Here is a 144,179-nt window from a genome sequence, read left to right on the forward strand (position 1 = left end):
TATAAAGGAGAGAGAGAGGACTCTGTTGACAGTAAGAGCTTACAGGAGAGAGGACCCAACTAACCATAAGAGCATAAGAGCTTACACTCTACAGGAGATAGAAGACTCAGCTGACCGTAAGAGCTTACACTCTACTTGAGAGAGGACTCCGCTGACCATAAAAGCTTACACTCTGCAGGAGAAAGAGAAGACTCCGCTGACCATAAGAGCTTACACTCTACAGGAGAGAGAGAGGACTCCGCTGACCATAAGAGCTTATACTCCACAGGAGAGAGGACTCCACTGGTCATAAGAGCTTACAGTCTACAGGGGAGAGAAAGAGAGAGGACAGCTCACCATAAGAGCTTACAGTCTACAGGATAGAGGACCGCACTGACCATAAGAGCTTACACTCTATAGGAGATAGAAAGAGATAGCACTCCACTGACTATAAGACCTTACACTCTTCAGAAGAGAGAGAGGACTCCGTTGACCATAAGTGCATACACTCTACAGGAGAGAGAGAGGACTCCACTGACCATAAGAACTTACACTCTACAGGAGAGATAAAGAGAGAGGACTTCATTCACCAAAATAGCTTACAGTCTACAGGTTTGAGGACCCCACTGACCATAAGATCTTACACTCTACAGTAGAGAGAAAGAGAGAGGACCCTGCTGTAAGAACTTACACTGTAAAAGAGGGAGAGACTTACCCAGTGACTGTGGAGATGGAAAACAACTAAAACTGTGCTACACTGGAAACTGTTGATCTGTGATGGCCGAGGTGCTGTCCACCAGTGTATAAAGTGTGATAATCCACTAGATGTCATAGCTGCAGGGCATTATGGGGTGAGCCTGACATTTGACTGCTCTCTGATACTTCAGCAGTGTGGTGAATGCTTTTTGCAAAGCACAAATTGGTCCTTAAAATGTTCAATTTCACGTGAAACCGCAAGTTTCAGAAACTTCGACTTGAGCACGATACTCTGCAGACGAATCCATTCATCTCTAATTCGTTCCTTATTGTACTATTTGTTATCTTATCTTTTGGGGCATTTTCTTGCAATATTATTTCTATAACTATTTGCATTAGCTTCTTATTGTACTAATATTTTATGCTCCTTTGTGTTTTGGGGGGGGGGTTCTTGCCATCTTGTTACTATAATTATTTGTATTAGCTACTTACTGCATTACTATATATGTTATTATGTTTATTTCATTATTATTTTATTTTGTTTATTGTAGTAATATTATAATTACTTCTATTACTTTCATATTGCACTATCATTTTATGATTTATTATGGTTTTTTTTGTATTATTGCTATAATTATCTGTATTAGCTCCTTATTGTACTAATATTTTATGCTTCTTTGTGTTTTGGGTTTTTTTTCTTGCCATCTTGTTACTATAATTATTTGTATTAGCTTTTTACTGCATTGCTATACATGTTATGCTTATTTCATTATTATTATTATAATTACTTGTATTCGTTTCTTATTGTATTATTTTATGTTTTATTATGTTTTTTTCAGTATTATTACTGTAATTATTTGTATTAGCTTCTTATTTTAGTAATATTTTATGTTTCTTTGTCGTTTTGTTTTTTTGCCATCTTGTTACTATAATGATATAATGATTTGTATTGGCTCCTTATTGTACTAATATTTTAATCTTTTTAGTGTTGATGGGTTTTATTGCAATTTTATTACTACAATTATTTGCTTCTTTCTGCATTACTATTATATGTTATCATGTATATTGTGTTATTTACTCACCACCACCAGTAGATATACTAAATACTGAATTTACAGGATACAAAGCTTTACTACTAAATCTCTCTTTCAATCTCAGGAATAGACTTTTTTTTTTTTGTAGAGGCAGCCTGGCATTAATCAAGGCGGTTTCTTAGATGTGATTTGTGATGTTCTCGCTTCTTGCTGCCTATATTATACTTGCATTTCACTGGTGAATGCTGAATGTGGAGGGGAAGGGGCTGGTGAGGAGGGAGCTATTCCTCATCACTGTCAGACGTGTGCCAATGGGGTTTGATTCCTTTGGCCTCTGTAGTGATCAAATGAATTACACAGCTTCTTAAGATCTGACAGAAAGCCACCTTATATCACAAATCTGCTTCAAGTGCTGCTGCTGTTCTGCTGGGAGCAGATGGGTCACTCCTCATCTATTCTGCTCCAGAGGAACTTGTGAGACATCATAAAACCAGCACTGAATTATTACTTATCTCCTATTTGCATCTTTGACACCACTCCATTCATTCAAGAAGAAAAAAGTTAGAAAGTAATTTTTGTCTCAAGGACAAGGAGGAATCGCATTGTCTTCGGCTCTTGGAGAACATCCCAAGAGGTTGACCCTTCTCTTTGGATTCCCGAGCATGGACAGGTAGGAGGTCATTTGTTACTGTTGCTGATCACTAGTTGAGATCTCGTTGGTTATCATTGCTTTTACATGAGAGGTTTGCATAAGGAATTATAATTTTTAAGACTTTGTAAGACAGCATGTGTTTAGGAGGTTTATACATTTTATATTAGCAAGGATAAGGAAGAATTGGAGTAGCACCTCTGCATTAAGTATAACTTATAAAACAAAAAAAATATAAAATAATAGCTATACATATTATAACGTCATTCATCATCATAGACCTATTATATATAAAATATCTAAACTTACAGACCTCCTATGAGATATTAGCCATTATAGACCAAATATAATAGTCTTCCCAAATAATATCCGACGTTCAATACCTAATATTGATGTTGAGCCATAATAGATCTGACATGATATCCATCATTAGGCTATGTTCCACAATGAGCTTTTTGGGCAGTTTTTGATGCATTTCCGAACCCTTTAGGTTAAATAGGTTACTTGCATTTTTCCGAAAATACGCACCAAAAACTCATCGTGAGAACGTAGCCTTATACATCCCGTGTAACATCCAAAATTATAGACCTTTGTGACTCAAAACTGTATGTTGCATTAACATTCAGACCATATACATGGCCTACACATTTTATTGTGTGCATATTTTAGGACTTTCTGATTTTGGATGGATAGATTACTATTCCAGTATTAGACAATTGCACAGCTAACACCTCCCGAATGTTCACAGAGTTGTAACTTAGCTGAGGTTGTTAATGCAACAGAGCTGAGTTTGCCATTCGCAATAGGTAAGGCTGCAGGAGGGGATCACTTTAGGAAGCTCTGGTATCTTCTGGCTGGCACCACTCCACCACCACCACATGCCTCACGAGTCCTCCTGAGATGTTATGGGCACTGGTAAATGACAGAATCAGCTCTGGAACATATATCCTTCCTCTCACACAAGCCCTGTAGGAGCTGTCAGTATACACTAGCACAGTTTCGGACTCTCTGTATAGGGTGCCGACACCTAGCACAGTTTTGGACTCTCTGTATAGGGTGCCGACACAGGCTGTCACCATTCATGTCAGCAGGTTATGGCTGGCTCAGCAGTTTAATGAAGTATTTGTCCTGCTGTTGGATGATTCGGGACTACAAGAATTGGCATTCTTTGGCAGAAAGCCATTTCAATAGTAAGATGTTCGGAAATTGCTAGTTAAGCACGTTCCTAATACCCTATGTAGTGTCAGGTTTGCTCATCCTGCAATCTCCATATCTAGATAAGGAATAGTACGTGGTAACTTTCCTCAAATAGGAGAAACATGCAGCTTCAGCCTGATGGATGGATGAGGCTTCCTGAAATTTTTTGGGGAATCAAGGGCACATTTTCTATGTCTATTCCAAGTTTGCACTGTCTAAATATTAGGCATAAAAGTAAATCTCACCCATTAGATCTACTTTCTTAATTGTCCTCCTATGTTCTTCATTATTAAGGAATTTTTTTTTTTTTTTTTTAATGGTAATTTTCCTAAAGCCATAGTGGGAATCTGCTGTTAAATACTGCTATAAACATGTGCATCAGTCTTAGTGCTCATGTAGACGTCCATGCAAATTGGTCCAAGATCGGACCGCAGTGCAGGGATTGGCCGCGACTCTCCCGACCCAAGCGTGACAACATCATAGAAATCCATGAAACTGTCACAGGCTGATGAGTGGAGAGCTCGGTCACAGAGGCAATATATAAATAGCCAAAGACTGACTGTCACTTCCAAATAGAAAACTGGTGTGTAATGGTGCAAACTAAGAGTAGCCATCTATCTACATAACTAACAAATACAGTTTGACTCTGTAGTGCTAGAATTTTCTGTTTGGAAGCTGTGAACTGATAGTAATCGGTTGAATATTGGTTGGATATTGGCCCCTTCAATGAATAATAACACCAGCTCACAGCAATGTACTTTCCCTGAGGTAGTTAGTAAAAATAAGGGGGTTCCCAGTGCCCACACCAATTTTTTAAATGTATTTAATTATTTATTAGCTAAATACAACTACAGAAAACTACACACGCAAAGCACTTTATATTATATTTATTATTATATTATATTTAGCTCACGGACATCTTTTTATCTATTCTATTCTGACACTTTAGGCTTTAAATTTACTGTACTGATGAAATGTTGGATTTCTTTTGAGATGTCTGCATAAAAGCTGGCGGCACACGCATGGTCCATGTGCTGCGCTATTATTTTTTTGCACCCGTTGACTTGCATTGGCGAGTGCAATCTGATTCTGCAGTCAATTGCAGCTTGCTGCGATTTTTATCTCAGTCCGATCCAATCTGAGAAAAAACATGCAGATGAGCACTGAATCATTGATCAGAGTGCAATGTGATGTTTTTTTCGCATTGCAATGTTCTGTATTAGACTATAATGTGAGCAAGCCCATACAGGAAACGTATGCCAACATACATGGTAGGATTTCAGACCAGGACTGAAAAGAGTTCTCTGGGCCTTAAACATTGAAGGCCCATCCCAGCCCCATCACGTTCATCACTATATTCTTATACATAAAAGATGGCAGTGTCTTGTACTACAGCTCATCCTTTCATGCTGTCAGTTGGGATGTCCCAGAGAGTCAATCCCTACTTGGTCAAATGTTGGTCAGTCCCTCATTGGTCATACACTGATGTTAAATCCTGTCATTCAGGAATCAATGCTGATGTTTCACAGTATGAGGGAAAGGAAAAAAGCAAAACAATAACACAATATATTACACTTTTACAGAGTTAAAAGGGTTTCTAATCTAAAAATTGCAACCAAAGGTCCTCAATATTCAGAAATACGCTCTGTAATTTAGTTGACCCACTACTGACCTTGCTTGGTCTCTATCAGTCTTTGCTCCATCTCTGTCCCTCCATTGTTTAGCTTCCACCAAAATAACATACTGTCCATAATGACGTAATTGGTGGCTGTTTTAGATGGCCATGGTGACTGTCTATGGGGAGTAACAATACAAACTGTGAAATAGAGAAATAAAATCTCTTTTGTGGTGCAAATGAATTGAAACAGGGTCAAAATACAAACATTTGTAAATATGAGTACAATATGGAAACTGATCTCTCCTCGGCCAGATAAACGATCACATTGTTCCATGTTATATTCTGATAATAATATATACTGATCGTTTTCCCCCCATAGGAAACTCTTGGATGAAGTATTACTTTAAGATGATGTAAAAAAGCCACGTTTATACCTCGAGGCTTCTCTATCATTGTGAACATGGAAAATCAGAATTTCACTGACCTGAATAACTCAATATTTCAAGACCCAGAATGGAACAGCGTGGAGTACCAAGTGGTCACTATTTTTCTGGTGGTTGTAATCTGTGGACTTGGGATTGTTGGCAACATCATGGTGGTTCTGGTAGTACTTAGGACTAAGCACATGAGGACTCCAACCAACTGTTATCTTGTAAGCCTCGCAATTGCCGATCTAATGGTCCTGGTGGCAGCAGGACTTCCCAACATCACCGACAGTGTCTATGGCTCATGGGTCTATGGATATATGGGATGTCTATGCATAACTTTCCTCCAGTATTTGGGTATTAATGCTTCATCTTGTTCTATCACTGCTTTCACCATTGAAAGATACCTTGCAATCTGCCATCCTATCAAAGCTCAGTTTCTATGCACCATTTCCAGAGCAAAGAAGATAATCGTGTTTGTTTGGGTCTTTACCTCACTTTACTGCATGATGTGGTTTTTTCTACTTGACCTCAACACGACTGTCTACAGAGATGCAACTGTGGTGAGTTGCGGCTACAAAGTTGACCGGAGTTACTATTCTCCAATCTACTTGATAGATTTTGGTATATTTTATGCCGTACCAATGACATTAGCAACTGTGCTTTATGGACTTATCGCAAGAATTTTATTTCTAAACCCCATACCATCCGATCCAAAGGAAAACTCAAAGACCTGGAGAAATGATTCAACTCATCAAAACAAGGTCTACAACTCCAAGTTATCCAGTAGATGTTCCAATAACACAATATCTTCTAGACGACAGGTAAGTACTTTTATTTCTCAAGAATCACGATTATTTGCTATAGACTATATAATTCATTAGTGTAAATTGGCTTGCTAAGATGTTGATTATGCATGTTCTGAAAGTTCCTGAACTGTAGTAGTTATAATGTCTGTATCATAAGCAGAGGCATAGCTAGGGTTTTCATTCAGGGGGCGCAAAACTTCTGAGTGGGCCCCTAACCAGGTAACCCTGATTATTATAACTATGGTGGTGTACCCTAATAGTAGATGTAGGAGAACGTCAGCAGATGTCCGGGCTGTTACTAAAAATAATCTCTATACAAGGACCAACACTGATATTACTGCATGTGGTGACCATGTAGTGGAAGATACCAGTCCTGCAGAACATACAAGAGATTACAGTACAGTTACAGATAGTGACTTACAGTTGACATTCTTTCTGATGCAATCGTTCACTTTTCCCATCTTTTTGATCTGGCCCAGACCGACATGACTTCTTCCAGCAAGGACTCAGCTGCAGAGATTACATCAAAGTCACATTTGACTTCTCACATTTCCAGAACAGCCTCATCTATTCCCAACCTGCACAAACTCATCCTATTGATACCCCAATGCTGAGTCACTGTTGCCGTATGTATATAGGTCTCCATATAGTATAAAACACTCACCATAGGCCTCTATATATAGTATAATGCAATTCCCATAGGCCTGCATATAGTTTAATGCACTCCCCATAGGCCTCCATATAGTATAATGCACACCACATAGGCCTCCATATAGTATAATGCACTCCCCATAGGCTTCCATGTAGTATACTGCACTCCCCATATGCCTCTATATAGTATAATGCACTCCCCATAAGCCTGTATAGCATATACAATATAATGCACTCCCAATAAAAAAAATACAATACTCACCTCTCCTCGTTCCCCTGCTGCTCCGAACACCCTTTCATCTCAGCACAGTGGACGCCAGACGCAGAGGGGGAGTGAAGGGAGAGGGAGCATGACGCCATACCCACCCCCCCTCACCGCTCACGGACCCCATAGCAGATGGCAGTACAGGGAGATCGAGTCTACCTGCTCTGCCGCAGAGTTTAACTGTTTGAGCACACTACACATGCAGATAGTTAACAGTAAAGTAGCACCAGGTGGCTGCCCGCTCTGCTCCCCCGGTAGCTACACTACTGATCATAAGTATCAGGTTTTGAATATTTTGCTGCACTTGGGGATGGAGATTCCTAAATCTGGTCTTTATTAAAGGGGTTTTCTTTTAAGATGTAAAAAGAAGAGAGTTAAGAAAGATAGACATATGTTGTGCAACTGGTCATAGTCACCTCCTAGAGAATGTTGAAGATATAGTTCATAAAACTAATGCAAACGAAGAGGCACCCAAGTATCATAGATATAATTTCAATAAGGCACATATGCTTTGAGGCACAATAACTAATATTCTTTAGCTGAAGTGGAAACAAATTGAGCTTTGTGGTGATGGATTCCCAATAAAATCCTTTATGGCACTCAGGCAGCAAAACTCGGTCCGGACCCACCAAATGCGTCCTATCAGCCACACTCTTATATATTGAACCCATCTATCGCAAATTATTAGTCACCCCCTGCTATATGGTAGAAATGGAAGATGAAAACCATTCAGAAGGGTGATTACCATTGAAAGAACTAAACTGAGGATGGACTCCATATGCCCCGAAAAACAGCGACTTACCGGTTGATTCCTGACAATGATTATTTACCATAAATTCAACCAATGGTAAGTAGGTAACCCAGTCCTCCTGATTCTCAGACACAAAATATCTGAGATATGTCTCTCTAAATTCTGGTTGACCCGTTCAGTCTGCCATTAGACTTCGAGTGAAAAGCAGAAGAAAAGGACAAATGGATCCTCAGATGAGTGCAAAACACCCTTCAAATTTGGAGATAAACTGCACCCCCCTATCAGAAACAATATCGGTAGACATCCCATGCAGTCTAATTATTTCCTTGATGAAAATTTGCTCCAGAGATTTGGCGTTAGGCAAAGCTGGTAAAGCAATAAAATGAGTCATTTTACTGAACTTGTCCACCCCCACCAGGTTTATAGTATTCCCTACAGAGATGGGAAGATAGGTAATAAAATCGACAGACAAATCCCCAAAGTCTGAAGGATAAAGTATTGTCCTTGACAGTATGTACTCCATTTAGCCACTTCCTGTGTCTGCCAATCAATTACCGGATTGTGCAGAGCGAGCCAAGGAAGTCCCAGTACCACAGGCATGAGCAGGCCCTCAAGCACATAGCATTTTAACACCTCAGTGTGTATGGCCCCCACATGTAGCCGCAAGTCTCCGGCCTCCCCGCAACCCGGGCACACTAGTTTTCCAGCGGCTGTTTAAATAGAGGTCGGGATGGACACAAACACAAACACAAACACAAACACCCCTTACGCCGGACTACAGACAATTTGCCTAGATGAAATGCCACCCCCACCTGCATGGGTTCCTCAGTTGGCTCGTCACAGACCACCCTCGACCCCGGACCTCCCACTGCCAGAGGTGACTCCCTATGTCTCTGGCGAAGATGGCAATCAACCCGGATTGCCAGAGACATGGCTGTCTCAAAGAAGTAATAAGTTTCATATAGGGCTAAAGTATCTTTTACTCTAACTGAGAGGTCCTCACAGAACTGACTGCGGAGTGCAGGGTCATTCCACCTAGCGGCGGTGGCCTACCTCCAGAACTCAGAGCAATATATCTTCACCAGGTGGCCTCCTTGCTGAAGTTGGCTTATAGAGGACTCAGCCATGGGGACACGATTTGGGTCATCATATACAAGGCCCAGTGCCTGACAAAATCCCTCTACCATCTGGAGTGACTGTGAATCAGACAGAAAAGAAAATGCCCATGCTTGAGGGGCCCCCTGAAGGAGCGAGATAACAATCCCCACACATTGCTCCTCTGTACCTGAGAATACCAGATGTAACCGGAAGTAAAGTTTACTGACCTCATGGAAAACAACAAACTTGTCACGCCCCTCAGAGAACTTGTCCGGTAAAGGGACCTTGGGCTCCACAATGAAATGCCTAGAGAGCCAGATCCCCACACCAGATGTAACAGGGTGTTGTAAAACCATCATGCACAAATCCGCCACCTACAAACTGAGCTGCTGCAATTTCCCTGTCAGAGCTGAGATTGGATCCATCATGGATCAGAAAAATGATTGCGGTCAGAGTTAATGTCATGACACAACTGTCGAGTGACCTGGGACCAGAGGCATCTTTCCTAGCCCTAACACTAGGGGGTGCCCTAGCTTGCTCTGTTTCCCGGGATACTTCAGATGGCGAAGACACTGGGGCCTCTGCCCTTACCTTATCTCCTAAGTTAGCCCTTTGTCTGTCCCTTTCCCACACTCAGGGAAACGGGGGCCCTACTGTGCATGCAGTACACCAAACCGACAAACAATGCAGCAAAGACAAGGGTAAACTGAAAACTCCACACACGCAAAATATTCACTCACATATAATAGAGGAATCCACTAGGGTGTCAAGGAAGGGGAAGAAAGCAAAATAGGGAAGGATAAGGAATTAACAAGCATACAAACCACACAACAGTTGCTTCTAACTCCTCCAGCAATCCTTCTTAAACCAACTTCTCTCCCTCCTATTGTCATCCAGCAAGTGCTAAACCTGACAAGGACTAGATAATAGAGCCCAGATTTTATAGAGAAAAGGAGTGGCTAACCGAGCACAGCTGAACACAGGAATTTCCAACATGGCCGATTAACCCCTGTTCTGCTGGAAGAAATAAACATGTTTAATAAACCGGAGAAGTGCTTCTTCTCAGCAACGGAGTAGGAGCAACCAGATGCTGCGGTCTTCTGGCTCTGTTGGGGTAGCCCCGTGACACTTTTGTTATTGTTTGTGTATTTAATGTGCGGCCCAAGACAACTCTTCTTATTCCAATGTGACCCAGAGATGCCAAAAGTTGGGACAACTTTGTTTAAAGGCGTTATCCAGGACAAACTGTTTATTTTTTGCATTTTTCTATAATTATAAAATAATAAAAAATTAATAATGTCCCCACAAATCTGCCTTTCTCATTGTGGGTTACATCACACTTGACTTTTTCTTCCAGCAACATGCCCAATCACATTCTTATCATTTTACTCTGAGTGTGTCTTCCCTGAACTTACTCATCATAAATAATGTAGCATACATTTGCAGACTAAAGTGGTCTATCTCACAGATCATGTAGACTGTTTGAATTACACAAAAACTGTAAGCAAGTTTTCATTAGACTGTTTATGTGATATCACTTATGACAACTTGCACATTGGAGGAAGGGCCAGGCATGTGGGCTGTAAGCAAGTTTTCACTAGATGTTTTATGTACAGTACAGACCAAAAGTTTGGACACACCTTCTCATTTAAAGATTATTCTGTATTTTCATGACTATGAAAATTATGCATTCACACTGAAGGCATCAAAACTATGAATTAACACATGTGGAATTATATATTTAACAAAAAAGTGTGAAACAACTGAAAATATGTCTTATATTCTAGGTTCTTCGAAGTAGCCACCTTTTGCTTTGATGACTGCTTTGCACACTATTGGTATTTTCTTGATGACCTTCAAAAGGTAGTCACCGGGAATGGTCTTCCAACAATCTTGAAGGAGTTCCCAGAGATGCTTAGCACTTGTTGGCCCTTTTGCCTTCACTATGCGGGCCAGCTCACCCCAAACCATCTCGATTGGGTTCAGGTCTGGTGACTGTGGAGGCCAGGTCATCTGGCGTAGCACCCCATCACTCTCCTTCTTGGTCAAATAGCCCTTACACAGCCTGTTGAAAAATAAATGATGGTCCAACTAAACGCAAACCGGATGGAATAGCATGCCACTGCAAGATGCTGTGGTAGCCTTGCTGGTTCAGTATGCCTTCAATTTTGAATAAATCCCCAACAGTGTCACCAACAAAGCACCCCCACGCTATCACACATCCTCCTCCATGCTTCACGGTGGGAACCAGGCATGTAGAGTCCAGCCGTTCACCTTTTCTATGTCGCACAAAGATACAGTGGTTGGAACCAAAGATCTCAAATTTGGACTCATCAGACCAAAGCACGGATTTCCACTAGTCTAGTGTCCATTCCTTGTGTTCTTTAGCCCAAACAAGTCTCTTCTGCTTGTTGCCTGTCCTTAGCAGTGGTTTCCTATCAGCTATTTTACCATGAAGCCCTGCTGCACAAAGTCTCCTCTTAACAGTTGTTGTAGAGATGTGTCTGCTGCTAGAACTCTGTGTGGCATTGACCTGGTCTCTAATCTGAGCAGCTGTTAACCTGCGATTTCTGAGGCTGATGACTCGGATAAACTTATCCTCAGAAGCAGAGGTGACTCTTGGTCTTCCTTTCCTGGGGCGGTCCTCATGTGAGCCAGTTTCTTTGTAGTGCTTGATGGTTTTTGCCACTGCACTTGGGTACACTTTCAAAGTATTCCCAATTTTTCAGACTGACTGACCTCCATTTCTTAAAGTAATGATGGACACTGGTTTTTCTTTACTTAGCTGCTTTTTTCTTGCCATAATACAAATTCTAACAGTCTATTCAGTAGGACTGTGAGCTATGTATCCACCAGACTTCTGCACGACACAATTGATGGTCCCAACACCATTTATAAGGCAAGAAATCCCACTTAGTAAACCTGACAGGGCACACCTGTGAAGTGAAAACCATTCCCAGTGACTACCTCTTGAAGCTCATCAAGCGAATGCCAAGAGTGTGCAAAGCAGTCATCAAAGCAAAAGTTGGCTACTTTGAAGAGCCTAGAATATAAGACATATTTTCAGCTGTTTCACACTTTTTTGTTAAGTATATAATTCCACATGTGTTAATTCATAGTTTTGATGCCTTCAGTGTGAATTTACAATTTTCATAGTCATTTAAATAAAGAAAAATCTTTAAATGAGAAGGTGTGTCCAAACTTTTGGTCTGTACTGTATGTGATGTCACTTACGACAATTTGCATATTGGAGGAAGGGCCGAGCATGGGCGCTGTAAGCAAGTTTTCACTAGACTTTTTATATATGTGATGTCACTTACGACAACATATAAATTTGTTGGAGAGCCAAGTATATGCACTGGAAGCAAGTTTTCACTAGACTGTTTATGTATGTGATGTCACTTACGACTTTTCGCACATTAGAGGAAGGGCCAAGCAGGTAAAAAATCAAGTGCATGCTTTTCCTTCAAATAAATTTGAAGCAATGGAAAAATAAGTAATCGGAAATTGAGGCATTACAACTCAGCTCAGTGATATTTACTTGAATGGGTAGCAGTTGCAATACCAGTAACAACCTATGAACAAAGGTGGTACAATTCCTGATAAAATATCAAATAATAAAAAAATTACATATATAAATTACATTTTATTTTCCTATATGTCTTGCCTTTATTGTGACATTCGTATTGATTTATCTATGCATTTTATTTTTTTCCAAATATCAATAAAGATATCAGATGGTTCATGGGTGGCACAAAACAAATGATGTAGTGGTCCTTACATTAAGCCTACCACTTTCTATTTATTCATCTGGCTCAACTACCATGGGAATGGATTACATAAGTGTCAGCACATTAGTATCTCTGTGTTACATTTTCAGTATATTGTTGAATGTGCTCTTAATGAATACAGTTTCTTCTCAGCAAAAAAGGGCAAAGGTGATATCATTCTGTTTGTTTCTAAGACAATATTCACTATAATAAACATATATGTCATACAACTCCTTTATGGGTCAGAGGTGATAGATACTAAATTGCCAATAAAAATAGATAAAAAAGGCACTATTTTTGTTTTACTTTTCAATGTATTTTTGAATTATATATTATTATATTATTATTATAGAACATCAACACTGAGGGTTGGTCGTGAGCAATGAGACAATAATATATAATAGGTATATGGCACTCAGGAAATGGTGCTCGAGTAAGGGCTCCACTCCGCACAAATACTGAAATTACGTACTCGGCACTCAAGAATTCAAGAAAAATGCTTTTGTTTTATTTACAAGGCAATCAAATAAAGTTACGTTTCGACCCTACAGTATGGGTCTTCATCAAACTCTGTGTGACACAAAAAATACAGTGTAAATTCAAAAATGTTAAATAAATATATCAGAAATATTTATTTACATTCATAGACAATACATTTTCTCATGATTCTAGGGTTTTAGACAATCAGTGTTCTACATAATAAGAAATATAACATCATATCTTAAATTATTCTTTATTTATATAGCACCATTAAGTCCATGGTGCTGTACATGAGATATAAAGATGTAATTTATCCAAATATCACATTCATTTATTTTATATCCAAAACTATGTACACAGATGGATTAAATCCTTATTTCAGAGATATATACATGCATGACCTCTATCATAAAGAGTGGAAATTAAGTGAGACAAAAAGTCAGAGCCACCTCCAGTGAGCTCTTTAATGTCATAGTGGGAAACCCATTTGTAGAGAAAAAAAGGAGCTGAAAAATAAATGATAAGCTTATCGGATTACAGAGAATAGATTGAATATTTGCGCTATGTTGGATATATGCCACATGTTGCTGTGCGCTACCTATGCTCAATAACACTGGGAGTTTTAAACTCCATAACCGCAAGTGTTCGCAGCGTGTGACGGAAAGGGTACCGCCCCATGACCTAAGTCACCGCTAGACGTGTTATCTGGCAGAGACAAATCCGGCATAGATTGACAACTCCCTTAACCGTGGGATCAAGTGACCCATCTTTAGTGACGTGTGGTCCTGTGATACACCTCCAATGATGGCAATGGTACCACCCACCCATCATGTGATTTAGGAGATTTTCTGTCACTATGTGTTACCATGCCGCCAACTAGTTAGTGAAATGTTATATCAGGCAAAAAGAAAAATGGTGCACAACCACACTTATCAAAACCACATATTATACAGTATAGCAATGAATTATGTGATCATACAGAAGGGGGCACGGACATATAAGTGGAGCGCTATGTAGTAATATGCAATAATATGTCTTTTTGGTATGTATGTAGTATATTAAATCGTACCCCACATGGAGATGGGTATACCACCCCTCTGGAATGCGGCAAGTCTGTCTGCACGTGCGGAACCTTCAGAAGACAGTGACAGATGCCGTCATACCCAAGTGAAGAGTGGTCGTCACCAAATTCTAACGATTCTGTAGGAAAAAGAAAGATATAACAATTAGGAATAAATCTTAAATATAACGAGATACGTCATAGTACCTGATTAAAATTTGTAAATTGCGAATCCAGAACACTTCACATTGTTTTAATAATTTTAGTTGGTCCTCCCCTCGCCTAAGAGATGAAAGCTGTCCCAGTATTTGAAACCTTAATTGGGACACTGTGTGTTTTGCTTCCGAAAAACAATATGGTAAGGGTTAAACCATTTACCTACACCGTATACTCGACTTATGTTGAGATATTCCATCGCGCACATGTTGTGTAGTTTACTCTTCATACATAAGGCCACGTGGGCACTGAATTCTATGTATTATGTTAGAAAATTCACAGGTAAAAAAAAACCTTTAACAGGTATCCCCCTCACCAGTATGTGGTGGTGGATTTTATCCCCCTTTATTATATGATTGCACTGTAGACACTGTAAATATTGGAAAGTCCCATTCCGACATGATGATAAAAAACATTGAGTGGGTATTTTCATGGCTGAACCCACATCAGTCCTCACCAATTCGACCCTTAATTTTTTTAGTCTTCTAAAACAAGGCAAGAAGGGGTTCTGGAATTCCTCAACCTCTGGATAACCCTGAAGCTAGAATATGCAAATGCCTGTGGATCTATATGTATTTTATATGCAAATGGGTGTAACTGATGAGCAAAATCTAAGCGTTTACTTCCTTTGGAGCTAGAAGGAGTTAAATGTGAATGTGTTTCTTCTAACAATACCTGCGAAGGATACCACATCTCAAAAAATGTTTGAGACAATAATAGTCATCAAATACTCTTAAAATGAAAACACAGTGTCTAATAAACCACAAGAAAAATAATATGATTCAAAGACTAAAGAGAAGCATGTCATGCCAGCATCTATTATACAACTTCAATTAAATGTACAGTGACCATTTCCTGTACAAAATAAAATTTTGCTGCTAAATTTCAGGGTCAAATCCATGTCCAATTAGTGGTGCCTTTCATACAGAATTACTTTTACAAGAACTGATGTGAAATCTGTATCACAGAAAAAAAAGAAATTGACATGTCAATGCTTGAGATGGATTCTGTTGTGAATTCTGCTCTTGGGCTCCCTCCAGTGGTTATAAGTGGTAGTGCTGCTGTCTTTGGATCGCAGCATTCATCAGGTGTGTCCACTTATTTCAAGTCTGACTGGGCTATTTAGTCTTGTTTGACACTTTAGTCAGTGCCAGTTGTCCAATTGTTCCTGGAGGATTCACATCCCTGCCTGGTCTCTCCTTCTTTGCTGTTCATTTCATCAAAGTTAAGTTCTGGCCTTGTTTTTTGCAGTCCACATGCTGTGGGCCTTATTGTTCAGTTCTTTTTCATGTTTTGTCTTGTCCAGCTTGTTCTGTATAAGGATTTGTTCAGCCAAACTGGTATCTCTGGAGAGGCAGATATACCCTCCATATCTTTAGTTAGATGTGGAGATTTTGTATTTTCTGTGGTGGATATTTTTTAGTGTTTTAATACTGACCGCATAGTACTCTGTCCTATCCTTTCTATTTAGCTAGAAGTGGCCTCCTTTGCTAAATCCTGATTTCAGTCTGCGTATGTTATTTCCCTCTCCTCTCTGTTGTGAACTCTGTTTTTGGGCTCCCTCTTGTGGTCACAAGTGGTACTGTGTGAGTGCTGTCTTTGGGCTCCCTCTGGTGGCTCTTTGTGTCATTCTGCAGGTCTGAGGCTGGATCAGCTGTCTCGTTATCTGTTAGCTGGTTTCCTATATAGCTCACCTGGACTATCAGTTGTTGCCTGCTGTCAATGTCTTCAGTGCTATTTTGGAGCTCTCCTGCATGCCTTCGTTATCAGTCTCTTCAAGAGAAGCTAAGTTTTTCTTTGTTCATTTTTTGATCATTAGTAGTGTTGAGCGATACCGTCCGATACTTGAAAGTATCGGTATCGGAAAGTATCGGCCGATACCGGCAAAGTATCGGATCCAATCCGATACCGATACCCGATACCAATACAAGTCAATGGGACTCAGGTATCGGACGGTATTCCTGATGGTTCCCAGGGTCTGAAGGAGAGGAAACTCTCCTTCAGGCCCTGGGAACCATATAAATGTGTAAAAGAAAGAATTAAAATAAAAAATATCGCTATACTCACCTGTCCGACGCAGCCGGGACCTCAGCGAGGGAACCGGCAGCGTTGTTTGTTTAAAATTCGCGCTATTACTTGGTTACGTGAATTCCCGGCTTGTGATTGGTCAGGTCGGCCATGTTGCCGGGACGCGGACCAATCACAGCAAGCCGTGACGAAATTACGTCACGGCTTGCTGTGATTGGTCCGCGTCCCGGCAATATGGCCGCCCTGACCAATCACAAGCCGTGACGTCACGGGAGGCTGGACACGCGCTCATTTTAAAATGGGCGCGTGTCCAGCCTCCCGTGACGTCACGGCTTGTGATTGGTTGCGCCGCGGTCAACCAATCACAAGCCGGGAGGCTGGACGCGCTCATTTTAAAATGGGCGCGTGTCCAGCCTCCCGTGACGTCACGGCTTGTGATTGGTTGCGCCGCGGTCAACCAATCACAAGCCGGGAGGCTGGACGCGCTCATTTTAAAATGGGCGCGTGTCCAGCCTCCCGTGACGTCACGGCTTGTGATTGGTCAGGGCGGCCATATTGCCGGGACGCGGACCAATCACAGCAAGCCGTGACGTAATTTCGTCACGGCTTGCTGTGATTGGTCCGCGTCCCGGCAACGTGGCCGACCTGACCAATCACAAGCCGGGAATTCACGTAACCAAGTAATAGCGCGAATTTTAAACAAACAACGCTGCCGGTTCCCTCGCTGAAGTCCCGGCTGCGTCGGAGAGGTGAGTATAGCGATATTTTTTATTTTAATTCTCTCTTTTACACATTTTAACATTAATGTTGTTGCGATACCCGATACCCGATACCACAAGAGTATCGGAATCCCGGTATCGGAATTCCGATACAGCAAGTATCGGCCGATACCCGATACTTGCAGCATCGGAATGCTCAACACTAATCATTAGTGGTCATATGTTTCTTGGTTTATTTTTGTTTCTTGTCCAGCTTGCTAATATGTGATTTCCTTGCTTGCTGGTAGCTCTAGGGGGCTGAGTTTTTCCCCTCACACCATTAGCTGGTGTGGGGGTTCTTGTATTCTCAGCGTGGATATTTTGCATAGGGTTTTTTACTGACCGCACAGTTCCCTATCTGTCTTCTGCTATCTAGTATTAGCGGGCCTCATTTGCTGAATTCGTTTTCATTTCTACGTTTGTATTTTCCCCTTACCTCACCGTTATTATTTGTTGGGGGCTTCCTATATCTTTGGGGTGATTTCTCTGAGGCAAGCGAGGTCTTACTTTCCCTCTAGGAGTAAATAGTTTCTCAGGCTGCGTCGAGACGTCCAGGATTTTAGGCACGTTCACCGGCTACCTTTAGTGTGTTTGGTTAGGATCAGGTTTGCGGTCAGTCCAGTTACCACCTCCCTAGAGCTCGTGTCAATGTTCATTAACTTAGCTAGTCCGTTTTTGCGATCCTCAGCCACTAGGATCATAACACCTCTCACAGTCAATATTTGTGGGGGGCTGTCTATCCTTTGGGGATTTTCTCTGAGGCAAGATAGTTTTCCCTTTTCTATCTCTAGGGGTATTTAGTCCTCCGGCTGTGTCGAGATGTCTAGGGAGTGTTAGGTACATTCCACGGCTACTTCTAGTTGCGGTGTTAAGTTCAGGGTCTGCGGTCAGTACAGGTACCACCTTCTCCAGAGTGCGTCTCATGCTGCTCCTAGGCCACCAGATCATAACAGTACAACTGGCCAACAATGAGTTAATCGCATCTCAGAAGAAGGGAAGGAAAGTGCTGAGCCATTTTTTTTTCTGTAGTCTGTTGTGTTTTTTTTCCCCTCTTTACCTCTGGGTGGCTCAGGAGTTTGGTGCTGGCATGGATGTTCAGGGATTGGCTTCTCGTGTGGATCAACTTGCTGCTAGAGTACAGGGTATTTCCGATTATATCGTTCAGACTCCGGTTTTAGAGCCTAGAATTCCAACTCCTGATTTGTTTTGGGGGGACAGGTCCAAATTTTTGAGCTTTAAAAATAACTGTAAACTGTTTTTTGCTCTGAAACCCCGTTCCTCTGGTGATCCCATCCAGCAGGTTAAAATTGTCATATCTCTGCTGCGCGGTGACCCCCAGGATTGGGCATTTGCCCTGGAACCTGGGAATCCGGCTTTGCTTAATGTAGACACCTTTTTCCAGGCGCTTGGGTTATTGTATGATGAACCTAATTCAGTGGATCATGCTGAGAAGACCTTGTTGGCCCTGTGTCAGGGTCAAGAAGCGGCAGAATAGTATTGCCAGAAATTTAGAAAATGGTCTGTGCTGACTAAATGGAATGAGGATGCCTTGGCGGCAATTTTCAGAAAGGGTCTTTCTGAATCCGTTAAAGATGTTATGGTGGGGTTCCCCACGCCTGCTGGTCTGAGTGATTCTATGTCTCTGGCCATTCAGATTGATCGGCGCTTGCGCGAGCGCAGAGTTGTGCACACTATGACATTGTCTTCCGAGCGGAGTCCTCAGCCTATGCAGTGTGATAGGATTGTGTCTAGAGCTGAACGACAAGGATTCAGACGTCAGAATAGGTTGTGTTTTTACTGCGGCGATTCTGCTCATGTTATTTCGGATTGCCCTAAGCGTACCAAGAGAATCGCTAGTTCCGTTACCATCAGTACTGTACAACCTAAATTTCTGTTATCTGTGACCCTGATCTGCTCATTATCGTCATTTTCTGTCATGGCATTTGTGGATTCAGGCGCCGCTTTAAACTTAATGGACTTAGAATTTGCCAGACGTTGTGGTTTCCCCTTGCAGTCTTTACAGAGTCCTATTCCTTTGAGAGGCATTGATGCTACACCGTTGGCTAAAAATAAACCTCAGTTTTGGACACAGCTGACCATGTGCATGGCGCCAGCTCACCAGGAAGATTGTCGTTTTCTGGTTTTGCATAATTTGTATGATGCTATTGTGCTGGGTTTCCCATGGTTACAGGTGCATAATCCGGTGTTGGATTGGAAATCTATGTCTGTGACTAGTTGGGGTTGTCAGGGGGTTCATGGTGACGTTCCTTTGATGTCAATTTCCTCCTCCCCCTCTTCTGAAATTCCTGAGTTTTTGTCAGATTTCCAGGATGTATTCGATGAGCCCAAATCCAGTTCCCTTCCACCGCATAGGGACTGTGATTGTGCTATTGACTTGATTCCAGGCTGTGAGTTCCCTAAGGGCCGACTTTTCAACTTGTCTGTGCCAGAACATGCCGCCATGCGGAGTTATGTTAAGGAGTCTTTGAAGAAGGGGCATATTCGGCCATCTTCTTCACCATTGGGAGCAGGTTTTTTTTTTGTTGCCAAGAAGGATGGCTCCTTGAGACCCTGTATTGATTATCGCCTCTTGAATAAGATCACGGTCAAATTCCAATACCCTTTGCCTTTGCTTTCTGATTTGTTTGCTAGGATTAAGGGGGCTAGTTGGTTTACTAAGATTGACCTTCGAGGGGCATATAATCTTGTGCGTATTAAGCAGGGTGACGAATGGAAAACTGCATTTAATACGCCCGAAGGCCATTTTGAATACCTTGTGATGCCATTCGGACTCTCTAATGCTCCATCTGTGTTTCAGTCCTTCATGCATGATATATTTCGGAATTATCTTGATAAATTCATGATTGTGTATTTGGATGATATTTTGATTTTTTCAGATGATTGGGAGTCTCATGTGAAACAAGTCAGGATGGTATTTCAGATCCTTCGTGATAATGCCTTGTTTGTGAAGGGGTCTAAGTGCCTCTTTGGAGTTCAGAAGGTTTCTTTTTTGGGCTTCATTTTTTCTCCCTCATCTATAGAAATGGATCCGGTTAAGGTTCAGGCCATTCATGATTGCATCCAGCCCACATCCGTGAAGAGCCTTCAGAAATTTTTGGGCTTTGCTAATTTTTATCACCGTTTCATTGCCAACTTCTCCAGTGTGGTTAAACCCCTGACCGATTTGACGAAGAAAGGCGCTGATGTGACGAATTGGTCCTCTGCGGCTGTTGCTGCCTTTCAGGAGCTTAAACACCGATTTACTTCTGCCCCTGTGTTGCGTCAGCCGGATGTTTCTCTTCCTTTTCAGGTTGAGGTTGACGCTTCTGAGATTGGGGCAGGGGCCGTTTTGTCTCAGAGGAATTCTGATGGTTCCTTGATGAAACCGTGTGCCTTCTTTTCTCGAAAGTTTTCGCCTGCGGAACACAATTATGATGTCGGCAATTGTGAGTTGTTGGCTATGAAGTGGGCATTTGAGGAGTGGCGACATTGGCTTGAGGGGGCCAAGCACCGTATTGTGGTCTTGACCGATCATAAGAATCTGATTTACCTCGAGTCTGCCAAACGGCTGAATCCTAGACAGGCCCGATGGTCCCTGTTTTTCTTCCGTTTTAATTTTGTGGTCTCGTATCTTCCGGGTTCTAAGAATGTTAAGGCTGATGCCCTCTCTAGGAGCTTTTTGCCTGATTCCCCTGGGGTCCTTGAGCCGTTCGGCATTCTGAAGGAAGGGGTGATTCTTTCTGCCATCTCCCCTGATTTGCGACGGGTTCTTCAGGAGTTTCAGGCTGATAAACCTGACCGCTGTCCAGTGGGGAAACTGTTTGTTCCTAACAGATGGACTAGTAAAGTGATTTCTGAGGTTCATTGTTCTGTGTTGGCTGGCCATCCTGGGATTTTTGGTACCAGAGATTTGGTTGGTAGGTCCTTTTGGTGGCCTTCTTTGTCACGGGATGTGCGTTCTTTTGTGCGGTCCTGTGGGACTTGTGCGCGGGCCAAGCCTTGCTGCTCCCACGCTAGTGGGTTGCTTTTGCCTTTGCCGGTTCCTGAGAGGCCTTGGACGCATATTTCTATGGATTTTATTTCAGATCTTCCTGTTTCCCAGAGGATGTCGGTTATCTGGGTGGTTTGTGACCGGTTTTCTAAGATGGTTCATTTGGTACCCAGTTTGTTTCTAGGTTTTGGCGGGCCTTTTGTGCTAGGCTGGGCATTGATTTGTCTTTTTCTTCCGCATTTCATCCTCAGACAAATGGCCAAACCGAGCGAACTAACCAGACTTTGGGAACTTATTTGAGATGCTTTGTGTCTGCTGATCAGGATGATTGGGTGGCTTTCTTGCCATTGGCCGAGTTTGCCCTTAATAATCAGGCTAGTTCTGCTACCTTGGTTTCACCCTTCTTTTGTAATTCTGGTTTTCATCCTCGTTTTTCTTCAGGGCAGGTTGAGCCTTCTGATTGTCCTGGGGTGGATTCTGTGGTTGACAGGTTGCAGCAAATTTGGGCTCATGTTGTGGACAATTTGGTGTTGTCTCAGGAGGAGGCTCAGAGTTTTGCTAACCGTCGTCGGTGTGTGGGTTCCCGGCTTCGGGTTGGGGATTTGTTCTGGTTGTCTTCCCGTCATGTTCCAGTGGGCCTTATTGTTCAGTTCTTTTTCATGTTTTGTCTTGTCCTCTTGTCCAGCTTGGTCTGTATAAGGATTTGTTGAGCCAAACTGGTATCTCTGGAGATGCAGATATACCCTCCATATCTTTAGTTAGATGTGGAGATTTTGTATCTGTGGTGAATATTTTTTAGTGTTTTAATACTGACCGCATAGTACTCTGTCCTATCCTTTCTATTTAGCTAGAAGCGGCCTCCTTTGCTAAATCCTGATTTCAGTCTGCATATGTTATTTCCCTCTCCTCTCACACTCAATATTTGTGGGGGGCTGTCTATCCTTTGGGGATTTTCTCTGAGGCAAGACAGTTTTCCCTTTTCTATCTCTAGGGGTATTTAGTCCTCCGGCTGTGTTGAGATGTCTAGGGAGTGTTAGGTACATTCCACAGCTACTTCTAGTTGCGGTGTTAAGTTCAGGGTCTGCGGTCAGTACAGGTACCACCTTCTCCAGAGTGCGTCTCATGCTGCTCCTAGGCCACCAGATCATAACAGGATCCCTTGTGGAAACGGCATTGTGCATACACAACACAAACATATAAGTCCCATCGACTGCAGCAAATCCACTTGTTGAAGTGTGGTACTGCAGTACTGCAAATCCATTAGTCAGCTCTGGTTTTCTGCCATAGATTTACATTTAAATTAGCCTTGGATTTTTCAACCTGAAAAATGATGACCACATCCTAAGCCCTTATCAGTATAAAAAATGGGACTATAGAAAGCAGGTATTCATTTGAGTGCATATTAGTGTCTTTTCACAATACCCTAAAGCTGGCCATACACATTAGATGACAGTCAGCTGAACGATGCTTTTGCCAATTTTTTGGCAAACATTCATTTCAGCCGACACGCCAATACACTGCAGCGTTCGTTCGACTAAGTGCTCCTCCATTGTCAATGAGAAAGGCATAAAGGCGTAATTTGGAATATAGCAATGATCTGAAACCTACAACAGTTTGCTTGTACTTGCAACAGTCTGCTGGCAATAACTTCAGCAGCACTTCCTGCATTCTGGCGCAGTCTCTGTGTTTCTTGCAATGCAGCCCAGCACACACTCACAGTGCTGATCACAGCCCTCCTGATGGTCACCATTTTTGGAAGCTGTGAGCTGCAATAACTCCTACCTGGCAATTTGCACACTCCTGAATCTTACTAACTCAGTTACTGTACTCATAGTAGGTATACACTCACCGGCCACTTTATTAGGTACACCATGCTAGTAACGGGTTGGACCCCCTTTTGCCTTCAGAACTGCCTCAAGTCTTCGTGGCATAGATTCAACAAGGTGCTGGAAGCATTCCTCAGAGATTTTGGTCCATATTGACATGATGGCATCACACAGTTGCCGCAGATTTGTCGGCTGCACATCCCAAAGATGCTCCATACAAGGCAGGATGGATCCATGCTTTCATGTTGTTTACGCCAAATTCTGACCCTACCATCCGAATGTCGCAGCAGAAATCGAGACTCATCAGACCAAGCAACGTTTTTCCAATCTTCTACTGTCCAATTTCGATGAGCTTGTACAAATTGTAGCCTCAGTTTCCTGTTCTTAGCTGAAAGGAGTGGTACCCGGTGTGGTCTTCTGCTGCTGTAGCCCATCTGCCTCAAAGTTCGACGCACTGTGCGTTCAGAGATGCTCTTAGGCCTACCTTGGTTGTAACGGGTGGCGATTTGAGTCACTGTTGCCTTTCTATCAGCTCGAACCAGTCTGCCCATTCTCCTCTGACCTCTGGCATCAACAAGGCATTTCCGCCCACAGAACTGCCGCTCACTGGATTTTTTTTCTTTTTCGGACCATTCTCTGTAAACCCTAGAGATGGTTGTGCGTGAAAATCCCAGTAGATCAGCAGTTTCTGAAATACTCAGACCAGCCCTTCTGGCACCAACAACCATGCCACGTTCAAAGGCACTCAAATCACCTTTCTTCCCCATACTGATGCTCGGTTTGAACTGCAGGAGATTGTCTTGACCATGTCTACATGCCTAAATGCACTGAGTTGCCGCCATGTGATTGGCTGATTAGAAATTAAGTGTTAACAAGAAGTTGGACAGGTGTACCTAATAAAGTGGCCAGTGAGTGTACATATATAGGTATAAGTATACATTGAGGCCCAATAGGGAAACACACTCATAGGACAAAAGAAGTGACTAAAACAAATCTAGAATTACAATTGAATGCTTTAATGAATCATGTAAACAATAAAATCAGTTTAAAATTACAGAAAAGGTGCCAGATAGACTAAGGACGCGACTATGTATTAAATAAAGATGTAATAATAATGCAATATGAAAGAACTGCCACAGTGGTATTTTCAATTTGCATGAATCAACAAAAAAAAAATGGCCACACAGGCTTCCCCATTATGCCTTGAAGTTGTCACATCTCATAGTAAAGCAAAGCCAGTCAGGAGGGGCCATCATTGCCTGTATAAAAGCAAAGCTGGCACTTTTTAATGAATCTGGATAATGAAAGGATGTCACAGCTTAGAAGTAGAGATAAGGAGATAAAGCATTAAAGGGACTCTTTCACCTGAATTTGGAGGGAACAATTTTCAGCCATAGGGGCGGGATTTTCGGGTGTTTGATTCACCCTTTCCTTACCCGCTGGCTGCATGCTGGCTGCAATATTGGATTGAAGTTCATTCTCAGTCCTCCGTAGTACATGCCTGCACAAGGCAATCTTTTGTCTAGGGAGGTAATTATTAGTACATTAAGCCCTTCACCCCCTAGCCTGTTTTAACCTTCTTGACCAGGCCAATTTTTTCAATTCTGACCAGTGTCAATTTATGAGGTAACAACTCTGAAACGCTTCAACGGATACTAGTGATTTCGATAGTGTTCTCTTGTGACATATTGTACTTCATGATAGTGGTAAAACTTGTTCAATATGACTTTTGTTTATTTGTGAACATGTAGGAATTTGGCAAAAAAAAATTACATTTTGCAATTTTCAAACTTTTAATTTTTATGCCCTTAAATCAGAGAGTAATGTCACACAAATAGTAAGTAAATAATATTTGCCATAAGTCTACTTTATAAGGGTTAAAAGTTGACCGTTAATTTCTAATTTTTACAACAAAATGTACCAAAATATTTTTTTAGGGACCGCATCAAATTTGAAGTGACTTTTGAGAGGCATATATGAAATAAAAAAATTACATGATTCTAAAAACTGCACCTCTTAAGGTGCTCAAAACCACATTAAAAAAATGTATAAACCTTTCACGTACTTCACAGGAATTATTGGAATGTGGAAGGAAAAAATTAACATTTGAATTTTTTTTAACGAAAATGTTACTTTAGGCCCAACATTTTTTTATTTTCCCACAGCAATTTTTCCTGAGCATCCCAGTACCCCATGTGTGTGGGAAAACTACTTTCTAGGTGCACAACAGGGTTCTGAAGGGAAGGAGGGCTATTTGACTTTTTAAATGCAAAATTTGCTAGAATCATTAGCAGATGCAATGTCGCATTTAGAGAGCCTCTGGTTTGCCTAATCAGTGGATCTCCCCACAAGTGACCACATTATGAAACTAGACCCTTCAAGGAACTTATATACGGTAGATGTGTGGTGAGCACCAGAACCACAAGGTGCTTCACAGAAGTTTGTATCTTTGAGCCATGAAAATAAAAAATCTAATTTTTCCAACAAAAATGTTCTTTCAGTCTTTTTTTGATTTTCACAAGGGTAACAGGAGAAAATTCCCACATACAATTTGTTGTACAATTTCTTCTGAGTACGCCGATACTCAATATGTGGAGGGAAACTACTGATTGGGGAAATGACAGGGCTCAGAAAGGATGGAGTGATGTTTTGCCAAGCAGATTTTGATAGAAAGTTTTGCGGGTGTCATGTCGCATTTCGAGAGAACCTAATGTGCCTAAACAGTAGAAACCCCCCAAAAGTGATCCCATTTTGGAAACTAGACTCCTCAATGAATTTACCTAGATGTGTGGTGAGCACCTTGAACCCACAGGTGCTTCACAGAATTTTACAACATTGATTTGTGAAAATGAAAGAAACATATTTTTTCCCACAAAAATGTTGATTTAGTCCCAATTTTGTTCAATTTTACCAGGATAGCAGGAGAAAGTGGACCCAAAAATTTGTTGTGCATTTTCTCCTGAGTTTACCGATACCTCATATGGGTCAAAAACTACTTTTGAGGCACAATGGAAATCTCAGAAGAGAAGAAAAGCAATATTGGAGTTCAGATTTTGCTGGACTGGTTTGGGGGTGCCATGTCACACTGGTAGAGCCCCTGATGTGCCAAAACAGGAGAACACCCTGTAAGTTACCCAATTTTACAAACTACACCTCTCATCTAGGAGTGCAGTGATCATATTGACAGCACAGGTGTGTCACTGATTTTTTTTTACCATTGGGCAGTGAAGAAAAAATAATTACATTTTTGCCACCAAAATTTTGTTTTAACCCCAGATTTTACATTTTCACACTGGGAAATGGGTAAGTGCAGCGCCACAGAGTCCTGGTCGTGCAGTATTGTCGCTCTCCTGCCAGGGGGAGTGATGGTACGTCTGATTGTACTAAAAGAGTTCACCTGACCAGGTATCACAGTCACACATTACACTTCACACTCTGGCCACCAGGGGGAGCAAAGGGTTCTATCGATTAGGCCACTCCTCACACTCGGGTAAAACTGGGGATCGGATAGGAAGTTGGAGAGAAAGCTGACTGGGGAGACCCAGGGAGGACCTGTCAGGGGTGGGATCCTGACAGTGGCCTAGCACGAGATAGAGCGTTACGGAGCTGCGCCTGCACTTCATTGCGGCAGCATCCTAAGAAAGGACAAGAAGCGAAGTATATTGTGGAGAAGTGATAAACGAGATCACAGCACTAGGAGATAACACCAGGAGGAGTCCTGCCTTAAGATCAGCAACATCCTTCTGAGGCGCGTAGCCGGTGGCCGGAACGCCGAGGGAGTAATTGGCTCTACGCATTACTCTGAACTACGGCAGGACAGTTAATTCCAAGTTGGCTGCCCAACCTTAATACCTAATGAAGACAACGGAGGCAAATTGTGGGAGAGGGGCATCTCTAGGGTCCCTATAAAATAGCTCCAGGCCTACCCCGTCATACAGGTCGTCCTATCCATACCATCTGGGGGACGGAGGGAGAATATCAGAAACATACACGACAGTTGTGAGGACTATCCCGTGGTGCTCAGCAGGGAAGTACTACAACACACAGGCGCTAGTAGGAAGGCTACTGATTTCCACCTGCAAAGGGAACTCTGGAAGTGCCTTCGGACTGGCCGGTCTCAGCCAGCCCTGTTAGCAGTGCTCTGGATTGTGGATGCTGAAGTCTACAGTAAAAGGTAAAGAGACTGCAACCCTGTGTCCTCGTTATTTTCTGCGACCTTCACCATTACCATCTACTCATCAAGGGAAGCCCTGGGGACATACTTCACCTGTGGGAAGGTATACCATCTAGCTGCCATTCCATCTCCCCAGCGGACCCCTAGCAGCGTCGGTCACCCTGACCGAACACCACAGGTAGCGTCAAGAACACTTGACAAACTTCCATCACCTTTAATTGGGCGCCCCTTAGCAGGGCCACGGACCGGGTCGTGCCACCGTGACATCCCCAGAACCGAGACAGAGGGACCCGGTACCGAGTACCCCACTGCCCTGCGCCTGGGGGCGCTTCATAAACATGGAACTAAAATCTCTCCCACAATTTCTGCTGAATGTAGAATTACCTTATATGTGGCTGTACAGTACTGCCTAGCCACACGAAGAGACTCGGGAGGGACAGAGTGACATTTGCTTCCTGGAGCTCAGATTTTCCTAGAATAGTTTGCAGAGCCAGAATAAAAGATTCCTCCCTCAAGTGGCCCCATTTTGGAGATTATACTCCTTTGGGAATATATCTACAGGTGCAGTCATGATTTTGACTCCATGGGTGTTTTCCAGAAACAAGCACAGTGGATGTCGCTGAGTGAAAATTGCAAACTGCCATTGTATTGCCCAGCAACTTGTAGTCACCAGTATGTTTAAGTGCCCAGTACGACGTGGTGCATATCTCATGCTTCTGTGGACATGCACTCATAAATTAGGCTGGCTCTCATCGCTATAGAAATGCCAAACATGTGGACGCTGAATGTGGTTTAGGCACACTGTGGGGCTCAGAAGGAAGGGGAATTTGGATTTGGGAGTGCAGAATTTGCTCAATTTCTTTTGGGGAGCGAGGAGCTGTAAAGCTTTTCCAGAGCCTTTGCCCTACTAGTAACATGGAAATCCCCGATATTTCCATTGACAGGTGACGGACCTGAGCGGTGACTTGCTTTTTTTGTGGATTATGTTGAAGCTTTTATTGTGAACATTTTACATAACATTTGGGATCACATTTATCCTACTCTCTACGCAGAGCACTTATATTAAGATTTTCATCTCAATCTCTGAGTGACATAGATCAGATGAAACCATGAGTGATCCATTCACTACAATGATGCAGCGGAGTTACTCTGGACTCCATTTGGCCTCTGTTCAGCGGTGTCCTTTTCAGAAGTGCACAAAACTGTGGCTGACCACTTTTTATGCATGCCTTAAAGGATGAACACCAACAGATCATAGACCAAACTGCATCCACAGTGCATCAATTTGCCTCATTTTAGGGAATCTTTCACCTGAGGTTCCATCAGAATCACGTATTTCAGAGATTGACATGGAAGCCCCAGTGTAAGCGCTCAGCATAAAGCAGGAATAAATATGTGCAGAGCCTTACTGAGATCTTTGGGAGACAGAATGAACAAATCAACAGCAGGTGAGTAATTGTTTTTATTTATTTTTTATGCCATTACTCATGTGGTATAAGTTATTAGGTGACTTTATTCTTTGGGTCAGTGCGATTACAGCAATATCAGATTTATATCGGCTTTTTATGTTTGGCTGCTGTCACAAGCTAAGAGACGCTAGTGCAGCGCCCCAGGGTCCTGGTCATTGCAGTAATCTCATTCTCCTCTAGGGGAGAGTGATGTTACATTTGGAGGCAAAAGAAAGACAACTGAATCCAGGTATCACAAACATGCAACACATTTCACACTCCAGGCCACCAGGGGGAGCTGTGTTCCTATTTATTAGGGCACTCTTCACACTTAGGTAAAACTGGTTGCCTGGGAAGGAAGTTAGGCAGTTGCTGGTTGAGCTTTGCTCAGGTAGTTGGTCCCTGACAGGGGTGGGAGCCTGTCAGAGGCTGAGACAGAAGGACACGGAGCTGTGCCTGCCCTAAGTGCGGCAGTTTCTAAGAACAGACACTGAAAGAGAATTGTATTGTAGAGAGGGTGAAGAAGTCATAGCAATGGAGTGGATACCAGGAGGAGTTCTGCCCTACACAGGCTGCCTCCTTCTGAGGCGCAGGATCCTGGTAGCCGGAACACCGAGGGAGCAACAGTCCTTTATGCCTTGCTCCAGAGACTGGCAGGACAGCTAATTTCACGTTACCTTCCCGCCCTACACCCTGGAGGCAAGGTGGCACCACTTAGAGGCTGGGGCATGATAGAGTCCCTGTAAAATGCCTCAAGCCACCGGTCATATGGGTTTGTCTTACCCATCTGGGGGACAGAGAGAGAGAGAGACATAACACCAATAACATCTACAACATGTGTGAGGACCTTATGAGAGGCTTAGCAGTAAGGTACTACAACACCACGGCGCTAGTGGAAGGCTACTGATTTCCACCTGGATAAGGGGACTCTGAATTTGCCTCCAAACCGGCCGGACTCTGCCTGCCCTGTGGTCTGGTGCTCTGGACTGTGGATGCTGAAGCCTTCAGTAAAGGTAAAGAGACTGCAACCTTGTGTCCTCGTTCTTCACTGCGCTTCTCACTATCCACTATCTACACACTGGGAAGCCCTGGGGACATACTTCACCTGTGGGAAGGTATACTATCTAGCTGCTATAACATCACCCCAGCGGAACTGTTGTGAATTCCGTTCTCGAACTCCCTCCTGTGGTCATGAATGGTACTTCGGTGAGTTCTGTCCGTGGACTCCCTCTGGTGGCTGTGAGTGGAACTGCTGGCTCTGAGGTTGCTTCATCAGCTGATCTCATTTGCGGCTAGGCTGGCTTCTCTATTTAACTCCACTCAGATCGTTACTTGATGCCAGCTGTCAATGTATCAGTACTGGTTCAGATCTCTCTCGGATCTTTCTGATGACCTGTCTACTCCAGCAGAAGCTAAGTCCCTGCTAGTTCATTTGTTGTTCATTGTGTACTGAATATCTTTATTAGTACTTGCTAAGTTTTAGTCCAGCTTGCTAAAATTATATGGCCTTGTTAGCTGGAAGCTCTGGGGTGCGGAGTGGCACCTCCGCACCGTGAGTCGGTGCGGGGGTCTTTTTGCACACTCTGCGTGGCTTTTTGTAGTTTTTTGTGCTGACCGCATAGATCCCTTTTCTATACTCAGTCTATTTAGTAAGTCTGGCCTCCATTGCTGAAACCTGTTTCAGTCTGTTGTTTGTGACTTTTCCTCTTAACTTACAGTCAATATTTGTGGGGGGCTGCCTTTTCCTTTGGGGAATTTCTCTGAGGCAAGGTAAGGCTATATTTTCTATCTTTAGGGGTAGTTAGCTCTTAGGCTGTGAAGAGGCATCTAGGGAGAGTTAGGTACGCTCCACGGCTATTTCTAGTATGTGTGATAGGATTAGAGTTTGCGGTCAGCAGAGATCCCACTCCCCAGAGCTTGTCCTGTCATCTAGTTTAACCATCAGGTCATTCCAGGTGCTCCTAACCACCAGGTCATAACACGGACCCCTTAAAGCAGCGTCGGTCACCCTGACCGAATACCACAGGTGGCGTCACGAACATTTCCCCTTTACAGACCTTTTCCTTTTACATGGATGTCCCAGGGCCATGGACCGGGTCAGCCACCGTGACATCCCCCTGTGAACCAAAGGACCTGGTTCCGAGTACCCCATGGCCCCATCGGGGCGCTCCACTTGCACACCCATATTTAGATAGCTAGAAATTGTCCATATTTTGGCTGACAGATTCATTTGACAGTTTGTTTTTTGCAAGACGAGTTGACATTTTTATCGGTACCATTTTTGGGCACATGACATTTTTATAGAGCTGACACCTGCAATTGATCGCGATGGCTTTCAGCGTGACCCCACGAGATCATCACGTAGTACATATATGCCAGTTTGCGGAAACAAAGCTCCAGGTGCACCATATATATACTGCACATATTGGGAAGGGGTTAAATTGTCTGAGTTTTTATTAAACTGACAGAAATCTGTCCTAGAAATGTAAAAGGATGCCTGTCAGTATATGAAGAGGCTGCTCACACTGCTGTCCAACACGTCTATCTGATCTAATACTGGAGATGCCAGTAGATCAGATGTAAGAAGAGGCTGCTCACACTGCTGTCCATCCTGTCTATCTGATCTAATACTGTAAATACAAGGAGTGCTGAGGTAAGAAGAGGCTGTTTACACTGCTTCTTCCATGTATTACTTGTCTCATTTCTGTAGATACTAGGCATGCTGAGGAAACAAGAGGCTGCTCATACTGCAATCTATCCTGTATTTCTGTATGCTCAGTGGCTGCTGTGACCTGAAGATAGCATGACAGTATGTGGTATAGGTTACTTCCAGGGCCTAGCTGTGGAGTCTTCTACTGCAAATATACACAGGCATCTGTCATAAGATTCTTGGACAAATTTCTGTCAGTGTAACACAACTTCTGCCATTTTAATTCAATATTGATTACCAATATAGACAAAATTAGTTTGTTATTTAAGAGTATGTCGGAATTTATTTAGTGTGACCTTTCCTTTAGTTTTTTTTCTGCTCCCAGAGAACCCTTTTATTGAGCACAATAACAAATCTAACAATCAGCATTGTTTTTGATTTTTCACTTTATCATTTCCAGAACTCACAACTTAGATAAAACAGCAGACACTGGACATTAGTCATTGACCGTTTCAGCTGTGGTAGTCCTGTTCACACTCAGAAATATGTATGCCTCTTTGTTCCCCTCAGTTTGAAGGCTAATAATCTTCTACCTGTTTGCCAGATGCACTCTTATTATATAATCTCAGAATGTTGGAAGGAACCTCCAGGGTCCTCGTTTCCAACCCCCTGCTGAATGCAGGATTCACTAAGTCATCTCAGAGTTGTCTTCGCTCAACATAATAAGCTTCTATGCTTTACTAGGTGATAGTGATATTTTGCCCTCTCTCACGCCAATGGACTGGTCTCCTCCAAGTAGAACAAACTAGACAGGTCTACAGTAGTCTTTCATGTTCCCCTCTGAATAGTTCCTTAGAGTAGCAAATCACTTGGCAAATATTACTTATCCATACCTACTAGACTATGATGCTGACATATCCTGCAGGGCCTCTCTCTTATTCTTCTATTTGGCAGGTTGCTAGTCTGCATGTGTCTGTTCTCATGTTCTCTACAGCATGAAACATAGGAGCTTCTAAGGACACTGAACACACCAAGGGGACATGGGTAATTCTAATGCTAACCATACACACTCAATGACTAAAACTTTCACACAGGAAGCTTTTTCTGGGCATATTTAGACCATTGCTATTTTACCATATAATGTACACTGCTCAAAAAATTAAAGGGAACACTGAAACAACAGAATATAACTCCAAGTAAATCAAGCTTCTGTGAAATCAAACTGTCCACTTAGGAAGCAACACTGATTGACAATCAATTTCACATGCTGTTGTGCAAATGGAATAGACAACATATGGAAATTATTGGCAGTTATCAAGACACCCTCAATAAAGGAGTGGTTCTGCAGGTGGGGACCACATACCACATCTCAGTACCAATGCTTTCTGGCTGATGATTTGGTCACTTTTGAATGTTGGTTGTGCTTTTGCACTCGTGGTAGCATGAGACGGACTCTACAACCCACACAAGTGGCTCAGGTAGTTCAGCTCATCCAGGATGGAACATCAATGCGAGCTGTGGCAAGAAGGTTTGCTGTGTCTGTCAGCGTAGTGTCCACAGGCTGGAGGTGCTACCAGGAGACAGGCCAGTACACCAGGAGATGTGGATGGGCCGTAGGAGGGCAACAACCCAGCAGCAGAACAGCTACCTAAGCCTTTGTGTAAGGAGGAACAGGAGGAGCACTGCCAGAGTCCTGCAAAATGACCTCCAGCAGGCCACAAATGTGTATGTGTCTGCACAAACGGTTAGAAACTGAATCCATGAGGATGGTCTTAGTTCTCGACGTCCACAGACGGGGGTTGTGCTCACAGCCCAACACCGTGCAGGACGCTTGGCATTTGCCACAGAACACCAGGATTGGCAAATTCGCCACGGGCGCCCTGTACTCTTCACAGATGAAAGCAGGTTCACACTGAGCACATTAGAGCCTGACTGCCATTAGGTACCGAGATGAGATCCTCAGACCCCTTGTGAGACCATATACTGGTGCGGTTGGCCCTGGGTTCCTCCTAATGCAGGACAATGCCAGACCTCATGTGGCTGGAGTGTATCAGCAGTTCCTGCAAGATGAAGGCATTGAAGCTATGGACTGGCCCACCTCTTTCCCAGACCTGAATCCGATCATTTTTAGGTTTTATTGTTCTTAACACATTCCACTATGTAATGAATAAAGGTTTACAACTGGAATATTTCATTTTGTGATATCTAGGATGTGAGATTTTAGTGTTCCCTTTATTTTTATTTTTTTTGAGCAGTGTATGTTTCTTCCATTTAATTGCATCACACATGCAGCACTTCCCTAGATCTGTTGCACATTTCTCGCCATATACACAAATTCTTCAAAGTACAAAAATAGTAGCACTCATTGATTTCATGTATTTTTTTTACAACACCATCTTAACAAATGTGTAGTGGAAGAGTGCTAAGGCAATGGCTTTTTGCCTAATGGCCATCACCTCAGATTTTTTTCCTCGAACCGAGTAGTCCGAGGAAAAATAATCACAGCATGCCTGTTTTGCCTCTGAGAATCGGATGGCGCTCAGCCATTCAAGTCTATGGGTCTGTGAAATAAATTGGACCGCACTCAGATGATATCTGAGTGTGATCTGATTTTCACGGGGTAACATCATTGAGACGGTAGAGAAACTTTTTTTTTCTCCACATCTGAGAAAATTGGATCCTACTCTGATGAAACTCTGATCAGAGCGTAATTACCATAATCGGACCATTTCTCTCTGATGGAGAGAAAAATAGTAATTTGCACTTACCCCAAATATGATTTTTAAGCAGTAAGGCTACGTTCACATTTGCGGTGTGCGCCGCAGCGTCGCCGCCGCAACGCACAGCGCAAATGTGAACACATGCACAACGCAGCTTTTTGCGCCGCATGCGTCCTTTTTTTCATTGATTTTGGACGCAGCAAAAATGCAACTTGCTGCGTCCTCCGCGACCCGACGCGGGCGCCGCAGGGACGCATGCGGCGCAAAAAGCAAGTGCACCGCATGTCCATGCGCCCCCATGTTAAATATAGGGGCGCATGATGCATGCGGCGCCGCTGCGGCGCCCGCCGCTGCGGCGGGCGCCGCTAATGTGAACGTAGCCTAATGCAGTAATCAGGTAGCAGCACCACCGTAAGAGGGCAAATGGTAATGCAACTTCAAGCAATGGAAAAAAAACAGTCCAGGACAGTTGAGAATGTAACAGTGGGGGTTCAGGCAGCCGCAGTCATCCAAAAACTAAAAAATTGTTAAAAATTCTTAAAGCTAAAAAATAATGAATGATTGATAAAGGCTTTGTACACTGGGCTCATTCACTTTTTCTGCATCACGTATTTATCAGACTAGAATATTATATTCAATTTCTTTTGTAGCAAACAGAAAAATCGAATTTGTGATTTCCATAGTAACCAATTTCTGAACTGAAAACCAGCAGAATCGGAGAAAGGTAGACTACAGTATATAGTGCCATTGAGTGGAAGCCGCTAAGTGCCAGTATGAAAGAAAACATAATTGTAGCTAAAAAAAAGATGTTCCAACCCGTATGAAGGTAATTTACATATTGCAGAACAAGGGTCTCTGTTTGCTCACAAGTCGATGAAACAAATCCATTATCACAGCCCAGAAGAGAGTTGGCATTACACTGAGAATCATCACAGTGAGCAAACAGGAGCAACAGTGAGCTACATGACATGAAGATGCAGTGAATTATAGCATTATCTTATTATAGGAGGTGTTTCACAAAAGCAATCCCTGTCCACCACTATTTTGAATACATCTTACGAGGAAAAAGACAGCACAATAGGGTGTTATCGAATAAATAAAGGCCCCGCCACACATAGCGAGATCGCTAGCGAGATCGCTGCTGAGTCACAAGTTTTGTGACGCAACAGCGACCTCAGTAGCGATCTCGCTATGTGTGACACGTACCAGCGATCAGGCCCCTGCTGCGAGATCGCTGGTCGTGTCGGAATGGCCTGGACCTTTTTTTGGTCGTTGAGGTCCCGCTGACATCGCTGAATCGGTGTGTGTGACACCGATCCAGCGATGTCTTCACTGGTAACCAGGGTAAACATCGGGTTACTAAGCGCAGGGCCGCGCTTAGTAACCCGATGTTTACCCTGGTTACCAGCGTAAATGTAAAAAAAAACAAACAGTACATACTCACCATCTGATGTCCGTCAGGTCCCTTGCTGGCTGCTTCCCGCTCTGACTGACATCCGGCCGTACAGTGAGAGCAGAGTGCAGCAGTGACGTCACCGCTCTGCTCTCACTGTACGGCGGCACTCAGTCAGAGCAGGAAGCAAACGGCAAGGGACCTGACGGACATCAGATGGTCAGTATGTACTGTTTGTTTTTTTTGGTAACCAGGGTAAACATCGGGTCACTAAGCGCGGCCCTGCGTTTAGTAACCCGATGTTTACCCTGGTTACCCGGGTGCTGCAGGGGGACTTCGGCATCGTTGAAGACAGTTTCAACGATGCCGAAGTCGTTCCCCTGATCGTTGGTCGCTGGAGAGAGCTGTCTGTGTGACAGCTCCCCAGCGACCACACAGCGACTTTCCAACGATCACGGCCAGGTCGTATCGCTGGTCGTGATCGTTGGTAAATCGCTATGTGAGACGGGGCCTTAAGGGTATACTAACCTGATTTAGTTGTGTATACACATTTCCTTCACTTACACATCCAGCTATGGCAGGTCCAATGGATAATCAGACCGGGAAAACACAGATAAGGAGGATTTGCGGAAAATCTGCACTTGTGGTATCAAATATATTAAATCCAAGCACAGACCGAAAGTGCATGCGATTTCTCTTTTTTCAGTCAACGCGTTTCGAAGTACTACATCCGGATGAAGAAGTCTGTAGTACTTCGAAACTTGTTGACTAAATGAAGAAAAAACGTGTGTACTTATTAAATATACCTATTTCATATATTTATTTAATCAGGACTCTTAACCAGATGTGACACTCTAAAGAAAATGTAGTGATTTATTGGATTGTCCACCAAAAAGCATCATTGCAGCAAAACATAAAATAGGTGAAATGGTTACAAAGAGATTGTCCATATCAAAGTTTGTTCCCCATCTTTCCTGAGATTCTGAATGGTAAATGGCGTCTGTCTCTGTCATGGAGTGGAATTCATCAAGAAGCACATGGCTACCAGCTGTTCATTCTGTCTGTGTGGAGTCTGTAGTCTGTAGAGAGTGAAGGAGAAGGCCCAAATGACAGCCCCCAAGTGACAGCCCCCCCTTCCTAAGAGCCAGTGGATATATATGTTCCATAGAGCACGTGTTCTCTCTATATGGTGTTAACTTTTACTCTGAGCTAAATATACAGAAATAACATTTGTAATGTCAGTGAAACCTTCCACTAGGCTCAGTATAGAATTGAGTATAATAATAATAATAATTATATAATTAATAGTTCATATTTAACACTACTTTAAGGCCATGTTCACACAGTGCGTTTTTTACTGCGGAACCGCGGCGGTTTTGCCGCTGTGGTTCCTCAGCTTTTTTCCATGCAGGGTACAATACAATGTACCCTATGGAAAACAGGAACCGCTGTGCACATGATCCTGAATTTAAAAAAAAAGCCGCGCTGAATAGCTGCGGGAAAAAAGAAGGAGCATGTCACTTCTTTGTCCGAAACTGCAGCGGTTCTGCACCCATAGACCTCCATTGTGAGGTCAAACCCGCAGTAAAACCCGCAGATCAAAAATATATCTGCGGGTTTTATTGCGGTTTGTGGTGCAGAACCTCTGCAGCAGGAAGTGCGGGGAAGCGGCCGGAAGTGCGTGGGCGGAAGTGCGTGGGCGGAGTGTGTTCCGAAGTGACGGAGGCATACCGTCGCATGGGGATCGTGATTGATTTGGTATGTGTGTGTGTGTGTGTGTGTATGTATGTGTGTGTGTGTGTGTTTGTGTGTGTGTGTGTGTATGCGTGTGTGTCCCCATGCGACGATAGTGCCTCCATTGTGCTAAGTCGCCGTATGGGACTACTACTCCCATCCGGTATTAGGATGGGAGAGTTGTCCCTGTGTCCGGCGACTTAGCACAATTGTAAAGTTACACAAAAGACCTACACACAGTACACATACATGACACACAGTACAGTACATACAACACATAACAGAGTATATACTCACCAACAGCACACTTGTAGGCGAAGCCCTCGATCCTCCAGGAAAAAATCACAAAATAAAAAATCAAATTCATACTCCCTGTCCGCAGAATCCATAAAACGAGTGTCCCACGCCGATCCCCTGCTCTCCGGCGATACACTGCCAGGAGCGAAGCTCCTAGCAGTGTATCGCGTACTGTTCCGGAGTTCAATGGCTCCGGCGTCTCGGTTAACGGCAGTACAGCTGCGTTGAACTTTCCCACGCAGCACTGCCGTTAAGCGAGAGTGCCGGGGTCAATGACCGCCGGTAAACTCGCTCGCGCATGCGCAGTGACACACCGACAGGAACTATGGCTCCTGTCAGTGTGTTGCTGCAGCCGTGGAGAGCAGACATATCTCTGGATGTGTCTGTTCTCCATGGAAGATCTTCGTGGGACCCTCGATGGATTTCTGCGGACAGGGCCAGGGAGTATGAATTTGTTTTTTTATTTTTCATCTTTTTCAGGTCGAGGGTCTTCAGGACGGATTGAGCGTACAATAAAATATGGTCAAAAAGTGGGTGTCTTTATTTCATTAAAATATTTTTTTTCTAGTGTTTGTGGTTTTTTTTTTAACCCTTTCATTGGATTAATAATGGATAGGCGTCTTATTGACGCCTCTCCATTATTAACCGGGCTTAATGCCACCTTACAATAGCAAGGTGGCATTAACCCCTCATTACCCCATGTCCCACCGCTACAGGGAGTGGGAAGAGAGTGGCCAAGTGCCAGAATAGGCGCATCTTCCAGATGTGCCTTTTCTGGGGTGGCTGGGGGCAGATGTTTGTAGCCACGGGGGGGGCCAATAACCATGGACCCTCTCCTGGCTATTAATATCTGCCCTCAGTCACTGGCTTTACCATTCTGGCGGAGAAAATTGCGCGGGAGCCCACGCCAATTTTTTCCGCCATTTAACCCTTTGATAGCATTAATAATGGATAGGCGTCTTATTGACGCCTCTCCATTATTAACCGGGATTAATGCCACCTTGCAATAGCAAAAATATGTGCAACTGAAATATGTGGCACTGAAATACGTGGCACGTATATACGTGGCACTTAAATACGTGATACGTGGCACTGAAATACGTGGCACGTATATACGTGGCACTGAAATATGTGGCACGTATATACGTGGCACTTAAATACGTGGCACGTATATACGTGGCACTTAAATACGTGATACGTGGCACTTAAATACGTGGCACTTAGGCTACGTTCACATTTGCGTTGTGCGCCGCAGCGTCGGCGCAACGCACAACGCAAACAAAAACGCAGCAAAACGCATGCACAACGCTGCGTTTTGCGCCGCATGCGTCCTTTTTTTGATTGATTTTGGACGCAGCAAAAATGCAACTTGCTGCGTCCTCTGCGCCCGGACGCGTGCGCCGCAGTGACGCATGCGGCGCAAAACGCAATCGCGACGCATGTCCATACGCCCCCATGTTAAATATAGGGGAGCATGACGCATGCGGCGACGCTGCGGCACCCGATGCTGCGGCGCAGACCGCAAATGTGAACGTAGACTTAAATAGCTGGATAGAGTTGGATCCGCGGGCTGTGATCTGGCCTACGCTCAGCACTCTGCGGAGCGCTGTCATTCAAAACACGTCCACTCATTTTGGTGTTTAGTCCCAAAATGGAGGATGGAAGAAGAAAAGGGTTGGACAAGGAAATGACATCATTTCTTTTTTTTTTTTTCCCCACTGCAGTTAAAGCTTTATTTGTGCCAAACACAGACAATCTGCAGAGAAAACTGCATAAAAAACCTCACTAAAAACCGCATCAAAAAACGCACCAAAAACCGCACCAAAAACCGCACCTGCGTTTTCTGCCAAGAGCTGCGGTTTTTGTCCTGAAAAAAAAGGATTGAAATCAGGAACGTGTGAACATACCCTAAGTCTGGATTAAGTCTTATTATATGGGATACCAGCAGCGCAGATTATCCCTAAATACTCCTTACCTGTGCACCCCTATTTTAGACATACTGGTGTCATAGCGGAGAGTCCCAGCTTGGAATCCTATACTCTATAACCTCGCTTGGAACTCTATAAGCATGTCTATACTAAGTCGGCTGTCAGTCAGTGCCGGGGTGTGGTTACGTACGCCACTCACTGTATACTGAACGATGACTGAAGCCGAGCCAACCGCACCTCCATGATTGATAGCTGGAGGCTGCTGGGAGAACTAAAGTTATTTTCCTCCTGGTAGCCGGCTTTCAGTGCAGCAGCTGGGCAGTTTTACAATGCTATCAACCTGCAGATTAACCTCATATCCTACAGTTTACTAACATTTGAGGACATGACAGCTTCCCTTAAAGGCCCCGTCTCACTAAGCGATTTACCAACGATCACGACCAGCGATACGACCTGGCCGTGATCGTTGGTAAGTCGCTGTGTGGTCGCTGGGGAGCTGTCACACAGACCGCTCTCTCCAGCGACCAACGATCAGGGGAACGACTTCGGCATCGTTGAAACTGTCTTCAACGATGCCGAAGTCCCCCTGCAGCACCCGGGTAACCAGGGTAAACATCGGGTTACTAAGCGCAGGGCCGCGCTTAATAACCCGATGTTTACCCTGGTTACCAAAAAAAACAAACACTACATACTCGCCTTTCGGTGTCCAGGTCCCTTGCCGTCTGCTTCCTGCTCTGACTGAGCCGCCGTACAGTGAGAAGTGAGAGCAGCGGTGACGTCACTGCTGTGCTCTCACTTCTCACTGTACGGCGGCTCAGTCAGAGCAGGAAGCAGACGGCAAGGGACCTGACGGACATCAGAAGGCGAGTATGTATTGTTTGTTTTTTTTGGTAACCAGGGTAAACATCGGGTTACTAAAGCGCGGCCCTGCGCTTAGTAACCCGATGTTTACCCTGGTTACCAGTGAAGACATCGCTGGATCGGTGTCACACACACCGATTCAGCGATGTCAGCGGGGCCTCAACGACCAAAAAAAGGTCCAGGCCATTCCGACACGACCAGCGATCTCGCAGCAGGGGCCTGATCGCTGGTACGTGTCACACATAGCGAGATCGCTATGGAGGTCGCTGTTGCGTCACAAAACTTGTGACTCAGCAGCGATCTCGCTAGCGATCTCGCTATGTGAGACGGGGCCTTTAGATACAAGAACATTGAAGATCTACAGCACTCCAACTTCATTCAAGCTGTTTATTCACCAGGCATGCAATGTTTCACCAACAGTGGCTTTTGTTGAGGTCTTTGTGCTTGACAAAGACCTCTGAGGTTGAAACATTGCATGCCTGGTGAAGAAACATCTTGAATTAAGTTGGAGTGCTGTAGATCAGTAGATAGTGCTGTAGATCTTCATTGTTCTGAGATCACATTGCAGGGAGGAGATAGGGTGACCGAGAGGCCCCTCTATTTATGGGTAGGAGCACACAATCGTTTTCTCTCCATATGAGAAAAACAGTCCGATTATTCTGATCAGACTGACATCAGTTTTTCTTGGAGGTAGAGAGAGAGGAAATGTTTCTCCACCCTCTCTATTCTCCATTCTGTCAGTCCATAAAATTTGGGCAGCACACAGTTGTCATTTGAGTGTGGTCTGATGTTTTTCGTGGGCCAGTAGACTTGCTTTGCCGATTTTGATAATCTGACACTCGGTGCCAAAAAAAAAATTGGACATGTTCACAGCTCCATAGTATATCATGGGTACAAGTGCTATCCATGAAATTCACAGATAGCACTCATCCAACGTAATCGGCCGTGTGCACGATCGCTTACTGCTTATATGCTATGGTTGCTTTTGACTGTAGCATAACGATAACCATAGCAGTCACGACAGCTATTATTGATTGGTTTATGGGACCAACCGAGGTGCAAGAACATTGTGGGGAATGACAAGTTGGTGTGATTCTGCTATATAGCGCCATCATGTGAGTTCTTGGATATATTCCTTTCATTATTGCTGTTTAAGGTTCCTGTTACAAAGTGATGGATAATCATCTAATTTTGTTAGGGCCCTACAATTTCAGGTAAAACTGCCAAGTTCGGAGTAATCTCCGATCCAGGCTGTTGTAGATGAGTATCGGCTGTATAAAACTTTCTGCATCCATTGCAACTGGAGAATAGTGATTAGCGAGTATACTCGTTGCTCGGGTTTTCCCGAGCGTGCTCGGGTGGTCTCCGAGTATTTGTGAGTGCTCGGAGATTTAATTTTTGTCTACGCAGCTGCATGATTTACGGCTGCTAGCCAGCCTGAGTACATGTGGGGGTTGCCTGGTTGCTAGGGAATCCCCACATGTATTCAAGCTGTCTAGCAGCCGTAAATCATGCAGCTGCGTCAACAAAAACTAAATCTCCGATCACTCACAAATACTCAATACTCGGAGACCACCCGAGCAAGAGTAAACTCGCTCATCACTACGGAGAAGCCTCAGTGCATTCAGGTGTCTGGAAACAGTTAAAGGATGTGCTGCTAACATCTTGGTGCCAGATACCATAGGACATATTGAGAGGTCTTGGGGAATTATTTCCCTGATGGGTCAGATGCGGTTATGGCTGATCAGCGTAGAGTATATTCTTACTCATAGTCTGCGATAGAGCCAAGACCAGTAGTAACTAATAGGCGCCAGTCTTACAAAAGTGAATTATACCAGTATATACAGAATGTGACCCTTTCACAGAATCCATCCATTCCTGCAATTAAATAAATAGTTTCATATTCTATTTTTTATTTATTTCTGTTCTTACAGTGGTTATGGTGGCGCTGCTCGTGTGCGTGATTCATTATTTATAGGTTACACCGCGCTATAGTTAACATGACCTTACTTCTGTACTGGCATATTTAATTCTTACTGTATACATTAGACAGAAGAAAAGAATTTGTATATAAACACTTTTTCTTCCGTTATGAATTACCATATGTACTGTTGAAATTCACACTATGGCGCACAAAGAATTTGCAGGGCAAAATAGCAAAATGTAGGAATTCCCCAAACAAACAAAAAATTAGTTCCTACAGCTGTTCATCACACTGTGCTGGATTATTTTTTACTTTTGCACTCTAACAATATTATCCCATATTAAAGATTTGTTGTTGATTTCCTCACTAGAAATTGTGCCAAATTACAGTACAACATACATCAGTGGAGTTATCAAAACCCCAATTTCATGTAAGAGAAACCAAATCAGCAGCGTTCTTAAAAGGGCAGGTTTAGATACATCCAAGCTATTCTTCTACGAATTGCCATGTGTATCTACTGTATATGTGCAGTATTAATGTGGATATGCTGCATACAGTATTTCACCCTAGAGAGTGACATACACAGAAATCCCGCAACATCATAGACATGCTAAACTGCTTCTTTGAATATTCGAGACATGCCTCTAATACCATGTCATTTTTTACCCTTCTTATACATTGTTGTGAGTTTTCAATCTGCACAAGAGATCGAACACATTTAAACATGACATAAGGGAATTCTCAGGCCCCCCAAAAAAAATTTTTATGACTGTCCCTTTAATAGGTTCCCAAACCCCATGATACCTTTATTTTCAATTTTTAGGTCCCCTTCAATGCCCCATATCGCCATCCTGCTTATATTCTGATTTTCCTCCAAGCTCTACATCTGTTCCTCTAGAATACATTTCCCAAAAGGCATTGTGCCTGGCTTTTCTGTTAGAGCTGTACCTGCCCCACAGATCTCCCACTACCACACTTAGTGCATGTACACTATATCTACAAAGCACCATCTTGAGACACCTATATAGTCTCAAGATGGATACATTGCTACCCATAGTTTCTCCCTCCTCACACCCCTTCCACTTCCTGCTATGGCACTGCACGGATGCACTGCTGAGCCAGCTGTTGTTTAGAGCCACTTCTCACTGCACTTTAAGTGGTGACTGTAGCCATGCCAGCACACCTGTGTGACTGAAAACCAGCAGCTCCTAGGAGAAATAATGTTAATCTTTTCCTAAGTTCCACACTTTCAGTAGAGCAGCCAGACACACCATCCTAACGCCATTATTCTGTAGATTAACCCTCTATATCTGCTGGCTAATAGTGTTATGCAACGTGACAGGTTCCTTTTAAAAGGGTTGGCTACTTTCTCTTGTTACTGCACTTTTCCTCAAAATCTGACCAGCACTTCAGTCCAGAAAATGGCTGCTGACCATACCAGTTCATCAAGCCCCCTCCAATAGAAAAACATCTTTTCCATATGAGGTGTATTATTACATGGTTACTTTGTGAGGAAATCTGAACTAAGCAGAGAAAGTTGCAAACTCCTTAAACATCCCCTATACATCTTACATGAATGCTGATGTAGATGGGACCTCCAGACTCTTCCCAACAGATGATGTTGGGGGAGAGAAGAATCGGGCAGTTAGAATTTCAACATCCAACCCCTTTGTTTTCAGGGATAAACAGCCACTACCAGAGGTGTTTTTCAGCATCTTTCTCCTCCCTCTCCATTGAAAAAACATGAACACTCAGCTGAGATGAGTTGTCATGTATGGCGGGGTCTAGAGAGATAGCTGTCTACCCAATGGAGTAATTTGAAGCTCAAGGGCCAAATGCAAAATGTCCATCAGCTCCCCGAACTATCACAGGTCCTTAATATTAATGGTCTTTTCATAAGGGCCAAAGGGACATTTAGGACTTTCCAGGTTCCAGGACCAAGGAACAATTGCAACCCCTGCACCTACCGTAGTTAGGCCCCTGGGTGTCTGCCCAACAAATGCTCAACTGACAGCTACCTCATATCTATGACCACCTTAATTCTCAGAGTTAATAAAGATGCCCATATACAGTACACAACCAACATGATCATTCACTGACTAAAACTTAAAACCGTACAGTCGATGCCGATCACACACCGTCATCATATGATACAATGTTATCCACTTTTTTTTTTAGCCTATGGTCAGACAAAAGATCTTTTTTTCAACCAAAAATCTTTAGTCCACAAATGGTCTTTCAATGAAACAATATTCTCAGAAAGATTGTTCGTCGCTCGCTGTCATTGATCATGAATGGCCTCATATGTGTATGGCTGCTTCTGCATGACGATCGTTCACTAGGCGATCATTCGGAACTATCAAATGACTTTTATCTTTAGTGTGTGCTTAGACTAGATAAAATCATATCTATCCATTCCTCATCAGAAAATTGGACTACCTATGTACTGGAATATTTACAGAGATGTTTTTCATGCTTCATGTGAACATCTCCATTGTTCAATCTCGGCAGCGAGCATACTAGGAGCTTTTAAGTTAAGAAGAACATCTTGATCTTTAAGGACGTTGCTTTGAGTTATTTGCTAAATGAATTGTATCTCCAATCAAATTTCCAGATTAATTAAAATGTGTTCTTATCAGCCTTTATGGTGACTTCAATCAAAAACTAATAACCAACAGCTGATACAGCTCCAAATGACCTCTAATCTTCTATCATGATTGACAGATAGTTGTTGGCATGGCTGGAAGAGTCTTCCACATCTTCTGTTAAGGTACCGTCACACTCAGCGACGCTGCAGCGATATAGAGAACGAGCCGATCGCTGCAGCGTCGCTGTTTAGGTCGCTGGGGAGCTGTCACACAGACAGCTCTCTCCAGCGACCAACGATCAGGGGAACGACTTCGGCATCATTGAAACTGTCTTCAACGATGCCGAAGTCCCCCTGCAGCACCCGGGTAACCAGGGTAAATATCGGGTTACTAAGCGCAGGGCCGCGCTTAGTAACCCGATATTTACCCTGGTTACCATTGTAAAAGTAAAAAAAAAAACACTACATACTCATCTTCTGATGTCTGTCACGTCCCCCGGCGTCCACAGGGTTACGCGCTGCTGCTGAGAGCTTCCTGCACTGAATGTGTCAGCGAGGCCGGAAAGCAGAGCACAGCGGTGACGTCACCGCTGTGCTCTGCTTTACTGCCGGCGCTGACACATTCAGTGCAGGAAGCTCTCAGCAGCAGCGCATAACCCTGTGGACGCCGGGGGATGTGACAGACATCAGAATGTGAGTATGTACTGTTTTTTTTTTAACTTTTACAATGGTAACCAGGGTAAATATCGGGTTACTAAGCGCGGCCCTGCGCTTAGTAACCCGATATTTACCCTGGTTTCAAGTGAACACATCGCTGGATCGGCGTCACACACGCCGATCCAGCGATGACAGCAGGTGATCAGCGACGAAATAAAGTTCTGGACTTCTAGCTCCGACCAGCGATATCACAGCGGGATCCAGATCGCTGCTGCGTGTCAAACACAACGAGATCGCTATCCAGGACGCTGCAATGTCACGGATCGTCGTCGTTCTCCCTGCAAAGTCGCTTAGTGTGAAGGTACCTTTACTCCACAGACTTTAAATTAGTTAACATATAATAGTCCTACTATTAACAAAAGGCAATAATGGACAACACTTGTAAATATACACTACCACACAAGATCAGTGATAAAATAGGTCACTGAAAAAAAGGTGAACAAAAATGTCCAAAAAATTCATACTTCTTTATTTGAAAACAATAAAAGCAATAATAAAATAAATATAAAAAGTGTCTCACAGAGGGTACATGTATGATAGTCAGATAGTAGAATGTGGGCAATTATGAGAATCAGGTCATGTCTTTATAACATGGCCGAAAGTATTGACACCCTTGAAATTGTTCCAGAAAATGTACCGCAGTTATTTTTCCCAGATAATTATTGCAATAACACATGTTTTGTTATACACATGTTTATTTCCTTTGTGTGTATTGGAACAACAAAACAGAGAAACAAAGGCGAGTTGGACATAACTTCATACAAAACTCCAAAAATGGGCCAGACAAAATTGTTGGCACCTTTAACTTTATATTTGGTTGCACACCCTTTGGACTAAAGAACTGCTATCAATTACTTCCTATAACCATCAACAAGCTTCTTACACTTCTCAGCTGGAATTTTGGACAATTATTCAATTGCAAACTGCTCCAGGTCTCTCATATTTGAAGGATGCCTTCTCCTACCAGCAATTCTAAGATCTTTCCATAGGTGTTCAATGGGATTTAGATCTCGATTCATTGCTGCCACTTCAGAGATCTCCAGTGTCCTACTTCCATCCATTTCTGTGTGCTTCTTGAAGTATGTCTGGGGCCATTGTCCTGCTGAAAGGCCCATGACCTAGGACGCAAACCCAGCTTTCTGACAGTGGACACTACATTGTGACCCAAAATCTTTCGGTAATCAGATTTTAAGATGCCTTGCGCACAGTCAAGGAACCCAGTGCCAGAGGCAGCAAAACAACCCCAAAACATATTTGAACCTCCACCATATATGACTGTAGGTACTGTGTTCTTTTCTTTGCAGGCTTCATTCTCTTTTCAGTAAACAGTGGAATGATATGCTTAACTAAAAACTTCTATCTTAGTCTCATCTCTCCAAAAGTTGCTTTCCCAAAAGGATCTTGGCTTACTCACATACATTTTGGCAAACTGCAGTCTAGCCTTTATATGTCTCTGTGTCAACAGTGGGGTCCTCCTGGGTCTCCTGCCATAGTATTACATTTCTTTCAAATGTAGAAGTACAGTTCGCGCTGACACTGATGCACTGTGAACCTCTAGGACAGCTTGAATTTCTTTGGAACTTTATCGGGGCTGCTTATCCACCATACGGACTATCCGGCATTGCACCCATTCTTCAATTTTTCTCTCCTGTCCACATCCATGCAGATTAGCTACAATGCCATGGGGTGTAAATGTCTTAATTATTCGGCGCACTGTGGACAAAGGAACATCAAGATCTCTGAATATGGAGTAGTAACCTTGAGATTGTTGATATTGTTCAAAAATTTGTTTTTTCAAGCCATTAGTTCTCGTCTCCTCTTTCTGTTCTCCATGCTTAGTGTGGCACACACTGACACACAATGCAAAGATTGAGTTAATTTCTCCCCTATTTATCTGGTTTCCGGTGCAATTTTCATATTGCACACTCTTGATGCTTGCCACAGGTGAATTTGAACGAACATATCATGCTTGAAGCAAAGTTGTTTACCCACAATTTTGGAAAGGTGCCAACAATTTTGTCTGACCCATTTTTGGGGTTTTGTGTGAAATGATATCCGATTTGCCTTTTTCTCTCTGTTTTTTGTGTTATTACAATACATGCAAAGGAAATAAACATGGGTAACGGCAATAATTGTCTGTGAGAAATACTTCATTTTCTGGAATAATTTCAAGCGTGATATTTAGCTGCAAGCTATTTAAAATCCATCAGCAGGTGTTTGCTATTTAATCTAATAGCAGCATTATGAAGGGGCAGAGAGTCTGATTCCATGGATCTCTCACTTGCTCAGCAGCTTGCTGTAGTTTCAATACAATCAGTGTTTTATTAGTGGGAAATTATCACTGCCTGATTAGGTCTCACGTGAAGACCTGTCAGGCCAATCTATGTAACCACGCCCCCAGTAGTGATTGGCAGCTTGCTGATAATGTACTGTGTACACAGGAAGCTGCCAATCAGAGGTGTGGGCGGACTTATACACAGCTCAGCATTTCCACCATTGTTACATCTACAACAGAAAAAACATGGATTCTATCCAAACTGCACCAAGCAGCCCAGTATGTGATACATCACTGGAATAGGGGTCTCAGACCCTATATCATGCTGCTCTCCGATTACATGACAAAACCTGCTGATGGATTCTCTTTAAGCTCCTGAGCTCCTACTGTCTACTGCCAGTTATAGATATACTAGTTTTGATGTGCTCCTCTTTGTCTTAGCGCCAATGTTTCTAACCTTGGCTCATTTATTGACCATTATCCTGCCTGACGATCTTGTCTATACCCATACTTCCTGGTTGTGACCAAGCTACTAGACCATTCTTTCTGCCAGCCTGTACCACTAGCCAGCAGCTACTCTGATGACTCAGCTCATGGTCCTTGTACAAGTCAAAATCGATGTACAGAGTTTAAGGGCTCCCCTAGGACCTTATAGCTGGAGTAGCCATTTCCAAGCCTGACCATGTGTGTCATTTTTTAGAGCTAACATTCGACTACAGACAGTGCCCCCATAACAGTTATCACCTATCCACAAAATTGGTGATAAATTGTTGATCAATGGGAATCTAACTACTGGAACACTGGGACTCCCACCAATCCTGAGGACGGGGCTCTAAAATGCAGTGTTGGAATGAAGTGGTGCACACAAGTCACCACTCCATTCTTTATATGACTGCTGAAGAAATCCAAAAGTGATTTCGACAAAAGGGTTCTGAAATATTTTGTGTGTCACTGCATGCACCATTCAATCTGGTTGGACAATTCACAGCACCATTATTGGGGTCAGTTTTGGCTTTCTCTGATGCTCCTGCAATGAACCTCATAGTGGTGCGCATGATCGGCATCTGCTCCATTCCAAAAGACAATTTTAGAGCATCATTTTCTGCATCAATAGGGGACCCCGCAGTCAGATCCCAGCAATAAAAAAGTTAGCACCAATCTCATAGATAAGTAATAGCAATGACCAAATAGTGAAATATTCGAGTTCAGGAAAATGGTCACAAATAATTTCTAATATCCGTGTATTCGTACCGAATAACGAATTCAATGCAAGTCAATGGTAAAGCCCAATATTTTTCTGCTGGACCCAACAAACAGGTCTGGGGGCTTGAGAAAAAGCTTAAATGGATGGGAAAGAGCTAAAACTAAATGGGAACAATGTGGAGCATATGTTCACATGAAGCGTTTTGGCTTTATTTTTTGTGAGGGCTCTCACTCCTACATTTGGGAGGTCCTTCCCTCATTCCAAATTGTTGCTAAATAGTGGAATACATATTCCCCATCCCTTTACAATACCAGCAAAACATGCCCATTTCAATTTTGGGCTTCGCCCGCAACCACCACCACGTCCACCGCTATGTCATTATGTGGCCCTTGCTTCAAATTTTCAGAGGGCCACCAGGTGCCGTGAAACCTGAGCTTTGTGAGCTCCACAGTTCATTTTTGGCCACCGGATTCTAATGGAGTCACTGTCATAGTGTGTGAAGCTACTCTAAGGTGAATATAATACAGGAGTGGGGGGAGCTGTGTGATCAATGTCAGTAAATTGGATTCTACCAGACACCAAAAGCATTAGAATTAAATTCAGAATACAATGCAAGCAAGGGCCTGTATTGTGGTCAGTCTGACAGGCCTGAAACCCATGTCAGGAACATGTACAAGCCTCATTTTACTTGGACGAAGCCTCCTCAAGGCAGAGAGACAGGAGTGCCATTGACCAATATGCACAAGCCTACGCACTTCTTCTGGAAACTACCCAACCAGGCAGAATGTATCTTTTGCATGGTTTTGAGCAACAATGGAGTAATTACAGGATATGTCCCAGAGAGTGTTGAGGTCTGTGGAGTGCATTACTCAGGTGACAGGCAATGCACAGAGCTCAGGTAAAGTCCTTAGCGTGGCAATGACCATGTTCCAATATGTGTAAAGCTGTGGCCTGAATAGGTCTGTGGAGCGTAGTAACCCAGTCTCTTAGACGTGCTTAAAATGTACTAAAACTGGGCAATACCCCATCACTATTATTCTTTAGGACCCAAATTTAGAAAATTTAAGGGAAGCAACAGTTTCATAAGGAGACACAAGTCTCATTTAGGAGCCTGGAAAAGCCAGCAATGGTCTTTGTCCAGCACTGGACAATGTAAAGTGGTAACAAAAATATATATGCCCTATCTAACTAACAATTTGTGAAAATACATATATGCTGACAAGGGACAGCTGAACACTGCGCTGGGACAATGAACTGGCCGTGGTTGCTGACTGTTGTGTCTGCGCAACTGCAGGTTGTGGGCAGGAGGCATCAGCACCTGTTTCCTGGACAGCAGATTGGGAAGGCCATAACACAGAGGATGGGCCAGTGGTTTCACCCTCAGACACAGATTTTTTACAAAGGCATCTCACCCACCTACTCGGGTGTAGCATATGGGAGCAGTATATGGCCTATGCTGACAGAGGTATTATGTCAAATTTCCCTTTATAAAGGGATGTGTGGGTAAGAGTTTAGAACTAGCAGCAAATATATAGAGCAGGTTTGAATACTCATATTATTATTATTCTGTGTAAAGCTGAAACCTGAAGTATTGTGTGGAGCATATAAATGCATTGATGTTCCAAACTGTTCAAGTGCAGACCCAAAAATCAACATCAGGCTTAAAGAGACCGTGAGAAGGGCAACCCAATAAAAAGATTATAATAATAGAATATATAGAAATTGAGAGTAGAAATTTTACCACTGCACAATGAACAAAGGTTTCCAAAAATTACCCCATCGGGTCTGTATCATGCACGCTGAAAGAGACCATGATGAGGACCTTACAATAAATTTTGCAGTTATTATCATTGCTACAGATAGGGAGTAGAAGTTTCACCATTGCACAATGTGCAAAGTTTTAAAAAAAATACCCAAGAGGTCTCTATCAGATCAGGCCGTAATTGGGACCTCCCAATACATTTTTTGAAAACATACCGGAACCAATATGACATAACAAAATATATAATATATGTCAAGGACCCACTCAAAATATCATAGAAAACTCATAAGAAACAACAAAGAGCTTTAAATGTCCTAGTAGTAATATGGATATACCGAAAAAGCATCTGTAATATTCAATTCAACAAAGACTAAAAGAATATATACAAGAATAGTCTTTATTATAACAAAATATTTAATAACAAACAATACAAGTTAAAAAATCCATACTGAATAAACAATTAGTATGGTAAAGAACAGACGGGCAGCAATTCAACCACGTGTGCAAAGGAGGGCATGTACTATGAGGCTATAGAAAAAAAATATATATATGCATACATGTCCCAATATACGAGTTCATCTCCTTAGTAAAGTGCATAGTGCATTCATCAGGACATATAAAACAGATGTATATAGCCTTAAATCACAGGGCAGAGATAAATGATATACAGTTAGGTCCATATATATTTGGACAGAAACAAAATTTTTCTTATTTTGGTCATAGACATTACCACAATGAATTTCAAACAAAACAATTCAGATGCAGTTGAAGTTCAGATTTTCAGCTTTCATTTGAGGGTATCCACATTAAAATTGGATGAAGGGTTTAGGAGTTTCAGCTCCTTAACATGTGCCACCCTGTTTTTAAAGGGACCAAAAGTAATTGGACAGATTCAATAATTTTAAATAAAATGTTCATTTCTAGTACTTGGTTGAAAACCCTTTGTTGGCAATGACTGCCTGAAGTCTTGAACTCATGGACATCACCAGACGCTGTGTTTCCTCCTTTTTGATGCTCTGCCAGGCCTTCACTGCGGTGGTTTTCAGTTGCTGTTTGTTTGTGGGCCTTTCTGTCTGAAGTTTAGTCTTTAACAAGTAAAATGCATGCTCAATTGGGTTGAGATGAGGTGACTGACTTGGCCATTCAAGAATATTCCACTTCTTTGCTTTAATAGACTCCTGGGTTGCTTTGGCTTCATGTTTTGGGTCATTGTCCATCTGTAGTATGAAACGACGACCAATCAGTTTGGCTGCATTTGGCTGGATCTGAGCACACAGTATGTCTCTGAATACCTCAGAATTCTTTCGGCTGCTTCAGTCCTGTGTCACATCATCAATAAACACTAGTGACCCAGTGCCACTGGCAGCCATGCATGCCCAAGCCATCACACTGCCTCCGCCGTGTTTTACAGATGATGTGGTATGCTTTGGATCATGAGCTGTACCACGCCTTCGCCATACTTTTCTCTTTCCATCATTCTGGTAGAGGTTGATCTTTGTTTCATCTGTCCAAAGAATGTTCTTCCAGAACTGTGCTGGCTTTTTTAGATGTTTTTTAGCAAAGTCCAGTCTAGCCTTTTTATTCTTGATGCTTATGAGTGGCTTGCACCGTGCAGTGAACCCTCTGTATTTACTTTCATGCAGTCTTCTCTTTATGGTAGATTTGGATATTGATACGCCGACCTCCTGGAGAGTGTTGGTCACTTGGTTGGCTGTTGTGAAGGGGTTTCTCTTCACCATGGAGATTATTCTGCGATCATCCACCACTGTTGTCTTCCGTGGGCGCCCAGGTCTTTTTGCATTGATGAGATCACCAGTGCTTTCTTTCCTTCTCAGGATGTACCAAACTGTACATTTTGCCACTCCTAATATTGTAGCAATTTCTCGGATGGGTTTTTTCTCTGTTTTCACAGCTTAAGAATGGCTTGTTTCACCTTCATGGAGAGCTCCTTTGACCGCATGTTTACTTCATAGGAAAACCTTCCAAATGCAAGCACCACACCTCAAATCAGCTCCAGGCCTTTTATCTGCTTAGTTGAGAATGACATAATGAAGGGATTGCCCACACCTGCCCATGAAATAGCCTTGGAGTCAATTGTCCAATTACTTTTGGTCCCTTTAAAAAACAGGGTGGCACAGGTTAAGGAGCTGAAACTCCTAAACTCTTCATCCAATTTTAATATGGATACCCTCAAATGAAAGCTGAAAGTCTGAACTTCAACTGCATCTGAATTGTTTTGTTTAAAATTAAATTGTGGTAATGTCTATAACCAAAATGAGAAAAATGTTGTCTCTGTCCAAATATATATGGACCTAACTGTATATATATATATATATATATATATATATATATATATAGGAGGATAATATTTACCTGTGCGTTGGTTAGGGCGTGAGTATTGGTAAGAGACTTTGTTACCTTGGCTAATGATGCATTGTTATATATTGGTATTAATTAATGCATTGTTCTTGGACTATTAGCCAGTTTATTCATATATTATTTATCTCTGCCCTGTGATTTAAGGCTATATACATTCATTCTTTCATGTACATGGATCAGGCGTCCTGGTCCTTTTACATAGAAACAGCCCCAAAGCATGCTGTTGCCACCCCCATGCTTCACAGTAGGTATGGTGTTCTTTAGATGCAACTCTGCATTCTGTCTCCTCCAAACATGATGAGTTTTGTTTCTACCAACTCTTATGAGTTCTCTCAATACATTTTGCAGTCATTACAAGGGGTAGAGATTGAGAGTACAAGTTTCAATATTCCACAATGTGCAAAGTTTTCAAAAGATTACCCAAGTGGTCTGTATCATGCAAGCTGAAAGTGACGGTGATGGAGACCTCACAATATATTTTGCAGTTACTACAATATGTAGCAATAGGGAGTACAAGTTTCACCATTGTACAATGCGCAAAGTTTTCAAAAAATTACCCAAGGGGTCTGCCTCATACAAGCTGAAAGACACCATGATGAGGACCTCACAATACATTTTGCATTGATTACAAGAGGTAGATACAAGTTACAAGAGGTAGGTACAAGTTTCACCATTGTACAATGTGCAAAGTTTTCAAAAAGTAAAAAACATTACCCACGTGTGGTATACATAGATGACAACTAAGTACTTGTTGCAAAAGCAGGAGGAGGAGGAGGAGATTTCCTGAGCAAAATGGGTTTGGATTGTAAGGCATGGATGTTAAGACAACTTCCAAATGAAAACATTTGGGCTGCATTTACGTTATGTTGCTGTCATCTGTAGAGCTTACAAAGCAGGAGGAAATCCAGCCCTTGTTCAATTTTAGAAGAGTCAGACTATCTGTCTGCATTTTCCATTGACAGGTGTGTGTGCCTATCCATTATGATTGCACAGACCGATCTAAAAACCCGCTCTGAAAACAAACTGTCGGCAGGGCATGGCAGCACCTCCAATACATACAAGGAGAAGTCGGGCCAAATGTGCAGCTTGGACAAATAAGGCCGGGGTCATACTAGCGAGTTTTACGGACGTATGAGAGGCGCAAAAACTACGCATTGCACACGGACCAATGATTTTCTATGGGGCAGCTCCTATCTGCTGTATATTTCTCAGCTGTATTTTACGGGCGTAGAAAATCGCAGCATGCTGCGTTTGTCAACGTATTGCGCAAAAAATCCGCCAATGAATGTCTATGAAAGTCAAAAAATCTGCCAATGAAAGATATGAGACATGGATTACATACAGTAAACCTTTTCATATCCCTTTTTTTTGCATATTCCTCACTATTAATGTTAGTAGCGTGTGTGTGCAAAATTTTGGGGCTCTAGCTGTTAAAATAAAGGGTTAAATCGCGGAAAAAACTGGCGTGGGCTCCCTCGCAATTTTCTCCGCCAGAGTGGTAAAGCCAGTGACTGAGGGAAGATATTAATAGCCTAGGGAGGTACCATGGTTATTGGCCCTCCCGGCTAAAAACATCTGCCCAGCCACCCCAGAAAAGGCACATCTGGAAGAAGCGCCTATTCTGGCACTTAGCCTCTCTCTTCCCACTCCCCTGTAGTGGTGGGAAATGGGGTAATAAAGGGTTAGTGTCATATATATATATATATAGACTGTATATATGTTTTCACGAATATTTGAGCCCATGGATCCATTCTATGTCCATTTTGCAAGCCGGCAAGAAAATCTCGCTGTATGGATGCCATACGGATTACCTACGGAGGATGACATGCGTAAAATACGCTGCCACACCCTGCCTAAGGATGACATACGGATCACTGTTTTGGGATAATTTCTGAGTATTACGCATGTAAAATACGGACCGTATTTCCCTACGTTGAGTGTGACCCCGGCCTAATAGTTAAAGGGCACTGAAGGATCAGGATGAACGCTGGTATGATTGTTAAATATGCTTATTTCGCACATTTATTTAATCAGGACTTTACCAGGTGCGTTACTCTTAAAGAAAAAAATTTGCTTATTTCGCACATTTATTTAATCAGGACTTTACCAGGTGCGTTACTCTTAAAGAAAAAAAGTCATGATATATTCATAAAAAATGTAGTGGTTTATTAAATTGTCCACAGAAAAACCACATTGCAGCAAAACATAAAAATAGATGAAATAGTTAGGAACAGATTGTCCATTTGTAAGTATCAGCACTTGTTACTCATCGTTTCTGAGATGTAGCAGAAGTCATCTTTCTTTCATGGAGTAGAATCATGGCTACCAGCTGTTTCTTCCTTGTGTGACTTGTTTGACGTCCATGGAGAATGATGGTGAAGACAGGAGGTGACCCCCACATGACAGCCCCCACCCTTCTGTGAGTCTCTGTTATATATGTGTCCTACAGATCACATGTCCTCTCTATATGGTGTTAACTTATACTCTGAGCTACTGTATATATACAGAAATAGCTTTTGTAACGTCAGCGAAAGACAATTTGTTCAGTAAAGAATTCAGTATAAGAATAATTCAATTAATAATTAATATTTAACAATGATCACTTAAGTAGTCCTTCACCATGTTTGTCAACTTCTCCCTCCTCGTCAGAGTTACACCCACAGATAGCCCTTGTGACGGTTTTATGAAAATGGCCCAGTTGGTGAACATTTTTACACACCCTGAGTTGCACCTGGTGTTTATGGCCCTCCCCTTTAAACCTTGTGGCAGCTGGTATCTATGCCGGCAGCGTTGTCTGAGGGTAATCTTTTTAGCAAGTCCCCTGGAATGCATGCACTGAAAACATGAGAGAAGGAAATTTCTCCTTGTACCGTGGGTCAAGAAAGGTGCCCAGCCAGTATTTCATGTTGAACATAATGTGTTTCATGCTGGGGTCTTGGGAAGGCATCTGGACATGAATTGTGCCATGTGTGGCAGACTACAAAGAGTCAAACGTTCAGTGTCCTCACCAGGAAGAACACTAACCATCCTCTCCTCCCCACGAAGCATCGCTTGTTATGACCTGGTGGTTAGGAACACCTGAAATGACCTGATAAGTAAACCAGAAATATAGGACAAGTTCTGGGGATGTGGGAACTTTACTGACCGCAACCCTGATCCTATAACACACACTATAGGCAGCCGTGTAGCGTACGTAACTCTCCCTAGACGCCTCTTCACAGCCTGAGAGCTAGCTACCCCTAGAGAGAAACAAAGCCTCTCTTGCCTCAGAGAAATTTCCCTAAAGTAAAGTCAGCCCCCCACAAATAATGTCGGTGAGTTAAGAGAAAAATACAAACATAGGCATGAAAACAGGTTTTAGCAAAAGAGGCCCACTAATACTAAATAGTAAGAGGATAGCAAGGGAACTGTGCGGTCAGTGTAAAATGCTACAAAAATATCCACGCAGAGAATACAAAAAGACCCTCACACCGACTCACGATGTGAGGGCGCAACTCTGCACCCCAGAACTTCCAGCAAGCAAGAAAATAGCATATAAGCAAGCTGGACTGAACTTATCACATACTGAGAAACATTTTCCAAAAACAATGAGCAAAAATGAACTAGCATGAACTTAGCTTCTCCTGGAGGAGACAGGTCACTAGAGAAGTCCCAGAGAGATCTGAATCAATACTGAATACAACGACAGCTGGCAACAAGTAAAGATCTAGGTGGAGTTAAATAGGCAGCCAGCACAGCAGAAAACGAGGCAGCTGGGAGCCAGCTAAAGACCAGCAGTATCACTCAAAGCCACCAGAGGGAGCCCACGAACAGAACTCAACAAAGTACCATTCATGACCACAGGAGGGAGCCCGAGAATGGAATTCACAACAGTACCCCCCCCTTGAGGAGGGGTCACCGAACCCTCACCAGAGCCCCCAGGCCGATCAGGACGAGCAAAATGAAAGGCACGAACCAAATCGGCAGCATGGACATCAGAGGCAACAACCCAGGAATTATCCTCCTGACCATAGCCCTTCCATTTAACCAAGTACTGAAGCTTCCGTCTCGAAATACAAGAATCCAAGATCTTCTCCACCACATACTCCAATTCTCCCTCGACCAACACCGGAGCAGGAGGATCAACAGAAGGAACCACAGGCACCACATACCTCCGCAACAATGACCTATGGAACACATTATGGATGGTAAAAGATGCTGGGAGGTCCAAACGAAATGACACCAGATTGAGGATTTCCGAAATCTTATAAGGACCGAAAAAACGAGGCTTAAACTTAGGAGAGGAAACCTTCATAGGAACATAACGAGAAGACAACCAAACCAAATCCCCCACACGAAGACGGGGACCCACACAGCGACGGCGGTTAGCAAAGCGTTGAGCCTTCTCCTGTGACAACGCCAAATTGTCCACTATGTGGTTCCAAATCTGTTGCAACCTATCCACCACAGACTCCACCCCAGGACAGTCAGAAGGCTCAACCTGCCCTGAGGAAAAACGAGGATGAAAACCAGAATTACAAAAAAAAGGCGAAACCAAAGTAGCCGAACTAGCCCGATTATTGAGGGCGAACTCAGCCAATGGCAAAAAAGTCACCCAATCATCCTGATCAGCAGAAACAAAACATCTCAGATAAGTTTCCAAGGTCTGATTAGTTAGTTCGGTCTGGCCATTCGTCTGAGGATGGAAAGCCGAAGAAAAAGACAAATCAATGCCCATCTTAGCACAAAAGGACCGCCAAAATCTGGACACAAACTGGGACCCTCTGTCGGACACAATGTTCTCCGGAATACCATGTAAACGAACCACATTCTGAAAAAACAGCGGAACCAAATCAGAGGAGGAAGGCAATTTAGGCAAGGGCACCAAATGGACCATCTTAGAAAAACGATCACAAACCACCCAGATGACAGACATCCTCTGAGAGACTGGAAGATCCAAAATAAAATCCATGGAAATATGCGTCCATGGCCTCTTTGGGACAGGCAAAGGCAAAAGCAATCCACTGGCATGAGAACAGCAAGGCTTGGCCCGAGCACAAATCCCACAGGACAGCACAAAGGAACGCACATCCCACGATAAGGAAGGCCACCAAAAGGACCTAGCCACCAAATCCCTGGTACCAAAGATCCCAGGATGACCCGCCAACACCGAACAATGAACCTCGGAAATAACTCTACTGGTCCATCTATCAGGGACAAACAGTCTCTCCGGTGGACAACGGTCAGGTCTATCGGCCTGAAATTCCTGCAGCACCCGCCGCAAATCAGGGGAGATGGCAGACAGAATCACCCCCTCTCTGAGGATACCAGCCGGTTCAGGAACTCCCGGAGAATCAGGCACAAAACTCCTAGAAAGGGCATCAGCCTTCACATTCTTAGAGCCCGGAAGGTACGAAACCACGAAATCGAAACGGGAGTAAAACAGGGACCATCGAGCCTGTCTAGAATTTAGCCACTTGGCAGACTCGAGATAAATCAAATTCTTGTGATCCGTCAAGACCACCACACGATGTTTGGCTCCCTCAAGCCAATGTCGCCACTCCTCAAATGCCCATTTCATTGCCAACAATTCCCGATTCCCAACATCATAATTATGCTCGGCCGGCGAAAAATTTCTAGAAAAGAAAGCGCATGGCTTCATCACAGAGCCATCAGAGCTTCTCTGAGACAAGACAGCCCCTGCTCCAATCTCAGAAGCATCAACCTCGACCTGAAAAGGGAGAGAAACATCTGGCTGACGCAAGACAGGAGCCGAAGAAAACCGAAGTTTCAGCTCCTGAAAGGCCTCAACGGCCGCAGAAGACCAATTCGTCACATCAGCACCCTTTTTGGTCAGATCAGTCAAAGGCTTAACCACACTAGAAAAATTAGTGATGATGCGACGATAAAAATTAGCAAAGCCCAGGAACTTCTGAAGACTCTTCACAGATGTAGGTTGAGTCCAATCATAAATGGCCTGGATTTTAACTGGATCCATCTCGATAGTAGAAGGGGAAAAAATAAAGCCCAAAAAGGAAACCTTCTGGACTCCGAAGAGACATTTAGACCCCTTCACAAACAAGGCATTGGCACGCAGGACCTGAAATACCATCCTGACCTGCTTCACATGAGATTCCCAATCATCAGAAAAGACCAAAATATCATCCAGGTATACAATCAAGAATCTATCCAGATACTCTCGGAAGATGTCGTGCATAAAGGACTGAAACACAGAATGGCATCAACAAGTAATCAAAATGGCCTTCGGGCGTATTAAATGCTGTTTTCCATTCATCGCCCTGTTTTATACGCACAAGATTATACGCTCCTCGAAGATCTATCTTGGTGAACCAACTAGCCCCCTTAATCCGAGCAACCAGATCGGACAGCAGAGGCAAAGGGTACTGAAATTTGACCGTGATTTTATTAAGAAGGCGATAATCTATACAGGGCCTCAGAGAATCATCCTTCTTGGCCACAAAAAAGAACCCTGCTCCCAAAGGTGACGAGGACGGGCAAATATGCCCTTTCTCCAAGGAGTCCTTTATATAACTCCGCATACCGGCATGTTCCGGCACAGATAAATTGAAAAGTCGACCCTTAGGGAACTTACTACCAGGAATCAAATTTATTGCACAATCACAATCCCTATGAGGAGGTAGGGCACTGGATTTGGGCTCATCAAATACATCCTGGTAATCCAACAAAAATTCAGGGACTTCAGAAGGAGTAGAAGAAGCTATTGATACCAAAGGAACATCGCCATGTACCCCTTGACAACCCCAACTACACACAGACATTGATTTCCAATCCAGGACTGGATTATGAACCTGCAGCCATGGCAAACCCAACACGACAACATCATGCAAATTATGCAACACCAGAAAGCGAATATCCTCCTGATGTGCAGGAGTCATGCACATGGTCACTTGAGTCCAGTACTGAGGCTTATTCTTGGCCAATGGCGTAGCATCAATTCCCTTTAGTGGAAAAGGGAATTGCAAAGGCTCCAAGATAAAACCACAGCGCCTGGCAAATGCCAAATCCATCAAACTCAGGGCAGCGCCTGAATCCACAAAAGCCATAACAGAGTAGGATGACAGAGAACAAATCAAAGTAACAGACAAAATAAATTTAGGCTGTACAGTAACAATGGGGACAGACTTAGCGAATCTTTTAGTGCGCTTAGAACAATCAGAGATAACATGAGTGGAGTCACCACAGTAAAAACACAACCCATTCTGACGTCTGTGATTTTGCCGTTCAATTCTGTTCAGAATCCTATCACATTGCATAGACTCTGGCTTCTGCTCAGGAAACACCGCCAGATGGTGCACAGGTTTGCGCTCCCGCAAACGCCGATCAATCTGAATGGCCAGAGACATTGACTCATTCAGACCCGCCGGTGTGGGGAACCCCACCATAACATCCTTAAGGGCTTCAGAAAGACCCTCTCTGAAAATCGCTACCAGGGCACACTCATTCCATTGAGTGAGCACAGACCACTTCCTAAACCTCTGGCAGTAAACCTCCGCTTCATCCTGACCCTGAGACAGAGCCAGCAAGGTCTTTTCTGCCTGATCTACTGACTTAGGCTCCTCATAAAGCAATCCAAGCGCCAGAAAAAACGCATCTACATTTAGCAATGCAGGATCTCCTGGTGCCAGGGACAATGCCCAATCTTGAGGGTCACCACGTAACAAAGAAATAATAATTTTAACTTGCTGAGTAGGGTCACCAGAAGAGTGGGGTTTCAGAGCAAGAAACAATTTGCAATTGTTTTTGAAATTCAGAAACTTAGATCTATCTCCAGAAAACAAATCAGGAATTGGTATTCTAGGCTCTAACATAGGATTCTGAACCACATAATCCTGAATGCTTTGTACCCTTGCAGTGAGATGATCCAAACTAGAGGACAGGCTTTGAATGTTCATATCTGCAGCTGAGTCCTGAACCACCCAGAGATTAAGGGGAGGAGAGAATCAAAACACACAGCAGAGAAAAAAAAATGAGCTCTGAACTTCTCTTATCCCTCTTTTGCGATGCATTAACACTTTGGCCAGCTGTACTGTTATGGACCTGGTTGTTAGGAACACCTGAAATGACCTGATACGTAAACCAGAAATTTAGGACAAGTTCTGGGGATGTGGGAACTTTACTGACCGCAACCCTGATCCTATAACACACACTATAGGCAGCCGTGGAGCGTACCTAACTCTCCCTAGATGCCTCTTCACAGCCTGAGAGCTAGCTACCCCTAGAGAGAAACAAAGCCTCACTTGCCTCAGAGAAATTTCCCCAAAGTAAAGTCAGCCCCCCACAAATAATGACGGTGAGTTAAGAGGAAAATACAAACATAGGCATGAAAACAGGTTTTAGCAAAAGAGGCCCACTAATACTAAATAGTAAGAGGATAGCAAGGGAACTGTGCGGTCAGTATAAAATGCTACAAAAATATCCACGCAGAGAATACAAAAAGACCCTCACACCGACTCACGATGTGAGGGCGCAACTCTGCACCCCAGAACTTCTAGCAAGCAAGAAAATAGCATATAAGCAAGCTGGACTGAACTTATCACATACTGAGAAACATTTTCCAAAAACAATGAGCAAAAATGAACTAGCATGAACTTAGCTTCTCCTGGAGGAGACAGGTCACTAGAGAAGTCCCAGAGAGATCTGAACCAATACTGAATACAATGACAGCTGGCAACAAGTAAAGATCTAGGTGGAGTTAAATAGGCAGCCAGCACAGCAGAAAACGAGGCAGCTGGGAGCCACAGCTAAGGACCAGCAGTATCACTCAAAGCCACCAGAGGGAGCCCACCAACAGAACTCAACAAAGTACCATTCATGACCACAGGAGGGAGCCCGAGAACAGAATTCACAACAATCGCCTCCTCCTCCTCCTCCTCTTCAGGCCATCCATGCTGGACAGGCATAAAGCGGGGATTGGGAATCCTCTCTGAAGCGCAGACCAAAAACTCCTGTTCCTCCTCATACTCCTCCTCCTTCTCCTGTTCCTCATCATCACCCAATGTGAATTGTGACTATTGTGTGAGGCTGGTCTGTGTGCTATTAGTTACTGTAAAATCTTGCTCCATAGCCACCTGCTTGGCATTCAATGCTTTCTCTTTGAGATTCTGCAACAAATGTTCTAATAGACAGAGCAGCAGAATGGTTACGCTGCGATCACCATCTTGGTGCAGAGCTCAAAGTTTTGAAGAACCTCACATATGTCAGCGATCCACACCCACTCGGCAGTTGTTATGTGTGGGGGATGAGTGTTACTCTGAAGGACATTGAGAAGCTGGAATTCAGAAACTGCCCTCTGCTGCTCACTAAGACTTGTCAACATATGAAAGGTCGAATTCCAGCTTGTTAGCAGATCACCAATAAGTGCTGCAGACTTCCCAGCTGGGGAGTGTTGGGGAGGCTAGTTCGAATGAGGATGAGGAGAAGCAGGAACTAGAATATGAGGAGACTGAAACCCTAATGGAAGTTGGGCCTGCAATTCTTGGTGTGGGTAAGATGTGTGATGTCCCAGTGTCCGACTCTGTCCCAGACTCCACCAGGTTAGAAAAATAGGGTGGGCGGGCACCATCAATCTTAAAAAGCAGACAGGGGATCACTTTACTTCATGGCTCTTGCACATCAGGAATATATTCGCTTTTTGGTGTTGCATAATTTGCATGATGTGGTCGTGTTGGGTTTGCCATGGCTACAGATTCATAATCCAGTATTGGATTGGAAATCAATGTCTGTGTCTAGTTGGGGTTGTCAAGGGGTACATGGTGATGTTCCGTTGATGTCAATTTCTTCTTCCACTCCTTCTGAAGTCCCTGAGTTCTTGTCGGATTACCGGGATGTATTTGATGAACCCAAATCCAGTACTCTACCTCCTCATAGGGACTGTGATTGTGCTATTAATTTGATTCCTGGTAGTAAGTTTCCTAAGGGCCGACTCTTCAATTTATCTGTGCCAGAACACGCCGCTATGCGGAGTTATATAAAGGAGTCCTTGGAGAAAGGGCATATTCGCCCGTCTTCGTCACCGTTGGGAGCAGGGTTCTTTTTTGTGGCCAAGAAGGATGGTTCTCTGAGACCCTGTATAGATTACCGCCTTCTTAATAAAATCACGGTCAAATTTCAGTACCCTTTAACTCTGCTGTCAGATTTGTTCGCTCGGATTAAGGGGGCTAGTTGGTTCACCAAGATAGATCTTCGAGGGGCGTATAATCTTGTGCGTATTAAACAGGGCGATGAATGGAAAACAGCATTTAATATGCCTGAGGGCCATTTTGAGTACCTGGTGATGCCTTTTGGGCTTTCTAATGCTCCATCTGTGTTTCAGTCCTTTATGCATGACATCTTCCGAAAGTATCTGGATAGATTCATGATAGTATAATTGGATTATATTTTGATCTTTTCTGATGATTGGGAGTCTCATGTTAAGCAGGTCAGAATGGTTTTCCAGGTCCTTCGTGCTAATTCCTTGTTTGTGAAGGGGTCTAAATGTCTCTTCGGAGTTCAGAAGGTTTCCTTTTTGGGCTTCATTTTTTCCCCTTTTACTATCGAGATGGATCCTGTTAAAGTTCAGGCCATTTATGATTGGACTCAACCTACATCTGTGAAGAGCCTTCAGAAATTCGTGGGCTTTGCTAATTTTTATCGTCGCTTCATCGCTAACTTTTCTAGTGTGGTTAAACCTTTGACTGATTTGACAAAGAAAGGTGCTGATGTGGTGAATTGGTCTTCTGCGGCCGTTGAGGCTTTTCAGGAGTTGAAACGTCGCTTTTCTTCGGCCCCTGTGTTGCGTCAGCCAGATGTTTCGCTCCCTTTTCAGGTCGAGGTTGATGCTTCTGAGATTGGAGCGGGGGCTGTTTTGTCTCAGAGAGGTTCTGATGGTTCTGTGATGAAGCCATGTGCTTTCTTTTCTAGAAAGTTTTCACCTGCTGAGCGTAATTATGATGTTGGCAATCGGGAGTTGCTAGCTATGAAGTGGGCATTCGAGGAGTGGCGACATTGGCTTGAGGGAGCCAAACACCGCGTGGTGGTCTTGACGGATCAGAAGAATCTGACTTATCTCGAGTCTGCCAAGCGGTTGAATCCTAGACAGGCTCGATGGTCGCTGTTTTTCTCCCGTTTCGATTTTGTGGTCTCCTACCTTCTGGGTACTAAGAATGTGAAGGCTGATGCCCTTTCTAGGAGTTTTGTGCCTGATTCTCCGGGAGCCCCGGAGCCAGCTGGTGTTCTCAAAGAGGGGGTAATTCTGTCTGCCATCTCCCCTGATTTGCGGCGGGTGCTGCAGGAGTTTCAGGCTGATAGACCTGACCGTTGTCCAGCGGAGAAACTGTTTGTCCCGGATAGATGGACTAGTAGAGTTATCTCTGAGGTTCATTGTTCGGTGTTCGCTGGTCATCCTGGGATTTTTGGTACCAGAGATTTGGTGGCTAGGTCCTTTTGGTGGCCTTCCTTGTCACGGGATGTGCGTTCTTTTGTGCAGTCTTGTGGGACTTGTGCTCGGGCCAAGCCCTGCTGTTCTCATGCCAGTGGGTTACTTTTGCCCTTGCCAGTCCCAGGCCCTGGATGCACATTTCCATGGATTTTATTTCTGATCTCCCTGTCTCTCAAAGGATGTCTGTCATCTGGGTGGTCTGTGATCGCTTTTCTAAGATGGTCCATTTGGTACCCCTGCCTAAATTACCTTCCTCCGCTGATTTGGTCCCATTATTTTTTCAGCATGTGGTTCGTTTGCATGGCATTCCGGAGAACATTGTGTCGGACAGAGGTTCCCAGTTTGTCTCTAGGTTTTGGCGGTCCTTTTGTGCGAAGATGGGCATTGATTTGTCTTTTTCTTCTGCTTTCCATCCTCAGACAAATGGCCAAACCGAACGAACCAATCAGACTTTGGAGACCTATCTGAGATGCTTTGTTTCTGCTGATCAGGATGATTGGGTGACCTTCTTGCCTTTGGCTGAGTTCGCCCTTAATAATCGGGCTAGTTCGGCTACTTTGGTTTCGCCTTTTTTTTGCAATTCTGGTTTTCATCCTCGTTTTTCTTCGGGGCAGGTTGAGCCTTCTGACTGTCCTGGTGGGGATTCTGTGGTGGACAGGTTGCAGCAAATTTGGACTCACGTAGTGGACAACTTGACGTTGTCCCAGGAGAAGGCTCAACGTTTCGCTAACCGCCGTCGCTGTGTTGGTCCCCGACTTCGTGTTGGGGATTTGGTTTGGTTGTCTTCTCATTATGTTCCTATGAAGGTTTCTTCTCCTAAGTTTAAGCCTCGTTTCATTGGTCCTTACAAGATTTCTGAAATTCTCAATCCTGTGTCATTTGGTCCTTCCATCTTCTATTGCCATCCATAATGTGTTCCATAGGTCGTTGTTGCGGAGATATGTGGTGCCTATGGTTCCCTCCGTTGATCCTCCTGCTCCGGTGTTGGTCGAGGGGGAGTTGGAGTATGTGGTAGAGAAGATTTTGGATTCTCGTATTTCAAGACGGAAGCTTCAGTACTTGGTTAAATGGAAGGGCTATGGTCAGGAGGATAATTCCTGGGTTGTTGCCTCCGATGTCCATGCTGCCGATTTGGTTCGTGCCTTTCACGTGGCTCGTCCTGATCGGCCTGGGGGCCCTAGTGAGGGTTCGGTGACCCCTCCTCAAGGGGGGGGGACTGTTGTGAATTCCGTTCTCGGACTCCCTCCTGTGGTCATGAATGGTACTTCGGTGAGTTCTGTCCTTGGACTCCCTCTAGTGGCTTTGAGTGGAACTGCTGGTCCTTGAGGTTGGCTTTATCAGCTGCCCTCGTTTATTGCTAGGCTGGCTTCTCTATTTAACTCCACTCAGATCGTTACTTCATGCCAGCTGTCAATGTCTCAGTATTGGTTCAGATCTCTCTTGGACTTCTCAGATGACCTGTCGACTCCAGCAGAAGCTAAGTTCCTGCTAGTTTATTGTTGTTACTGCTAATTCTAGCCCAGCTTGCTATCATGATATTTCCTTGCTAGCTGGAAGCTCTGGGGGTGCAGCGTTGCACCTCCACACCGTGAGTCGGTGTGGAGGTCTTTTTGCATACTCTGCGTGGTTTTGTAGTTTTTTTGTGCTGACCGCATAGTTCCCTTTTCTATCCTCTGACTATTTAGTGAAGACTGGCCTCCTTTGCTAAAACCTGTTTCATTCCTGTGTTTGTGACTTTCCTCTAAACTCACCGTCAATATATGCAGGGGCTGCCTTTTCCTTTGGGGAATTTCTCTGAGGCAAGGTAAGGCTTCCATTTCTATCTTTAGGGGTAGTTAGCTCTTAGGCTGTGAAGAGGCGTCTAGGGAGAGTTAGGTATGCTCCACGGCTATTTCTAGTGTGTGTGATAAGAGTAGGGTTTGCGGTCAGCAGAGTTCCCACTTCCCCAGAGCTTGTCCCGATTCCTAGTTTAACCATCAGGTCATTCCGGGTGCACCTAACCACCAGGTCCATAACACTTGTCCACATATCTGTTGTTAGGTGGACCTTCCCTGTGACTGCGTTGGCCAGAACACGTCTGATATTGTGTAACACGTGCTTATGTAACGTGGGGACTGCACACTGGGAAAATTAGTGGCAGCTGCGAATTGAGTACCATGGGGCTGCCACCGCCAAGAGGTCACAGAAAGACTCAGTTACCACAAGCCAAAATGGCAACATTTCCATGGCTAGCAATCTGGCAATGTGGGTGTTTAGCATTTGGGCCTGTGGGTGGGTGGATATTTCTACTTTCTGTTAAACGTCTGGGGCAGAGACAACAGAACACTGTGCTGAGACAACGCATTGGACATGATTGCTTACTGTTGTGTCTGTTCAACTGCAGGATGTGGGCAGGAGGCATAGCACAGGGGAAGGGGCAGTGATTTCACCCTCAGACACAGATTTTGTACCCAGGCTTTCTACTCACCTACTGGGGTGGTTGGCTGCCATTGTGCTTTTGCATGATGCTGAGGTTCACAGTGTTCTTGCCTCTCCTTTGCTTGGTTTGGCAGATGCTGCAAATTACAATTGTTTTGTCTGATGGACTTTGCCATACAGGGGAACAACGCACCCTTTACCTGTTATCTAGCCAAGTGGGTGGACTCTGTGGAACAGTTGACCGAGTTCTCCCTCTGGTGAAACCACTACCTCTTCATGCCTGTTTTCATGCAACAAATCCATCCCTTCCCCAATATGGCTTTCTTCTGGCCGTGGGTGCCCAAATGTTTGGGCATCACTGCATTCCACCTCCTCATGACCCTCTTTAATGGTGCACATTGAGATCCCTGACAAATTACAAGGGAATGTAAACAGTTCCTCAGAGTGGCCAGCGTTGGGGTCATATGTCTCCTGGGACTCTTGATGATGGGAAGAAGGAGGTATAAAAAACACCAAGAAAAAGGCAGAGACGCTTACCTGCCCAGGCCTCAAAACAAATGCACTAACAGGTCACAGTGGACCCATTTAAAGATGGCAGCTACACAGGTGCAGTAATACCGATGAGACAGCCAGCCTACAATCGGATTGGCCATTTGGTACACCAGTGCACAAAAAGATACAGTCTGTATGCGGCAATGTTCACACACAGAAGATGCAGAGCATCTGGCTCACAGCCTATTAATGACGCCCATACTCTTAGATCAGGCAGGCTGCCCAGTGCTAACTAAAATGCATCCTGTGTGAAAAGAGGCCGCAGTCTACAGAGCCATCTGGGCCCAACTGCACCCTGAAAAGATGTAAAGTGCAAAAAACACATAACAATATATGTGAGGTATTAGTTGATATTCTGGCCAAAATACGGAAGCTCACAACCCACGTCGCAGCCGGAATACCGTACTATTCATGTGAGTAACGAATAGTGCCGAATGTACTGTATTCGCTATTCATACAAAGTTCCCCTAATGGCACCCGAGAAAACATCTTACACTCTGTACCCCCATATTTGACACTTTTTTATAATCTAGCTTAATGAAACAACCTTTATGAGTTTATCTGGTGGAGATCTCGCAAGCTTTCCTGTTTAGGGTACGGCATGTGAACTCGCTGCCAATGTACACAAGATGTCCACAATGAGCATGGAATGTAAAAGGTAAGTATTTAAAATTTTGGTAATTTTCTTACCCAGTAGTACTTAATGGTAGGGGTCAGAAAATCTCTTTAAAACCTTACAAGAAGGCTTTGTTGTGACTCTCACCTTTGCACCAACTTTTGATGCGTTTACCAGCTGTAATGGGGATCAGAACATGTAAAAGTCAATCAGATCTTTTCTTTTGCATAAAAGTAGCCAAAGAGACTTTGTAATGGCTAATAAAGTCGGATCTCAATTGGAGAGCCCTTTCTACCACTTTATATACTGGTATGGGATTTCACTCAATCTAGACCAATATTTATGCTAAAACTCAAAATATTGAATTAACTTCAGTCTGGTCACCAGCAATCCCTATTATAAAAAAAAACAGGCTAGATTTCCTATGTAGTCACATGGTACAAAAACTACTTGGCCACTTAGTCTACAAAGTTTTTTTACAAAAAGAGAATTTTAGCCATCTAGCACTTACAGTATTGAATATCTCTTTAGTTTAATAAACTCTTAATTTACATTCAGTCTTTCTTCATTAGGAGCCAATTTATTGCAGCACAGAAGAGTTTACAAATGCATCAATTATTCCCTGCAAACAAATATTCCATCAAGATGTAATAGCAAAATAATCTTCTACTTAAAATTCTCTAATTACCTCTAATTATACATAAAACCATAATGCATATGTACTTTTCCAAGTGCGAAGTTTTAGAACTATGTACTAAAAAGGAAATTGTAGCTTTTCATTTCATACAATTATAAAATAAGTTCAAGTCAAACAAATACTAATCCACGGTACAAGGACTAATCCACAGAACAAGTACTATTCCACAGAACAAGTACTAATCCACAGTGCAAGGACTAACCCACAGAACAAGTACTATTCCACAGAACAAGTACTAATCCAGAGTGCAAGGACTAATCCACAAGGCAAATACTAATCTACATAAAAAGAACTATTCCACAGAACAATTACTAATCCACAGAACAAGTACTAACCACAGAACAAGAACTAATCCACATAACAAGTACTAACCACAGAACAAGAACTAATCCACATAACAAGGACTAACCCACAGTACAAGAACTAATCCACAGAACAAGGACGAATCCACAGGACAAGGACTAATCTACAGGGCAAGTACTAATCCACAGAACAAGGACTAATCAACAGGACAAGGACCTATCTACAGGACAAGTACCAATCCACAGAACAAGAACGAATCCACAGAACAATAACTTATCCAGAGAACAAGGACTAATCCACAGTACAAGGACTAACCCACAGGACACGTACTAATCCACAGAACAAGGACTAATCCACAGTGCAAGGACTAATCCACAGTGCAAGGACTAATCCACAGTGCAAGGACTAATCCACAGAAAAAGTACTCATGCACAGTACAAGGACTAATCCACAGGACAAGTACTAATCCACAGTACAATTACTAATACACAGAACCAGTACTAATCCAGAGAACAAGAACTAATCCCCAGAAAAAGTACTAATCCACAGGAAAAGTACTAATCCACAAAACAAGAACTAATCCACAGAACAAATACTAATCCACAGTACAAGAACTAATCCACAGTACAAGGACTAATCTACAGAACAAGAAGTAATCCACAGAACAAGTACTAATCCGCAGTACATGTATTAATCCACAGGACAAGTACTAATCCATAGAACAAGGAATAGTCCACAGTACAAATACTAATCCACAGAACAAGAACTAATCCACAGAACAAGTGCTAATCCACAGAACAAGTGTCACCATTCATTATAGGGTTCATAGCAGCTCTGGTTGTGCTATAATTTAAATGTTTTTTGCTTTTGGTCCATCAAGGGTTAATGTCAGTATCCTTGCTGGCTGCTGCTTTTATGCAGGTCAGTTGATGTTGGTGGGTAACCACTCCCACCATCCCTTAAATAGTCACATCAACCATCAGCTGACTGTCGGCAATAGAGTTATTCTATGAAGATCAGCCTGGAGTGAGGAGCTCACTTGTATCGGTGGGGTTTCTGCTGCGGTTGGAGTCCAGAATCCTGGTGCTGCATTCTTTGCTGCTGTAGTGCCTGAAGCTGAGTATTTAGTTCCTTTTTATTTGTGTGTCCCATGTTTGTCACTGCTCCTGTGGTGAGGCAAGTGTCCATGCTGGCAAGTGCACTAGCCAGGGTATATTGAGGTGACAATCAGGGACTAGGCACGTGACAGTGGCAGGGGGAAGGACCCACATAGGGTGTTAGGGGAGTTTAGGGACAGGCACAGGTTGGTGTCAGGAGTTGTCCCATCTCCCATTCCCTACTGTTAGGACCTTCACATCCCCGTATCTATCCCATTGTAGTTGTATGTTGCGTTGTCCACCGGACTTACACGTGTCCGAGCGTGACATTGTTATCGACCGTACCATTTTCCGGAGACCCTATGGCTCAAATGGAGGCTTTTGCCCGCTTGATCCAGACCCTCACGGATGAGGTTACAGAGTTGCAGTCTTAGGTGGTGCAACAGCTTCAGCTTTTGTCTGGATTCTTGGTCTTGGCTCATGCCCAGGCTCAACCACAACCCAAAATATCACTCCCTGACAAGTTTTCTGGTGGGAGAGATAAATTTATGGTTTTCAAGGAAGCTTGTAAATTGTATTTCAGGCTCTGTCCTCGTTCCTTAGTGAGTGAAGAACAATGAGTGAGGATTGTAGTCTTCCTTCTTAAGGGTGATCCCCATTCCTGAGCCTTCTCCCTGTCGACCAACTCACCATCTTTGTGGATGGTGGAAGAGTTTTTTGTGGCTTTGGCGCTGGTGTATGGAGATACTGATGACGTCTCTCTGAATGAGTCTTAACTCCGTAAAATCAAGGAGGGGGGACAGCCAGCTGATGAATACTGCTCAGAGTTCCAAAGATAGGCCTCTGACACTGCCCTTAGGAGTCATTTTTGTCAGGGTCTGTCAGCTAGTCTTCAGGATTCTCTGGTGCAATATGCTAGTCGTAGGTATTTGGAGACTGCCATGGCCCTTGCTATCCGGGGGGATAGTTTCCTCATGGAGAGACATACTCTGACTCTGCCCCCTGTAGTTCTTTCTAGGGATGAGGACACACAGGTGCTGACAGATGAATCCATAGAGTTCGGGGGAGTCTCCTCTCAAACTAGGTTGCCTGTAGTTCACCATGAGACAGGGGCATGTTTTTACTGTAGTCTGACTGATCGTTATATTAAAGTCTGCCCATCTTGAGCCAAAATTGGTACTCCATCACAAAAGCAGTGTTCCCCTGGTGGTTTGGATGGAGACAACCAGGGTGTGTACATTTCCTCCACTTTCTCATCTTAGTTTACCATTCCGACTGAAATAGTGGTTGGTAGGAAAACTGAGACTATGCCAGTTCTTGTGAATAGTGGAGCTGGAGTCAGTTTGGTGCTTCCTCACTTTGCTCAAACCCATGGCCTGATCAGTAGGATGCTGGCAAGACCCATTCCATTTGTGCTACATTTAGGGCCTTCCTCTCCACGTTTCTAGTTGTATACTGTGTTGTCCGCTGGACTTACCTGTATCTGTGCATGACAACAAGTACTAATCCACAGAACAAGTACTAATCCACAGAACAAATACTAATCCACAGAACAAGGATTAATCCACAGAACAAATGCTAATCCACAGAACAAGTACTAATCCACAGAACAAATACTAATCCACAAAACAAGTACTAATCCACAGTACAAGTACTAATCCACAGAACAAGTACTAATCCACAGAACAAGGACTAATCACAGTACAAGTACTAATCCACAGAACAAATACTAATCCACAAAACAAGTACTAATCCACAGTACAAAAGTACTAATCCACAGAACAAGTACTAATCCACAGAACAAGGACTAATCACAGTACAAGTACTAATCCACAGAACAAATACTAATCCACAAAACAAGTACTATTCCACAGTACAAGTACTAATCCACAGAACAAGTACTAATCCACAGAACAAGGACTAATCCGCAGGACAAGTACTAATCCACAGAACAAGGACTAATCCGCAGGACAAGTACTAATCCACAGAACAAGTACTAATCCACAGAACAAATGCTAATCCACAGTACAAGTACTAATACACAGAACAAGTACTACTCCAAAGAGCAAGAGCTATTCAACAGAACAAGTACCAATCCATAGAACAAGTACTAATCTATAGAACTAGTGCTAATCTATAGAACAAGTACTAATCCACAGACCAAATGCTAATCCAAAGAATAAGTGTTAACCCAAAAACAAGAAATAATCCTAAAACATGTAATAATTCACAGTATAAGTACTAATCCTAAAAACAAGTACTAATTCACAGATCAAGTACTAATCAACAGATTAAGTACTAATACAAAAAATTATTGTTAATTCAAAGTACAAGGAATAATCCACAGAACAAGTACTAATCCACAGAACAAATACTAATCCACAGAACAAGGATTAATCCACAGAACAAATGCTAATCCACAAAATAAGTACTAATCCACAGAACAAGTACTAATCCACAGAACAAGGACTAATCCGCAGGACAAGTACTAATCCACAGAACAAGGACTAATCCGCAGGACAAGTACTAATCCACAGAACAAGTAATAATCCACAGAACAAATGCTAATCCACAGTACAAGTACTAATACACAGAACAAGTACTACTCCAAAGAGCAAGAACTATTCAACAGAACAAGTACCAATCCATAGAACAAGTACTAATATATAGAACTAGTGCTAATCTATAGAACAAGTACTAATCCACAGACCAAATGCTAATCCAAAGAATAAGTGTTAACCCAAAAACAAGAAATAATCCTAAAACATGTAATAATTCACGTATAAGTACTAATCCTAAAAACAAGTACTAATTCACAGATCAAGTACTAATCAACAGATTAAGTACTAATACAAAAAAATAATTGTTAATTCAAAGTACAAGGAATAATCCACTGAACAAGTACTAATCAAAAAAACAATTAGTAGGCTGTGTGCACACGTTCAGGATTTTTTGCATTTTTTTCGCGTTTTTCGCTATAAAACGCAATAAAAATGCTTAAAAAACGCATACATAAGCATCCCATCATTTATAATGCATTCCGTGATTTTTGTGCATATGTTTGCGGTAAAAAACGCAGCATGTTCATTAATTTTTCGGATTTTTTGCGGATTTCCCACTATATTATTGCATTGGGAACCTCCGGAAAAAAACGCAAAGAATCCGCAAAAAAAAAACCGCACAAAAAACGCGAAAAAAACGCGTTTCTGCAAGAAATCCTGACGTGTGCACATAGCCGTAATCTGTAAAACAAGAACTAATCCAGAAATTATGTGGGTTAAAAACACAAAATGGGTTACATGCAAATTTGTTGGCAATTTTGATGCTGAGTTACCACATTGTAAATTGTGAAATCCCGAGCATAGGATCATGTTTATATTGCTGCTTTTTTTCACCCTGATTACAATGCATTTTCATGCTAAAATCAGGGTGAAATCAGCCTTTATTCTGCCTGCTAGTGCACTCACTGACATGTTTCCTGGGTAGATTTGGAATCCGCATTGCAGGGGAAAAAATCAACAATTTGTGGTAGTTTTTGCATATAATCTGGGGAATTTTGGTGATATGACTTGTTTCTATTTTTTTAAACCAACCTACCTACTGTAAACTTTAAGGCTAAGTTTCCCTGATGAGTATTTAGCTCACTTTCTATACTGCAGATTTTCAGCGCATATTAGCTAAATTAGGTTTCTGGCATTTTTTTCATTGTATTTTTGTGTGCATTTTTTTACATTCTTTTTTTAGCACATTGCATGGTCTATAGTTTTCATTTTTTTGGTATGTGAAATTATGGACTTCCTGATTGCTGAACTGTACTCATACAGTTATGTGTGGATTACAAGCGAATTTACTGTATTTCAAGAAAGGGAACATAATAGAAAAAAAAAAGATGCATTTTTCTCAAGAACATAGTTGTACCTGACGCCAATCTCTGCTTGCACAGAGCTGTCACAGACCACTCCTGCTGGCAATTCAGTGGTTTCCCTGATGTCAAGTCAACAGTGCAGCAGCTTCTCTTCCACTCTGTTCTGTTGTCGGGGCGTGTCTGCCAATGCCATGCTGATTGGCAGCTTGCTTCCCACTGCCCAACTGCGGAGAGCCAACTGTCACTCAGCATGATGTTGAACAGAGCAGCAAGGAAGAGGAAAAGCTGCTCTGTTGACATGGAGCCTCAAAATCACTGACAGGTGACCGCTTTGAGCTGGTGCCAGATAGAACAGGCAGGTGCAGTGGGGAAAATAAGTATTTGATACACTGCCGATTTTACAAGTTTTTTCCCCTATAAAGAATGGAGAGGTCTGTAATTTTTATTGTAGGTACATTTCAACTGTGAGAGACAGAATCTAAAAATAAAAAACAGAAAATCATTTTATGATTTTTACATAATTAATTTGCATTTTATTGCATGAACTATATTTGATACAATAGAAAAACAGAACCTAATATTTGGTACAGAAACCTTTGTTTGCAATTACAGAGGTCAGACATTTCTTGTAGTTCTTGACCAGGTTTGCACACACTGCAGCAGGGATTTCGGCCTCTCCTGCATATAGATCTTTTCCAGATCTTTCAGGTTTCGGGCCTGTCACTTGGCAACATTGAGTTTCAGCTCCCTCCAAAGATTTTCTATTAGGTTCAGGTCTGGAGACTGGCTCCAGGACCTTGAAATGCTTCTTATGGAGCCACTACTTAGTTGCCCTGACTGTGTGTTTCGGGTCATTGTCATGCTGGAAGACTCAGTCACAACCCATCTTCAATGCTATTACTGAGGGAAGGAGGTTATAGGCCATCATCCCTTCAATATGCAGTCATTCTGTTCCCTTTGCAGAAAAGCACACCCAAAGTATGATGTTTTCCCCACCATGCTTCACTGTTAGGATAGTGTTCTTGGGGTTGTTCTCATCCTTCTTCTTCCTCCAAACACGGCAAGTTGAGTAAATACCAAAAAATATCTATTTCGGTCTCATCTGACCACAGTACTCTCTCTTATGCCTCCTCTGGATCATCCAGATGGTCATTGTTGAACTTCAAATGGGCCTGAACATGTGCTGGCGTGAGCAGGGGGACCTGGCGTGCCCTGCAGCATTTTAATCCATGACGGCGCAGTGTGTTACTAACGTTAATGTTTGAGACTGCCTCTTCAGGTCATTGACCTGGTCCTCCCATGTAGGTCAGCTAATTCCTGACCTTTCTCGGAATCATCCTTACCCCATGAGGCAAGATCTTGCATTTACCCCAGACCGATGAAGATTGACAGTCATCTTGTGTGTCTCCCATTTTCTAATAATTGTGCTGACAGTTGTTGCCTTCTCACCAAGCTGTTTTCATATTGTCCTGTAGCCCATCCCAGCCTTGTCCAGGTCTACAATTTTATCCATGATGTCCTTAGACAGCTCTTTGGTCTCAGCCATGGTGGAAAGGTGGATTGTGATTGATTGAGTGTGTGGACAGGTGACTTTTATACAGGTAACAAGTTTAAACAGGTGCAATTAATACAGGTAATGAGTGCAGAGAAGGAGGCTTCTTAAAGAAAAACTAACAGGTCTGTGAGAGCCAGAATTCTTGCTGGTTGGTAGGTGATCAAATACTTATTTCATGCAATAAAATGCAATTTAATTATGTAAAAATCATACACTGTGATTTTCTGGTTTTTATTTTTAGATTCTGTCTCTCACAGTGTACCTGCGATAAAAATTATAGACCTCTCCATTCTTTGTAGGTGGGAAAACTTGCAAAATCAGCAGTGTATCAAACACTTATTTTCCCCACTGTAACCGTTAAGGAGAACAGTGTGAAATGCGCTCTATGAATAGTCCGTTCTCCATTGTGATATTAGAATAGAATTGGTTAAGTATCACTGGAGATCTCCAGTCTGTAATAACCGGCACAAAAGATCCAAGAATACACATTTTATTCCAGGAATGTTGCAGAATTACCCTGACTTTACATGTGGATATACATTACTTAAAGTCTTGGGCGCCTACATTGTTACAATCCTCTTATACTATGGGGTGAAATTATTTTTCAATACATTTTTTTATACATTTTTATGGCTGAAAATCTTTTATTATAAGTGAATGCTTCTTGGCCATGTGCCCAAAATAGCGGCTTTTATTGTACCTGTGAGTGATTATAGTGCATCGTGCTGTGACAAGCGTCGATTTACTGCAATTGTTCAGGTACGTTGTGGATCATTTAGAAGATGCGATTTCTTTAAAGCCGCGTTGCTGTAGGTTGCTTCACCTTTTACGTTTTTACTCCTCATACTAAAATTGCTTCATCAGTCAAGACTCAAGATGCGCAGCGGCAGCAGGTGAAAGGGCGGTACATTTTATTTAATGATTTGAGCAACATTAGGAAGAATTGGACTTAAAATCCAAAAGTAACTAATCATCAAATGTTAAAAAAAATGCGATAAAGCCATAGACACGAGCAGTCTATACAGTTCTATAGTCACTCCAAGTGCTGCCATATGGTGCTCTACACAACTTCCAGACAATGGAACATGTCGTAATTTCTGCATGAGTGTAAAAGCTCAAACTCACGCTTCCATGTTTGTTCTATGCAGTTCGCACAATATCATTTTTTGCAGTTGTATTGCACATGTCATGGTATAGCAGTATTCTGAACTTTGGCGTTATATGGCGGCATTATGTGGGTACCAAATGGTTCCATCATTTACTACTGTCATTATACAGGGTATGCGCGCACGATTTTTTGTTTCCCAGGCGGGTCCGCTCCCAATCCCTCCTAAACAAACGCTAACAAAAAGCTCAAAATAATGAACACATCCATTTCTATGTAAAAAAAAAAATGACTTGTAGATCATAGGTTCAGTCTTTTGAGCGTTTTTTAAATGCTTCAGGTTTCCAAAGAAGCCAGATGCTCCGTACTGTATAACAGATATCAAGGGGACGGCGTCCAGAGAACGCCCCGGTGATTTGTCGAGAATATGGTCTGTGATTTTGCTTTAAAAAACACTAGCAGATTCTTCATTGATGAATTTATAAAAACTGTAAAAAAAAAATTCATGCAGAAAACACCAGTACAGATGGCTGAAAATACAGGAAATAAGAATCTTTGAAAAAACAAAGAGAAAATTACCAAATAACGCTAAAAAAAAAAACACTTCAGATTCACAAAATGCCAGAGAAAAGGAGATTCCCGAAGCGTCTTCAGCTTGAAAGTGGCCATTTTTTGTCTCCTGACAAATATGTTGTGTGCACATACCATTAAAGGGATTCTGTGAGCAGCGAATGACTCTTCAAACTAAGTCCCGCCTCTCTGTGCTTTATGGCGGGTCGATGATTTACATACACCTTCCCCCCTGCTTGTTTTCCCTCTATACTACCCCATCTCTGTTTTGATTGACAGCTCAGGATAGAAGGCCAGAGACAGATGGAAACCAATCAGGTGCTAAGGTGTACAGTAAATGATTGGCCACAGCATGATGCACCGAGTGTCTGTGCTTGGTTTGAACAGTCATTCTGTGCCGACAGAGTCCCTTTAATGAAATTTACCAGTTATTCACAGCCCAGGGTTTACATGTATGCTCAGTGACGACAAATCTTTGAGACTCCCACAATTTGATAATTCCAGGGTCCAGCTGTACTGACAATATCATTTTGGTAGTGATTGTTGGAGTCCAGAGTTATAAACATCTATCACAGATTATATGGAGAGAATATTATATGTATTTTTTCTTTAAAAAACAAACAAACAAGCAAAACCTTTAAGCAGTGCATCTTGATATAATACAATAACTATATGTACTTATGCTATATGTATATACTGTATTATAGTACTGTTATTAAGCACTTGAATGGTGGCATTATTTAAAGAGAATCTGTCAGCAGCGACCTCCTATGAGGGCAGTGTAATGTAGGCAAACAGAAGCTGAATCCAACGATGTATCACTTAGTTTACTGGGTGCAGCAGTTCTGACACAATCAGAGCTTTTAGATTTAGAATGAAGCAGAGCTGAGAAAGCTAGCCACGCCCACACCACAGCTAACTCCGCCCACATCAGGCTCTCAGTGTACAAAGTCCATAGATAATATCATAAGAGGGGGGGGTGTCGGACTAGTTTGGTAAAGTTAATCTTTTTGTGATAAATTCTTCAGTTATTAAACAATAGTATGCACTTTGACAAGTGACACATCCCTGAATTCTGTGATTCAGCCTCTATCTCCTGCTGATTTCATATTACATATCAAAATCTTGCTGACAGATTCTCTTTAAGCACTATACAGCACTTTGGGGACATACTATGGTATGGTTATTCAACAGTGTGCGGTATTATTTAAGCACCATATGGCACCGTTGGGGATATATTATGTTGGTATTATTTAACCCCTTAGTGACAGAGCCAATTTGGTACTTAATGACCGGGCCAATTTTTACAATTCTGACCACTGTCACTTTATGAGGTTATAACTCTGGAACGCTTCAATGGATCCTGCTGATTCACAGAATGTTTTTTCATGACATATTTTTCTTCATGTTAGTGGTAACATTTCTTCGATATTACTGGCGATTATTTATGAAAAAAACGGAAATATGGCGAAAATGTATTAAATTTTGCAATTTTCAAACTTTGTATTTTTATGCCCTTAAATCAGAGAGATATGTACCAAAGAATAGTTAATAAATAACATTTCCCACATGTCTACTTTACATCAGCACAATTTTGGAAACAATTTTTTTTTTGTTAGGGAGTTATAAGGGTTAAAAGTTGACCAGCAATTTCTCATTTTTACAACACCATTTTTTTTTAGGGACCACATCACATTTGAAGTCATTTTGAGGGGTCTATATGATAGAAAATAACCAAGTGTGACACCATTCTAAAAACTGCACCCCTCAAGGTGCTCAAAACCACATTCAAGAAGTTTATTAACCCTTTATATGCTTCACAAGAACTGAAACAATGTGGAAGGCAAAAATGAACATTTAACTTTTTTTTGCAAACATTTTACTTCAGAACCATCTTTTTTTATTTTCACAAGTGTAAAAACAGAAATTTAACCATAAATTTTGTTGTGTAATTTCTCCTGAATACGCCGATACCCCATATGTGGGGGTAAGCCACTGTTTGGGCGCACCGCAGAGCTTGGAAGAGAAGGAGCGCCGTTTGACTTTTTCAATGCAGAATTGGCTGGAATTGAGATCGGACGTCATGTCGCGTTTGGAGAGCCCCTGATGTGCCTAAACAGTGGAAACACTGCACAAGTGACACCATTTTGGAAACTAGACCCCTTAAGGAACTTATCTAGATGTGTGGTGAGCACTTTGAACCCTCAAGTGCTTCACAGAAGTTTATAAAGTAGAGCCGTGAAAATAAAAAAACGCATTTGTTTACACAAAAATGATCTTTTCGCCCACAAATTCTTATTTTCACAAGGGTAACCGGAGAAATTAGACCACAAAAGTTGTGCAATTTCTCCTGAGTACGTCGATACCCCATATGTGGGGGTAAACCACTGTTTGGGTGCACCGCAGAGCTTGGAAGAGAAGGAGTGCCGTTTTACTTTTTCAATGTAGAATTGGCTGGAATTGAGATCGGACGCCATGTCGCGTTTGGAGAGCCCCTGATGTGCCTAAACAGTGGAAATCCCCCACAAGTGACCCCATTTTGGAAACTTGACCCTTTAAGGAACTTATCTAGATGTGTGGTGAGCACTTTAAACCCCCAAGTGCTTCACAGAAATTTATGAAGTAGAGCCGTGAAAATACAAAATCCTTTTTTTTTCCTCAAAAATGATTTTTTAGCCTGCATTTTTTTATTTTCTCAAGGGTAACAGGAGACATTGGACCCCAAAATCTGTTGACCAGTTTTTCCTGAGTACGGTGATACCCCATATGTGGGGGGAGCACTGTTTGGGCACCCATCGGAGCTCGGAAGGGAAGGACCGCCGCTTGGAATGCAGACTTTGATGGGATGGTCTGCGGGCGTCATGTTGCATTTGCAGAGCTCCTGATGTACCTAAACAGTAGAAACCCCCCACAAGTGACCCCATTTTGGAAACTAGACCCCCAAAAGAGCTTATCTAGATGTGTGGTGAGCACTATGAACCCCCAAATGCTTCACAGAAGCTTATTATAATGTAGAGCCATGAAAATAAAAAAAATCATATTTTTCCACAAAAATGATTTTTCACCCCCAAATTTTTACTTTCACAAGGGTAACAGGAGAAATTGGAACAAAAAATGTATTGTGCAATTTATGCTGAGTAGGATTATACCCCATATGTGGGGGTAAACCACTGTTTGGGCACATGGCAGAGCTCGGAAGGGAAGGAGGGCCGTTTTGGAAAGCAGACTTTGATAGAATGGTCTGCGGGCGTTTATGTTGCGTTTGCAGAGCCCCTGATGTACCTAAACAGTAGAAACCCCCCACAAGTGACCCTATTTTGGAAACTAGACCCCCAAGGAACTTATCTAGATGTGTGGTGAGAACTTTGAATGCTCAAGTGCTTCACAGAAGTTTATAATGCAGAGTCGTGAAAATAAAAAATATTTTTTTTTCCACAAAAAAGATTTTTTAGCCCCCAAGTTTTTATTTTCACAAGGGTACAAGAGAAATTGGACCCCAAAAGTTGTTGTCCAATTTGTTCTGAGTACACTGATACCCCATGTGTGGGGGGGGATCACTGTTTGGGTGCACGGCAGAGCTCGGAAGGGAAGGAGTGCCGTTTTGGAATGCAGACTTTGATAGAATGGTCTGCGGTCATGATGTTGCGTTTGCAGAGCCCCCGATGTACTTAAACAGTAGAAACCCCCCACAAGTGACCCCATTTTGGAAACTAGACCCCCCAAGGAACTTATCTAGATGTCTTGTGAGAACTTTGAATGCCCAAGTGCTTCACAGAAGTTTATAATGCAGAGTGGTGAAAATAAAAAAAAAAAAAAAAAATTCCACAAAAAAGATTTTTTAGCCCCCAAATTTTTATTTTGACAAGGGTAACAAGAGAAATTGGACCCCAAAAGTTGTTTTCCAATTTGTCCTGAGTACACTGATACCCCATGTGTGGGGGGACCACTGCTTGGGCGCATGGCAGAGCTCGGAAGGGAAGGAACGCTTTTTGGAATGGAGACTTTGATAGAATGGTCTGCGGGCATGATGTTGCGTTTGCAGAGACCCTGATGTACCTAAACAGTAGAAACCCCCCACAAGTGACCCCATTTTGGAAACTAGACCCCCCAAGGAACTTATCCAGATGTGTGGTGAGAACTTTGAATGCCCAAGGGCTCTACAGAAGTTTATAATGCAGAGTTGTGAAAATAAAAAATATTTTTTTTTCCACAAAAAAGATTTTTTAGCCCCCACGTTTTTATTTTCACAAGGGTAATAGGAGAAATTGGACCCTAAAAGTTGTTGTACAATTTATCCCGAGTACGCTGATGCCCCATATGTGGGAGTAAACTACTGTTTGGGCGCACGGCAGAGCTCGGAAGGGAGGGAGCACCATTTGACTTTTTGAGCGCAAAATTGGCTGTGGTGTTTAGAGACCCCCTGATGTACCTAAACAGTGGAAACCCCCCAAATCTAACTCCAACCCTAACCCCAACACACCCCTAACCCTAATGCCAACCCGATCCATAATCCTAATCACAACCCTAACGATAATCACAACCCTAACCCCAAAACAACCATAACCCTAATCAGAACCCTAAATCCAACACACCCTTAATCCTAATCTCAACCCTAACCTCAAACCTAACCCTAATCCCAATACACCCCTAATCCCAACCCTAACCTTAACCCTGATCCCAAACCTAACCCTAATCCAAAACGTAACCCTAATGCCAACCCTAATCCAAACCCTAATCCCAACTCTAACCCTAACTTTAGCGGCAACCCTAGTCCTAACTTTAGCTCCAACCCTAGCCCTAACGAGACCCCAGAGAAAATCCGACTCTGGGGGGGCGCTATTTACTTTTTCCACAGCGCCGTTAATTAACGGCGCTGTGGTTTAAGTAACCTTAACTGCCGCCGTTAAAAGGCGTATCGGCGGTCGTTAAGGGGTTAAGCACTATATCACTATGTGACATTTGGGGTCATGTTAAGGTACTGTAGTCACCCCATGTGCCGCCATATGGTGCTCTATACAGCTTCCACGCAAAGTAACTCCTTAACACGACTAACACAATGCCCAATGGAGCATGCCGCCATTTCTGCATGAGTGTAAAAAGCAGAATGATGGTATTTTGGGGTCATATTCAGGTGCTGTTATTTAATTACCTAATGGCACTGGTTTGGAATATTATTTTGCTGTTATATAGCACTGTATGGCAGCATTATTTAACCACCAAAAAGGCACTACCTTTAATGGTGCTTTTATTTAGCACTGTATGTTAGTATTTTGTAACCACCACATGGCGTTGTTGAGGACAAATTATAGTTATTTAAACAGTATATGGAACTTATGAGGCATATTATGGAGCTTTTATTTAGCACTCTATGTTAGTATTATTTAAGCACCATATGGCACTGTTGTGGATATATTATGGTGGTATTACTTAAGCAATATATGACATTTGGGGTCATATTAAGGTACTGTTATTTATCACTGTATGGGGGTATTATTTAAAGAACTGTTGGGGACAAATTAAGATACTGTTATTTAATCACTATACAGCACTGCTGGGAAATATTATTTTGCTGTTACATAGCACTGTATGATATAATGTAACCACCATATGGCACCGTTATTTAGGCACTATATGGCAGCCCTGGAGCACATTATGGCGCTGCTACTTAGCTTGTATGCTAGTGTTATTTAGGCACAATATGGCACCGTTGGTGACCTGTTAGTGAGCACTGGATGGTGATATTATTCATGTATTGTAAAGCACTGCTGGGGACATATTATAGTACAGTTAATGAGCACTTTGGGGTAGTATTATTTATGTACTAAATATCACTACTTTATGGCAGTAGTTTATAGGGGAAAATCTCTATGTCCGAACAAGAGATTTCATAAATTGTACAAGGGACCTCTAACCCCATTTTCATTTCTTTTTTGTATTATTATCTGTCACTATGATTTGTTTTCTATGTGTTTATTTCATTTGCGCTATTCTTATATATGTCAGGACAGATAAATAATAAGAACTGTTAGATCCCAATCCTTGTAAAACATTGCAGCGTTATGTGGCCACAGGCTCGGACTGGCCCACAGCAGAACAGGAGAATCCTCCGGTGGGCCTCTCTGCAGCTTTTTATCTGACCAGTACTTGGCACAAGAAATTCAGGATATACAGAGAAAAGCAAAATCTTATTTATTACAATCAACCCAGTTTATTAATACACAAATTTGTGAATGAGAATAAAGTCATATTTGCATGTAGCTGAAAAGTGGGGGCCCTGGAGTTGAGGTTACTGGTGGGCCCTGGCAGTCCAGTCCGACATCGTGGGGTCATGTACCTCTATGTATTCCACATCACTATCTCATTTCTTTTTTCACTTTTTATCTCCGCAGGTCACCAAAATGTTGGCTGTGGTGGTGATTCTGTTTGCCTTTCTGTGGATGCCGTACAGGACGCTGGTCGTGGTCAATTCCTTTCTCTCCCATCCTTACCTTGAAAATTGGTTCGTGCTCTTCTGCAGAATTTGTATTTACCTGAACAGCGCCATCAACCCAGTGATTTACAACCTCATGTCCCAGAAGTTCAGAGCGGCTTTCAAGAAACTCTGCAAGTGCACTAAGAAGCGAACGGAGAAGCCGGCGAATTACGGGGTGGCCCTTAACTACAGTGTCATCAAGGAATCGTCCAATGGGGGAAGCCCGGATCATTTCAGCACGGAGCTGGATGACATTACTGTCACCGACACCTACCTGTCTGGTGCAAAAATGTCCTACGATGACACGTGTCTACCTGCAGACGTCACGTATAGCACCACATAGCAGGTAAACCAGCCAGTAACGTACAGATGTGGCAGGACGGAGCGCAGAAGAGCTGACAACCATGGGGCAGAAAGAAAGCTGATACCGTGGTGTCTGACCTGGAATTTTACATGGGACTGTATATAAACCCCCGGAGTTAACTGGGCACCCCAAGTGTTAATTCAATGTGTGACTGGATGTAACCACAGGTTATATTGGGTACGTGTGGTATCTGTGAAAAAAATGATGTAACCCATAATGGAAACATATGAAGGGGGCCTAAGGGTGTGTTCACACTACGTTTTTTGCTGATTTTTTGGAGTGGAAACTCTCCATTTTTGTGGAGTTTTGAGGATTTGGAGCGTTTCTGCTCAGTGCCTATGTAAACACAGAGTCTTTTTTACTGAATTTTCTTAGAGAAAACTGAACATAACCTCCAAGTTTTTGAAGATTTTTGAGGAGGATGTGAAGAATTTCCTCTCAGTTTCTGCTCTAAAAAAATCATCAAAATACTCTGCCAGCTACTGCTCTAAAAAAATCCTGAAAAAAGAAAACCTCTGTGCGACAATCCCCTTACTTAACCACTACTTTCCATCAGGTTTTGAGAGACTTTGATGATGCTCAGGAGATTTGACAACTGTTGTGGAAACCTCTGGAGGTCTCCTCATTTTCTGGACCATTGCGAACAGGACCTTTAATATCTTTACCCTCAGCTCATAGCTGTCTACATTTCCCTTTTTTGACAAGCTCTGCTACATCTGTATGTTTATAAGGCTGGGACTACGCCACGACTTTGGCCGTGATACAGGTGGTGTTGTCAAAAATTGCTCTGTGTCATTGCTACATCGGAGCGTATGCAAGTGACTGGGGTGTCATGGTGAACCTTAGGGTGCCGTGAACGCAACAAGCAAGTTGTAAGAAATCCAACCAGTCTGATTTTTGTGGACTTGCTTGTTGTGGATGCGGTGGGAGCCCATTCACTTGATTGCTCTGTGATGAAGTAGTAGATATTTTTAGTCAAGTGACCTGTTCTGCAGCCCAAGATATCGTTTAGCCCCAGACTAATGGTGACAATCATTAGCATGATACAAAACAATCAGCTTTTGCTAATTAATAGGCTACCTCTTACCAGGTGAGGTATTTTTACTGCTACCACAATATGAGTGCCATATCATCTGCTCTATGTCATTTACCCAAGAAATCAGAACTGAGCAACCAGAAGAACTACGAGACACAAGTCCGAGAATTGTGTTATTGAGACAGCAAACAGGTAGCCAATGTTTACCGAGACACCAGCACATAGAGTATTATCTTGTTATTCTTGCAGCCACCACCGGATGGAGTGCACTGCTTGAATTTACAGTTCTTATTGAGCTCATTATTGTCTGTATACAGTTAGCTCCCCCTGGTGGTGACCGCAGGCAGAACAAAAATATTATATAAAAAAAATCACAGAATCGCTGGGGGGTTCCATTAATGACAAACACCTTGTTTGAGTGGCGTGACATATACTGTACCTATTCATTCAAAGACATATGACTTGTCAAAGAGAGCTGAGACCCAACACTTATCACTGACCTTATTGGCAAAGGGAGAAGTGTCGATCTTGGGAGAACCATTTTAAGAAAATTAAAGCTAGTGTTGTTTATGGTAACCTCTAACTTCCTAAATGACCTGGAGAATCATAACGGCAGATCAGTTTTACCATTTAGTGAACATGGTAAAAATAAAAAACAAACAGACTGTTGGATTGCACTTTTTTTTGCAATTTCACCACACTTGGAATTTTTTTTTACCATTTTCCAGTTCCATGATATTAACATATCGACACTAATGGTGTCATAGAACTCACCCCAGAAAAAACAAGCCCTCACATGGCCATTTTGACAAAAAATAAAAAAGTTATGGCTCTGGGAAGACGGGGAGCAACAAAATAAAAATGCAAAACAAAAAATATCTCTGGTCATTAAGGGGTTAAATAGTAGTATTTTAGGACCCTTTTCTTATTTCTAAAAGAATATTCATTTGTGATTATCTGTGATCACTAATAAAGTTGCTGCCTCCAGTACACTTCTCCTGCGGTGGCCACTAGTGGTGAAATGTAGTATTACATGGGACACATAAAAATAAACAAGTCACCTATTTGATACTGATACTGTGGAGTGGGAGCTTCTTGTTATTAGTGATTCTTCACTCTGGCTGATAGTGAGGAGCCCTAAGCAAGGTTAGGAGAGTCAAGGAGGACTTTCTGAAGTATTAGAGCTCTAAATCTTAGAAAAATATTACTAGGGCCAATATCTTGTACAGTCACTACCAAGGCTGTGACAACACACGGCATCAGATAATTGTGCTTGTAATATTTACAGTACATGGGAATGAATGGCTGATGAATGACCTCCACAGATGTTCTCATCAATCCTGAACTTCATATTGCCCCAGTTTATTTAGGTAAATGCAATTTTTGGGCTTAAAAATATATTTTTTTTTGTGTTGTGATGAGGAGACTATATCAGCTGTAAATACTCCTGGTGTGATGTAACATGCAGACATGTAATACTGCTTACTGTGATGAATCTGAATATGCTTCTCTGTTCAACATCCTGGAGTTTTTATGTTTGTGCTATAAAATAAAATAAAGAAAAGACGATGGTGTGAGTCTCATTATTTACTGGTGAAAAGATAAATTAGACAGACAGACAGAAAAACACATGATAGATATACAGATAATAGGTAGATAATAGATAGATGATAGATAATAGATAGATATAAAGATAGATAATAGATAGATATTGTAATAGATAGACAATAGATAGATGATATAGATAGATAGAAATGGATAGATAGATACAGTAGATAGATAGATACATAGATAGATAGAATAGATGATATATATACAGTTAGGTCCATATATATTTGGACAGAGACAACATTTTTCTAGTTTTGGTTATAGACATTACCACAATGAATTTTAAACAAAACAATTCAGATGCAGTTGAAGTTCAGACTTTCTGCTTTCATTTGAGGGTATCCACATTAAAATTGGATGAAGGGTTTAGGAGTTTCAGCTCCTTAACATGTGCCACCCTGTTTTTAAAGGGACCAAAAGTAATTGGACAGATTCAATAATTTTAAATAAAATGTTCATTTCTAGTACTTGGTTGAAAACCCTTTGTTGCCAATGACTGCCTGAAGTCTTGAACTCATGGACATCACCAGACGCTGTGTTTCCTCCTTTTTGATGCTCTGCCAGACCTTCACTGCGGTGGTTTTCAGTTGCTGTTTGTTTGTGGGCCTTTCTGTCTGAAGTTTAGTCTTTAACAAGTGAAATGCTGCTCAATTGGGTTGAGATCAGGTGACTGACTTGGCCATTCAAGAATATTCCACTTCTTTGCTTTAATAAACTCTTGGGTTGCTTTGGCTTTATGTTTTGGGTCATTGTCCATCTGTAGTATGAAATGACGACCAATCAGTTTGGCTGCATTTGGCTGGATCTGAGCACACAATATGGCTCTGAATACCTCAGAATTCATTCGGCTGCTTCTGTCCTGTGTCACATCATCAATAAACACTAGTGACCCAGTGCCACTGGCAGCCATGCATGCCCAAGCCATCACACTGCCTCCGCCGTGTTTTACAGATGATGTGGTATGCTCTGGATCATGAGCTGTACCACGCCTTCACCATACTTTTCTCTTTCCATCATTCTGGTAGAGGTTGATCTTGGTTTCATCTGTCCAAAGAATGTTCTTCCAGAACTGTGCTGGCTTTTTTAGATGTTTTTTAGCCTTTTTATTCTTGATGCTTATGAGTGGCTGCACCGTGCAGTGAACCCTCTGTATTTACTTTCAGGCAGTGTTCTCTTTATGATAGATTTGGATATTGATACGCCGACCTCCGGGAGAGTGTTGGTCACTTGGTTGGCTGTTGTGAAGGGGTTTCTCTTCACCATGGAGATTATTCTGCGATCACCCACCACTGTTGTCTTCCGTGGGCGCCCAGGTCTTTTTGCATTGATGAGTTCACCAGTGCTTTCTTTCTTTCTCAGGATGTACCAAACTGTAGATTTTGCCACTCCTAATATTGTAGCAATTTCTCGGATGGGTTTTTTCTCTGTTTTCGCAGCTTAAGGATGGCTTGTTTCACCTGCATGGAGAGCTCCTTTGACCGCATGTTTACTTCACAGCAAAACCTTCCAAATGCAAGCACCACACCTCAAATCAACTCCAGGCCTTTTATCTGCTTAATTGAGAATGACATAACGAAGGGATTACCCACACCTGCCCATGAAATAGCCTTGGAGTCAATTGTCCAATTACTTTTGGTCCCTTTAAAAAACAGGGTGGCACAGGTTAAGGAGCTGAAACTCCTAAACTCTTCATCCAATTTTAATATGGATACCCTCAAATGAAAGCTGAAAGTCTGAACTTCAACTGCATCTGAATTGTTTTGTTTAAAATTAAATTGTGGTAATGTCTATAACCAAAATGAGAAAAATGTTTTCTCTGTCCAAATATATATGGACCTAACTGTATATATATATATATATATATATATATATATATATATATATATATATATATATATATAAAAAGATGATAGATAGATAATAGATAATGGATGGATAATAGGTAGATAGATGATAGATAGATAATGGATGTATAATGGATAGATAATAGATAGATAGATAGATAATAGGTAGATAGATGATAGATAGATAATAGATAATAGATAGATAATTATTAAATAGATCGATAGATAATAGATAGATAATAGAGAGATAATAGATAGATAGATAATAGATAGATAATTACATAGATCAATTGATAGATAATAGATAATAGATAGATAGTAGACAGATAGATAGATGATAGATAGATAGTAGACAGACAGATAGATACATAGATAATAGATAGATAATAGACATGCAGATGCAGCACCGAACAGCTGATTATCGTTAGCGCTCCACGTATCCTGGTTCCCGCTGCAGCTTCTTTGGTAAGCGTTATAGCTTGCTGAATAAGGAGGGAGCCGACAATGTTCGCTCATCTCTAGAGAATATAGTAAGACATTGGAGGTATATCAGTATACAGTTGCAGAACCATTTTAAGTTAATGGTCAACTTCTCCACCTCTGGTTTGCAATAGTTTACATAGATCTAATTTCTTCCAGTATTCAATTAACCATCATCCTATCAAAGGATATATGATAATTGTATGTTGGCTAGCCACCAAACTATTGGAACCTTGATGATCACTAGCACAGGAGCCCATGGTCTCCTGTGTGGAGAGTTCCATCCACTTTCCACAGGAGTGGTGGTTGCACATGCTCACTACGGGGGACTTTAGGCACTCAATTCTTCAATTTGTCAGTACAGAACCACTGTTCAAACTAAGTCCAACCTGTCATGATAATATGAATATGCTCATATCTTAAGTACGCTTTGAGAACTTTCCACTGCATTTACTGGGACATACACATTCTTCCCTTCCTCCCATTAAGTTTGTGTAGTCCATATGCTGCAGCAATGATCCACCTTACAGTTACCCCCTCGCACAAGCTGCAGCCCTCCTTCTCTACCTGTCTGCGTGTAATTCTATCTCCCTGTTTTCCCCCTCCCTCGGGAATGTGTGTGTGTGTGTGATTCCCCTCACCCCTCCCTCCTGCATACAGCTGGAAGTAAAAAAGTAGGATCACATTGCTTCAGATCTCTTTTTTCCTTTAAACGGGTATATGATCACGCAGGTTAGGCCTGTAAATAGGACAAATACATTTTTGGCATGTGCATCGGTAAAACCACCCACCAGTGAGATTTTTAAGCTCCGGCACCAGCGGAATCCGAGAAATGGATCTCTAGTTAACCGGGTCACACAGCCACTTCATATTTAGACTTAAAAAAAATGGCAATTTCATACTCAGAAAAATGATCGTTCTGCTGCCACTCTACGAGCCTCGCAGCCTGAGTTATGATGGTTATGAGTTTTTAGTAACTGTTGGACAAGGAGAGTACATTCCATAGCTCCGCCCACTCACTGAGGTCATGATCAGTGGGTATAAGATTATGAAGCCCAATGAGGAGGGTGTCTTTTGCCTGGGGATCCAGCTATGAGAGGCTGTGCATTGTGACCTGATGAATTGGGACGGTTCCCCTTCTCCACCAACCATCTTCACATGGCGTGCCAGTAACTGAAACAGGTAAGCTCATCTTTAATCCATCTTTATTTTGTAATTGCCTGTACATACTGTAATTGTCTCGTTGATAACATGTTTTACATACTTTTGTAAACACTGCCTATTTCTTTTTGGAGTAAAAGCTATAGCATTTACTAGTTTTGTTTTCCTTACTCTAACAACTTATTGCTACATCCTCCAAACTAAATCAGGGCTACTGATTACGTTGGCTCCTGACCCAATATTAATCATAAGAACTTAGAGCTGGTGGCAGCGAAGTGTTCTGGGCTTTTGGGGAAACTCTGGCAGTGATGGACGGAGATTTATAAGCGTATTTCCCGCCTGAGACTGGGAATAGTTATATCGCCCTCATTGCAGCGTGTCCAATAACCAGTACACAGCAAGGCGGGCCTTTTGGCGACTACTTATTATAGATGTAGTTCTCTGACTGACCTGAGGGTAAGGGGGCACCAGAGAGCAGCAAGTTCCAAACCAGAACTGGGAAGTAAGATATAATAAATCCTCTGATGAACTGTGGGGCAACCAAACACCCCCAGTTCATGACACCACCACTCAGTGCTTCACGGAGGGGCCAATAATTTTAATACACCTTCCCACCTGATTATTTTCCCTCAATCTCCACCCCACTTCTTGTTTGATTCACAGCTTTGGCTTCATAGAGCCAAAGAAGGGTGGAGATAGATGGAAACCAAGCAGGTGGTAAGATAGATTTAAATGATAGGCCACAATGTGGTGCACTGAGCGCCTGTATTTGGTTGAACAATCACACTGTGCTTAGTCCTGATGAAGAAGTTTGGAACTTTGAAACGCGTTGACCAATAAACCGCATTCCTGGATTTCTTTCTCCTCTCATATCTTTTCATACCGGCAACGCAGAATTAACCCTATCATTCCGTTTACTAGTCTTTCTGTGCTGACAGATGTCCATACACACTAGGTAAAGGTTGGATACATGATCAATTGCCTGACAGCTATGGTTCCCAACTTTTCTACACACAGAAGGGCTTGGCCGAGCACTCCTATGTTCTCTATGATAGAAACACTGCCAAAATCATCACTTATCTACAGGGCAAATTGCCTCTTCAGAATTGGCTTTTATCTTAAGTCATATGTCATAGGACAAATCTTATTAAAAGGTTGATATTGACTTTCGGGATTGTTACTTTCAATAGGTGTCATTAGTTCAAGTCCTCTTCCTCTCAAAAGAGTCAATTTGCATATTTAATTTCAGAGCAGTGCAGTGCATGACCTATAAATCTCCTTACACTGGCATGTCAGGCATGTTACTCTCTTCAAGAAGAAATGTTATGCTTTAGATCCTTATCTACAGGGGGATCAAAAGGATCAGCTGGAACAGGCAGGATTATTCTCTCCCCTGACATCATCTGTTGGGGAAGACTGAGTAGAACCCCATACACATTAGATTGTCAGACAATCCAGACGATTTTTGGTGGGTTCAGCCAACTTTAGTCTAATGTGTAAGGTGGCCTTTGATATGAGTTGGATTTCACTAGCCAGAAACCCAGCAACAAAACCTTTACTATTTATCTCTTATATAATAATACTGATATTATATAGATAGACATCTGTCCTTCTAAATTAAAGGATTATTTACTTTTCTTGAGGTCTTCATACTATTAGATTAATGTTGGCTAAGTCCACCGATGTTGACGTGCTCGACTAACGTCCAATGTATATGGGGGCCCCTTGACTCTTACTCGACAGATCCGGCATGGCCAATTTTGGACTGTTAATTAGTTTCTTCTCTAGAGATAAGTCATCTTTAAAGATCACTGGAGGTGGTTCTCTAAAAGAGAACATCGGAGCGGTCGGCATAATGAGCGCGACTGTGTATGAGAGAAACATTCTTGAATGGTGTTGGACGAATTATCGGCTGGACCAGGCTCGGACTGGCCCACAGGGTAACAGGGGAATCCCCCGGTGGGCCCCTGTGTAGATCTGGGCCCCCAACCCCACTGTATGGGCAGTACTTGACATAATTCCCTTGATTCACTCTGTACAGAAAAAAGCAGCATCTCATCATTCATTAACCACTCTACCCCGTTTATCTAATATATAAAGCTGAATGTGTGTGTGTGTGTGTGTGTGTGTGTGTGTGTGTGTGTGTGTGTGTGTGTGTGTGTGTGTGTGTGTGTGTATGTCCGGGATTGGCATCTAAACCGTCGCAGCTACAGCCACAAAATTTTGCACAGTCACACGTCTGGACCCCGAGAGTGTCATAGGCTATGTTGTGAGGTGAAATTTTAACCCCGCGCTTTCCAATTCACCAAACAATTTTGCCCCTATCTACATAATGGGGAAAAAGTGAAAGGAAAAGTGTTGGAGGCGTCGCAGCTACAGGCACAAAATTTTGCACAGTCACACGTCTGGACCCCGAGATCGTCAAAGCTATGTTGTGAGGTGAAATTTTAACCCCGCGCTTTCCAATTCACCAAACAATTTTGCCCCTATCTACATAATGGGGAAAAAATGAAAGGAAAAGTGTTGGAGGCAAATTAACAGCTGCCAGATGTGAACAATGTGGACTTAAAGAATGAGAGCGATGGCGCCAAAGGGTATATACTGTACAGTTGCTAAGGTGGGGCCCCGACATGGGATAATCACCACACCACCACGGGGATATGAACACACACACAAAATGTGCCACACACTACCACGTGCTCGAACACATATACCACCCTCAGCACACATTTCACCACACATACACCAACCTCGCCACATAAAAGTCGAAACACAAAAGTCGCCGCTCAAAACTCGCCACGCGCAAAACTCTCCACATGCAAAACTCGCCACACGTGCAAAACTCACCTCATGGAAAACTCGCCACACGCAAAACTTCTAAGTATCAATAATCTAATCCTCAAGGCGCTGAGTCAGAAATTACTGCTGGCAGATTACTGCTATTTAATCTGTACAATTGTGAATGCAGCTGTTGGCTATTAACAGCCTGTAATCGATGATGAGTATAAGATAAAGAAATATTAGCTCATTTTCACTTATCCAATATTCTCATTGTGTTCTGTCCATTATAAACAAGTACTCATTATAGTCTATGGGCATGCTCACATGTCCATCTTTCTTATAGATAAATTGACGCTATCCGTGTGGCATCATAATGCTGTCAACGTTTCACTGTCAAATAGTTTGAAGTTGGAAAAATGTTCATCTTTTTCAATCCTTTCAAACAAAAACCACACTTATGGTAAAAATGTACATCGTGACCAAAAAAATTACAAAAATCGTTTAAAAATCATTGACCAAAATGTTTCCATATAAGGGGATAGATATGATTTCTCATTGCAGTTCTTGAAGAGAAACATGTTATGAGCCCAATTTCCTACATGAACCAGACACCTACATAAAATCTAGAAGAAAAGCTATAATATCTGACGGCATCACAAAATGCGTCAACTGAAGGAAACTAAATTTTAAAATGCACTCCTCTTAATATATTGCAATCATCGTATTATACGGCACTGTGTACTTACAATTGCTCATTTTTCCCTTCTTCCCAGTTAATTATTTTCTTTTCTAATAGGTCTATGACATCACGTGAGTAAAAACAGACTAGCTGAATCCTTCTAAGCTCTATGTAGAAACAGGAAGCCTCTGTTCCCTGCATGAGTCATCATTAAAACTACAGTTCTATATCACGTGATATAGAGCTAATGGAAAAAAGAAGAATTAGCTGGGTAGAAAAGCAAAATGAGCAATTGTAAGTACACGGTGATATACAATATGGTGATTGCAATATACTGTATTAAGAGGAAAAAAACTTTCAAATAAGTTTCCTGAATAAATGAGATTCGATGCTGTCAACATAGCATTTTTCGGTGCCATCAGGACACTATGTGGCCTGTTACTGTTTTACAAATTGCCTTTCTTGCATCAGTAAAGTAACTCCGGATAGGTGCTTTATGTACCTGATATAAATGCATGGAGTAATTCAATTCCCCTGTGTTACACCCTTCCCAATTTGTTGTCCAGGAAGCAGGTGCTGATGCCTCTTGCCCACAACCTGCAGTTGCACAGACACAACAGCAACCACGTCCAGTCCAGTGTTCAATTGTCCCTTGTCAGCATATATGTCTGTTCACAAATTGTTAGTTAGATAAGGCATATACTGTATATTTGTTAGCACTTTACACTGTCCGGTGCTGGACAAAGACCATTCCTGGCTTTTAGAGGCTCCTAAAGGAGACTTGTGTCTCTTTATTAAACTGTCGCTTCCCTTAAATTTTCTAAATTTTGGTAAGAAAAAATGGTGATGGGGTATTGGCCAGTTTCTGTACATTTTAAGCAGCTCTAAGAGTCTGGGGTAGCCACTAGAGGGGGCATTAAAGCACACTGAGATTAGAGATAGGAACTCAGGAACAGTAACAGTTAACTTAGTAGGGGCCAACTGTGGGTAAGACAGGAGGATTTCCTGGTTTTGGGTCAGCCAGGCTAGGGAGCCCATGCAGGTCAGCTGGGCCTGGGGGCCCCCAGCTAAGCAGTGGGCCATGTAACGTTAAGTGTGAAGCCCAGTCATCCAGGACAGCAGAAGTGAGAGCAGCAGAACAGCAGAAGTGAGAGAGGTGATAGCAGAAGTCACCCCAGAACAGAAACGCAGGTCGCTCCAAAATGTGGCAGCTTTCTACATGGGCAGATGCCCTTTTGTCTGGTGGAAAAACGGACAAGGGAACTCCTGAATGTATCAAAACTGAACAGGGAGGACGCTGCAGTACCGGTCGAGATGGGAAAACCGGGTACAATCTAAAGGACATAGGGAAGAGCACAGGGAAAGCGAAGGATGTGAACTATGCAGAACTCTGTGTTCATGCTGTAACTGATGTGGACGTTTTGCGATAGGAAACAAGCAAAGTTCTACATTTTTAGTTGGAATTGCACTGTCTCATTATGTGAAGAAGTGTCCCTGCGTCTAAGGGAGGCCTCTGAGAACCAGGCATACATATATATGTATATATGTGATGCGGGTGGTCAGGGCACGCTAAAGAAGATACCTATGTGGGCCATGACTACGGCCCTGGCTGCCGCTCACAATACAGCGCTTATTCATATCCGTGGATTGTCAGTTACTGCAGGGCATAATCCCCAGTGCACACGTAGGAAAAGTGGTGCAGAATTTTCTGCACAAAATCCGCATCTCCAGGCAGAATCCGCAGCTGCGGATTTGCCGCGGTTTTTATGTGGATTTTGTGCTTTTTTTATGCGGATTTTGTGCGGATTTTGTGCGGTTTTTGCCACTGTGGATTTTTATCATGGAGGGGTGCAGAAACGCTGCAGATCCGCACAAAAGAAGTGACATGCACTTCTTTGAAATCCGCGGCAATTCCGCACTGATTTTTCCACACCATGTGCACAGCTTTTTTTTATCCCATTGATTAACATTGTACTGTACATCACAGTGCGGATCTGCAGCGTTTCTGAGCGGAAAAATTAGCTGCGGATCCGCAGCAAATCTGCATCGTGTGCACATAGCCTGAGCCGTCCGGAGGCAAGAGCAAGACACGTTCTCTGTAACCACACTGACCACGTGGATCACGGACAAAGGACACCCCTGTATTCCTTAGTATTTAAGGCTACTTTCACACTAGCGTTAACTGCAATACGTCGCAATGCGTCGTTTTGCCGAAAAAATGCATCCTGCAAAAGTGCTTGCAGGATGCGTTTTTTCTGCATTGACTAACATTAGCGACACATTGCGACGCATTGCCACACGTCGCAACCGTCGTGCGATGGTTGCGCCGTGTTGTGGAGGACCGTCGGCTGCAAAAAACGTTACATGTAACGTTTTTTGCTCCCGACGGTCCGCTTTTTCCGACCGCGCATGCGTGGCCGGAACTCCGCCCCCACCTCCCCGCACTTCCCTGCACCTCACAATGGGGCAGCGGATGCGCTGGAAAAATGCATCCGCTGCCCCCGTTGTGCGGCGGAGACAACGCTAGCGTCGGGAACCTCGGCCCGACGCTAGTGTGAAAGTAGCCTAAGATACCATATTAAAATGCTTTGTTTTGGGGGCTTTTGTGCACTTTTTTCTTAGCTGGACAATCTCATAATTTAGACCACAAATTCTCTCCCATTGGCAGCAGACTTGTCTCTCATCTCCCGTCTCACAATCAGTGAAATTACCCTCTAAGGCTATGTTTCTATGATGAGTATTTGGTGAGATTTTGACACCGTAGATTTCCTGCAGAATTTCATTCTTCAACTTGCCAGATTAGGTTATATGTGTTTCTTCATTGCCTTTTGAGTGTTTTTTCATATGTTTTTATTGCATTTTTTCAGTTTCGCTCTTGCTTCTTTTTAATATAATTTTTTAATTAAAATTTCTTTGTTTTGTAAACTTCCTGTTTGCTGTGAGCGTTGATAATGCTTTATTGATAATGTTATGTGTGCGTGTGGATTACATCCATTTTTTTGCTGCTGAAATGTAATAAAACCCATATGAATTTTTCATATGCGAATATTTGGCATCTCATTAAAGTGTATGGGAAATCCCGCAAATAAAACACATAATTCGCAAGATTTCTCCTCATCTCGACAAGCTTAACATGTAATTCTCATGCACATACCCTTAGAGAGTTAGTGCCGATATATAACAGATGTAACAAGTTTTAACAATTGTTCATTTTACCAGATTTACAGAGAACGACATAACAAATATAGACTATAAATGTGATAAACCGGATGTGGGAGAGATCTGGCTGCGATATCGGTCACCACATTGGTTGTTAGACCCAATTTAGTTGATCTGATTGCCCAGATGGATGAACCATTTCTTCCTTACAGATCCAGGTCCACCTCTCATAAATTTAGACTTTTGGTTACAGGGATTGTTCATAATGGATAACCCCTAATAGGAAAAATACCCCCTCCCCCCTTCTCCCATCCCAATTTATCACCCATTAAAGTCATAGGTGCTTCCATGAACTCCCAAAGGAGAGCAGCTCTTTGTAGAGGGTAACAGAAGGGGATCCTCTTTTGGGCACCCCCTCGGTTACCATCTCATGCCCTGGGGGTGTCTAAAGCAGACAAACCCTTTCCCTGCTAGAGCCTCCAAATTTCACCAAGGTCGGCACATTACGGGGGGTGGTCAAGCTCAACGTCCTCAGGCGCATCAGTAATGGCGCTGATCGTGGCAGCGCGGCCTTTTATTATGGAATCTTCTTTATCACACTTGTTTATTACCTCATATCAGTTGTCACGGTTACTGCAGGGGCTATTACTGATGCAGGACCCAAGTATTAACCCTTTCGTCATTGGTAATTCACTTCATTATAGAGGCAAATAACTGCACTTGTCACCAAGCAGGCGCCTATCATTATGGCTTCCCTTAGGCACCAGAAGAAGTACAGATTAAACGTGCAAGTGTTTCAGGAGGGTTTTGCACTTTTTAAATCTAGAGATTGGATTTATAGCTAGCAGTTTACACAGAAAAAAAATAAGGGGAAATTACTTGTAAAATAGTGTTATAGGGAATTACATTTGAAGCGTTTTCCTAATGTACAGTTCACACGATTACATAGGTTGAACTTGATGGTCCTAGGTCTTTTTTTAACCTATCTTCAAAGTTAAATATTTTATATTGCTAGATTATTTATAACTCACAATGTCATGTTTTGTTAAAAAAGAATCCAGACCTTTTTTTAAATGTTGTAATAGTAACTGCCATTCCTAGCTCTTGTGGTCGGCATTCCAGTCTGATTGCTCTTACTGTAAAGAACCCTTTCCTATTTATCTGCCATAATTGTCTTTCCTCCACGTGTAACAATTTGGACCATCATTCATCCTACAGTCATCTAAGGCATATGGGGCCTCTAAGAATGAAGCTGCGCTCATCTGATGAGGACACTGACTAGCCAATATGACTGTCATCGCAGCCATCACCAGGGATAATCTCTTAGATTTCCTCTACCCCCCAATAGCACGCTTAGGCTTTCAAGTGGTAGTGGATGAGGCGTTACCACATTATTTGGCAATTCTGATTATCAGGAATTTCAGATGTTATCCACGTGGCAGCTGTAATAAGTGTCATGCCACCATTTCTTCAAAGAGATATGATTAAAGAGATTTTCCCAAGGAAATGTTTTATGACATGTCATTAGGATATGTTGGTGGGGACTGACTATCAGTACCCCCCACTAGTCCCAGCTGCAGGTGGAGAGCAATCCACTCATACATCAAAAGACATTTTTAGAAAAGGCAGGCAATTATTTCCAGGGATATTTTTTATTGAAGGGCACAATTAGCTATGTACATTACTCATGGCTCTTATGTCGGATTACAAATAGTAGATCGGTTTTGCTTTTTTTGTTACATAAATGTCAATGAGTCCGACTAAAGACTTTCTATCAAGAGTTTCTGCTGTCTTCGTATTAGGAACCAATGTTCTACAAGTCTCTTGATTAATATATGTATAAAAGTTAAAGAGCTCCTTAACATCAGTGTTTAACTACATTATTATTTGTGATGACTCAGAATATGATTCATGATATAAAAGAGGCCAAAATGATATTATTGTAAATTTATAGGTCAAGATGTACTACTGTAGTGGTGTCATCACTAGTGTTGAGCATTCCGATACTGCAAATATCGGGTATCGGCCGATATTCGCTGTATCGGAATTCCGATACCGAGTTCCGATATTTTTGTGATATCGGAAATCGGAATCGGAAGTTCCCAGTGTGTGGTTCCCAGGGTCTGGAGGAGAGGAGACTCTCCTTCAGGCCCTGGGATCCATATTCATGTAAAAAATAAAGAATAAAAATAAAAAATATGGATATACTCACCCCTCCGGCGGACCCTGGACCTTAGCGGTGTAACCAGCATCCTCCATTCCTAAGAATGCAGTGAGTGTAGGACCTGCGATGATGTCGCGGCTTGTGATTGGTCGCGTGAGCGGTCACATGAGCAGTCACGCGACCAATCACAAGCCGCGACGTCATCGAAGGTCCTTCACTCTGCATTCTTAGGAACGGAGGCAGACGCTTGCAGCGGTGACAGCCAGGGGCCGTACGAGGGTGAGTATATCCATATTTTTTATTTTTATTCCTTATTTTTTACATGAATATGGATCCCAGGGCCTGAAGGAGAGTTTCCTATCCTTCAGACCCTGGGAACCATCCAGGATACCTTCCGATATTTGTGTCCCATTGACTTGTATTGGTATCGGGTATCGGTATCGGCAAGATCCGATATTTTGCCGGTATCGGCCGATCCAATCCAATACCGATACTTTCGAATATCGGAAGGTATCGCTCAACACTAGTCATCACATTTCTCGCAAGTCTTATTTTGTCCTCAAAAAACCAAAGTTATAAAAATAAAAGTTGGACCCCAAATGCTGAATTATTATATAAAAGATGAAGACCAGGTTGGGGACATTACTACAAGATGAGGACCAGTGTGGGGGTATTACTGTAGTATGAAGAGCAGGATGGAAACCAGGATGGAGACATTACTATAAGATAGGGAGCATAACGAGGACATTACTAAAAGATGAGGTCCAGGATGTAGACATTACTACAAGATAGGGACATTACTAAAAGATGGGGACCAGGATGGTGACATAACTGCAAGATGAGGATCAGGAAGATGGGGACATTATTGCAAGATGGGGCCACTGCTACAAGATGGGGGCCGTGAATGTTGGACATTACTACAAGATGGAGAACAAAATAAGGGACATTACTACAAGATAGGGACCAGGATGGGGGGACATTACTATAGGATAAGGAGAATGATGGGGACATTACTACAAGATGAAGACCAAGATGAGGAACATTGCTACAAGATGGGGACCAGGATGGGAGCCATTACTACAGGAAGGGGATTAGGATGGGTACATTATTACAAGGCCAGAATTGCTAGAGAGGGCTAATTATAAGATAATATTACTGAATGGGGCAAAATGAAGGAGAAAAAAGGGGAAAAGATGAAAAAATAGTGGAAAATATTTGACACTAAAAATACAGTTTTATGTACAATAAAGTAGGCAAAAAAGTAGAAGTTGTTATCTCCCATCTCAAATTACCCAAACTATAAAACTGTACCAAAACTCATAGGATTAATGACATAACAAAAATAAAAAATGTTCACAAAAATGATCAAAATGTCATATAGAAAAAAAAATGGAATCACTGAAAAGTTATCTCATCCCGCGAAGAGTCCAGCGCCATATACTCAGCTGAGTTTAAGACCCCTGCTTTAACCCATGTACAAGGATGTCAATTTACACAGGGACCTAGGGTTGAGTCCTTGGAGTAGCTGTGACTGATGTAGCAAGCTGGCAGGGAATAAACAGGTATTTAGGTCAGAATCAGGAGGTACAAACATCGGACAAAATGGTAAATAAAAAAAATAGTCTGTAAATGAGCCGGCTCATGTAAATTATGTTATCATGCCCACAGGGGAGTGACAACATGGAAAGAGGGCTGACTAGTCTGGGGAACTAACGCCCCATCGACTAGTCAAAGCCCTCATTAGCATAGGAAGCGGGGACATTATAAATATTGTCTTAAAGCATTTATTTAACTGAATTACATTATACAGGGCTGGTTATGGAGGGAGTTTAATCATACAGGTGAATGCTGCTGGGTTGTACGGCATGGCGGACCTGACAGGTTCCCTTTAAACTAATTAAACACAATGTATTGGAAAGAGAGATAATCTGCATAAAAATCTGAAACAAATCTCACCTGCCTGGAATTGAAAGATACAAGATGTATTAATAGATGTATTGTAAATCATAACATATGTCAGGAGTTACTCATCCCGCTAATGATGAGCTCCATTACACTCTGGAAATAGATGGCGTTATGTAAGAGGCCTCCTGCTTCCTTCATGCGAGTGACAAAAGTTAGAAACTGAACAATAAAGCAGTTTTATCTAGACTATGACAGTAATAATAAGCCTAATAATGGCCTGCATTTTGTCATGTGCTGAAGCCTATTAGGCCCCCAAAAGATGCTTTTACAAATGGACATAAAGCAGTGTATGCACTAAAATAGCAAAATCCCTAGCAGTGTTGGTCCAGCAGAGCCACTCTGGGATCCCACCAGTTTTTCATAACCTTTCAGCAGCAATGATGCTCCAGAAACGCTCACATGATGGCTGTAGTCAATCTCTGCCCTCGGTGGTGATAATAGTGCAGTCAACATGTAACCAATTAGGTCAGAGACTGGCTGCAGTGGTAACACAGTAATTTTGCGGTCTCTATACTCTTAGAGGGGGGACCATGGGAGAGTCAGTGCTGGTGTAACAAGGTGACATGGGGTGGTAGTCCCAGCTGAGTCAACTAAGCCATAGTCAGTATACACCCCGGCACCTTGTACAGGAAAGGACAGGACAAACACAATGCCAGGCTCAATTTGCAATCCATAAGGACCAAAGAACATGAAGTATAGCAACTCATAGATATATTAAAAAATATGTTTATTTATACAGAATAGCAAAAACTATAAATTACGAAACATAAATCAAAATTGTAATCAAATAATTATACCATACAGAGGAAGCCGTGGGCGAAACGCATGTAGGGGCGCGTGTTGACATTCATGGAGAAAGAAAAGGGTAAGATGATAGCATGGGATTAGTTCCCTTGTATTTATACTACTTTGGGGTCACTGGACTATAGGGTGTATCCATTTTACTCTGCAACATTTTGATCCTTTCGGTTGTTTAGGGACGTAGTAAGCACTGGCACTTTAGTTTATCTTATAAATGTCCACTGGATCGTGTTGCTACAACTTATGCCCTTTCTCTGTATCCATGGTGCAACACTGGTTTTGGTGCACCCATTTTTCAATATTCAAATGACTCTGTATGGTATAATTATTTGATTACAATTTGGATTTATGTTTCGTAATTTATAGTTTTTGCTATTCTGTATAAATAAACATATTTTTTAATATATCTATGAGTTGCTATACTTCATGTTCTTTGGTCCTTATATATAAGGAAGTATCTCAGGGTATTATCCCAATTAGTCCTGGGTGATCCAGACGGGATTGTCTTTTACGGCAATGGTATCTGCATCTGAGGTTTTGTTTCTCAATTTGCAATCCAACAGGGAAATGGTGTAATAAAAGGTTTGAAGAAAATGCAACATCAACTTCCTGCTCTCTCCCTAACGACATCCACAGCTGTACCCACAGCAGCCACGGTGACCGAAAGAGGAGCTAGTCCATTTGCCGGAATCTGGACTCTTGAAGTCCCTTTGGCAGGGCACTAACATAGTCCTGGTGTTCGTGTTGCTACCCAGAGGTCCAGGGCAGCACTCCTTCACTTCCTAAAGTCCGACAAGGCTCCCAGCTGCAGCTGAGCATCTGCCTTGGGCACATGTGCCTGGGCTCTGAACATCAGACAGGAACTCCCATCCCTTTTTAGCTGCTAGCCAAACCTCTGGCCCCTTCTGTCCCTAGCTCAATTACAGTATATACAAGGCAAGCACAACATTAGCCAGTCCAATGAAAAGCATATACAGAATGGGATGAATAGGGCTAAGCAACAGCACATGTGAAAAAGACTTGGGTATACTAATAGATCACAGAGTGAACATGAGTCAACAGTGTGATGCAGCAGCAAAAAAGGCAAAAACAATTCTGGTATATATTAACAGAAGCATACAGTCTAGATCACGTGAAGTCATTATTGCCCTCTACTCCTCTTTGGTCAGACCTCATCTGGAATACTGTGTCCAGTTTTGGGCACCACATTTTAAAAAATACATCAACAAACTGGAGCAAGTTAAGGAAAGAGCGACCAGAATGGTGACCTGTCTGCAAACCATGTCCTATGAGGAACTTTTACAGGATTTGGGAATGTTTAGCTTGCAAAAAAGAAGACTGAGAGGAGACTTAATAGCTGTCTACAAATATCTCAAGGGCTGTCACATTGTAGAAGGATCATCTTTATTCTCATTTGCACAAGGAAAGACTAGAAGCAATTGGATGAAACTGAATGGGAGGAGACACAGATTAGATATTAGAAAAAACTTTTTGACAATTAGGGTGATTAATGAGTGGAACAGGCTGCCACGAGAGGTGGTGAGCTCTCCTTCAATGGAAGTTTTCAAACAGAGGCTGGACAGACATCTCTGGGTTGATTTAGTGAATCCTGTTTTGAGCAGGGGGTTGGACCAGATGACCCAGGAGGTCCCTTCCAACTCTACCATTCTATGATTCTATGAAACTACATAACACGGGTAGTACATTTTACAGTACACATAAATAACAATTCAACACAAATAATTTACAAGTCAATACACAGGTGTATCATACAAAAAGGGTTGCGTAAGTCCCGTGTGGGGGAGGGGCAAACGAGGGTCTCCGCCACCTCCCTACACCGGAGCATTGGGGAATTAACTAGGGTAATATTAGTTATTTTACTGTTTTAATGTATTTTTTTCATTTTGCCAAATTAAAAATATCTCTTCGACATTTATAGTAACCAGCGGAGGGAAGGAAAATGACACAAAATTGGGCTGATTTACCATGTTACATACAGTATGCTAGAATTCTGGTTTAAAGGGGATTTCTGGTCCAAATCAATAAGTCTGCAGTCACTATGTATTACTGCAGACTTGTGAAACCCCCAGCGCAGGCACTGCTCGCTGCATGCTTTCGCTCATTTCTGACCAGGGACTGGAGGGTATGTATGAGTTATACATACTCCCGAGCAGTAGACGCTGGGTCCCTCTCCATACACTTGAAGGAACAAGGCTGCGTCATCTACTCGGACACTCCTACTGGACGGCCACATCACTAGAATTTGTGTGGCCTCGCCCAATGTAAGTATATGGGAGCAAGGCTGTGCCCACTGGCCGGGGGTATGTATAACATATACATACCCTCCAGTCCTGGGTCAGAAACCGGTGAATCCCCAAAGCACACAGTGTGTGCGCTGGGACTGCAGACTTATAGATCTGGACCTGAAAAACCCTTTAATTTGAACCAACATTTTTTTATATACCTAGCACCTCATTTATTACGTGTTATTTAATACGTTTTAGGTGGTATGGGGTGTGACCTAACACATGATCCTGTGTGTTGAAATGGCACTTAAATTATACCACAATCTGGCATCACTTGAAGACCAAAGTAACCCAATAGAAGAGTAAGGTAAAAGATGGCATTAACTTGGACAAGTTTACAGATGCATAGCCGAAAGAAATTAACTGAAGTATACGTTGTTATACGTGCAATGTGTAGGAGCATGTTCACACTGGCCATTAAACAGACAAAATCTAAGAAAGACACAAAATAATTATATACCCAGCTGTAAGTAAAAATCAATAGTGCATATAAATAATATAAGATACTTACGTTACTAAGTATCCTATGTTATTTATATGCACTATTGTTTTATACTTACTTATAGAAGGGTATATGTTCATTTTGTGTCTATTTTAGGTTTTTTAAGCTTACAGATGCAGCAAATTTATCAAACAGCATGAGTCACTGCGATACATTTTAAGTATATTAGGTCTGTCTAGTCTAAAGGTGCATTTACACTGGTGATGGCAGCTGTTAAATGTGTTACGGAACTGCAACACAGAACTACGGTAGAAGGGGGAAAACTGACCCTGAACTAGGACTAGGCTGATACCCTACGATGGAGTGGGTAACCCATTCCTTGCGAATAGACCCACCGACGATCCTAGGTTAATCTCAAGCGAAGACCTATAGATAGAGGGAAGGGGGTCCCTAAAAGATCTAAGGACTGGGTACAAAAAATAGGTCAACTCCTAGTAGAAAACACAGAGAAGGCTGCAGACACCAACTGAAAACAGAAACTAAGGATAGCAGAACCAGAGGTCCCAGTACTGCACAAATTACACACATAGAAGACCAAGCAAAGCACAAAGCCAGAACTCAAGCTGATTAACACTGTTGTCCAGCAAGGTCTGGGAGGCAGGTGCTGGTTAATAAAGAGTGATACAATCAACTGACCCAAGACAAACCCAGCACCAGAGGGAAAAGACCAGCAGCAAGAACACCACAAGAAAATGGCGGTTAGTCACAAACTAAACAGATTCTAGCAGTACCTCCCCTTTAACGATGATCCCCGGATCCTCTAGGCCGCGTCTTATTCGGAAATATCCTGTGAAAAGCCTTAATTAACCTTAAGGCTGAGACGTCCACAGCTTGTCACCCAGGAATTGTCCTCGGGACCAAAACCCTTCCAGGACGCAAGATACTGTAACCCTCCTTTATGCCACCTGGAATCAAGAATGCGTGAAATCTCAAACTCGCAGTCCTCATCAATTGGAGGAGCAGATGGCATAGCCAACTTATCTGGCTTGTCAACTTTCTTCAGCAAAGATACATGAAAAACTGAATTAATTTTCCAGGATGAAGGAATATCTAATCTCACCACTGCAGAGTTGACAATCTGAACCACTTTGAAGGGTCCTACAAACTCATGCCCCAACTTTTTAGAAGGGATCTTCAAACGCAGATTCCTAGAGGACAACCAAACCATGTCCCCAACAACAAACCTCGCCTCCCTTCTTCTCTTGTCAAAATATTTCTTAGACCTCCTATTAGCCTGTTTCAGATTATGGTGCACACTGATCCAAACCTTTTCCAAATTTCCAGAAAAACTCTCCTCCTCAGGCACCGCTGTCCCAATCCTAGAAAAAGGACCGAAAGATGGATGCTTCCCAATACAACAAAAGAAAGGAGAACACCCAGCCGAAGAAGACGTATGATTATTGAGAGCAAACTCAGCTAATGGTAGATATTCCGATCACATCTCCTGATTGTCCGCTACAAAACATCTCAAAAACTGCTCAATGTCCTGGTTTTTCCTCTCGGTCTGTCCATTGGACTCCGGATGATAACCCGACGAAAATGACAAATGAACCTTAAGTCTCTCACAAACAGCAGGCCAAGATCGAGCCACAAACTGTGGTCCCCTATCAGAAACAATGTCCGTGGGAACACCATGGAGACTGACAATCTCTTTCACAAATGCCCTGGCAAGTGTCTTAGCGCAGGGTAATTTATTGAACGGGACCAGATGACACATCATACTAAACCGGTCCACAACAACCCAGATGACAGAAAAACCCTCAGAGACCGGCAGGTCGGTGATAAAATCCATTGCAAGATGTATCCATGGACAACTAGGAACCTCTAGCTGGCAAAGCAAGGCTGCCGCCGGAGCATGAGAAGCCTTAGACCTAGCGCACATGGTACACTGACGCACCCACTTGACAATTTCTCTTAGCCACCCCAGCCACCAGAAACTCCGACCAATCGACTTTCTTGTCTCGGCAATCCCTGAATAACCTGACAAACGAGACTCATGACATTCGGTAAACAAAGCTCTCCTCAGGGCTTTAGGCACAAATAATTTCCCATACGGAGTTTTAGTTGGTGCAGCATCCTGGGCTTTAAGAATGCTATTTTCCAACTCAGAACCTAATGTTGTCACCACCACCCCTCTCTGCAGAACAGATTCCTCCTTTTCAGTATTAACCGCTAGGGAGAAACTACAAGACAAAGCATCAGCTTTAACATTCTTTGTCCCAGGGATGTATGTCACAGAGAAATGGAACCGGGCAAAAAACAATGCCCACCTAGCTTGAAGGGCATTCACCGTTTAGCAGCATCCAGATAGATCAGATTCTTATGATCAGTAAAGACTTGTATAAGATGTCTGGCACCCTCCAAAAATGTCGCCAATGCTTAAACGTAAGCTTAATAGCCAGCAATTCTAGGTTCCCAACATCGTAGTTGAGCTCCGCCTCCGAAAATTTCTTAGAAAAGAACGCACAGGGAAGCACCCCATCCTCTCCCTCCTGTGACAGAACAGCCCCCACTCCTACTAATGAGGCATCCACCTCTACCAGAAAGGGCTTAGTCTCATCTATCTGGATCAAAACAGGAGCAGAGCTAAACATCTCCTTGAGATGCTCAAAAGCCTTGACAGCCTCAGGGGACCATTGGACAGTATTGGAACCCTTCTTAGTAAGATCAGTAAGGGGTTTTGTGATAACAGAAAAATTCTTTATGAATTTTCTATAATAATTAGCAAACCCCATGAATCTCTGAATCGACTTCAAGCATTCAGGCCTAGGCCACTTCAATACCGTCCGAACCTTGACCGGGTCCATCTCAAAACCATCACTGGATATGAAGTACCCCAAAAAACTAATTTTCTGTACAGCAAACTCGCATTTCTCCAGTTTAGCAAAGAGTGTGTATTCTCTCAGAATCTGCAGAACCTCGTGGACTCTCTGCCAATGTGACTCCAGATCGGGCGAGTAGATCAAAATATCATCCAAATAAACAATCACACTCTTACCGATCAATGGCCTCAGAATGTCGTTAATGAAATTTTAAAAGAACGCCGAAGCATTTGTAAGGCCAAAAGGCATTACTAGACACTCAAAATGACCTTCCGGGATATTAAAGGCTGTCTTCCATTCATCGCCTTCTTTTACCCGCAGCAAATTATACGCCCCACGGAGATCAATCTTAGAGAACCACTTGGCTCCAACTAATTGGTTAAACAAATCCAGAATTAGTGGCAAGGGGTAAGGATTCCGTACAGTGATCTTATTAATCTCCCTGAAATTCAGACATGGCCTAAGACCCCCATCTGTTTCTTTCACAAAAAAGAACCCCACAGCCACAGGGAATTTAGAGGGTGTTATATGACCTGCAGCAAGACAAACCCAGCACCAAAGGGAAAAGACCAGCAGCAAGAACACCACAAGAAAATGGCACATAGTCACAAACTAAACAGATTCTAACAAAATGACAGTCAAACAGCCACATGTTTGCCAATCTTCAGCATTTAATAGCCTTTTTAAAGAGGCAGACCACTTCCCATGCACAGAATATAACACAGAAGCAACTTTAGCTGTAAGCCACATGCTGCATGGCCGACCATAGTAGAGTCTTCTCTGCTTACATATTATTATTATTATTATCATTATTATTATTGATTATTATAGCACCATTTATTCCATGGCATTTTACATGTGAGGAGGGGTATACATAAAAACAAGTACAGTAATCTTAAACAATACAAGTCACGACTGGTACAGGAGGAGAGAGGACCCTGCCTGCGAGGGCTCACAATCTACATTGACGTTCTTCTTCTTTACAGGAACATTGTACTGAACAGTATGATAACACCTCGGGGATTAATATACGGGATAATTAAACAAATTATAGTGAAAAAATAATTAGATAATGAATAAATTATCCCAAGTGTAATACCGAAAAAAGTGGGAACCACTCATATACCAAAAAAGACCAACCACCAGAACTCTAGATAAACCATGAAAATCCAGACAAGATAATATAGTACAAGAAACGCGCGTCGGGGTGTGTGTGTCTCTAGGACCAGGTGGCACCTCAAGGTATTGATCTCCATTATTTATTTTTGCACTATGCACAATGCACTTTAAAGATCACATGGAGGTTTGGGAGTTTATTATGTGACACTGCTGCACTTTGGCATTTGCCAAGGTTATTATATTATTTATCTAATTTTGCCTTAGTACACTTTTAATGGGATTCAACAATTGATTCAAAGTTTTTTATTAAGTATTACTCGGGTTTGTTTCACTTAAAGAAATTTTGGAGATCCCTAACATCCTACCTAGGAGGCCATTCATTTCTATCCTGTAGGTCCACTATTCACTATAATTGTTTTTTATATTATTTTTATATATAATGTTTGTATTAAATATCCTGATACGTGCACACATTTCATTTTAAATATTACTGTTGCTGTTAAATAAAGATATATATCTTGTACTATATTATCTTGTCTGGATATTCATGGTTTATCTAGAGTTCTGGTGGTTGGTCTTTCTAGGCATATTGTACTGGTATAGAGATCCAGATTTACAATCACTGCGAAAAGCATTTCATAAGTCTTTTGAATTTTTTTTTTGGACTAAATAATCAAATTTATTCAACGACTCAATGCTTAAAGTGTTGGCTTTATTTTTCAAATCTTTAGCAATTTGTCCTGACAGCTGGATATCAGCTTCTGGGCCAAGTTGTGACTGATGATAATTTTTCTTGCCTAAGCAATGCTTGGGAGTTTATCACAATTTCTGTGTTTTTGTTTGTTCATCCACTTTTTGAGGACTGACCACAGGTTATCAATGTGCTATCAATATCCTCCAAACTGAAAACATTATATACTGATGTAAAGATATATCATCATGACTATATATCAGTAAATGGCCAAAAAGGAAATCCCTGGTTAGACCGCACATGGAGTACTGTGTACAGTTTTGGGCACCGCTGCTCAGGCTATAATGGAACTAGAGCGAGTACAAAGGAGGGCAACAAAATTAACCAAGGGGATGGGGGAACTACAATACCCAGAGAGATTAGCAAAAATTAGGATTATTTAGTCTAGAAAAAAGACGACTGAGGGGCGATCTAATAACCATGTATAAGTATACAAGGGGACAATACAAATATCTCTCCGAGGACCTGTTTATACCAAGGAAGGTGACGGTCACAAGGGGGCATTCTCTGCATCTGGAGGAGAGAAGGTTTTTCCACCAACATAGAAGAGGATTCTTTACTGTTAGGGCAGTGAGAATCTGGAATTGCTTGCCTGAGGAGGTGGTGATGGTGAACTCAGTCGAGGGGTTCAAGAGAGGCCTGGATGTCTTCCTGGAGCAGAACAATATTGTATCCTAAAGTTATTAGGTTCTTTAGTAGGACGTTGATCTGAGGATTTATTCTGATGGAATATAGGCTGAACTTGATTGGCAAATATCTTTATTCGGCCGTGCCAACTATGTTACTATGATATATAATGGAAACTCCACCACAGTATGTATCCCATGAGAGACACGGAGTCCAAAAATCCAAAAGTGTAATATTAAAAGGCAAAATCATCACTGGTTGGGCTTTGCAGTTAGCTATTCCTATGCACTTGTCACTTTATTAGAGTTTACTAATATTCTCTTTCACAGTTCCTCCATCATATCTTTAGGACCGTTATGGACATATAACTTCAATATAACCCATTTCTGGAATAAGTATACTCTTTGATTTAGGTTATCTGAGTCTACAATACCTTCTATGTATTCGCGATGCCTTTGTCCTTCACAAAAATGGAGTTTGGGTCGGACGCATACTCCGTGCGCTCGATGATTGTCGATGTTGCCGATGGCTCTCGATTGTGGCGCATGCGGGTCATCACGGGAAGTTCCCCCAGACCCGCTGCGCCGCTACGAGCACCCAAGGCAACGTCATGGATGAAATGAGCGTTCACTTTGCATGCGCCGGAATACACCCCACCCTGGTCACAGCTGCTTCCGACGTCCTCCTCCGCTCTTGCGTACAATCATCAGTTTAACCAGCTCCTATATAAAGAAGAACATACACACAGGGAGTCACAGCCCCCTGAGGAAGTCCACGCGAAATGCGCATTTGGGTTGCTGTCCACTGCATTTTTCTACACAGTGCACGATGGGTGAGATAGTTTTTTGTTATGTATACCTTGTTTTACTTTTCTAAAATACCTGTATACACTGCAATGTTTTGGTGATGCTTACATGATTATTACTTATACTTATTGCAACATCATGGTATACTTATACATTTAAGTACCGAGGAGCCGCCCTCTACTATAAATATATGACGTCTTTCTATACGGTGTGTTAGGACCTATGCACTTTCATGGTCCATTTTTTCATTTACTTATATCTATACTTAGCACTGTGTAGGGATACGTCATTTTGTTGGCTCTATTTGTCACTATCTACCTATTCTTGATCCCCATACCTGTCACTATTTTTGTGAATCTGCAGTTTATTGACACTGTGTGCCATCGCCTTTAACTGTTCTTCTATTTTTATATACTATTTGTGCCAGTTATTGTAATGTTTTGCAATACAGTTTACAGTTTTGCCTTTTAATATTACAATTTTGGATTTTTTGACTCCCAGTCTCTCATAGGATACACAGGTTATCAATGTGATTGACATCTGAGCAGTTTCCTGGCCAAGGTCCAAAATGTTAATATTTTGTTCACTGAGCCACTTAGTTATCACTTTTCCCTTGTGACATGATCTCCATCATGCCAGAAAAAGCATTGTTCATCACTGTGGATCATTGGGAAACTTTGCTCTAGGAGAATGTTTAGATACCATTCTACATTCTATATTTGTGACAGTGTTCTTAGGCAATATTGTGAGAGCCCACTCCCTTGGATGAAAACTAACTCCATGCATGAATGGTCTCAAGATACTTTACTGTTGGCAGAACACAGGATTCTTGTTAGTGTTCACATTTTCTTCTCCAGAAAATTATCCTTCCTATGTCCCAAACAGGCTGAAGGGGAGATTCATCAGAGAAAATACATTTATCCCAGTCCTCATATGTCCAATACCTGTATTCAGTAGCGTAGCTACCGGGGGGGGGGCAGAGGGTGCAGGCGCCCTGGGCCCGGTGCTCTGAGGGGGCCCATCCGGAGCTACGCTACTGCAACTGTATCGGCGCGCTGCCGATACAGTTACCTTCTGCGGCAGAGCAGGGAGAATCGATCAACCTCCTCTGCCGCCGGCCGCTATGGGGCCCCTTAGCAGGCGGGGGGGCCTGGTACCAGCAGTGGGCCCCCCGCCTGTCATCGCAGGGTCAGCTATACCGGCATTTAGCTGATACAGCTGACCGCAATGATGAGGGAATGAGCGCTGCGCTTCACTCCTTCCCCATCATCCCCCAGGCTGTCAGCGTCTGATGTCAGCGATGCTGACATGGGGTGCGATGAGTCACTGCCTGGCGCCGAGGTGAGCGGGAGCTCAGAGCAGCACAGGCACCAGGAAGAAGAGAGGTGAGTATTTATTTATTTTTTGAAGGGGTGCTGCCTTGTATTACAGAATCTGCCTATGGGGGGTCTGCCTAATACTACAGGGTCTGCCTATGGGGGTCTGCCTAATACTACAGGGTCTGCCTATGGGAGGTCTGCCTAATACTACAGGGTCTGCCTATGGGGTGGTCTGCTTAATACTTCAGGGTCTGCCAATGGGGGTATGCCTAATACTACAGGGTCTGCCTATTGCTACAGGGTCTGCCTATGGGGGGTCTGCCTTATACTACAAGGTTTGCCTATGGGGGGGTCTGCCTAATGCTACAGGGTCTGCCTATGGGGGGTCTGCCTTATACTACAGGGTCTGCCTATGGGGGGTCTGCCTTATACTACAGGGTCTGCCTAATACTACAGGGTCTGCCTATGGGGGAGTTTGCCTTATACTACAGAGTCTGCCTTTGGGAGTCTGCATTATACTACAGGGTCTGCCTATGGGGGTCTGCCTTATACTACAGGGTCTGCCTATGGGGGTGCTGCCTTATACTACAGGGTCTGCCTATGGAGGTGCTGTCTTATACTACAGGGTCTGCCTATAGGGGTGCTGCTTTATACTACAGGGTCTGCCTGCGGGTGCTACCTTATACTACAGGGTCTGCCTATGGGGTGCTGCCTTATACTACAGAGTCTGTCTATAGGTGCTGCCTTGTGCTATAGAGTCTGCCTATGGGGGGGTGCATTATACAATATAGAGTAGGCCTATGGGGAATGCATTATACTATATTGAGGACTATCTGGTACATTATACTATATTGAGGACTATCTGGTGCATTATACTATATTGAGGACGATCTGGTGCATTATACTATATGGAGGCTATCTAGAGGGGCATCATACAGTGTGGGGATTACAGTGTTGGAGCCATCAGTTTGGAGGCTACTAAGGGGTCAGTAAACTATGTATAAGAGAGCATCATGCTGTGTATAGGGGAGCTGTACAGGAGGCAGACTCGGCACATTATTAAATGTAAAGTGGGCACTTATTGTTATAGGGGAACTCAGATTACTGTAACTATCAAAGGGGCACACAGGGCAATATTACTTTCTAGGGGGCAAAATATGGGCACTGTTTTCTAGGGCACTTGCACCTGGCATTGATATATTATAGAAGGGTGCCTTAGAATTTAGAGGGCACACAGAACCACACAGCAGGGGCAGTAATAGGGTCACATACGGCAGCAGCGGCTCAGTATTGGGGTATCTGGTGCAGTAATAGGGACACATACGGCAGCAGCGGCTCAGTATTGGGGTATCAGCAGGATGAGGAGTTTGTGCAGGTTGGGAATAGATGGTGATGGGGCTGGAATATGAGAAGTGAAATGTGTCTTTGTTGTATTCTCTGCAGCCGAGTCGTTGCTGGAAGAAGTTATGGAAAAGACCTGAAAAGTGACAACTACGTCATAAAGAACGTCGGCGGTAAGACATTATCTGTAACTGTGCTGTGATCTATGTTCTGTAGGACTGGTATCTACCACTGACCATATGACGGTAATATTCATGTTGGTCTTTATATCGAGATTATCTTCAGTAACAGCACGGTGATCTGCTGAGGTTCTCTTCCACTATTAGGGTGCGTCACTGAGTTGTAATCAAGGTTACCTGTTTAGGGGCCCACTCAGAAGCTTCACCCCCCTGAACCAAAACCCTAGCTACGCCTCTACCTGTACTTCATGCAGAATGTTAGTCTGTCCTTGATGTTTTTGTGGAAAGAAGTGCCTTCTTTGCTGCCCCTTTTGATACCAGATCAGTCTCCAAAAGCCTTCACTGCACTATGTGTGCTGATGCATTGACACCTTCCTGATTCCACTCTTGAGCAAGCTCAGCACTGATGCTGAACTGATCCCAGAGCTGAATCCTTTTTAGAAGGTGGTCCTGGCACTTGTTGGACTTTCTTGAGCACTCTGAATCCTTCTTCACAGCAACCTCTCGTTTTGAAGTTCTTCATGATCCAATAAATGTTTATTTTAGGAACAATCTTACAGACAGCAATGTCCTTACCTGTAAAACCCTTTTCCTACAAGGCAGTGATAACTGCATGTTTTTCTTGGTAGCCATAGTTTTCAGAAGAAGACAATAATTTCAAGCTCCAAACCCATTTTAAAACAGCCAGAATGCTCTTATAATTCAATCAGCATGACAGATTGATATCAGCTGCTTTGTCCTTGTTGATGCTTTTTCCTGAACTAACAGGAAGATCACAGAAATTACAGTAAGTAAGCAGGTATTTTTGTGTCAGGGCTGAGTTACAGTGGAAATGGGGAATTTGTGATTAAAGCAAACAGGTCACCCCCAAAATCGATGGTGAGGTAAGCTCACCGGCATCGGGGGCTTATCTACAGCATTCTGTAATGCTGTAGATAAGCCCCCGATGTAACCTGAAAGAGGAGAAAAAGACGTTAGATTATACTCACCCAGGGGCAGTCCCGCTCCGATGGGCGTCTCAGGTCCGGTACAGCGCCTCCCATCTTCATTCCATGACGTCCTCTTCTGGTGTCCGCGCCGCGGCTTCGGTGCAGGCATACTTTGTACGGAGCCGCGGCGCAGATACCAGAAGAGGATGTCATGGAATGAAGATAGGAGATAGGAGGTGCTGGAGCGGACCTGAGACACCCATTTGACCGGACCGCAGCGGGACCGCCCAGGTTAGTATATTATAACCTCTTTTTCTCCTCTTTCAGATAACATCGGGGGCTTATCTACAGCATTACAGAATGCTGTAGATAAGCCCCTGATGACGGTGAGCTTACCTCACCATCGATTTTGGGGGTGACAGGTTCCCTTTAAGTTAATGTTCATGACATTGAATGACTTTTCACTTTTTTGCAATTCATCTGATGCCTCTTATTAACAAACCAGAGTTAATGAAAAATTTCTGAAACTTGTTAACTTTGTTATAACCAAAATTTGTGTCAGTCCCAAATCTTTTGATCACGACTGTATATACTAGTATATTTCTACATACGGAGCTCATTATAGTCAGTGGGGAAAGTCAGGCTCTGATGGTGTGTGACTAGTGTTGAGCATTCCGATACTGCAAGTATCGGGTATCGGCCGATACTTGCTGTATCGGAATTTCCGATACCGAGATCCGATACTTTTGTGGTATCGGGTATCGGGTATCGCAACAACATTAATGTAATAATGTGTAAAAAAGAGAATTAAAATAAAAAATATCGCTATACTCACCTGTCCGACGCAGCCGGGACCTCAGCGAGGGAACCGGCAGCGTTGTTTGTTTAAATTTCGCGCTTTTACTTGGTTACGTGAAGTCCCGGCTTGTGATTGGTCAGGGCGGCCATGTTGCCGGGACGCGGACCAATCACAGCAAGCCGTGACGAAATTACGTCACGGCTTGCTGTGATTGGTCCGCGTCCCGGCAACATGGCCGCCATTAACCAATCACAAGCCGTGACGTCACGGGAGGCTGGACATGCGCGTATTTTGAAAAGCGCGCGTGTCCAGCCTCCCGTGACGTCACGGCTTGTGATTGGTTAATGGCGGCCATGTTGCCGGGACGCGGACCAATCACAGCAAGCCGTGACGTAATTTCGTCACGGCTTGCTGTGATTGGTCTGCGTCCCGGCAACATGGCGCCGTGACCAATCATAAGCCGGGACGTCACTGGAGGCTGGACACGCGCGCTTTTCAAAATACGCGCATGTCCAGCCTCCCGTGACGTCACGGCTTGTGATTGGTTAATGGCGGCCATGTTGCCGGGATGCGGACCAATCACAGCAAGCCGTGACGTAATTTCGTCACGGCTTGCTGTGATTGGTCCGCGTCCCGGCAACATGGCCGCCCTGACCAATCACAAGCCGGGACCTCACGTAACCAAGTAAAAGCGCGAATTTTAAACAAACAACGCTGCCGTTTCCCTCGCTGAGGTCCCGGCTGCGTCGGACAGGTGAGTATAGCAATATTTTTTATTTTAATTCTTTCTTTTACACATTAATATGGTTCCCAGGGCCTGAAGGAGAGTTTCCTCTCCTTCAGACCCTGGGAACCATCAGGAATACCGTCCGATACCTGAGTCCCATTGACTTGTATTGGTATCGGGTATCGGTATCGGATTGGATCCGATACTTTGCCGGTATCGGCCGATACTTTCCGATACCGATACTTTCAAGTATCGGACGGTATCGCTCAACACTATGTGTGACTAATAATGAATATGTCCCTGGCTGTTCTGTGTTGCTCCTTTCCTACAATGGAAAAAGACAGGGATTCAGAAGTAGCGTGAACACAGCCTTAAAGGGGATTGTCCACCATTTTCTAACATTTTCTTTATATAGCCAGGGAAGAATGAAACAGTAAATGGGTGTAGTTAAGGGGGTATGGTTAAGGATTTTGCCTAAAATTTTTCCGGCGATATGCGCCGCATAATCATTCACTCTTTTATTATCTTTGAAAGTTGTAAGATATATAGAACGGACAGTAATACATTGATCTATGCCAACAGGCTCCCATTGATCTCTGAAGCACATGTTCTGTTTATATAGCACAATGTGCTGCCGAGAATGATGATTGTTAGCAGGCTTAAAATTATTATACCCGAGGAATGAGTGTTTTGCTTGCTTGTCAGCTGATTGCAGCCTGTCCATACTGCTTAAACAAGTGTTTCTAGGAAGGCTTATTCTCGGTGTAAATGCACCCTACGTGTGCACGGTCCAAAAGTTAGACAGCTTTAGTAAATCAGTCCCAATGTTTCTGGCTGCTCTCCATGTAATACATATTTACAGCTGCCTGCAAAGCAATTGTGATCTCAGTGTAAGGCATTGTCATGATATTGTAAAACCTCTTCCTATGGGTATAATTATGAGAAATTATATGAGTCTCCATTCATAGGGTGAAAGCTATAGGAAAGCGATCCCGGTGTATGTACAGAGTGTGACAATGTGTTGACAAGTGTCAATACCGGCTGTATGTCGATATTCACAATAGCGAGATGCCGCATACTGGCTATGACAAATCCTTCTCTTCTGCAATATAACACATTATGACCCAGTTTATTAATGTTTCCTGGGGTTAGATTTGACATCATCTGAAAAGTGCCTGATTTTTCTTTCATTTCATTTTTTTTGGGGGGGCGGGGGGAGTAAATTACATTCAAAGCGACTTTTAAAGGCGCTTTGCTATTAAAATAATTATGTAAGAGATTTTATTTTCTAGCAGAAACTCAATTATGTTTTGTGGCTGTAATCATTACTGCTCGGTCTTGGTTCAGACTCATTTTCCTGTGTACTATCTGTAATAAGCACAGCTAAATTATAGAACTACAGCACTGCAAACACGTATTCTAATGTACAGATGTAGCCACGCTCAGATCGGCAGGTAACTAATCCTACTGGATCGCCTAGTTAATTAGTGGGAGAAAATTATTAAAACTAGTGAAAATGGAAGCAGAGGAGTGGCCCATAGCTAGAAATCATGGCAGGGCCTTGAGAAAATATTATGCTTGCTTATTTCAGTCTTCAAAATAGTCTTTGGATCTTCTGGCGCTGACTAGCCCTCACGTGGTCATGTGCTTGCTTGAGGTGACACACATTTTTGAAGAGCATCTCACTCCCCACGTGACCACTTGAGGCTTAGTCAGTGTCGGAAGATCTAAAGAGTAGACCAATCCCAGGCAAGGAGCTGCTGAGGCAGCACAGTTATGAGGCAGTCAGACGGCCATATAAATCGGTGCGAAATAGTAATGCAGTGCACGGACTGGTCATCAGCTATTCCCACCCAAATGTGACAGCTGCAGAAATACATGAAGCGGTTACACTCTGGTGGGGAGAGCCGCCGGCCAGTCCACGCACTGTGTTCTGATATCGCTCCAATTTATACGATCTAACCTCACCCTAGGATAAGTGAGTATAGTCTTATTATTTTGTTACTTATTTCCGTCCCTTCATTAATTATACTTTGGGGTTTGGAGAGACTTCAGAGCATGATAAACGTTAGCCAGTGTATCACACACTGGCAGCATAAATTCAGCCCCGCATGCTTGACATATTTTAGAAGTTAATGGTAACAAAGCCGCGTGGGAAACTAGTTGAAAAGGCAGGTACCGACAGCTTTTCCCCGCCCGCTGAATGACAGGAACGCTAGGAGAGATCTCTCACTCAAGGGGAGTGGAATGCTCGCCAGGGCTGTGGGGTACTCAGTACCGGGTCCGGTACTTAAATGGATGTGTCATGGCGGCGGTGACCCAGTCCGTGGCCCTGGGTGCCCATGTTAAACGAAAGCTCTTTACAGGGGTGTGTGAAATAATAAAAGTTGGTGACGCCACCTGTGGTATTTGGTCAGGGGCGACCAACGTTGCTTAAAGGGGTCCACTGGGGTGATGTTATGGCAGCAGGGATGATATGGCTTCCCACAGGTGAAGCCGGGTCCCCAGGGCCAGTAGTAGGAACAGGTGGTAGGTGGTGTAGAAAGAAACGGAGGACACAGGGTTGCAGTCTCTTTACCTCTTTACTGTATGATTCAGGCAGCCACAGTCCAGAGTATTGAATCCCAGGTGCTGGTGGTCTGGCTGGCTTGGAAGCATCTCAGGAATCCCCCTAACCAGGTGGAGTTGGAAGCCTTCCTTCTAGTGATGTGTTGTTGTAGTCCCTTGCTGCCTTAGGCCTCACACAAGGTCCTCAAGCTCTCTCTCTGTTCTCCATCAGGTAGGTGTCATGTCGGACGCTGTTCATACTAGGGCGTTCGACAGACAGCGGTAATTCCGCTTTTGTCCACTATGCGCTCAGTGGCGTCGGCTAGATTTTATCTAGCTGGTCTGGGGTTAATTTAGCTGGTGCTCGGATTGGAAGCTGGGTCACGCCCACTGCCTTTAAATTGTTCTTCTGAACATTGGGCGTCACCGATTATAGCTTCTGTCTTGTGCTTGGTTATCTCGGTCTGGAGTGGTGGTCTAGGAGAAGGAGTATCGTATCTGGTGGTGTATATTTCCCTTTGTCATATTTTCCTCCTTCCTATATTTGTATTTGTTTTGCCCTGTGCACTTATTGTGTATTCCTGTGTGACTGCGGCGTGGTGTATATTTTCCGATATCCTTGTCTGTGCTAACTGTGGGCATTGGTTAGTGGTCTCTTCACTGGGTGGTGGGTGGTGGTTTCAGCCAGTGGTTGTAACAGGAGACAGGGTGAGGATGGAGGCCCAGACATGCACACCATCAGTGTAAACTCTGGGAGAGGGTCAGTCAGGGTTTCCCAGAGTTGAGGGAAATCGCAGGGGCCCGGGTTATTAGCTCTTGCCTACCTAACTTTCCCGTGACACCTAGGCTTCCCGTGACATTATAATTGGCCTACATTATTTGAATTCCATGGATCCCATGACTTCCATAACCCGCCAGTTGGAGGCGCTGTCCCTACAGGTCACTGAGTTGAGGGGGGCAGTGCAGCAACAGGGACTAGCTGTATCTAATGTGCAAGCTGGAGCAGCAAGTAGAGTTGCTGAGCCTAAGATTCCTTTGCCTGAAAGGTTTGCTGGGGAACGCAGTAAATTTGTTACTTTTCGTGAAGCTTGCAAACTTTATTTTCGTATGCGCCCGATCTCCTCAGGTAATGAGGCTCAGCGTGTGGGCCTAGTGTTGTCTTTACTAAACGGGGATCCTCAAGCATGGGCGTTTTCTTTGCCTTCTGATTCTGCTGCATTTAACTCAGTGGAGAGTTTTTTTTCTGCTCTTGGACACATTTACGATGATCCTGACAGAATAGCTCTAGCAGAATCTAAGATACGCGCTATTCGACAGGAGGAGCGTGTTGCAGAGGATTACTGTTCTGAATTTCGCCGCTGGGCGGTCGACACACTGTGGAATGATCCCGCGCTGCGGAGTCAGTTTATTCATGGGGTTTCTGGAAGGGTTAAAAAAGCCCTCCTGATGTACGAGACTCCTGCTTCTCTAGATTCCGCTATGAGTCTTGTTGTCCGCATTGATCGCCGTTTGCGTCAGGGGGAGCATTAGACGCCACCTATGGGAGAAGGTGTAGGTTCACGTGAGGTTGCTCCAGGTGAGCCCACGGAGCCTATGCAAATCGCAGGGGTGTCACATGTTAAGCGTCGAGCCCCTGTGCTCAAGAAGCAGGGAGCCTGTTTTTACTGTGGTAAAACTGGTCATTTTGTTAACATTTGTCCTCTGCTGTCTAAGAAAAACGCAACGGCGGAAAACTTCTAAGCTCAGAGGGTGTGGAGGAGACCAATCTGAGCTTATGTATTTCCTCCATGGTGGTTTCGCAATGCATGCTCCCTGCCAAAGTTATCATCGCTGGCAGAGAGCTGCCAATCACTGGTTTTGTGCATAGCGGTTCTGCCACAAATCTCATTGATGAGGAGTTTGCGCGCACAGCAGGTTTTAGGATCGAAAAACTGCCTCATCCTATCCGCGTGGTCACCATCAATGCAGCTCCTCTCTCACAGGGGGAGATTACTGAGTTTGTGGCTGTGGTGAAACTCCACATTGGGGTTCTACATTCCGAGCAGGTTACACGTAAGGTGCTCAGGAATCTTCCTGCACAGGTGGTTTTGGATTTCCCATGGTTGTCTATGCATAACCCGGTTATTGATTGGAAAACTCAGGACATAATTCAGTGGAGCGAATTCTGCGAGGAGAATTGCCTGGCCACATGTGTGTCTGCTGTGACTTCAAGCGTTCCTGAGTCACTTCTGAATTTTGCGGATGTGTTCTCTGAGAAGGGTTGTTCAGAGTTGCCACCACATCGCTCCTATGACTGTACTATCAGGTTTAAACCAGGGGCCAAATTGCCTAAAGCAAGGATGTTTAACATCTCCGGTCCGGAGAAACAAGCGTTAAAGGATTACATTGCTGACAGTCTGAGCAAAGGGCACATCAGGCCTCAGGCCTTCATCTTCGCCTGTGGCAGCGGGGTTCTTCTTTGTTAAGAAGAAAGATGGCGGACTACGCCCATGTCTGGATTTCAGGGAGTTGAACCAGATTACGGTTCGTGATCCATACCCTATGCCAGTGATACCAGATTTGTTCAAGTTCAGGTGGCAGGTGCTAAGTGGTTTACCAAGCTTGACCTCAGGGGGGCGTATAACCTCATAAGAGTCCGTCAAGGTGATGAGTGGAAGACGGCTTTTAATACCCCTGAGGGTCATTTTGAAAATTTGGTGATGCCATTTGGGTTGACAAACGCACCAGCAGTGTTCCAACATTTCATAAATGATGTGTTCTCACATGTTTTGGGGAAATTCGTTATTGTATACCTGGATGACATTCTCATATATTCTAGTGACCGTGATACTCATTTAGATCATGTCATGCAGGTGTTAGAGCTTCTCAGAGAGAATAAGCTCTATGCAAAACTTGAGAAATGTGTATTTTTGATTCAGGAGTTGCCTTTCTTGGGTTATATTGTGTCTGCTTCTGGGTTTAAAATGGACGCCGCTAAGGTGCAAGCGGTGTTGCATTGGGAACGGCCTGATAACCTAAAAGCACTTCAGCGGTTCCTTGGGTTTTCTAACTACTATAGGAAGTTTATCAAGGATTTTTCTATCATTGCTAAACCGCTAACAGACATGACTAAAAAGGGTACCAATTTCTCCGTTTGGCCTGAGGCCGCTATGCGCGCATTTGAGTTTCTTAAGAACAGTTTTGTTTCGGCCCCCATTCTTGTGCAGCCAGACGTATCGAAACCTTTTGTTGTGGAAGTCGATGCGTCTGAGGTTGGTGTGGGGGCGGTGTTGTCACAAGGCTCATCCTTGAGCGATTTGCGTCCTTGCGCCTATTTCTCCAAGAAACTGTCGTCTGCCGAACGTAACTACGATATCGGCAACAGGGAGTTGTTGGCAATCAAGTTGGCCTTTGAGGAATGGCGACACTTCTTGGAGGGGTCGGTTCATCAGGTTACTGTAATTACCGACCATAAGAATTTGCTTTATTTGGAGTCTGCCAAGCGTTTATCTCCCAGGCAGGCTCGCTGGGCATTGTTTTTCACACGGTTCAATTTTGTTGTTACTTACAGACCTGGGTCTAAAAACACTAAGGCGGATGCTCTGTCCAGGTGTTTTCTGGGGGGGGGGGATCCGGTACCCATCCTCCAAAAGGGTGTTGTGGTTTCAGCTCTCACAACCGAGGTTGAGGCTGAGATTGCCGAGGCTCAGGAGGAGGTACAATCTGAGCTTCCCATCAACAAATTGTTTGTACCGCTTCATCTCCGCTTAAAGGTTTTGGCGGAGCATCACACACTTTGTGTCTTTGCCTTCGTTGCCTAACGCAAGACTCTGGCTCAGGTATTTGTGCAGTAGGTGGTCAGACTTCATGGGGTTCCGTCTGACATCGTTTCCGATAGAGGTACTCAGTTTGTGGCAAAATTTTGGAAAGCGTTTTGCTCACGGCAGGGGATCAAGTTGTCTCATTCTTCAGCGTTTCATCCTCAGCCAAATGGTCAGACCGAGCATATGAACCAAAATTTGGAGCAGTACTTACGCTGCTTTGTTTCTGATAACCAGGAGGAGTGGTCGACGTTCCTTCCTTTGGCTGAGTTTGCCATCAATAATCACCGCCAGGAGTCTTCTGGGGAGTCTCCGTTTTTTTGTGTTTACGGACTACATCCTCAATTTTGTACTTTGAGTCAGGGGGCTCTTCCGGCGTCCTGGAGGAAGACCAGTTAGGAGCACAACTGTCATCAGTCTGGAGGTGTTATGATCCTAGTGGTAGAGGATCTCAGAAGTTCCAGCTAAGTCCGCAAACACAAAAACCAGCTCATAGGGAGGTGGTAACTTGGCTGACCGTATATCTAATCCTAGCACACAACTAACAGTAGCCGGGGAACGTACCTACGTTGATTCTAGACGTCTCGCACCAGCCGGAGAACTAACTAACCCTTTCAGAGAAAGTAAGACCTCACTTGCCTCAAGAGAAAATACCCCAAAGTTAAAATACAAGCCCCCAACAAATAATAACGGTGAGGTAAGAAGAAAAGACAAACGTAAGAATGAACTAGATTTAGCAAAGAGAGGCCCACTAATTAATAGCAGAAAATAGGAAGAGGACTTATACGGTCAGCAAAACCCTACAAAAATATCCACGCTGAATATCCAAGAACCCCGCACCGACTAACGGTGTGGGGGGAGAATATCAGCCCCCTAGAGCTTCCAGCAAAAATCAAGATTCACATTATGAACAAGCTGGAACAAAATAGAAGCAAAGCGAATAAATAAAAATAAGAAAGCGGAACTTAGCTTATCTTGCAAAGAACAGGAGACCAGGAGTCAGGAGCAAACAGACATAGACTGACTACATCGATTCCAGGCACTAGACTGAGTTTCCAGGAAGTCTAAATAGGAACACCCAGGGCCTAACGAACCAGGTGGGTACCAACTTGGAGAAAGTTAATCCAAGTGTCATACCGCTAGTGACCACAAGAGGGAGCCAAGAAATATAGTTCACAACAGTACCCCCCCTTTAAGGAGGGGTCACCGAACCCTCACCAAGACCACCAGGGCGATCTGGATGAGCAGCATGAAAGGCACGAACCAAATCGGCCGCATGAACATCAGAGGCGACCACCCAGGAATTATCCTCCTGACCATAGCCCTTCCATTTGACCAGATACAGATTCTCCACCACGTACTCCAACTCGCCCTCAACCAAGACCGGAGCCGGAGGGTCAACAGTAGGAACCACAGGCACAACGTACCCCCGCAACAAGGACCTATGGAACACATTGTGAATGGCAAACGACACCGGAAGATCCAAACGAAAAGACACCGGATTAAGGACTTCCAAAATTTTATAAGGACCAATAAAGCGAGGCTTAAACTTAGGAGAGGAGACCTTCAGAGGGACATTCCGAGAAGATAACCAAACCAAATCCCCAACACGAAGTCGGGGACCCACACTGCGGCGGCGGTTGGCAAAACGCTGAGCCTTCTCCTGTGACAACTTCAAGTTATCCACCACATGATTCCAAATCCGCTGCAACCTATCCACCACGGAATCCACCCCAGGACAGTCAGAAGGCTCAACATGACCCGAGGAAAAACGAGGATGAAAACCAGAGTTGCAGAAAAATGGCGAAACCAAAGTAGCGGAACTAGCCCGATTATTGAGGGCAAACTCAGCCAATGGCAAGAAGGTCACCCAATCATCCTGATCCACAGAAACAAAACATCTCAAATAAGCCTCCAGCGTCTGATTAGTTCGCTCCGTTTGGCCATTAGTCTGAGGATGAAAGGCAGATGAAAATGACAAATCAATGCCCATCTTAGCACAAAAAGATCGCCAGAATCTGGACACAAACTGGGATCCTCTGTCAGACACGATATTCTCAGGAATGCCATGCAAACGAACCACATTCTGAAAGAACAAAGGAACCAGATCGGAAGAGGAAGGCAACTTAGGTAAGGGCACCAGATGAACCATCTTGGAAAAGCGATCACACACCACCCAGATGACAGACATTCCTTGAGACACCGGAAGATCTGAAATGAAATCCATGGAAATGTGTGTCCAGGGCCTCTTCGGGACGGGCAAGGGCAAAAGCAACCCGCTGGCACGAGAACAGCAAGGCTTAGCCCGAGCACAAATCCCACAGGACTGCACAAAAGAACGCACATCCCGCGACAAGGAAGGCCACCAAAAGGACCTAGCTACCAAATCTCTGGTACCAAAAATCCCAGGATGCCCTGCCAACACTGAGGAATGAACCTCGGAGATAACTCTGCTGGTCCATTTATCAGGAACAAACAGTCTATCAGGTGGAAGAGGGTCAGGTCTACCAGCCTGAAATCTCTGCAACACACGTCGCAAATCAGGAGAAATGGCCGACAAGATCATTCCCTCTTTAAGAATACCAGCTGGCTCTGAGGCTCCCGGAGAGTCAGGCACAAAACTCCTAGAAAGAGCATCAGCCTTCACATTCTTCGAACCAGGCAGGTATAAGACCATAAAGTCAAAACGGGAGAAAAACAACGACCAACGAGCCTGTCTAGGATTCAGGCGCTTAGCAGACTCGAGATACATCAAATTCTTGTGATCAGTCAAGACCACCACACGATACTTAGCTCCCTCGAGCCAATGACTCCACTCCTCAAATGCCCACTTCATGGCCAACAACTCCCGATTACCGACATCATAGTTCTGCTCCGCAGGCGAAAATTTCCTAGAAAAAAAAAAGCACAAGGTCTCATCACAGAGCAACCAGAGCCTTTCTGCGACAAAACAGCCCCTGCACTGATCTCAGAAGCGTCCACTTCAACCTGAAAAGGAAGTGAGACATCAGGCTGGCACAAAACAGGCGCCGAAGTAAACCGGCGCTTCAGCTCCCGGAAAGCCTCCACGGCTGCCAGAGCCCAATTAGTCACATCAGAACCTTTCTTGGTCATATCCGTCAAAGGTTTAACAACGCTAGAGAAATTAGCAATAAAACGACGGTAGAAATTAGCAAAACCCAAGAACTTCTGAAGACTCTTAACAGACGTGGGTTGAGTCCAATCATGAATAGCTCGGACCTTGACTGGGTCCATCTCTACTGTAGAAGGGGAGAAAATTAACCCCAGAAAGGAAACCTTCTGCACTCCAAAGAGACACTTTGAGCCCTTCACAAACAAAGCATTATCACGCAAAACCTGAAACACCATCCTGACCTGCTTTACATGAGAATCCCAATCATCCGAAAAAACCAGAATATCATCCAGATAAACAATCATAAATTTATCTAGATACTTCCGGAAGATGTCATGCATAAAGGACTGAAACACTGAAGGAGCATTAGAGAGCCCAAAAGGCATCACCAAGTACTCAAAATGACCTTCGGGCGTATTGAACGCAGTTTTCCATTCATCTCCCTGCTTAATGCGCACAAGGTTGTACGCACCACGAAGATCTATCTTGGTGAACCACTTGGCACCCTTAATCCGAGCAAACAAGTCCGACAATAGTGGCAAAGGATACTGAAATTTGACCGTGATTTTATTCAGAAGTCGATAGTCTATACAAGGTCTCAAAGACCCGTCTTTCTTGGCTACAAAAAAGAATCCCGCACCAAGAGGGGAAGAGGATGGACGAATATGTCCCTTCTCCAAAGACTCCTTTATATAAGAACGCATTGCGGCATGCTCAGGTACAGATAGATTAAATAATCGTCCCTTAGGAAATTTACTACCAGGAATGAAATCTATAGCGCAGTCACAGTCCCTATGAGGAGGAAGGGCACTGGACCTGGACTCACTGAATACATCCTGATAGTCCAACAAATACTCCGGAACTTCAGAAGGAGTAGAAGAAGCAATAGACACTAACGGGGAATCACCATGAATTCCCTGACAACCCCAACTTGACACAGACATTGCCTTCCAATCCAAAACTGGATTATGGGTCTGTAACCATGGCAGACCTAAAACGACCAAATCATGCATTTTATGCAGAACAAGAAAACGAATCACCTCCCGATGTTCAGGAGTCATGCACATGGTCACTTGTGTCCAATACTGCGGTTTATTCTCCACCAATGGCGTAGCATCAATTCCTCTAAGAGGAATAGGATTTTTTAAAGGCTCCAGGACAAAACCACAGCGCTTGGCAAACGACAAGTCCATAAGACTCAGGGCAGCACCTGAATCCACAAATGCCATAACAGGGTAGGAAGACAATGAGCAAATTAGAGTCACAGACAAAATAAACTTAGGATGCAAATTACCAATGGCGACAGGACTAACCATCTTTGTTAGACGTTTAGAGCATGCTGAGATAACATGTGTAGAATCACCACAGCAAAAACACAACCCATTCTGACGTCTATGACTTTGTCGTTCAGTTCTAGTCTGAATTCTATCACATAGCATTGAGTCAGGTGTCCGTTCAGACAACACTGCCAGAGGATTAGCAGATTTGCGCTCCCGCAAACGCCGATCTATCTGAATGGCCAGAGCCATAGAATCACTCAGACTTGTAGGAATGGGAAAACCCACCATCACATTCTTAATGGCTTCAGAAAGGCCATTTCTGAAATTTGCGGCCAGAGCACACTCATTCCATTGAGTAAGCACGGACCATTTCCGAAATTTTTGGCAATACACTTCAGCCTCCTCCTGGCCCTGAGAGATAGTCAGCAACGCTTTTTCTGCCTGAATTTCAAGATTGGGCTCCTCATAAAGCAATCCGAGCGCCAGAAAAAACGCGTCAATATTTGCCAATGCCGGATCTCCTGGCGCCAATGAGAAAGCCCAATCCTGAGGGTCGCCACGCAAGAAAGAGATAACAATTTTAACTTGCTGAGCTGAGTCTCCAGATGAACGCGGTCTCAAAGATAGAAACAATTTACAATTATTCCTAAAATTCCCAAATTTAAATCGATCTCCAGAGAAAAGCTCAGGAATAGGTATCTTAGGCTCTGACATAGGACTACTAATAACAAAATCCTGAATGCCCTGCACTCGTGCAGCAAGCTGATCCACACTAGTAATCAGAGTCTGAACATTCATGTCTGCAGCAGAGCTTCAAGCCACTCAGAGGAAAAAGGGGAAGAAGAAAAAAAAAAAAAAAACTCAGAACTTCTTTTCTTTTAATCCCGCTTCTGCAATGCATTAAATATTCACTCTTTAGGCCTGGAATACTGTTATGATCCTAGTGGTAGAGGATCTCAGAAGTTCCAGCTAAGTCCGCAAACACAAAAACCAGCTCATAGGGAGGTGGTAACTTGGCTGACCGTATATCTAATCCTAGCACACAACTAACAGTAGCCGGGGAACGTACCTACGTTGATTCTAGACGTCTCGCACCAGCCGGAGAACTAACTAACCCTTTCAGAGAAAATAAGACCTCACCTGCCTCAAGAGAAAAGACCCCAAAGTTAAAATACAAGCCCCCAACAAATAATAACGGTGAGGTAAGAAGAAAAGACAAACGTAAGAATGAACTAGATTTAGCAAAGAGAGGCCCACTAATTAATAGCAGAAAATAGGAAGAGGACTTATACGGTCAGCAAAAACCCTACAAAAATATCCACGCTGAATATCCAAGAACCCCCGCACCGACTAACGGTGTGGGGGGAGAATATCAGCCCCCTAGAGCTTCCAGCAAAAATCAAGATTCACATTATGAATATGAACAAGCTGGAACAAAATAGAAGCAAAGCGAATAAATAAAAATAAGAAAGCGGAACTTAGCTTATCTTGCAAAGAACAGGAGACCAGGAGTCAGGAGCAAACAGACATAGACTGACTACATCGATTCCAGGCACTAGACTGAGTTTCCAGGAAGTCTAAATAGGAACACCCAGGGCCTAACGAACCAGGTGGGTACCAACCTGGAGAAAGGTAATCCAAGTGTCATACCGCTAGTGACCACAAGAGGGAGCCAAGAAATATAGTTCACAACAGGAGGAGAGTTAAACAGCGCTTGTTGAGTGTGGGTGCTAGGTACAAACATGTGGCTGACAGAAGGCGTGTGCCAGGTCCGGACCTGAGTGTGGATGACTGGGTGTGGTTATCCACAAAAAACATAAGACTCAAAATACCATCCCTTAAATTGTGTCCTGGGTTTATTGGTCCATTTAAGGTCATCGCTGTCATTAACCCAGTAGCTTACCGATTGGAGCTTCCTACGGTGTATAAGATACACAACATGTTCCACAGATCGTTGCTAAAAAAGATGGTGGGTCTTGTGGACACGACACTGATGCCTTCCCTAGTCTTGGTGGATGGTAATTTGGAATTTGAAGTCTCCAAGGTGGTTGACTCTCGTGTACTGCACCGCACCTTACAGTATTTGGTACACTGGCGTGGTTATGGGCCGGAGGAGAGGTCTTAAGTCGTGAGGGCCCTGGGGTCCCTCGTAGAAGGCGGGGTACTGTCATGTCGGACGCTGTTCATACTAGGGCGTTCGACAGACAGCGGTAATTCCGCTTTTGTCCACTATGCGCTCAGTGGCGTCGGCTAGATTTTATCTAGCTGGTCCGGGGTTAATTTAGCTGGTGCTCGGATTGGAAGCTGGGTCACGCCCACTGCCTTTAAATTGTTCTTCTGAACATTGGGCGTCGCCGATTATAGCTTCTGTCTTGTGCTTGGTTATCTTGGTCTGGAGTGGTGGTCTAGGAGAAGGAGTATCATATCTGGTGGTGTATATTTCCCTTTGTCATATTTTCCTCCTTCCTATATTTGTATTTGTTTTGCCCTGTGCACTTATTGTGTATTCCTGTGTGACTGCGGCGTGGTGTATATTTTCCATTATCCTTGTCTGTGCTAACTGTGGGCATTAGTTAGTGGTCTCTTCACTGGGTGGTGGGTGGTGGTTTCAGCCAGTGGTTGTAACAGGAGACAGGGTGAGGATGGAGGCCCGGACATGCACACCATCAGTGTAAACTCTGGGAGAGGGTCAGTCAGGGTTTCCCAGAGTTGAGGGAAATCGCAGGGGCCCGGGTTATTAGCTCTTGCCTACCTAAGTTTCCCGTGACACCTAAACTTCCTGTGACAGTAGGACACTAACCAGTATATGTGCTCTGTTGTGAATTGAACTTTTTGGCTCCCTCTTGTGGTCACTAGCGACATGACACTTTGATTTTCTTTCCCCAGCTTGGTACCCACCTGGTTCGTTAGTCCAGGGGTGTTGCTATTTAAACTCCCTGGATTCTCAGTCTGGTGCCTGGCATCGTTGTAATCAGTTCCTTTCTGTTTGCTCCTGTCTGCTGGTCCTGGTTCTTTGCAAAATAAGCTAAGTCCTGCTTCCTTATTTTTTGGTTATTTGCATTGCTCTTATTTTTGTCCAGCTTGTACTAAATGTGATTCCTGATATTGCTGGAAGCTCTAGGGGGCTGATATTCTCCCCCCGTGCCGTTAGACGGTTCGGGGGTTCTTGAATATTCAGCGTGGAAATTTTGATAGGGTTTTTGCTGACCGTATAAGTCATCTTCCTATATTCTGCTATTAGTCAGTGGGCCTCTCTTTGCTAAAACCTAGTTCATTCTTACGTTTGTCTTTTCTTCTTACCTCACCGTTATTATTTGTTGGGGGCTTGTATCCAACTTTTGGGGTCTTTTCTCTGGAGGCAAGAAAGGTCTATTGTTTCCCTTCTAGGGTTAGTTAGTTCTCCGGCTGGCGCGAGACGTCTAGAACCAACGTAGGTACGTTCCCCGGCTACTGCTATTTGTTGTGCTAGGATCAGTTATACGGTCAGCCTAGTTACCACTGCCCTATGAGCTGGTTTTTTGTGTGTGCAGACTTGGTAATAACCTCTGAGACCCTCTGCCATTGGGGTCATAACAGTATGCCAGGCCAAAAGTAATACTTAATGCATTGCAGAAGTGGGATTATAAGAAAGGAAATTCTGAGGGTTTTTTTTTTCTTTCTTCCTCCCCTTTATCTCTGAGTGGCTTGAGCTTGCTGCAGACATGAATGTCCAGACTTTGATTACTAGTGTGGATCAGCTTGCTGCTCGTGTGCAGGGCATTCAAGATTTTGTTACTTGTAGTCCTATGTCAGAACCTAAAATACCTATTCCTGAACTGTTCTCTGGAGACCGATTTAAGTTTAGGAATTTCAGGAATAATTGTAAATTGTTTCTATCTCTGAGACCTCGTTCGTCTGGAGACTCAGCTCAGCAAGTAAAAATTGTTATCTCTTTCTTGCGGGGCGACCCACAGGATTGGGCCTTCTCGTTAGCGCCAGGAGATCCGGCATTGGCAAATATTGATGCGTTTTTTCTGGCACTCGGGTTGCTTTACGAGGAGCCCAATCTTGAAATTCAGGCAGAAAAAGCTTTGCTGGCTATCTCTCAGGGCCAGGATGAAGCTGAAGTGTATTGCCAAAAATTTCGGAAATGGTCCGTGCTTACTCAGTGGAATGAGTGTGCTCTGGCCGCAAATTTCAGAAATGGCCTTTCTGAAGCCATTAAGAATGTGATGGTGGGTTTCTCCATTCCTACAAGTCTGAATGATTCCATGGCGCTGGCTATTCAAATTGACCGGCGTTTGCGGGAGCGCAAAGCCGCTAATCCTCTGGTGGTGTTGTCTGAACAAACACCTGATTTAATGCAATGTGGTAGAATTCAGACTAGAAATGAACGGAAAAATCATAGACGTCAGAATGGGTTGTGTTTTTACTGTGGTGAGATCCTACACATGTTATATCAGCATGCTCTAAACGCCTAACAAGGGTTGTTAGTCCTGTCGCCATTGGTAATTTGCAACCTAAATTTATTTTGTCTGTGACTTTAATTTGCTCATTGTCTTCCTACCCTGTTATGGCGTTTGTGGATTCAGGTGCTGCCCTGAGTCTTATGGATTTTTCATTTGCCAAACGCTGTGGTTTTGTTCTTGAGCCGTTGGTAAATCCTATCCCTCTTAGAGGTATTGATGCTACGCCATTGGCGGAAAATAAGCCGCAGTTTTGGACACAGGTAACCATGTGCATGACTCCTGAACATCGGGAGGTGATTCGTTTTCTGGTTCTGCATAAAATGCACGATTTGGTCGTTTTGGGTCTACCATGGTTACAGACCCATAATCCAGTTTTGGATTGGAAGGCAATGTCTGTATCAAGTTGGGGCTGTCAGGGAATTCATGGCGATTCCCCGCCGGTGTCTATTGCTTCCTCTACTCCTTCGGAAGTTCCTGAGTATTTGTCTGATTATCAGGATGTATTCAGCGAGTCCAGGTCCAGTGCTCTTCCTCCTCATAGGGACTGTGACTGCGCTATAGATTTGATTCCGGGTAGTAAATTTCCTAAGGGAAGATTATTTAATCTGTCTGTACCTGAGCATACCGCAATGCGTTCGTATATCAAGGAGTCTCTGGAGAAGGGGCATATTCGTCCATCCTCTTCCCCTCTTGGTGCGGGATTCTTTTTTGTGGCCAAGAAGGACGGATCTTTGAGACCTTGTATAGACTATCGGCTTCTGAATAAAATCACTGTTAAATTTCAGTATCCTTTGCCTCTGTTGTCGGACTTGTTTGCCCGGATTAACGGTGCCAAGTGGTTCACCAAGATAGATCTTCGTGGTGCGTACAACCTTGTGCGCATTAAGCAGGGAGATGAATGGAAAACTGCATTTAATACGCCCGAAGGTCATTTTGAGTACTTGGTGATGCCTTTTGGGCTCTCTAATGCCCCTTCAGTGTTTCAGTCCTTTATGCATGATATTTTCCGGAAGTACCTGGATAAATTTATGATCGTTTATCTGGATGATATTCTGGTTTTTTCTGATGATTGGGACTCCCATGTAAAGCAGGTCAGGATGGTGTTTCAGGTTTTGCGTGAGAATGCTTTGTTTGTCAAGGGCTCAAAGTGTCTCTTCGGAGTGCAGAAGGTTCCCTTTTTGGGTTTTATTTTCTCCCCTTCTGCGGTGGAGATGGACCCAGTCAAGGTCCGAGCTATTCATGATTGGACTCAACCCACGTCAGTTAAGAGTCTTCAGAAGTTCTTGGGTTTTGCTAACTTCTACCGTCGTTTTATCGCTAACTTTTCTAGCGTTGTTAAACCTTTGACGGATATGACCAAGAAAGGTTCTGATGTTGCTAACTGGGCTCCTGCAGCCGTGGAAGCTTTCCAAGAGCTGAAGCGCCGGTTTACTTCGGCGCCTGTTTTGTGTCAGCCTGATGTCTCACTTCCCTTTCAGGTTGAAGTGGATGCTTCTGAGATCGGTGCAGGGGCCGTTTTGTCGCAGAGAGACCCTGATTGCTCTATAATGAGACCATGTGCTTTTTTTTCTAGGAAGTTTTCGCCTGCTGAGCGGAACTATGATGATGGCAATCGGGAGTTGTTGGCCATGAAGTGGGCATTTGAGGAGTGGCGTCATTGGCTCGAGGGTGCTAAGCATCGTGTGGTGGTCTTGACTGATCACAAAAATCTGATGTATCTCGAGTCTGCTAAATGCCTGAATCCTAGACAGGCCCGTTGGTCATTGTTTTTCTCCCGTTTTGACTTTGTGGTCTCGTACCTACCGGATTCAAAGAATGTGAAGGCTGATGCTCTTTCTAGGAGCTTTGTGCCTGACTCTCCTGGAGTCTCAGAGCCAGCTGGTATTCTTAAAGAGGGAGTTATCTTGTCGGCCATTTCTCTGGATTTGCGACGTGTGTTGCAGAGATTTCAGGCTGGTAGACCTGACTCTTGTCCACCTGACAGACTGTTTGTTCCTGATAAATGGACCAGCAGAGTCATTTCCGAGGTTCATTCCTCGGTGTTGGCAGGGCATCCGGGGATTTTTGGCACCAGAGATTTGGTGGCTAGGTCCTTTTGGTGGCCTTCCTTGTCACGGGATGTGCGGTCGTTTGTGCAGTCCTGTGGGACTTGTGCTCGAGCTAAGCCTTGCTGTTCTCGTGCCAGCGGGTTGCTCTTGCCCTTGCCTGTCCCGAAGAGGCCTTGGACACACATTTCCATGGATTTCATTTCAGATCTTCCGGTGTCTCAGGGCATGTCTGTCATCTGGGTGGTATGTGATAGTTTTTCCAAGATGGTCCATTTGGTGTCCTTGCCTAAGCTGCCTTCCTCTTCCGATCTAGTTCCTTTATTCTTTCAGAATGTGGTTCGTTTGCACGGCATTCCTGAGAATATCGTGTCTGACAGAGGATCCCAGTTTGTTTCCAGGTTCTGGCGATCCTTTTGTGCTAAGATGGGCATTGATTTGTCGTTTTCATCTGCCTTTCATCCTCAGACTAATGGCCAAACTGAGCGAACAAATCAGACTCTAGAGGCTTATTTGAGGTGTTTTGTTTCTGCAGATCAGGATGATTGGGTGACCTTCTTGCCATTGGCTGAGTTTGCCCTTAATAATCGGGCTAGTTCCGCTACTTTGGTTTCGCCATTTTTCTGCAACTCTGGTTTTCATCCTCGTTTTTCCTTGGGACATGTTGAGCCCTCTGACTGTCCTGGGGTAGATTCTGTGGTGGATAGGTTGCAGCGGATTTGGAATCATGTGGTGGACAACTTAAAGTTGTCACAGGAGAAGGCTCAGCGTTTTGCCAACCGCCGCCGCGGTGTGGGTCCCCGACTTCGCGTTGGGGATTTGGTGTGGCTGTCTTCTCGGTTTGTTCCTATGAAGGTCTCCTCTCCTAAATTTAAGCCTCGCTTCATCGGTCCTTATAAGATTTTGGAAATCCTTAATCCAGTGTCCTTTCGCTTGGATCTTCCGGTGTCGTTTGCCATTCACAACGTGTTCCATAGGTCTTTGTTGCGGCGGTACGTTGTGCCGGTGGTTCCTTCTGTTGAGCCTCCTGCTCCGGTGTTGGTTGAGGGCGAGTTGGAGTACGTAGTGGAGAAGATCTTGGATTCTCGTCTCTCCAGACGGAGGCTTCAGTATCTGGTCAAGTGGAAGGGCTATGGTCAGGAGGATAATTCCTGGGTGGTCGCCTCTGATGTTCATGCGGCCGATTTGGTTCGTGCCTTTCACGCTGCTCATCCTGATCGCCCTGGTGGTCTTGGTGAGGGTTCGGTGACCCCTCCTTAAGGGGGGGTACTGTTGTGAATTGAACTTTTTGGCTCCCTCTTGTGGTCACTAGCGACATGACACTTTGATTTTCTTTCCCCAGCTTGGTACCCACCTGGTTCGTTAGTCCAGGGGTGTTGCTATTTAAACTCCCTGGATTCTCAGTCTGGTGCCTGGCATCGTTGTAATCAGTTCCTTTCTGTTTGCTCCTGTCTGCTGGTCCTGGTTCTTTGCAAAATAAGCTAAGTCCTGCTTCCTTATTTTTTGGTTATTTGCATTGCTCTTATTTTTGTCCAGCTTGTACTAAATGTGATTCCTGATATTGCTGGAAGCTCTAGGGGGCTGATATTCTCCCCCCGTGCCGTTAGACGGTTCGGGGGTTCTTGAATATTCAGCGTGGAAATTTTGATAGGGTTTTTGCTGACCGTATAAGTCATCTTCCTATATTCTGCTATTAGTCAGTGGGCCTCTCTTTGCTAAAACCTAGTTCATTCTTACGTTTGTCTTTTCTTCTTACCTCACCGTTATTATTTGTTGGGGGCTTGTATCCAACTTTTGGGGTCTTTTCTCTGGAGGCAAGAAAGGTCTATTGTTTCCCTTCTAGGGTTAGTTAGTTCTCCGGCTGGCGCGAGACGTCTAGAACCAACGTAGGTACGTTCCCCGGCTACTGCTATTTGTTGTGCTAGGATCAGTTATACGGTCAGCCTAGTTACCACTGCCCTATGAGCTGGTTTTTTGTGTGTGCAGACTTGGTAATAACCTCGGAGACCCTCTGCCATTGGGGTCATAACAGTATGCCAGGCCAAAAGTAATACTTAATGCATTGCAGAAGTGGGATTATAAGAAAGGAAATTCTGAGTTGTTTTTTTTTCTTTCTTCCTCCCCTTTATCTCTGAGTGGCTTGAGCTTGCTGCAGACATGAATGTCCAGACTTTGATTACTAGTGTGGATCAGCTTGCTGCTCGTGTGCAGGGCATTCAAGATTTTGTTACTTGTAGTCCTATGTCAGAACCTAAAATACCTATTCCTGAACTGTTCTCTGGAGACCGATTTAAGTTTAGGAATTTCAGGAATAATTGTAAATTGTTTCTATCTCTGAGACCTCGTTCGTCTGGAGACTCAGCTCAGCAAGTAAAAATTGTTATCTCTTTCTTGCGGGGCGACCCACAGGATTGGGCCTTCTCGTTAGCGCCAGGAGATCCGGCATTGGCAAATATTGATGCGTTTTTTCTGGCACTCGGGTTGCTTTACGAGGAGCCCAATCTTGAAATTCAGGCAGAAAAAGCTTTGCTGGCTATCTCTCCGGGCCAGAATGAAGCTGAAGTGTATTGCCAAAAATTTCGGAAATGGTCCGTGCTTACTCAGTGGAATGAGTGTGCTCTGGCCGCAAATTTCAGAAATGGCCTTTCTGAAGCCATTAAGAATGTGATGGTGGGTTTCTCCATTCCTACAAGTCTGAATGATTCCATGGCGCTGGCTATTCAAATTGACCGGCGTTTGCGGGAGCGCAAAGCCGCTAATCCTCTGGTGGTGTTGTCTGAACAAACACCTGATTTAATGCAATGTGGTAGAATTCAGACTAGAAATGAACGGAAAAATCATAGACATCAGAATGGGTTGTGTTTTTACTGTGGTGAGATCCTACACATGTTATATCAGCATGCTCTAAACGCTTAACAAAGGTGGTTAGTCCTGTCGCCATTGGTAATTTGCAACCTAAATTTATTTTGTCTGTGACTTTAATTTGCTCATTGTCTTCCTACCCTGTTATGGCGTTTGTGGATTCAGGTGCTGCCCTGAGTCTTATGGATTTTTCATTTGCCAAACGCTGTGGTTTTGTTCTTGAGCCGTTGGTAAATCCTATCCCTCTTAGAGGTATTGATGCTACGCCATTGGCGGAAAATAAGCCGCAGTTTTGCACACAGGTAACCATGTGCATGACTCCTGAACATCGGGAGGTGATTCGTTTTCTGGTTCTGCATAAAATGCACGATTTGGTCGTTTTGGGTCTACCATGGTTACAGACCCATAATCCAGTTTTGGATTGGAAGGCAATGTCTGTGTCAAGTTGGGGCTGTCAGGGAATTCATGGCGATTCCCCGCCGGTGTCTATTGCTTCCTCTACTCCTTCGGAAGTTCCTGAGTATTTGTCTGATTATCAGGATGTATTCAGCGAGTCCAGGTCCAGTGCTCTTCCTCCTCATAGGGACTGTGACTGCACTATAGATTTGATTCCGGGTAGTAAATTTCCTAAGGGAAGATTATTTAATCTGTCTGTACCTGAGCATACCGCAATGCGTTCGTATATCAAGGAGTCTCTGGAGAAGGGGCATATTCGTCCATCCTCTTCCCCTCTTGGTGCGGGATTCTTTTTTGTGGCCAAGAAGGACGGATCTTTGAGACCTTGTATAGACTATCGGCTTCTGAATAAAATCACTGTTAAATTTCAGTATCCTTTGCCTCTGTTGTCGGACTTGTTTGCCCGGATTAACGGTGCCAAGTGGTTCACCAAGATAGATCTTCGTGGTGCGTACAACCTTGTGCGCATTAAGCAGGGAGATGAATGGAAAACTGCATTTAATACGCCCGAAGGTCATTTTGAGTACTTGGTGATGCCTTTTGGGCTCTCTAATGCCCCTTCAGTGTTTCAGTCCTTTATGCATGATATTTTCCGGAAGTACCTGGATAAATTTATGATCGTTTATCTGGATGATATTCTGTTTTTTTCTGATGATTGGGACTCCCATGTAAAGCAGGTCAGGATGGTGTTTCAGGTTTTGCGTGAGAATGCTTTGTTTGTCAAGGGCTCAAAGTGTCTCTTCGGAGTGCAGAAGGTTCCCTTTTTGGGTTTTATTTTCTCCCCTTCTGCGGTGGAGATGGACCCAGTCAAGGTCCGAGCTATTCATGATTGGACTCAACCCACGTCAGTTAAGAGTCTTCAGAAGTTCTTGGGTTTTGCTAACTTCTACCGTCGTTTTATCGCTAACTTTTCTAGCGTTGTTAAACCTTTGACGGATATGACCAAGAAAGGTTCTGATGTTGCTAACTGGGCTCCTGCAGCCGTGGAAGCTTTCCAAGAGCTGAAGCGCCGGTTTACTTCGGCGCCTGTTTTGTGTCAGCCTGATGTCTCACTTCCCTTTCAGGTTGAAGTGGATGCTTCTGAGATCGGTGCAGGGGCCGTTTTGTCGCAGAGAGACCCTGATTGCTCTATAATGAGACCATGTGCTTTTTTTTCTAGGAAGTTTTCGCCTGCTGAGCGGAACTATGATGATGGCAATCGGGAGTTGTTGGCCATGAAGTGGGCATTTGAGGAGTGGCGTCATTGGCTCGAGGGTGCTAAGCATCGTGTGGTGGTCTTGACTGATCACAAAAATCTGATGTATCTCGAGTCTGCTAAATGCCTGAATCCTAGACAGGCCCGTTGGTCATTGTTTTTCTCCCGTTTTGACTTTGTGGTCTCGTACCTACCGGATTCAAAGAATGTGAAGGCTGATGCTCTTTCTAGGAGCTTTGTGCCTGACTCTCCTGGAGTCTCAGAGCCAGCTGGTATTCTTAAAGAGGGAGTTATCTTGTCGGCCATTTCTCTGGATTTGCGACGTGTGTTGCAGAGATTTCAGGCTGGTAGACCTGACTCTTGTCCACCTGACAGACTGTTTGTTCCTGATAAATGGACCAGCAGAGTCATTTCCGAGGTTCATTCCTCGGTGTTGGCAGGGCATCCGGGGATTTTTGGCACCAGAGATTTGGTGGCTAGGTCCTTTTGGTGGCCTTCCTTGTCACGGGATGTGCGGTCGTTTGTGCAGTCCTGTGGGACTTGTGCTCGAGCTAAGCCTTGCTGTTCTCGTGCCAGCGGGTTGCTCTTGCCCTTGCCTGTCCCGAAGAGGCCTTGGACACACATTTCCATGGATTTCATTTCAGATCTTCCGGTGTCTCAGGGCATGTCTGTCATCTGGGTGGTATGTGATAGTTTTTCCAAGATGGTCCATTTGGTGTCCTTGCCTAAGCTGCCTTCCTCTTCCGATCTAGTTCCTTTATTCTTTCAGAATGTGGTTCGTTTGCACGGCATTCCTGAGAATATCGTGTCTGACAGAGGATCCCAGTTTGTTTCCAGGTTCTGGCGATCCTTTTGTGCTAAGATGGGCATTGATTTGTCGTTTTCATCTGCCTTTCATCCTCAGACTAATGGCCAAACTGAGCGAACAAATCAGACTCTAGAGGCTTATTTGAGGTGTTTTGTTTCTGCAGATCAGGATGATTGGGTGACCTTCTTGCCATTGGCTGAGTTTGCCCTTAATAATCGGGCTAGTTCCGATACTTTGGTTTCGCCATTTTTCTGCAACTCTGGATTTCATCCTCGTTTTTCCTTGGGACATGTTGAGCCCTCTGACTGTCCTGGGGTAGATTCTGTGGTGGATAGGTTGCAGCGGATTTGGAATCATGTGGTGGACAACTTAAAGTTGTCACAGGAGAAGGCTCAGCGTTTTGCCAACCGCCGCCGCGGTGTGGGTCCCCGACTTCGCGTTGGGGATTTGGTGTGGCTGTCTTCTCGGTTTGTTCCTATGAAGGTCTCCTCTCCTAAATTTAAGCCTCGCTTCATCGGTCCTTATAAGATTTTGGAAATCCTTAATCCAGTGTCCTTTCGCTTGGATCTTCCGGTGTCGTTTGCCATTCACAACGTGTTCCATAGGTCTTTGTTGCGGCGGTATGTTGTGCCGGTGGTTCCTTCTGTTGAGCCTCCTGCTCCGGTGTTGGTTGAGGGCGAGTTGGAGTACGTAGTGGAGAAGATCTTGGATTCTCGTCTCTCCAGACGGAGGCTTCAGTATCTGGTCAAGTGGAAGGGCTATGGTCAGGAGGATAATTCCTGGGTGGTCGCCTCTGATGTTCATGCGGCCGATTTGGTTCGTGCCTTTCACGCTGCTCATCCTGATCGCCCTGGTGGTCTTGGTGAGGGTTCGGTGACCCCTCCTTAAGGGGGGGGTACTGTTGTGAATTGAACTTTTTGGCTCCCTCTTGTGGTCACTAGCGACATGACACTTTGATTTTCTTTCCCCAGCTTGGTACCCACCTGGTTCGTTAGTCCAGGGGTGTTGCTATTTAAACTCCCTGGATTCTCAGTCTGGTGCCTGGCATCGTTGTAATCAGTTCCTTTCTGTTTGCTCCTGTCTGCTGGTCCTGGTTCTTTGCAAAATAAGCTAAGTCCTGCTTCCTTATTTTTTGGTTATTTGCATTGCTCTTATTTTTGTCCAGCTTGTACTAAATGTGATTCCTGATATTGCTGGAAGCTCTAGGGGGCTGATATTCTCCCCCCGTGCCGTTAGACGGTTCGGGGGTTCTTGAATATTCAGCGTGGAAATTTTGATAGGGTTTTTGCTGACCGTATAAGTCATCTTCCTATATTCTGCTATTAGTCAGTGGGCCTCTCTTTGCTAAAACCTAGTTCATTCTTACGTTTGTCTTTTCTTCTTACCTCACCGTTATTATTTGTTGGGGGCTTGTATCCAACTTTTGGGGTCTTTTCTCTGGAGGCAAGAAAGGTCTATTGTTTCCCTTCTAGGGTTAGTTAGTTCTCCGGCTGGCGCGAGACGTCTAGAACCAACGTAGGTACGTTCCCCGGCTACTGCTATTTGTTGTGCTAGGATCAGTTATACGGTCAGCCTAGTTACCACTGCCCTATGAGCTGGTTTTTTGTGTGTGCAGACTTGGTAATAACCTCTGAGACCCTCTGCCATTGGGGTCATAACAGTATGCCAGGCCAAAAGTAATACTTAATGCATTGCAGAAGTGGGATTATAAGAAAGGAAATTCTGAGTTTTTTTTTTTTCTTTCTTCCTCCCCTTTATCTCTGAGTGGCTTGAGCTTGCTGCAGACATGAATGTCCAGACTTTGATTACTAGTGTGGATCAGCTTGCTGCTCGTGTGCAGGGCATTCAAGATTTTGTTACTTGTAGTCCTATGTCAGAACCTAAAATACCTATTCCTGAACTGTTCTCTGGAGACCGATTTAAGTTTAGGAATTTCAGGAATAATTGTAAATTGTTTCTATCTCTGAGACCTCGTTCGTCTGGAGACTCAGCTCAGCAAGTAAAAATTGTTATCTCTTTCTTGCGGGGCGACCCACAGGATTGGGCCTTCTCGTTAGCGCCAGGAGATCCGGCATTGGCAAATATTGATGCGTTTTTTCTGGCGCTCGGGTTGCTTTACGAGGAGCCCAATCTTGAAATTCAGGCAGAAAAAGCTTTGCTGGCTATCTCTCAGGGCCAGGATGAAGCTGAAGTGTATTGCCAAAAATTTCGGAAATGGTCCGTGCTTACTCAGTGGAATGAGTGTGCTCTGGCCGCAAATTTCAGAAATGGCCTTTCTGAAGCCATTAAGAATGTGATGGTGGGTTTCTCCATTCCTACAAGTCTGAATGATTCCATGGCGCTGGCTATTCAAATTGACCGGCGTTTGCGGGAGCGCAAAGCCGCTAATCCTCTGGTGGTGTTGTCTGAACAAACACCTGATTTAATGCAATGTGGTAGAATTCAGACTAGAAATGAACGGAAAAATCATAGACGTCAGAATGGGTTGTGTTTTTACTGTGGTGAGATCCTACACATGTTATATCAGCATGCTCTAAACGCCTAACAAGGGTTGTTAGTCCTGTCGCCATTGGTAATTTGCAACCTAAATTTATTTTGTCTGTGACTTTAATTTGCTCATTGTCTTCCTACCCTGTTATGGCGTTTGTGGATTCAGGTGCTGCCCTGAGTCTTATGGATTTTTCATTTGCCAAACGCTGTGGTTTTGTTCTTGAGCCGTTGGTAAATCCTATCCCTCTTAGAGGTATTGATGCTACGCCATTGGCGGAAAATAAGCCGCAGTTTTGGACACAGGTAACCATGTGCATGACTCCTGAACATCGGGAGGTGATTCGTTTTCTGGTTCTGCATAAAATGCACGATTTGGTCGTTTTGGGTCTACCATGGTTACAGACCCATAATCCAGTTTTGGATTGGAAGGCAATGTCTGTATCAAGTTGGGGCTGTCAGGGAATTCATGGCGATTCCCCGCCGGTGTCTATTGCTTCCTCTACTCCTTCGGAAGTTCCTGAGTATTTGTCTGATTATCAGGATGTATTCAGCGAGTCCAGGTCCAGTGCTCTTCCTCCTCATAGGGACTGTGACTGCGCTATAGATTTGATTCCGGGTAGTAAATTTCCTAAGGGAAGATTATTTAATCTGTCTGTACCTGAGCATACCGCAATGCGTTCGTATATCAAGGAGTCTCTGGAGAAGGGGCATATTCGTCCATCCTCTTCCCCTCTTGGTGCGGGATTCTTTTTTGTGGCCAAGAAGGACGGATCTTTGAGACCTTGTATAGACTATCGGCTTCTGAATAAAATCACTGTTAAATTTCAGTATCCTTTGCCTCTGTTGTCGGACTTGTTTGCCCGGATTAACGGTGCCAAGTGGTTCACCAAGATAGATCTTCGTGGTGCGTACAACCTTGTGCGCATTAAGCAGGGAGATGAATGGAAAACTGCATTTAATACGCCCGAAGGTCATTTTGAGTACTTGGTGATGCCTTTTGGGCTCTCTAATGCCCCTTCAGTGTTTCAGTCCTTTATGCATGATATTTTCCGGAAGTACCTGGATAAATTTATGATCGTTTATCTGGGTGATATTCTGGTTTTTTCTGATGATTGGGACTCCCATGTAAAGCAGGTCAGGATGGTGTTTCAGGTTTTGCGTGAGAATGCTTTGTTTGTCAAGGGCTCAAAGTGTCTCTTCGGAGTGCAGAAGGTTCCCTTTTTGGGTTTTATTTTCTCCCCTTCTGCGGTGGAGATGGACCCAGTCAAGGTCCGAGCTATTCATGATTGGACTCAACCCACGTCAGTTAAGAGTCTTCAGAAGTTCTTGGGTTTTGCTAACTTCTACCGTCGTTTTATCGCTAACTTTTCTAGCGTTGTTAAACCTTTGACGGATATGACCAAGAAAGGTTCTGATGTTGCTAACTGGGCTCCTGCAGCCGTGGAAGCTTTCCAAGAGCTGAAGCGCCGGTTTACTTCGGCGCCTGTTTTGTGTCAGCCTGATGTCTCACTTCCCTTTCAGGTTGAAGTGGATGCTTCTGAGATCGGTGCAGGGGCCGTTTTGTCGCAGAGAGACCCTGATTGCTCTATAATGAGACCATGTGCTTTTTTTTCTAGGAAGTTTTCGCCTGCTGAGCGGAACTATGATGATGGCAATCGGGAGTTGTTGGCCATGAAGTGGGCATTTGAGGAGTGGCGTCATTGGCTCGAGGGTGCTAAGCATCGTGTGGTGGTCTTGACTGATCACAAAAATCTGATGTATCTCGAGTCTGCTAAATGCCTGAATCCTAGACAGGCCCGTTGGTCATTGTTTTTCTCCCGTTTTGACTTTGTGGTCTCGTACCTACCGGATTCAAAGAATGTGAAGGCTGATGCTCTTTCTAGGAGCTTTGTGCCTGACTCTCCTGGAGTCTCAGAGCCAGCTGGTATTCTTAAAGAGGGAGTTATCTTGTCGGCCATTTCTCTGGATTTGCGACATGTGTTGCAGAGATTTCAGGCTGGTAGACCTGACTCTTGTCCACCTGACAGACTGTTTGTTCCTGATAAATGGACCAGCAGAGTCATTTCCGAGGTTCATTCCTCGGTGTTGGCAGGGCATCCGGGGATTTTTGGCACCAGAGATTTGGTGGCTAGGTCCTTTTGGTGGCCTTCCTTGTCACGGGATGTGCGGTCGTTTGTGCAGTCCTGTGGGACTTGTGCTCGAGCTAAGCCTTGCTGTTCTCGTGCCAGCGGGTTGCTCTTGCCCTTGCCTGTCCCGAAGAGGCCTTGGACACACATTTCCATGGATTTCATTTCAGATCTTCCGGTGTCTCAGGGCATGTCTGTCATCTGGGTGGTATGTGATAGTTTTTCCAAGATGGTCCATTTGGTGTCCTTGCCTAAGCTGCCTTCCTCTTCCGATCTAGTTCCTTTATTCTTTCAGAATGTGGTTCGTTTGCACGGCATTCCTGAGAATATCGTGTCTGACAGAGGATCCCAGTTTGTTTCCAGGTTCTGGCGATCCTTTTGTGCTAAGATGGGCATTGATTTGTCGTTTTCATCTGCCTTTCATCCTCAGACTAATGGCCAAACTGAGCGAACAAATCAGACTCTAGAGGCTTATTTGAGGTGTTTTGTTTCTGCAGATCAGGATGATTGGGTGACCTTCTTGCCATTGGCTGAGTTTGCCCTTAATAATCGGGCTAGTTCCGCTACTTTGGTTTCGCCATTTTTCTGCAACTCTGGTTTTCATCCTCGTTTTTCCTTGGGACATGTTGAGCCCTCTGACTGTCCTGGGGTAGATTCTGTGGTGGATAGGTTGCAGCGG

At 43.5% G+C, this 144,179-nt stretch overlaps 1 protein-coding gene across 1 annotated transcript; it reads left to right on the forward strand.

Annotated features, from left to right (window-relative positions):
- The first annotated feature begins 1,782 nt into the window (after nt 1–1,782).
- TRHR (thyrotropin releasing hormone receptor) lies at nt 1,783–85,889 on the forward strand. The gene is made up of 3 exons (XM_077271080.1): nt 1,783–2,379; nt 5,553–6,422; nt 83,959–85,889. Exons 2-3 carry the CDS (start codon nt 5,634–5,636, stop codon nt 84,382–84,384), a joined length of 1,215 nt encoding a protein of 404 aa, XP_077127195.1. The 5' UTR covers nt 1,783–2,379; nt 5,553–5,633; the 3' UTR covers nt 84,385–85,889.
- Nucleotides 85,890–144,179: the final 58,290 nt, after the last annotated feature.

Source organism: Ranitomeya variabilis, chromosome 6 (assembly GCF_051348905.1).
Source record: "Ranitomeya variabilis isolate aRanVar5 chromosome 6, aRanVar5.hap1, whole genome shotgun sequence".
Taxonomy (NCBI): domain Eukaryota; kingdom Metazoa; phylum Chordata; class Amphibia; order Anura; family Dendrobatidae; genus Ranitomeya; species Ranitomeya variabilis.

Excerpts from the sequence above, each read along its gene's own strand:
- TRHR (XM_077271080.1), top strand. The coding sequence starts at position 5,634 with ATGGAAAATCAGAATTTCACTGACCTGAATAACTCAATATTTCAAGAC. Across the intron at positions 6,423-83,958 it reads CAATATCTTCTAGACGACAG|GTCACCAAAATGTTGGCTGT; the intron begins GTAAGTACTTTT and ends TTATCTCCGCAG.